This window comes from Bos indicus x Bos taurus, chromosome 14 (genome assembly GCF_003369695.1).
Source record: "Bos indicus x Bos taurus breed Angus x Brahman F1 hybrid chromosome 14, Bos_hybrid_MaternalHap_v2.0, whole genome shotgun sequence".
In the NCBI taxonomy this organism is placed as follows: Eukaryota; Metazoa; Chordata; class Mammalia; order Artiodactyla; family Bovidae; genus Bos; species Bos indicus x Bos taurus.
This window is the reverse complement of record NC_040089.1, coordinates 69,717,523-69,861,701: the sequence shown is the minus strand read 5'-3', so window position 1 is coordinate 69,861,701 and position 144,179 is coordinate 69,717,523. Positions and strand designations below refer to the sequence as shown.

The 144,179-nt window shown below is 40.0% G+C and overlaps 3 protein-coding genes across 4 annotated transcripts in view; 2 read left to right on the top strand and 1 right to left on the bottom strand.

Annotated features, from left to right (window-relative positions):
- Positions 1-46,696, top strand: part of DPY19L4 (dpy-19 like 4) — a 65,037-nt gene extending 18,341 nt beyond the window's left edge. The window contains 14 exon segments of the mRNA XM_027561513.1: positions 9,709-9,832; positions 14,437-14,571; positions 17,058-17,094; positions 17,097-17,188; positions 17,288-17,386; positions 17,935-18,008; positions 25,004-25,162; positions 25,869-25,988; positions 29,055-29,175; positions 31,523-31,579; positions 32,281-32,363; positions 35,817-35,949; positions 41,079-41,237; positions 43,431-46,696. Coding sequence (XP_027417314.1) covers positions 9,709-9,832; positions 14,437-14,571; positions 17,058-17,094; positions 17,097-17,188; positions 17,288-17,386; positions 17,935-18,008; positions 25,004-25,162; positions 25,869-25,988; positions 29,055-29,175; positions 31,523-31,579; positions 32,281-32,363; positions 35,817-35,949; positions 41,079-41,237; positions 43,431-43,595 — 1,558 coding nt within the window. The 3' untranslated portion in view covers positions 43,596-46,696.
- A 17,272-nt stretch (positions 46,697-63,968) lies between these two features.
- On the top strand, positions 63,969-110,624 carry INTS8 (integrator complex subunit 8). Its single transcript, XM_027561503.1, has 27 exons — positions 63,969-64,237; positions 66,519-66,693; positions 68,331-68,471; positions 68,779-68,850; positions 69,572-69,623; positions 71,014-71,196; positions 74,452-74,559; positions 76,100-76,255; positions 79,376-79,476; positions 79,925-80,066; positions 83,541-83,611; positions 83,997-84,172; positions 85,274-85,407; positions 86,948-87,058; positions 88,839-89,040; positions 92,074-92,195; positions 96,405-96,589; positions 96,977-97,010; positions 97,783-97,839; positions 97,929-97,990; positions 101,007-101,125; positions 102,391-102,494; positions 103,240-103,290; positions 105,546-105,619; positions 105,694-105,758; positions 105,929-105,972; positions 108,590-110,624. Exons 1-27 carry the CDS (start codon positions 64,108-64,110, stop codon positions 108,704-108,706), a joined length of 2,988 nt encoding a protein of 995 aa, XP_027417304.1. The 5' UTR covers positions 63,969-64,107; the 3' UTR covers positions 108,707-110,624.
- CCNE2 (cyclin E2) lies at positions 108,711-121,654 on the bottom strand. 2 transcript variants are annotated; one of them, XM_027561505.1, is made up of 12 exons: positions 121,564-121,654; positions 120,278-120,317; positions 120,085-120,181; positions 119,951-120,004; positions 118,881-119,032; positions 117,839-117,974; positions 115,594-115,740; positions 114,386-114,481; positions 112,582-112,716; positions 111,469-111,580; positions 110,618-110,775; positions 108,711-110,221 (listed from the first exon to the last, which is right to left on the bottom strand). In XM_027561505.1, the coding sequence occupies exons 2-12, from the start codon at positions 120,289-120,291 to the stop codon at positions 110,108-110,110; spliced, it is 1,215 nt and encodes a 404-aa protein (XP_027417306.1). In that variant the 5' UTR covers positions 120,292-120,317; positions 121,564-121,654; the 3' UTR covers positions 108,711-110,107. The 2 variants fall into 2 exon arrangements, with proteins under 2 accessions (XP_027417306.1, XP_027417305.1); XM_027561504.1 differs by lacking the exon at positions 121,564-121,654 and adding an exon at positions 121,348-121,418.
- Between the last annotated feature and the right edge of the window lie 22,525 nt (positions 121,655-144,179).

The following is a 144,179-nucleotide window of genomic DNA, read 5'->3' as shown; positions in this document are numbered from 1 at the left end:
AAAACAACAATTATTTAAAATAGAGACCTTCTAAAAGGATTGCTTTCTAGGCTATCTGATGTATAAATAGATCAGCCCCAAACTTAAGAACAACAGACATTCTGTCTCACCATTTCTGAGGGTCAGGAATCCAGAGCGGCTTATCTGGGTGGTTCTGGCTCAGGGTTCCATGTGAGATTGAGTCAGTAATTGGTTGGGGCTGTAGTAATCTGAAGGTTTGACCGGCCTGGACCATTTTTACTTTTCACTCATGTGGCTTTTGCAGGAAGCCTCAGTCCCTCACTGGGTGTTGTCTTGGAAGGCCTTAGTTTCTCATCATGTGGACCTCTGCAGAGGGCTGCTCACAACTTGGTTTAAGGTGAATGATGCAAGAAAGAGTGGGGTGAATGTGTCATAGTGGAAGCCAGGTGTCTTTTATAACCTAACCTCAGAAATGATAGAACATCATTCTGCCATATTCTGTTGGTCATATAGATTGACCATGGCACAATGTGGAAAGTGGCTACATGGGTTATTAATATCGGGTTGCTGTTCAGCCGCTAAGTTGTGTCTGACTATCGTGACACCATGGACTGTAGCCTGCCAGGCTCCTCTGTCCATAAGATTTCCCAGGCAAGAATAGTGAAGGAGGTTGCCATTTCCTTCTCCAGGGGATCTTCCCGACCTAGGAGGCAGGGGCTATTGTGAACCATGTTGGAGACTGGCTTTAATACTCATTTCATTTAATCCCTAGATCTTTCTTCATCACAAGTTCAAAGAGAAAGACTAGGCAACTTTTCCATGTAAAAATAACAGCAATTAAAAAATAAATAAGACTCCCTGTCAAAATATTTTAAAGATCTTAGTGAGAATTGTAACAAAATTACCTTATTATAATTTGGTTGCCTTATTTAATGACACAATAAATATATCCTGGGTAGCTGGAGCAGGACTTAGGTAGAAAAATTAATCTGATATATCTCTGTTAAAATGTATCTTTTAGCAATTTAGAAATTCTTAGCAAGTAGTTTTTCTATATGTTTGTTTTCCATTGTTTATTTTTTGGTATATATTTTTTTTCTGTTTTTTTGGCCACATGTTGCGTGGCTTTGGGATCTTAGTTCCCTGACCAGAGATTGAACCTACCTCCCCTGCAGTGGAAGCAGAGTCTTAACCACTGGACCACCAGGGAAGTCCCATGTTGGTATATATTTTATATGGCAAAATATATTTTAATGCCAAGAAAGAATATGCTATCTTTTTTATTCATCAGCTTTGGTTTATATATGATTGCCTGGAAAAGTATAAAAAGACATGAGTTATTCCATTTTGAGTATTAGTTGTGTTCTTAATGACATTTTGTGTTCCTTAATATTAGAATTAGAAGGCAGGATAGTAAAATAGCTCCTGTTTGTTCAAATTGAAGGATGTAGGCATACTAGAAAATTCAAGAAAATTTCAAGAAGTAGCACTGTGTATACAGTAGTGGGGAGAAGTAAAATGATTCCCTCTGAATAGTCTTATCACCAAAATGGGGTAATCTGAGTCCAATCTTCATGTATAAGGAATACAGAAATTGCTCTTGGTCCTCACTGACCTTCTCATCTCAAATATATACCAAAAAATCACTTTCAGTGGACCCAACTTTGTATTTGAAGAGCAAAAAAATTATATCTGATTAAAAGTCTATACTAAGTTTAATCTTTGGCCAAAAAAAAGATTACTAAACACATTGGTGATTAATAAAAGGTAAAATGCAAGGAATGCACATGTTGCAGAGTTGACAGAAAACAGTGGTAACACGTGGTGCTGGATCTATAATAATCTTACTGGAATACTCCAGGTACTTGTGGAATTATAAGGTTTTCAATTTTAGATTCCGGTTTTTCTGAGGAATTTCATTTTATCCAAAAAAGTAATTTTAAAAATAAGGGAAGATTTCACTGCCTCAGTAGTAGTATTTGTAATAAAATGAAAGATTAGAAAACAACCTAAATATAATGGAACTAATAGGTAAACTATAATATGTTGATGCAAGAGAACATATAGCTATTTGAAATTATACTAATATTGCATAGGTATTTTTCAGCTTTCACACATGATACATAGACATGCCAGGCTGTTTTTCACATCTAATCTAAATCAGTGTTTGTGAGCTTCCCTTTTGGCTCAGTGGTAAAGAATCCACCTGCCAGTGCAGGAGACATGGGTTCCATCCCTGTCCAGGAAAAGCCGGTGGGCCACAGCTGTTGAGCCTGTGCTCCAGAGCCTGGAACCACAGCTGGTGAGCCCACCTGCTGCAACTGCCGGAGCCTGTTCATCCTAGAGTCTTTGCTCTCTAACAAGAAGTCCACACACCACACCTGGACAGTGGCCCCCACAACTAGAGAAAAGCCCATGCAGGCAAAGACCCAGCACAGCGAAAGCAAATAAAAAAGTCAGTGTTTCTCAAGCTTCACATATGTATATTTAAAACTTTATAATCATGGATTTCATGTGTTGACTTAAATAATCTGAATGATGCGTGAATGTGTGCTCAGTCGCTTCAGTTGTTTCCGACTTGGTGACCCCATAGACTGCAGCCCGCCAGGCTCCTCTGTCTGTAGGATTCTCCAGGCAAGAATGCTGGAGTGGGTTGCCATGCCCTCCTCTAGGGGATCTTCTCGACCCAGGGATTGAACCCGTGTCTCCTGCATTGGCAGCTGGGTTCTTTACCACCAGCACCACCGGGAAACCCAATTTGAATGATGATGTTACTTAAATATAAAACATAAAACTATGTTTCCAACTCCTTGTGATGAAAACATTTATGATAGTATTGAAACCAATTTACTAATGAAGTAACAAACTAGTAAAATATTAACTAGAAACATTAATGTGAAAAATGATATTTTGCTAAAGCCAAATTTCTACTCAGCATGTATATAGTACCGGAGCTTCCCTGGTGGCTCAATGGTGAAGAATCCACCTGCTAATGTAGGAGATACGGGTTCAGTCGTGGGTCAGGAAGATCATCTGGAGACAGAAATGACAGTTCACGCCAGTATTCTTGCCTGGGAAATCCCATGGACAGAGTAGCCTAGCAGTCTACGGTCCATGGGGTTACAAAGAATCAGACACGACTGAATAACATATACCAGTTCACTAGGTTCTTTTGAGTATGGCAAACCTACATGACTGAGTACTGTGAGATGACTCAGATCTCATGTTGCTCTGTTATCCATTATGAAATTTTTTTTTTTTTTTTTACCATAGTGATCTGTACATTTTGTTTTTACTTGGCAATACATCACTTACTATTAAGAAAACCATGTCATGTTTTTTTTTTTTTTCTGATTAACCCAAGGCAGTTGAAGTAGTACTCTGTAACCAATTGGATTATTAACACAAACATGAAAGTGAGTCCTGATCTTTTGGCAATAATGAGTTACAAAGTGGTCATCCAGTTGATTCAGGTTATGTTTATGCTATGATGTATTTGAAATGAAAACACAAAAACTCAGAGTTGGCTGTCTCTGGGAATATATCCGTAGGCCTGGTTGATGAAAGTAATTATTATTTGAACTGCTGGTTTGTGCTGCTCTCTGCTCGACACTGCAACTGGGGAGAAAAAGTAAGTCTCACTGGATTTTGTCACATCCCATTGTTATCCTTCTGGTGCTTACAGCCACCAGGGATGGTGGTGTGGGGAAGAACGTTGAGTAACACAGGCATTCAGGACTGGGGCTGTGAGGAGGCTTGTTCATGTAGAGAGTAACTGGCAGAGTTGCTCAGTTTTTGCTGCAGTGACTAAGAAGGTTCCCTCATCCCTTCCCAGATAGTGTTTCTGGTGCACAGTGTTGTAGGTTTCACTGTACTGATCTGTGCGTTGGGTAGGGGTAGTGAATGAGTCTTTGGAATGAGGATTACAGGTTCAGCTTCCCAATTCTGGGCTGGTAGAGTGGTTGGCAAAGTCCTGACTTGAGAATAGACATCCTCTCCTTCCTGTTTGTTGACTAATGACATGGTGAATATCTTGTTTTGTGTTTTAGAAAGTCAACTTTCACAACAAATTTTCAGAAGTAATATTGTATGAGAATAGGTGGTCTTTAGAATACATGATATTCACAAAATGGTATTGAAGCAATCACATCTGAAGAAGAAATACTCCATACATAATAAAATAAATTCCAATTGGGTTAAAGAATTAAAAGTAAACAATGAGACCAATAATCTCTATACAAAACCATTGGTTCCTGTTTTTAAAAACTGTAGTAGGTAAAGTCAAAAACAAGGTAAATATATAACAATAGGGAGGAACTGGTTAGATTATGATAAACATGTATAGTTATGTACCATGACCATTCAATGTTCTTGAAGTTTATGGGCGTATATATTACAGAAGATGCTCATATTGTTAAGTAAAAATTGATCATACAGAGTTATAAAAGAGGAAAGATCTAATACTGTTGACTAGGTTCTAGAAAATGTATTGTTTTTCAACTTGTATTTCATTTGATCTTCATGTTTTTAATATGTGTGTATATATATTTTTTCAATTACATATACATTCATAGAACACAGGTTATTTTCTAATACTTTCTAGCAGTTTTGAGGTATAATTGATATAGAATAAGCTGTACATATTTAAAATGTACCAGTTGATAATTTTAGATGTTTAGACACACTTGTGAAACCATCAACAAAATCAGTATAATGTTATCACCACCCAGAGTTTAGTTGTGCTATCTGGTAATCTCTCCCTTGTTCCTCTTCTTACCCCACCTCTACTGCTGTTCCACTGTCTTCAGGAAACTTATGATTTGCTTTCTGTCACTGTAAATAAGTTTGCAGTTTCTAGAAATTTATATAAATGGAGTCATACGGCGTATATTTTTTGTTTTTTTTCTTCCACTCAGCTGAGTCATTTTGAGATTCACGTATGTTGAGTGTATCAATAGTTCATGCCTTTTTGTTGCTAAGTAGTAAGTAGCCTATTGTATGGCTGTGCCACATTAAAAAAAAATGTTCCCCAGCCAGGGATTGAACCTGCCCACTCGGCAGTGAAACGGCAGAGTCCCACCCACTAGACTGCCAGGGAATTCCCTGTCAGTTCAGTTCAGTCGCTCAGTCGTGTCCGACTCTTTGCGACCCCATGAATCGCAGCATGCCAGGCCTCCCTGTCCATCACCAGCTCCCAGAGTTCACTCAGACTCAACGTCCATCGAGTCAGTGATGCCATCCAGCCATCTCATCCTCTGTCGTCCCCTTCTCCTTCTGCCCCCAATCCCTCCCAGCATCAAAGTCTTTTCTAATGAGTCAACTCTTCGCATGAGGTGGCCAAAGTATTGGAGTTTCAGCTTCAGCATCATTCCCTCCAAAGAAATCCCAGGGCTGATCTCCTTCAGAATGGACTGGTTGGATCTCCTTGCAGTCCAAGGGACTCTCAAGAGTCTTTTCCAACACCACAGTTCAAAAGCATCAATTCTTTGGCGCTCAGCCTTCTTCACAGTCCAACTCTCACATCCATACATGACCACTGGAAAAACCATAGCCTTGATTAGACGGACCTTTGTTGGCAAAGTAATGTCTCTGCTTTTGAATATGCTGTCTAGGTTGGTCATAACTTTCCTTCCAAGGAGTAAGCGTCTTTTAATTTCATGGCTGCAGTCACCATCTGCAGTGATTTTGGAACCCAAAAATCACAGACTAAAGTCTGACACTGTTTCCACTGTTTCCCCATCTATTTCCCATGAAGTGATGGGACCAGATGCCATGATCTTTGTTTTCTGAATGTTGAGGTTTAAGCCAACTTTTTCACTCTCCACTTTCACTTTCATCAAGAGGCTTTTTAGTTCCTCTTCACTTTCTGCCATAAGGGTGGTGTCATCTGCATATCTGAGGTTATTGATATTTCTCCCGGCAATCTTGATTCCAGCTTGTGCTTCCTCCAGCCCAGCATTTCTCATGATGTACTCTGCATATAAGTTAAATAAGCAGGGTGATAATATACAGCCTTGACATACTCCTTTTCCTATTTGGAACCAGTCTGTTGGTCCATGTCCAGTTCTTTTTTTTTTATTTTTAAACTTTACAATATTGTATTGGTTCCATGTCCAGTTCTAACTGTTGCTTCCTGACCTGCATACAGATTTCTCAAGAGGCAGGTCAGGTGATCTGGTATTCCCATCTCTTTCAGAATTTTCTAGTTTATTGTGATCCACACAGTCAAAGGCTTTGGCATAGTCAATAAGCAGAAATAGATGTTTTTCTGGAACTCTCTTGCTTTTTCCATCATCCAGCGGATGTTGGCAATTTGATCTCTGGTTCCTCTGCCTTCTCTAAAACCAGCTTGAACATCAGGAAGTTCACGATTCAGTTACTGCTGAAGCCTGGCTTGGAGAATCTTGAGCATTGCTTTACTAGCATGTGGAGATGAGGGCAATTGTGCGGTAGTTTGAGCATTCTTTGGCATTGCCTTTCTTTGGGATTGGAATGAAAACTGACCTTTTCTAGTCCTGTGGCCACTGCTGAGTTTTCCAAATTTGCTGGCATATTGAGTGCAGCACTTTCACAGCATCATCTTTCAGGATTTGAAATAGCTCCACTGGAATTCCATCACCTCCACTAGCTTTGTTCGTAGTCATGCTTTCTAAGGCCCACTTGACTTCACATTCCAGGATGTCTGGCTCTACGTCAGTGATCACACCATCGTGATTATCTGGGTCGTGAAGATCTTTTTTGTACAGTTCTTCTGTGTATTCTTGCCACCTCTTCTTAATATCTTCTGCTTCTGTTAGGTCCATACCATTTCTGTCCTTTATCGAGCCCATCTTTGCATGAAATGTCCCCTTGGTATCTCTAATTTTCTTGAAGAGATCTCTAGTCTTCCCCATTCTATTGTTTTCCTCTATTTCTTTGCATTGATCGCTGAAGAAGGCTTTCTTATCTCTTCTTGCTATTCTTTGGAACTCTGCATTCAGATGTTTATATCTTTCCTTTTCTCCTTTGCTTTTCACTTCTCTTCTTTTCACAGCGATTCGTAAGGCCCCCCAGACAGCCATTTTGCTTTTTTGCATTTCTTTTCCATGGGGATGGTCTTGATCCCTGTCTCCTGTACAGTGTCATGAACCTCATTCCATAGTTCATCAGGCACTCTATCTATCAGATCTAGGCCCTTAAATCTATTTCTCACTTCCACTGTATAATGATAAGGGATTTGATTTAGGTCATACCTGAATGGTCTAGTGATTTTCCCTACTTTCTTCAATTTCAGTCTGAATTTGGCAATAAGCAGTTCACGATCTGAGCCACAGTCAGCTCCTGGTCTTGTTTTTGTTACTGTATAGAACTTCTCCATCTTCAGCTGCAAAGAATATAATCAATCTGATTTCGGTGTTGACCATCTGGTGATGTCCATGTGTAGAGTCTTCTCTTGTGTTGTTGGAAGAGGGTGTTTGATAGGACCAGTGCATTTTCTTGGCAAAACTCTATTAGTCTTTGCCCTGCTTCATTCCATATTCCAAGGCCAAATTTGCCTGTTATTCCAAGTGTTTCTTGACTTCCTACTTTTGTATTCCAGTCCCCTATAATGAAAAGGACATCTTTTTTTGGCTGTTAGTTCTAAAAGGTCTTGTAGGTCTTCATAGAACCGTTCAACTTCAGCTTCTTCGTGTTACTGGTAGGGGCATAGACTTGGATTACTGTGATATTGAATGGTTTGCCTTGGAAATGAACAGAGATCATTCAGTCGTTTTTGAGATTGCATCCAAGTACTGCATTTCTGACTCTTTTGTTGACTATGATGGCTACTCCATTTCTTCTGAGGAATTCCTGTCTGCAGTAGTAGATATAATGGTCATCTGAGTTATTAAATTCACCCATTCCAGTCCATTTGAGTTCGCTGATTCCTAGAATGTCGACATTCACTCTTGCCATCTCTTGTTTGACCACTTCCAATTTACCTTGATTAATGGACCTGACATTCCAGGTTCCTATGCAATATTCCTCTTTACAGCATTGGACCTTGCTTCTATCACCAGTCACATCCACAGCTGGGTATTCTTTTTGCTTTGGCTCCATCCCTTCATTCTTTCTGGAGTTATTTCTCCACTGATCTCCAGTAGCATATTGGGCACCTACTGACCTGGGGAGTTCCTCTTTCAGTATCCTATCATTTTGCCTTTTCATACTGTTCATGGGGTTCTCAAGGCAAGAATAGTGAAGTGGTTTGCCATTCCCTTCTCCAGTGGACCACATTTTGTCAGATCTCTCCACCATGATCCGCCCGTCTTGGGTTGCCCCACAGGCATGGCTTAGTTACATTGAGTTAGACAAGGCTGTGGTCCTAGTGTGATTAGGTTGACTAGTTTTCTGTGAGTATGGTTTCAGTGTGTCTGCCCTCTGATGCCCTCTTGCAACACCTACCGTCTTACTTGGGTTTCTCTTACCTGGAATTCCCTGTACCACAATTTTAAAAGAAATAATTTTACTTACTTTTTTATGGCTGTGCTGGGTCTTCATTGCTTTGTGCGGCTTTTCTCTATTTGCGTGGAGAGGGGGTTCCTTTTCATTGCGGTGCTTGGGCTTCTCTTTGTGGTGGCTTCTCTAGTTGCAGAGCACAGACTCTAGGCATGTGGGCTTCAGTCCTTGCAGCCCACAGGCTCAGTAGTTGCTCGGGGCCCTGACAGCACTCGGGCTTGGTAGTTGAGGCTCACAGGCTCAGTAGTTGAGGTGCACGGGTTTAGTTGCTCTGCAGCATATGGCATCTTCCCGGACCAGGGATTGAACCCCTGTCCCCTGGATTGGCAGGTGGATTCTTAACCGCTCTGCCACCAGGGAAGTCCCTGTACCACAGTTTGATTGAACCAAAATAAATGCAAACATGTTTGTCTCCATTAGGAGAATTATGCAGCAGTTTTCATGAAGTATTTTAAAGCAGTAGCACCATTGTGTTTGTGTGGGGGGCGGCGGGCGCAGAAATAGCCATTGAATTTATGGAGATCCAAATTTAATTGTTAGGAACGGAGTCCGTTGTGTTAGAGGATATGCATAGGAGACAACACGCAATGAAGATTGATACAGGAGAAACTTAGGAGGCACCTCCGAAAACATTGTGTTTGTGATTCTGGAAGTTTTCAGAGCTCTCTAGATCTATCATATACAGGGCTGTTGTAATGTTAATTCTGGAAGGAGTATTAAGTAGATATTAGAAGATATGCATTGTAATCCTAATTGTGTCATCTTTTAGCTAAATGACTTAAGTCACTACTTCTCTGAGCTTCTTATTCCTTTTACATAAGAGTTAGTATAAGAACTGCTAATTCCATAGTGCACACTGTGCTCTAGAGAGATAACCATGTCTAGAGATACCCCTCTAGAGAGGGATAACCATGTCTTTTCTAAGGGAAGGGAAGGTGGGGGTTGAACTCCAGTGTACTTGCAACAAGTTGTGTGTTGTAGCATGAGGCTGTATTTGCCCCGAGCAGAGATGCCTTTTTCAAAATCTCACAAAGGCCCATCTATTCATCAAGCAGACACAGCAGCACTGAGTCTCCCTGGGTGGGAGGTCAGGTAGTAGTGAAACAATGAATTTGTTGTAAGATGCCGCATAGGTAATGATGGCTTTGTCCATGCCTGCCTCACAGGATATGGAGGACAATGAGATGTGTGTGAAAGTGCCTTGAAAAGTGTAGTGTTACACAAATACAACGTCTTGCTCTTTTGCTGCTCATCTATGGTTTATTTTAGGGTAGATACAACAAGAATTGAACACTCCATTCCTTTAAGAGAAAACTGGGCACTACCGTACTTTGCATGCCAAGTTGCTGCACTGACAGGCTATTTAAAAAGCAACTTAAATTCTTATGGAGAGGTAAGATGCAAATTTATTTGTCACAATTCTGATATATTGCAAATGTGGTATATAATTTTAAAGCTATTCATATGAAAAGTTGTTATATTCAGTGAAATCTAGTTACTTCATGATAATCTTGTTATAACTTTTTCTGTAGTCTGACAGTAAATTATATTTAGGAGAAGGGAGATGTTACTTGTTTTAGTGCAGTTACTTGACAAATATGAAGAATATTTTATTATGAAAATGAATGTTTCATTATTTTTCTATTTCTCTCACTTTTGGGACATTCATGGCCTTTAATCATCACGAGTTGAAGAATATTAATGAAGTTAGAAAGTGACCGCAAGTGAGAGCAGTGGTAGCAATGCACGTTTTGTTTACATTTACATTTTACATTTTGTTTGCCTTTATGTTTTCTGTGACTGAGGTATAAGAAAGCTTCAGGAGACTGTCCTGGGTGGTTTAGATTCTTAACTTTTGTTGTTGTTACTGCTGTAAACCCTTCAGGAATCAGGTGAAGCTTAGATACTCCATCTCAGAATAATGATTTTAAATGCATAAAATAAAATAAATACGATTATAAAAGGCAACCAATTATATTGAACTTGACTTCAATGTAGTAATCTTTTGATTGTCTGCCTGTCTTGGATTAAGAATTCTCAGCCTGAAAAAGGGACTGACTACAGGAACCTGGTTGGCTAGGAAATAGGATTCGCTTAAGGTTCCTTTGTGAAATCTCTGAAAAATACTCTATTCTTTCAGGGATGTCAGATGTCCTGAGCATAGCAAACTTTATTTCATTTTCTGTAGTACTAGAATTTCCTTTTTTATCTAAAATAATAACACATTTGAGATTTGTAATTTTTCTTTTGCTGGGCTTGTGTAAAGACCTTTCTAAGGAGGAATATTTTCTATAATAGGAAGTCTTTAATTGAATGTTTTCCTGTTAGATTGTGCAGCCTTCTAGGGAAGAATAGTTCTTCAGTTTATGTTTAAAAGTGTAACATAGCAAAATGAACTGCCTAAGCTTCTTTATATTTACTATTATTTTGAATTAAAGTGAAAATTTTGTTGCCACAAAAAAAGATGTGTTGGGTTTTTTTTGGCCATGCCTCAAGGCATCTTAGGTTCCCTAGCGGGGATGAAACCCGTGCCTTCTTTAGTGGTAGTGAAGTCCTAACCACTAGACTGCCAGGGAATTCCCTATCAAAGATAAAATGATTTTTAATAAAATCATTCTTCTGGAACTTCGCTGGTGGTACAGTGGTTTAGACTTCACCTTCCAAGTCAGGGTGCATGGTCTGGGAGCTAAGATCCCACGTACTTTGCTGCCAAAAAAATGAAAATACAAAACACAAGCAATATTGTAACAAATTCAATAAAAGACTTTAAAAATAGTCCACATCAGGGTTTCCCTTGTGGTCTAGTGGTTAAGAATCTGCCTGCCAAGCAAGGGACACGGGTTTGATCCTTGGTCCAGAAAGATCCCGCATGCCTTGGAACAACCAGGCCTGTGCACCTGAGAGCCTGAATGCTGCAACAAGAGAAACTACTACAATGAGACGCCCAGACTCTGCAAGGAAGAGCAGCCATCATTCTCTGAAACCAGAGAAAGCCCACACACAGCCACAAAGACCCAGTACAGCCAAAAAAAGTAAACAAAAATGAAAAAAATCATCAGGAAGTATATTACTAATAATAAACATTTTAAGAAATAGCCCATGTCAGAAAAGTTTCTTTAAAAAAAAAATAAAATTATTTATTTTAAAAGGTGTTTCAGAAGAGGTAGAATAAAGTGTAAATGTATTTTTCCCTTCTATACCATATTCTATATTTTTGTGAATATCATTGTTTCATTGCCATGTTGTGTATTCTTCCTAGTACTTTAAAAAATTGTTTTAATTAAAAAAGGACTTCCCTGGTGGTCCAGTGGTTAAGAGTCCACCTGCCAAGGCAGGGGATACAGGTTCAATCCCTGGTCCAGGAAGATTCCACACAGTGCGGGGCAACTAAGCCCGTGCACCACAGCTGCTGAGCCTGTGCTGTAAAGCCCGTGTGCTGTGAGAAGGGAGACCACCATGAAGAGATGCCTGTGCACTGCAGCTCGAGAGCAGCCCTGGCTCACTGCAAACAGAGGAGGCCTGTGCAGAGGCCGCGGGAACCCAGTGCAGCCGAAATGCCCTCATATATATAATAATAATAAAATACATACATTTAAAAAGTAATAAATACATCTACGTTATGCTGCTGCTGCTAAGTCGCTTCAGTCGTGTCCGACTCTATGCGACCACATAGACGGCAGCCCACCAGGCTCCCCCGTCCCTGGGATTCTCCAGGCAAGAACACTGGAGTGGGTTGCCATTTCCTTCTCCAATGCATGAGAGTGAAAAGTGAAAGTGAAGTCGCTCAGTCGTTTTCAACTGGTAGCGACCCCATGGACTGCAGCCTGGACTGCAGCCTACCAGGCTCCTCCATCCATGGGATTTTCCAGGCAAGAGTACTGGAGTGGGGTGCCATTGCCTTCTCCGCATCTATGTTATACAGATGGTAAAAAAAAAAATGTCAGTGTAAGTGGATAGATACACAGTGAAAAGTATATTTCCCTTCAGTTCATTATTGTTTACCAAAGACCTGGTGCTTTTTGTAGGGATATAAGAATAGCTTATACTCCTATTTTTGTTTACATATTTTTCTCCTTTTTTATTTAAGCGCAATTATTTTTCTGTATTTTGAAAGTATTCCATGAGTTTCTCCCTCCTCCTCTCCCATCCTCTTTCATTTTTTTCCTCTCAATATTAACGTAAAGGAAGTAAATTATGTTTAGCAGTTATTTGATTATGTGTAACCACTCGTGTGGTACTGGGCTTCACTGGTGGCTCAGATAATAGACAGTCCACCCTGCAGTGCAGGAGATCCGAGTTTGATCTCTGGGTTGGGAAGATCTGCTGGAGAAGGCAATGGCAAACTACTCCAGTATTCTTGCCTGGAGAATCCCATGGAAAGAGGAACCTGGTGGGCTACAGTCTATAAGGTCACAAAGAGTCGGACACAATTAAGCAACTGACACACACATCTGGTACTCCAGAGTACACAACAAGAGCAAAATATCTATTCAGATATTAAAGCAGCAGCAATATTAAGGATTGTATAAAAACATCGCGGTTAAAAAAGAGCAAGTTTTTACTGTGGTGTCTTCTTAACCCTTCAGCTTAAAACTCAATTTTTTAAGAAAACAAAACTGCACTTTCTGCCGCCATGATGCCTGTGAAAAAGCTTATAGCATGGGGGAGCAAAGAAAGAAGAAGGTCCTGAAGTTTACTCGTGACTAGACACACCCTGTAGGGCTTCCCTCGTAGTTCAGTTGGTAAAGAAGCCGCCTGCAATGCAGGAAACCTGGGTTCAATCCCTGGGTTGGTTGGGAAGATCCCCTGGAGAAGGGAACGGCTACCCACTCCAGTATTCTGGCCTGGAGAATTCCGTGGACTGTATAGTCCGTGGGGTCGCAAAGAGTCAGAAACAACTGAGCGACTTTCACTTCACTATACCCACCCTGCAGAAGATGGAATCTTGGGTGCTGCCGATTTTGAGCAGTTTCTTCAGGAGAGAATTAAAGTGAATAGAAAAGCTGGAAATCTTGGAGGTGTTGTAATAGTTGAAAGAAGCAAAAGCAAGATTACTGTAACGTCTGAGGTACCTTTTTCCAAAATGTATTTGAAATATCTCACCAAAAAATATTTGAAGAATAACCTGTGTAGTTGCTAAGAGCAAAAAAAAAAAAGTTACAAATTGTGTTGCTGCTAAGTAATTAATCAGGACAAGGAAGATAAAGATTAAAATTCAGTTATCTGGAGTATTTTGTATGTTGTTGCTCTTTTGTTGTGTCTGATTCTTTGTGACCCCATTGACTGTAGCCCGGCCCACCGGGCTCCTCTATCTGTGGGATTCTCCAGGCAAGAATACTGGATTGGGTTGCCATCTCCTTCTCCAGGGGAACTTCCTGACCCAGGGGTTGAAACTGTATCTTCTGCATTGGCAGGTGGATTCTTTACCACCGAGCCACCTGGAAAGCCCAATTTTGTATGAGTTCTTCACTAAAATTTAGAAACCAAATAGATACATACATACATATATATATATATATATATATAAAAACTGTCATTCCATTATGTTTGCTTCCCCTTGAATTCACCCTATACATACACATTGTGTGTGTGTGTGTGTGTGTGTGTTTGAAAGAAGATTTGCGCCTGAATCAGTAGTAGTGACCACCCAGCAGTCAAGTCTAGTAAAAGCCACCATTTAAAAATACTTACTACCTTATCTCTTAGAATGAAAGAAAATTTTACTGAATTTTCTTCTTTTCTTTTTTTTATCTTCCTGAGGTTCTCAATATGATGTTGAACATGAAGGGCAAGTGGTTGATTTCTTTGTAAAACGTTTGATTTAAGATCTTATTGTTTATGTAAAGATTTAATCATAATTATGTGATTTTTAAAAAAAGTTTTAAGAGTTGCTTTAAAATAGAACCAGTAAGGGCTGCAGAAGTTCAGGTAACAACCTTATGGGTTTGTATAGTAACAAAGCTGTTAACACTAATTTCTTGCTTTTCTTTTCCCTAGAGGTTTTGCTACTTGTTGATGAGTGCTTCAACTTACACCTTTATGATGGTGTGGGAGTACAGCCACTATCTCTTGTTTCTTCAAGCAATATCTCTCTTCTTGCTAGATAGTTTTTCACTGGAGCAGAGTGACAAGGTATTAATGGCATTTCAAAATTATGACTTTAAATCTGCAGAATTTTAAATCTAGTGTTTATAAGGTTGTATAAAAACCATTTAGCTTTTAAACTTATTTTGAAATGCTTTAATAGGCTCTGATTTATACTTCTACTTAAAAGGTTGTTAAACTCATTCTTCCCTAGTCCTTTTAGAAGCACTTTGAGAGTCCCTTAAGCCTGGGCTGTTTAACCAAAGTCACCCCTGTGCTTCCTCTCTATTTCTAGCCATTTCTCCATCTTCCCTGTTTCTTAAAAAAAAAAAGTGAAATATAGGACATGTTCAAAAGAGTCTATGTATGCTATATATATCCCATGGGCTGAGTATCCAGGCCAAGGGGTCACAAAGAGTTGGACATGACTGAGCAACTGAGCACACATATAGTGTATAGAAAAAATATGAGTAATTGAACACCCAGGCCAAGAATTGGAGCATTTCAAAACCCTGAAAGCCCCTTTTTCCCAGTCATATCCTGCTCCCTCTCCAACAGAGGCTAACTGTCCTGAATTTTGTTAATCCTTTCCTTCTTTTTATTTTTTTTTACCACCTATCTATGTATTCCTAAAAATACGTTGTTAAATTATAATGTATTGTTTACTTTTGCCTGATTTGCTTTTGAGATTCATCCATGGTGATATATAGAGCTATATTTCATTCATTTTTATTTATTAATATATTCTGCCACTAAATAACATTTCAGCTTTTTTCCAGTTTATTGTTCATATGACCAGTGCTGCTATAAGCATTCATATACATATCACCCTGCTCAGAAGATTTTTCTAGAAGATATACCTCATAGTGGAATTAGAAGTCAAAGGATAGTGCATATTCAATCTAACTAGAGATACCAAGCCTTTCCCCAGAAGAGTTATATTGATTATACTCCTGTCAGCAGTAGTTTCCCGTAGACATTCAGTTCCTTTGTTTATCTTTTTATTTTTTTGCTTTGTTATCTTTCTTTTCCTTATTTATAAACATTTATTGAGTTTTTAATATATTGTCTTATCTAGAAATTTGGGAATCTTCATGCTCATCCTTTTTCTTCCACTTGGTCCAGAATCCTGGTGATTAGGTTATTTAAATAATCATTAACCAAGTATAAAGTTGTTAACTTGTTAAGTGAAAGGGTAATAAGTACCTAAAAGTATTACAGAGGTAAAGCTTCAGGAAGCAGCTACCACCCTAGAAGCTGTGGAAGAACTGGAAATTATTAAAACTTAGAAGTTTAGAGGAGGGACCCCCATGGAGCTGAAATAGACCTCTGATAAAGAGCCACTGCTCCACTTTGCTGGTATCTCTGTACTGGAAAGAAGGGCTCTCTGGAAAAGGGACCCAGACTTCTGAGAATGGTACTGTGGCCAGCTGATCCCATGGTCTCTGGGGTAAGAAGACATGATAAAGCTGGTTCTTGAAGCTTAAGAAAACTGCAGCTGCGTGGAACTGCTGTTACAGGAAGGAATTACTCCGTTGGCGTGAAGAAGCCTTGCTAAGGTGATCCACCCAGGAACTGCAGGCCACAGGAAGGAATACATCCCTGCTCTGTCCTCCAACCTTACCTCTCAGGAACACAGATTGGCAGAACTTAATAGGGAGCCAAATGGAAAAGCAGAAATATAGATGATAAGGTTGGCCCCAGCATTATGAATCTGGGATAGAGGCATAGGTTTGGACTAAGAGAACCAGCAGCCAAAATGAAAAAATAGGATATTACTAGCACCCAGAAAATCAGTAGAGCCCTCTCCTTGTGACTGTGTCAGTCTCCCAACAGTGAGGTATTTTTTTAAAAAATGGCTCTGGCCTTTTAGGGATGTTTTTTCTTTCTGTGTTTTTTTTTAAGATCACTCTACCTTTTGATTCCTCCCCCTCACCCCAACTAATGTCTATATTTTGTCTTAGTTCTCCCCTTTCTATTCAATAAAAGGAATCTATTTTATGGTAGATTAAGTTATACTATTGAAATTTAGAAAAGAAACCTAGTAAGACATAACTTTCTAGAAGAACTAGGAGGTCTTCTATTAGGAAATTAAATTTAGCTTTCTTATTGTCACTGTTAAATGGACCAAGTACAAAAATACTTTTCGCTGGTGCCGTATTTCATGGCAATATATTTTCCTTGGGTAGGTTTTGGGGACTACTGCTAAAGATTATGATTTTTTACTTACATAGCTTGATGTTGCTCAGGTGGACAAGACAAACCAAGTGAAATGAAGTCAGAGCCTGGGATTAAAGAAGGTTCTTTTAGTTTGATTTAGACATCCATGATTTCAAAGCTTTTTACTTTGTTTCTGGAGAGTTCTTTCTAAAAAGAAAGAACTATATTCCATGACAATAAAAGTACAAATTGAATGGTTGTACAACACTGTCCAAAATTATAGTAGAGCATTTACTTTATAATTGTAGTCAAATTTTATCTAATGAAAAAAATGTACAGTAAAATTCATTTTATTCTCATTTTTGTCCCAACAGGTTCATGAAGTTTATAAAATCTATATATTTTCTCTCTTCTGGGATATTTACTGCAGTTTGAGAATTCAGCTTTATTGGTGTCTCCTTTATTAAGTTTAGTAGTAGCCTTAATGCTTGCTAAGTGCCTTCAGGTAAGTAGAATTGACTATCATTCTTGGGGTGAATTTTTAAATTGTTAATTTTTTTAAAAAATCTCACTTATTTGTTCATATGGTTCCTCCTCCCCATAGCTGAATGTGAAGAAAGGAACTTTTGTGGCTAAAATAATGAAAGTGATTAATTTTTACTTGGTGTGTACTCTGACAGTGACATTGAATATTATAATGAAGGTAAGTAACTCTGTGTTGGAGATTCATGTAGTAAAGCAATTTGAATAATTTAATTTTAATGAGAATAATGGGATAACAATAGAGTTTATACAGTAATATTTTTAGTTGAACAGTAATCATACCTAGTATATTAGGTGGGAAAATAGGATTCTGAATTTTTTCTATATATACTTTTAAAAATTCTACTTTATTTTTCATTTAATTTAAAATGTCATCATTACCCAAATTAGCATTAAGTAATATGTAGAATAAATTCAGATGAGTAAAAGACATTCACAAGAGTGGGTAAGTTGTTTATGCTAGGTGGAAAAAGGTTAAAATTTTCTTACCACCCCATTATACTTTTATGCTTAACTATAAGGTAATGTGATTGACTTATGCCAATAAATCTCCTTGCTTCATAGTTATACCATGCATTTTTAATTCACATTTTTTGTTTCATAATCTTGCTATGTTTTCTAGTTCTAGTATTGGACAAAAGCATATTGTTATAAGCATAACTAATAGTTCTACAACTAATAGTTCTAACTAGTGTTTTTATCCTCCAGATGTTTGTCCCACACAAAGAAAATGGACATATGCTGAAGTTCCTTGAAGTAAAATTTGGACTAAATATGACTAAGTAAGTTTTAGATTATGTAAGTTTACCTAACGCTATACCACTTAGAAGATAAAGAGCAAAAATAATCAAAGGAGGTAGTAGGCACCTAATTACATACCACTCAGAAAATAATCTGGGATATTATAATATCTAGAAGAAATATGACATTAATACTTTTCTTATTTTAAAAAATATCTCATTTAGGTCTTTTAAAATTAGATATACTTAAACCTCAGTAGCATCACAGTAACTACTTTCTCCCTTAATGAGAAATGATGATACAATCTAAGGTCAGGATAAATTAAAGATTTAAAATGAATAAAGAACCAAGGAAATCTTAACCTCTAACCAGCAAAATGCTCATATTTAAAAGAACATGGGAATTTCCTTGGTGGCACAGTGGATAGGAATTTGCCTGCCAATGTAGGGGACACGGGTTTGATCCTTGGTCCAGGAAGATCCCACATGTTGCAGAACAACTAAGCCCACCTGCCACAGCTACTGAGCCTGCACTCTAGAACCCGAGCTACAACTACTGAGCCTGAGTGCTGCAGCTACGAAGCCCTCACACCTAGAGCCTGTGCTCCGCAGTAAGAGAAGCTGCCGCGATGAGAAGACTGCACACTGCAGCAGAGTAGCCCCTGCTCATGCAACTAGAGAAAGCCCACACAAAGCAACAAAGACCCAGTGCAGCCAAAAAAAGAGTATGAAGTCACTGTAATTCAATTAAAAAAAGGTTCATGGTGTATTACAAATCTGTGCGTTAATAAAAATGGGGTCTGGGCATAAAAATGAGGTAGTCAGTAAGATATTTATTTCTTAGCAAAGAATCTCACCTTTGGTCATAATAGTGGATTGTGCCAGAAGCTGACTTTTTAAATTCAAAAATAGTATACTTTTGTTTGTTGGTTAAGTGCATTTTTAAAATCTAAAATGAAATAAATGATTTTATATACTGATAGAATCCATTTGCATAACAGAAAACATATATTTACCTATGAAAGTGTTAGTCGCTCAGTCGTGCCTAACTCTTTGCAACCCATGGACTGCAGCCCACCAGGCTCTTCTGTCCATGGGATTTTCCAGGCAAGGATACAGGAATGGTTTGCAGCCCACCAGGCTCTTCTGTCCATGGGATTTTCCAGGCAAGGATACAGGAATGGTTTGCCATTTCCTTCTCCAGGGAATCTTCCTGACCCAGGGATCAAACCTGGGTCTCCTGCACTGCAGGCAGGTTCTTTACCAACTGAGCTACCAGGGAAGCCCTTAATGCCAGGTTCATTCTAGAGTCTTCCAAGGTTACAGAGAAAGTCAGTGAAAAGGCCAGTCGATTATGGAGGTCTACAACCAACTTTTACTAGTTGCCTCCTGAGTTTCAGGCCTATGAATATACCTTATAAAGATATGGTCCCTAGCTTTATGAAGCCCACAGCCTCCTAAAGGATTCTTTTATCTTAGTAAATAGATATGATTCAGAAGACTTCTGTAGTGTTTAATCCATGTCAAACACTTGGTTAACTAATACATCACAGCATGAAACTTCATGCACAGTATCTAAAATTCTATGTAATCTAGCAAAATGTATAGGTAAATATTCTCCAGGGGATCTGTTTGATCCCTCAGTCAGGAAGACTTCTCTAGTTCCTAAGTAGACCCTAGAACCTTATCATCATTTGCTGTGATTACATGGGATTTTAGATACCATGCATAAAATTTAATGTTGTGATGTATCAGTTAACCAAGCGTTTTACATGGCTTAACCACTAGAGAAGTCTTCTGGAGCATGAATCATACCTATCTACTAAGATAAAAGAATCCTTTAAGAGGCTGTGTGCTTGATAATTTAAGTCTGAATTTGGCAATAAGGAGTTCATGATCTGAGCCACAGTCAGCTCCTGGTCTTGTTTTTGCTGACTGTATAGAGCTTCTCCATCTTTGGCTGCAAAGAATATAATCGATCTGATTTCGGTGTTGACCATCTGGTGATATCCATGTATAGAGTCTTCTCTTGTGTTGTTGGAAGAGGGTGTTTGATAGGACCAGTGCATTTTCTTGGCAAAACTCTATTAGTCTTTGCCCTGCTTCATTCCGTATTCCAAGGCCAAATTTGCCTGTTATTCCAGGTGTTTCTTGACTTCCTACTTTTGCATTCCAGTCCCCTATAATGAAAAGGACATCTTTTTTGGCTGTTAGTTCTAAAAGGTCTTGTAGGTCTTCATTGAACCATTCAGCTTCTTCAGTGTTACTGGTAGGGGCATAGACTTGGATTACTGTGATATTGAATGGTTTGCCTTGGAAATGAACAGAGATCATTCAGTCGTTTTTGAGATTGCATCCAAGTACTGCATTTCTGACTCTTTTGTTGACCATAATAGCTACTCCATTTCTTCTGAGGGATTCCTGCCCGCAGTAGTAGATATAATGGTCATCTGAGTTATTAAATTCACCCATTCCAGTCCATTTGAGTTCGCTGATTCCTAGAATGTCGACATTCACTCTTGCCATCTATTGTTTGACCACTTCCAATTTACCTTGATTCATGGATCTGACATTCTAGGTTCGTATGCATTATTGCTGTTTACAGCATTGGACCTTGCTTCTATCACCAGTCACATCCACAACTGGGTATTCTTTTTGCTTTGGCTCCATCCCTTCATTCTTTCTGGAGTTATTTCTCCACTGATCTCCAGTAGCATATTGGGCACCTACTGACCTGGGGAGTTCCTCTTTCAGTATCCTATCATTTTGCCTTTTCATACTGTTCATGGGGTTCTCAAGGCAAGAATAGTGAAGTGGTTTGCCATTCCCTTCTTCAGTGGACGACATTCTGTCAGATATCTCCACCATGATCCGCCCGTCTTGGGTTGCCCCACGGGCATGGCTTACTTTCATTGAGTTAGACAAGGCTGTGGTCCTAGTGTGATTAAATTGACTAGTTTTCTGTGAGTATGGTTTCAGTGTGTCTGCCCTCTGATGCCCTCTTGCAACACCTACCATCTTACTTGGGCTGACTGTGGCTCAGATCATGAACTCCTTATTGCCAAATTCAGACTTAAATTGAAGAAAGTAGGGAAAACCACTAGACCATTCAGGTATGACCTAAATCAAATCCCTTATCATTATACAGTGGAAGTGAGAAATAGATTTAAGGGCCTAGATCTGATAGAGTGCCTGATGAACTATGGAATGAGGTTCGTGACACTGTACAGGAGACAGGGATCAAGACCATCCCCATGGAAAAGAAATGCAAAAAAGCAAAATGGCTATCTGGGGAGGCCTTACAAATCGCTGTGAAAAGAAGAGAAGTGAAAAGCAAAGGAGAAATGGAAAGATATAAGCATCTGAATGCAGAGTTCCAAAGAATAGCAAGAAGAGATAAGAAAGCCTTCCTCAGTGATCAATGCAAAGAAATAGAGGAAAACAACAGAATGGGAAAGACTAGAGATCTCTTCAAGAAAATTAGAGATACCAAGGGGACATTTCATGCAAAGATGGGCTCGATAAAGGACAGAAATGGTATGGACCTAACAGAAGCAGAAGATATTAAGAAGAGGTGGCAAGAATACACAGAAGAACTGTACAAAAAAGATCTTCACGACCCAGATAATCACGATGGTGTGATCACTGACGTAGAGCCAGACATCCTGGAATGTGAAGTCAAGTGGGCCTTAGAAAGCATGACTACGAACAAAGCTAGTGGAGGTGATGGAATTCCAGTGGAGCTATTTCAAATCCTGAAAGATGATGCTGTGAAAGTGCTGCACTCAATATGCCAGCAAATTTGGAAAACTCAGCAGTGGCTACAGGACTAGAAAAGGTCAGTTTTCATTCCAATCCCAAAGAAAGGCATTGCCAGGAATGCTCAAACTACCGCACAATTGCCCTCATCTCACACACTAGTAAAATAATGCTCAAGATTCTCCAATCCAGGCTTCAGCAATACATGAACCATGAACTTCCTGATGTTCAAGCTGGTTTTAGAAAAGGCAGAGGAACCAGAGATCAAATTGCCAACATCTGCTGGATCATCGAAAAAGCAAGAGAATTCCAGAAAAACATCTATTTCTGCTTTATTGACTATGCCAAAGCCTTTGACTGTGTGGATCACAATAAACTATGGAAAATTCTGGAAGAGATGGGAATACCAGACCACCTGACCTGCCTCTTGAGAAACCTATATGCAGGTCAGAAAGCAACAGTTAGAACTGGACATGGAACAACAGACTGGTTCCAAATAGGAAAAGGAGTACGTTAAGGCTGTATATTGTCACCCTGCTTATTTAACTTCTATGCAGAATACATCATGAGAAACGCTGGGCTGGAAGAAGCACAAGCTGGAATCAAGATTGCTGGGAGAAATATCAACAATCTCAGATATGCAGATGACACCACCCTTATGGCAGAAAGTGAAGAGGAACTAAAAAGCCTCTTGATGAAAGTGGAGAGTTAAAACGTTGGCTTAAAGCTCAACATTCAGAAAACTAAGATCATGGCATCCGGTCCCATCACTTCATGGGAAATAGATGGGGAAACAGTGGAAACAGTGTCAGACTTTATTTTGGGGGGCTCCAAAATCACTGCAGATGGTGACTGCAGCCATGAAATTACAAGACGCTTAGTCCTTGGAAGGAAAGTTATGACCAACCTAGATAGCATATTCAAAAGCAGAGACATTACTTTGCCAACAAAGGTCCGTCTAGTCAAGGCTCTGGTTTTTCCTGTGGTCATGTATGGATGTGAGAGTTGGACTGTGAAGAAGGCTGAGCGCTGAAGAATTGATGCTTTTGAACTGTGGTGTTGGAGAAGACTCTTGAGAGTCCATTGGACTGCAAGGAGGTCCAACCAGTCCATTCTGAAGGAGATCAGCCCTGGGATTTCTTTGGAAGGAATGATGCTAAAGCTGAAACTCCAGTACTTTGGCCACCTCATGCGAAGAGTTGACTCATTGGAAAAGACTCTGATGCTGGGAGGGATTGGGGGTGGGAGGAAAAGGGGACGACAGAAGATGAGATGGCTGGATGGCATCACTGACTCGATGGACGTGAGTCTGAGTGAACTCTGGGAGTTGATGATGAACAGGGAGGCCTGGCGTGATGCGATTCAAGTGGTCACGAAGAGTCGGACATGACTGAGCAACTGAACTGAACTGAACTGTGCTTGATAAAGCTAGGGACCATGTCTTTTTAAGGTATATTTGTAGGCCTGAAACTCAGCAGGCAACTAGTAAAAATTGGTTGTAGACATCCGTAATCGACTGGCATTTTCATTGACTTCCTCTGTCACTTGGAAGACAATAGAATGAACCTGGCATTAAGGGCTGCTTTGTTCAGTATTTCTTAGTTGATCTTGTATAGTGCTCCTTTGTTGTGCATGTCAAGTACTAGATTTGCTTCACAAGGTAATGCACTTGGTATTTTAATATTAAAACTTAGTCCTTGTCCTTAAGGATATTGCCAGCTCATTAGGTAGTTTTTATACAATTAATGGCATATAGGTGGTACAAATTGTTAAGTGCCTTATATTCAGATATACCAGTTGGATATCAGGGTTTGTAATGTTGATCAGAATTTCAGGAAGCATTTCTGTTGAGAGAAACTTTTAAGAATCACTAAAGAAGTGTTAATAAATATTTATTTAATGTGCAAGATACTGGGCCAGGTACTCTTTGGGATACAAAAATGTCTACAGTCTGACACATGCGTTCTAAGTTGCTTCAGTTGTGTCTGACTCCTTGTGACCCTATGAACTGTAGCGCTCCAGGCCCCTCTGTCCATGGGATTTCCCAGGCAAGAATACTGGAGTGGGTTGCCATTTTCTTCTCTAGGGGATCTTCCTGACCCAGGGATCGAACAGTGTCTCTTATGTCTCCTGCATTGGCAGGCGGGTTCTTTATCTTGTGCCACCTGGGAAGCCAATCTGACACATAGCAGATTGCATTAAGCACTATAATAAAGCAATAATTAAACTGCCATGGGAATATGGGGAAGGAAAGATTGAGATTAGGATTATGGAAAGAAGATCATTAAATAGGGAATTTGAATTAGATCTTAAAGAATTAGTAGGTTTAATAGGCGTATTTAAAAACAAGATGCATTTGTCCTGGGTACAAAAGATTTCGATGACAGCCTCTTTGATACAGTTTTATTGCTATTTGGCGCATTGAGAAACTTGAATCTTTTAGTTTAAACCCAGTGATTTGTGAAGCATTCTTGGTCCATCGATGTGCATTCCTGAACATCACTTTATCATTTACCTCCTTCCCTCGGGCTGGGAATTTAAGGATTAAATGGAAGTTAGAGATGATTTGGGAGTGAGAATGCTGATAAATCTACCTATAACTAGGAGTCTTGGTTATATTTAGTGTGGATTAAAAAAAGCAGTTTATCTGATAGAGCTATCTAATATAAAACAAGAGTGTCCAATAACAATGTAACATTAGTTGCATACATAATTTTCTAGTAGTCACATTAAAAAAAATAAAAAGAAACAAGTGAATTTAATTAATGTGTAAACAGTATAAAATTACTGAGATATATTTTGTATTTTTTAAATTCCTTTTTTCAGCTGTTTTTATCTTTGAAGTGCAGTGTATATTTTGTGCCTGAAGCGTATTTTCACTTGCCACGTTGCATGTGCTGATAGCTACATGTAGCTAGTGACTATCATATTGGACTGTGCTGGTTGAGGCTAGACAGCTGAATTTTTTGTTTTCTTCCAGGTAAAAATAGAAAATAAAACTACCTTAAAGCTATATTGAGTCCTATATATATTGGACTGTATATATATATTGTCACATTGCTGTATCATAAAAAAGTAGCAAGTTTAAATTTTTTAGGGCAGTTTGTTGAGGAGGGTTACTACTGCTGTTATTTTCATTTGTAAAGGGGATGACCTTGTTGTAAGTTAGTAGACTAAAGAAATGTGTTTTGTCTTAGTTTTTACTGAGATAAAAAATAACTTTTATATTCAGTATTTTAAAACATCTGTAATTTTAATATGCTTTTTGTTTTCTGTAGGAATTTTACAATGAATTGGCTCCTATGTCAAGAATCCCTTCAGGCACCATCTCAAGATTTTTTTTTGCGATTGACACAGTCTTCTTTACTACCTTTCTATATTTTAGTGTTAATTATTTGTTTTCTTTCTATGATTCAAGTTATTTTTAGGAGAATTAAGTAAGTACCTAAGAAAACCAATCATATTACTAATTAATAAATTATGAAATACATAAAACATTTAATATCTTTCCAATATTTATGTATTTGTTTTATAGCTTCTAATTGAATTCTTTTTGTCACTATGTAAAATATCGTTATAAGTTGACCAGATAAAATTCAGATTTAAGCATATATATCTAAATATGTAATGTCCATTTTTAATGCAGGAATAATATTAAATAATCAGTTAAACTTTTAAAGACTCATTCACTACTCAAGATTTTTAGTTATTGTAAGAATAATCTCTTCTAAATAAATGAAACTAGTAGTAAAAGTGATTTTAAATTATAAAGTTTGACTATTTAAAAGTATTTTTATACTGTTTGAAAGGAGGTTGTATATAGTATCTTAATTTTGAGAACTTACTCTAATTATGATTTAACTATATTGATTTATCAACCACTAGTTCAGTGATAATGGACAAGGAACCTAAGTATCTAAGTCTCTTTTTTATTACAGTCTTGAACTTTCACGTTTCATCTTCATTGAGTCAGTTGTCTTCCAAATTTGAAAAAGCCTCTTTCAAAGACTTGGAGATATATAAGTTAGGTGTTTGACCAGCAGAAAGTACTTTCAAATTTTAAAAACTACCTATGTGTTTTTTATGAGGATACTAAAGATATTTGATTTTTCAAAGTAGTGAAAAACACATTTCTTTCGGTAGTGATAAGTCCCTGAAAGAGACTGTCACGCTTGAAGATGGACGAATTGGAGAAAGGCCAGAAATAATTTATCATGTGATTCACACTATTTTACTGGGTTCTCTTGCAATGATTATAGAAGGGTAAGTGTGTATTTGATCCATTTGTTTTAACAAAGAATTGTCCTTTATAATGGTAGTTAGTGTATACTTTCCAGAATACATTTATAAAACACTACAAAAACTCAAAAAACCGTAATATAACTGGGGTTTAGAGAGCTATTTATAATGAACCAGTATTTACTTATGCATTAATTTGTTCAAAAACTATTGAATGTCTTCAAAGGATCCAGCATTGTGCTCGCTGCTAGGGGTACACTGGTGAACAAAAGTAGACAGCAAAAGTCTCTAACCTTCTGTGATTTATGGCCTAGTAAAGGTGACAGACACTAACCACACAAAAATAAAATCACAACTTTGCTAAGTGAAGGAGAGGTAAATGGTGTTTTGAGAGTGAGGGTTCAATAAATGATACGCTTTTCTTTGAAGTTTGACTTAGGTGAAAAATAAGACATAAAAGTATAAAAGGGTTCTGAGCACTCGGTTTCAATGTAGGTAGGAGGTTTCTTTATACCAACAGACAATTCTCTGGACACCAGCTGGGTATCCTACAGTTCAGCTCAGTTTTGACACTTCTCTGCCAGGACCATCAGAATCCACAGGTGTAGGGTTCAGTCCTACAAGACTCCCTTGTTACCTCTTCACACACCAATTAGAAGTCCAGGTTATTACCTGTTTCTGATGAACTGACCAGAGTGTTCCAAACTCTGGCTGGAACACCAGTCACTTCAAGAAGTAGTAGGAGAAAAACTGAAAAGGTGTGTCAGGGCCATATCTTGGCCTTGAAAACCATTTAGATGAGTTTCCATTTACCTCTGTAGGTACTGGGAAACTAAAGATTTTTAAACAGAACATGTCTTCTCATGGTTATGTTTGAAAAGGATTCATCTGGCATCTCTTTGAATTGGAAGAGAATTTAAAGGTTGAAATGTTAATTAGCTGGCTAGGTGAAATAAATGGTAAGGAAGGGTTGGATACTAAGAAGTCAGTGGATTGGCATAATGGTACAGTGTCTCCAGTAGAGTTTGTGTTCCAAGGGATGTCATATACATGTTATTCAGCATGAATCAATGTTTCTTCAAGTTACACATTAGACTTTAGTGTTGATTCTGGCTGACTGGAACAACTGGTTTGGTATTCTGAAATGGGGTTGTTAGGAGGAAATATTAGTTAACTGGGGAAACTAATACGATTCCTCTGTCTTAACAAAATGTACTCTGTATGCATCCACTACTTCTCTCAGAGCCTGATTCAGTATTCATTTTTTTAAACCTTAAATACAGTACAGTCTCAAATCGATCATTTTGCTTTCACATAACCTTGCTGCTGCAAGTCACTTCAGTTGTGTCCGACTCTGTGCGACCCCATAGACGGCAGCCCACCAGGCTCCCCCGTCCCTGGGATTCTTTAGGCAAGAACACTGGAGTGGGTTGCCATTTCCTTCTACAATGCATGAAAGTGAAAAGTGAAAGTGAAGTCGCTCAGGTGTGTCCGACCCTCAGCGACCCCATGGACTGCAGCCCTCCAGGCTCCTCCGTCCATGGGATTTTCCAGGCAAGAGTACTGGAGTGGGATGCCATTGTCTTCTCTGCACATAACCCTAGACCATATAAAAAAATTTTTTAATACTTATTTTCTAATGGTTTCCCATGTGTTCAAGTGCCACATTAGCTGCTTCCCAGGTGGCTCAGTGGTAAAGAACCCACCTGCCAATGCAGGAGATGCAAGAGATGTGGGTTCGATCCCTGGGTCAGGAAGGCCTCCTGGAGTAGGAAATGGCAACCTACTCCAGTATTCTTGCCTGTAAAATTCCATGGACAGAGGAGCCTGGCAGGCTACAATCCATGGGGTAACAGAGTCAGACACAACTGAGCATCCATGTAAGAAATGCATATGTTCAGTTTTATTCCATCTTGATAAAGACTTCCTTGAGAGCTGTAGCCATGTCTTGTCTTTTTCCTCTCTAGTACTTTGGTCACCCTGAAGTGCATGATCAATAACTCATCAGATGAATGAATGTTATTTTGTTTTCCCCATTTCATAGCTTTGCTATTTTGTAAAACCAAAATAGTTCACATTTATACTCTGGCCTCATATTCTTCTAGTCTCTTTAGAGTTTGTCATCAAAGAATATTGCTTGGAAAGGTATTTTTGATTTCCTAGTATTAACTACAAAAGTTATCCTTTGAGATGTTGTTTTTCTTTGATAATCTGTTTGAAGCAATGATGTCCACAAATTTTTCTCAACTCTTCCTCTTCTGTCTTCAGCTTTTACCATTACCTCTTACAACTACAAGTTACAACTTACAGTAATGTTCTGTCTTTTATTTACACAAGTTGATTTTTCTGTACACCTGGAATTTTAATACTTTTAAGTTAAAAGCCCCAGGTTTTCAATCCTGTTTTTAAAAAGTTAATCTCAAAAGTAATACACTGCAGACCATGTAACAAACACAAGTATAGAAATGTATAAATTAAAAAATTAAAATCCTTCCATCTCACTCCTCAAAGGCCACAACTGTCAGCAGTATCTTTCCAGATGTTATCTTGTGACTATACTATATATAGGTACATTAGGGGAAAAAAGTCACCAAAAAACTAGGGTAACAGTATACATAAAATTTTGTAGTTCACTTTTTTGTTTTTCATAAAGATTTGTTTAATCAGTACATATTAAAGGATGGTTAGGTTTCTATTATTTTTGTAATTAAAACAACATATTTTTAACATTTATGCTAATGTATCTATAAACTAGATTACTAGAAATGGCTTTATCTTGGGCTATGTAAAATTTTTATAGGTTCTGCCACATTGCCTCCTGAGAAAGTGAAACAGTTTATATTCTCTCCAAGAGTACAGTTTTACTACACCTCATCTATATTAATGTCTAATCTTCATTTTAGTAACCCACGTCTCTTGATTATTTAAGAAGTAACTATCTGTTGCTGAAAATTAGAGGGTAAGCTTTTTCATTCTGCCTTAACATTGTGATGTTTTCATGAGTGTTAGGAAACAACTCAGAATAGAGAAATCATATAATAATGATGTTCATAGAATAGCTAATGTATGACTCTTTTTTGTCTTTTCCAGCTTGAAATACCTGTGGACTCCTTACGTGTGCATGTTAGCAGCGTTTGGTGTATGTTCTCCTGAACTTTGGATGACACTTTTCAAGTGGCTTCGATTACGAACTGTACACCCAGTATTGTTGGTGAGTCATTGTTTTGTGATAAGTTCTTGTTTCTCTTTCAAGTATATGAATGGAAATCATGTTGAATACAATTGAAATAGCGTGAGTAGATCATATTATGTATGATTTATAGGTAGAGAAAAAGATTCTGTGGAAAAATTTTTTTTGTACTTTCTGATTATAAAAGCAGTGTGTTTCAATGCAAAATCCTTAAAAATAGAAGGTAAAAATATTAAGTGAATCAATAATTTGAGAGACTATCAAAAATTAAGTTTTATAACATTTTTCTTGGTTTGACTAGAACTATGGGATGTTTTCAGTGTGAATGGAACATTTACATTGTACCTGCTATGAATAACGTGCTTGAAATAAAAAGATAAATAAAACATGATTCGGGGCCTTCCCTGATGGTTCAGTGGTTAGGACCCCAAGCTTTCACTGCAGGGGGCATGGGTTCGATTGCTGGTTGGGGAACTAAGATTTTGCATATTGTGCAGTATAGTTAAAAAAAGATTAATTTCCTTAAGTGGATTACCATTTTCTGGTCATAAAAAGAGATAATAAGAAGCATTAATAGGGTACTGCTGGAACAGAGAAGGCCTGCTTTAATTCAGTTTTTTAGGGATTCAAAGAGAACTTCGGTTCTGAGATTTGAAAGATGAGGTATTAGTCAAATAAAGGGTAAAAAAGGGAGAGTAGAGGGAAGAAACACAGGTTGCAAAGCACATGACAGTCAAAGGGAGTAAAATCAGAGGCAAAGAAAAAGCATGAAATATTTAATTTTGTTGGCACATAAAATGTGAGGTAGGGGTGGTTAAGAAATGAGACTGGAGAAATCAAGGAGGGTAAGCTCATTGAGGCCTTTGAGTGTTCTGCTGAACTTGGTGGTATCCCACAGGCAGTCGGAACACATTGACATGTTTGTGCAGAGGTGGGAGAAAGTCAGCCTTACCTTTTCTCTCAGCCCACCCTTAAAGTTCTATGAAGGATAGGCTTAAGGGTGATAGACTTGAACCAGGAAGGAGGATTGAACCTCCTCGAACCAGGTACAGGCCACGGAGGAGGAAGCGATGAGAGCTTGCTATGTGTCAGGTACTATTTGAAGCACTTCATATGCTATTCAAAGTTTACAAAGACCTTGTTAGCTAAGTTTCATTATCTGTATTTTATAGACAAGGAAACGAAGGCTTAAAAAATGATTGAATAACTTGCCTAATATTGTATAACTTTATAAGTGCAATAAAATCATGATTCACACCCACTTTGGGGTTCTTTTAGCTCCAAAGCCCATTTAATTAATACTGTTCTGTACTGAAGTGAAAAAAATAGAAAATTTGGTGCCTCATAAAGTATGGGTAAATGAAGAATAGGGAGAAATCATAGATGTTTCCTAGGTTTGGAGTTTGCATGACTAGATTGTGGGGTCACCAATCGCCATGGGATGGTACAAAGAACAGGTTTTGGCAGAAAGCTGATAAATTATTATCTCTACTAGTAGTCTTGTATGTTGCCAACCTTTTTCCAGAGGAATTTATATATTCTTAGCATAGTAGTATACTGGTATTAAAGAACCTGCCTGCCAGTGCAGGCTAGAGACACAGAAGATGCAAGTTCAGTCCCTGGGTCAGGAAGATCCCCTGGAGAAGGAAATGGCAACCCACTCCAGTATTCTTGCCTGGAAAATTCCATGGACAGAGGAGCCTGGCGGGCTACAGTCCATGGAGTCGCAAAGAGTTGAACACAACTGAGCACACACACATACTGGTATGTATTGACTATCTTTCCTGTGTTCATTCATTGTCTTTTTGCTGTTGTTAGCTATTCACATAGCTATTTATTTATTTACAGTTAAGTGTTTTTTATAAGCTCTTCCTAAGTTAGATTCCTGGGGAAATTATCAGATACTAACTTGCTGTTTGAAATGTGATGAGCATTATGTTCTGCCTTAAATTTGTATAGTAGATATGTATGTCTCACTTTGCTGCCAGCTTGTTATGTTTTAAATCTGTTGTTTTTCTGGTAGTCCCTCAATTGTGTCTGACTCTTTGCAACCCATGGACTATAGCCCACCAGGCTCCTCTGTCCATGGAACTCTTCAGGCAAGATTGCTGGAGTAGGTTACCATTCCTTTTTCCGGGGGATCTTCCCTACCCAGGGATCAAATCCAGGTGTCCTGCACTGAAGGCAGAGGCTTTACCATCTATGCCACCATTAGTCATCACCATCTTACTCTGTGAACTAGGTTCCATGCTGACTCCAATTTCTCTGAAATTGTTACAACTGTGAGAATATTTGATTGGTCATTGAGTCATTGTCTAGTATCTCTAAGGTATATTTATCCATAACCCTTTTTGCTTTAACATTTTAGGCTCTTATTTTGAGCATGGCTGTGCCCACTATAATAGGTCTCAGCTTATGGAAAGAGGTAAGAAAGTTAGATTTTTCATAAGGTTAAAATATATGTTGTTTATAAGGTAGTGATAAATTATGTGTGTGTAGGATACTTACATTGGGACAGTATTTTAACAAAATGTGATATACTAAATAATACTTAATTTTCTACCAATAGGACCATGATAAAACATTTTTAGAGTGCCATTTTCTATAGTCTAGTGCAATTTTCTATAGTCTAATATTGTTAGACTATTACAATTGACAAAGGAAATAGCTGAATAAATAGTATTTACTAGTAAAGAGTAAAAAGCATTTTGGCAATCCCAAAATTTAAATATTTACAAAGTAATATAAATTCTTTACCTTATCATAATGTAACATGAAATTAATTGCCAGTAAACCTGTGAATTATTTGACTTAACCTGAAATTTGTTTACTTATTTTTTCAGTGTGTATGTGCATGAAAGATACAACTAATGATTAATTGGTGATGCTAAAATTATGTATTGAGTATAGGTAGTAAATTAACCAAACAGTAGTTTATGTGGACTGAGAAGAATGAACAAGAAACTAAAAGAAAGTAAAGTGATCCGTGCCATTTTTTCTGTGAGAACAGTGTTGTAATATTGTTTGTCACAAGTAGGTCTGTTAGTCTTTGGAAATACTTTGAAAGAGCTTTAAACTTTGTAAATACTTACACACAGGTTTCGGGGATTTTGTTTTATATTTTAGTTTTTTCCAAGATTAATGACAGAACTAATGGAACTACAAGAATTTTATGACCCAGATACGGTGGAACTTATGACCTGGATAAAGTAAGAACTGAATTGCCTGAGACTATTGTTAAGCTATTAATTAATCATTGCATGCTATTTAATGGATTCAGGGGGAATAATAAGGTAATCCTTTTCCCATGAAACTCAGGAATTTTACCCTGTATTTTTAGGGACAGTTTTTTAATTAGACATATAATTCTAATTTTCTAATTGAACTCATTTCCATCAAAAGTACAGTATTGATAAGTTGAAATATGAAACTCTAGTTATTAAGCATCTAGAAATGTGGAATAAAAAGGAACCAGTGTCCTTTTATTTAGATTGTCAAGAGATGCCTCTTTTAACCAGAGTTGGAGGTGAATGAACAGTGGGTTTCTAGTATGGATAACCAAGGTTAACATGATTTTTAATTTTGATACTCACACACATTTTAATATGACAGGAGATGTGCTCTTCGACCTATGCAAGTGGGGACTTGTAATTGAAACACCCTATTTCCTCCTGTAACATATTAATACATACAGAACTAAGGGACCCTCAAAGGGCCATACTGTCAGTGAAAGGATGAACTCAAAATATCCAGCAAGTGGTAGAAAAAGATGATGAGAAAGCATGTCTTCCTTGGCCTCAGTTCTTGGTCAAAAGTAAGGTGTTTCCTCTGAATTTGTAGCAGTCCATCTGAAATCACATGGCTGTAGCTTGAAATTACACTTGTTTAATCCAGGGAACCCTGTATCAAGAAATTAGCATAAAAAGTATTTCTGGGATGGTCTGGAGTGCCTAATATAATCTTCAACCCAGGCTACCCAGGATTTCACAAACAAAGCTTCATGGAGATAAGTTCTAAAGTTACAAAACACATGAAGAAACAGTTTGACACAGCAAGACATATTGCTGTCATTTATGATAAACAATAGAACTAGACCTCTAGCAATTTCTGGTAATAAAATTTGTGTCAGGTTTTGCTGCACAGTGGACTCTCAGAAAACTTAGTGACTTACAAGCAATAAACATTTGTTACTGGGTAGTCTGGCCTAGCCTCTCCCACATGTCTGTGGCTGGGTAGTGTCAGCTGAGGGCATGGAATTGACTTAGCCACTTGCTTCTTGTCATCCAGCCCAGGTGAGACTGGGCTCATTCACAAGGTGGTGGTTGTAGAGCTCCCTAGAGCTGCATGAGAGGACAAGTCTCAGTGTAAGCATGTTTTAAGTCTGTTCACGTTGTGTTTGCTAATGTCCTATTGGCCAAAGCAAGTCACATGATGGAAACTAGAGTTTCCTCCAAGAGAATAACTATGAGAAAAGAATCATTGCAACCATTTTTTTCAGCCAGTCTACCCCATGAATAGAGACTGATAAATAATATGAAAAAATTTAAACACATAGATAAAGAAACTAATACTTGAAAAGGGAATAAAATACTATCAGAAAAGACCAGGAGAAAAGGGAGAAAAAGATTTAAACTATTTCTAGAAATGAAGAATTAATTTCATAGAATAGGTGAATAGAAGTGAGAATTGTTATTATTGTTCAGCTGCTAAGTCGTGTCCAAGTCTTTGTGACCCCATGAACTGCAGCATGCCAGGCTTCTCTGTCCATCACTATCTCCCTGAATTTCCTCAAACTCATGACCATTGAGTCAGTCATGCCATCCAACCATCTCAACCTCTGTCACACTCTTCTCTTGCCCCCAATTTTCCCAGCATCAGGGTCTTTTCAGGCTCTTAGCTTGTGGCCAAAGTGTTGGAGCTTCAGCATCAGTCTTTCTAGTGAATATTCAGGGTTGATTTCCTTTAGGATTAACAGTTTGATCTCCTTGCAGCCCAAGGGACTCTCAAGAGTCTTCTCCAACACCACAATTTGAAAGTGAGAATAGGTCTTATGTAAGGTCGAAGATCATGGCATCAGGTCCCATCACTTCATGGCAAATAGATGGGGAAACAGTGGAAACAGTGTCAGACTTTATTTTTGGGGCCCCAAAATCACTGCAGATGGTGACTGCAGCCATGAAATTAAAAGATGCTTACTCCTTGGAAGGAAAATTATGTCCAAGCTAGATAGCATATTAAAAAGCAGAGACATTACTTTGCCAACAAAGGTCTGTCTAGTCAAGGCTATGGTTTTTCCTGTGGTCATGTATGGATGTGAGAGTTGGACTGTGAAGAAGGCTGAGCACTGAAGAATTGATGCTTTTGAACTGTGGTGTTGGAGAAGACTCTTGAGAGTCCCTTGGACTGCAAGGGGATCCAACCAGTCCATTCTAAAAGAGATCAGCCCTGGGATTTCTTTGGAAGGAATGATGCTAAAGCTGAAACTCCAGTACTTTGGCCACCTCATGCGAAGAGTTGACTCATTGGAAAAGACTGATGCTGGGAGGGATTGGGAGCGGGAGGAAAAGGGGACAACAGAGGATGAGATGGCTGGATGGCATCACCAACTCGATGGATGTGAGTTTTGAGTGAACTCCGGGAGTTGGTGATGGACAGGGAGGCCTGGCGTGCTGCGATTCATGGGGTTGCAAAGAGTCGGACACAACTGAGCGACTTAACTGAACTGAAGGTCTCATTATTATGATGACACCTCTTGTATGTATAAAGATTATTATTTTAGATCATCCTTAACTACTGCCTATTAATATTTTTTTGTGAATTATATTTACCTTTGTGGAACACTGACCAGTATAGCCTTCTGTTGTTAATAAAAGAGGAAGTCACGTTTACATGTATGATTTACCACAATATTTTCAAAAACAGCAAAGGCCTGACCATTGGACCTTTTACATCAAATGATTGGGCATTTATATTACTGTGATGTGATTTTTCTGTTTCATTCTGGGTGCTCCTTGAGGACAGTGGCTGTGTCCTCTTTACTTTCAGAGTTTGACACAGTAGGTGGATGCTGAATATTGAATACAGGGAGGGAATAAAGAAGTCAGGACATTAGAGCAGCCCTTTGGGATCTGTCTTGTGAGGGGAATCTATCTGGGACTTTGGAATTATGATTTAGAGAAGAGAAGTCCTTCATGTGTTAACTGGAGACAGACACACGGGTAAAGGCAGGGAAGGAGCAGGAGGATAGGTGGATCTGGGAGGAGCTGGGTTATGGTGGTTAGTATTTGCCAAAGTTGAATTTGAGAATTCACAGCATCACCATTGAACTGTCACTGTCCCATTACCCTGCATTATCGCCACCTGACCTAGATGGCAGTAGGAGATGTGTTTATCCTCTCCCCTTCTCTGTCTTGAAAGCAGTGACCTTCTCCTCCCACCTCTCTTTTTAAAATATTTATCTTTAGCACTCTAAACAATTTCTGGCACATAGTAATTGCTCATTTTTTTTAATGGATCCAAAAATGAAATGAAATTAGAACTGACATTAAAACTTAAGTGTACAACCCATTTTAAGTTCCTTGGTATTTCAGAATTGATATAAATCGGTGAACTAAATAGTATACTTACCTTTTCAGTGTGTGAATCTTTGTGGTTCTTTGCAGAAGGCAAGCTCCAGTTGCAGCTGTGTTTGCAGGAAGTCCACAATTAATGGGTGTGATTAAATTATGCACCGGATGGATGGTGACAAGCTTGCCTCTTTACAATGATGATGATCTTCTCAAGAGAAATGAAAACGTAAGGCATTTTATGTTCTACATTAGGATCTTTTTTATGACTTTTTAGTATAGTATTATAATGATGTATATGTTCCTTGGGTTAGCTAGGAAAATCCAGACAATTTTAGAAGAGTCAATTAGTTTTAAGTTTTTAAAAAGCTGTATAGTACATTTAACCACAAGGGACCAACATTAGAATATGAAATTCTTTTATGAAAAGTATTGATATATTTCTAGGAGAAACATTTTATTTCCCACAAGGCTCCAAGGGACTAATATGTAATCATTTACAAAGGGAAACATTCTCTTTTAGAATATCATTATACTCAATCAAATTATTGAAGGAAGGCTTTCAGTTACTATCTTTATACACTTTGTATTTCTAAACCAAAATTCTGTTATTGCTTATAAAGCACTGATTTAGTTTTCAGTATGGGCTGCTGTTAATAACTTAGAATATATAACATTTGTATGGTATCTAATTGCTTCTCTTTCAGAGAATTTATAATTTTGAATGTTTTGTTTGGATGTAAATGTAACTTCATATCTGAAGGTAATAACCAATTGAACCTGAATTGTAAATATTCTGTTTTTCAATTGGAGAGAATTTCACATAGTTTTTAAGTATACTCTATGCTAAGTGGGAAGTATAGCAGTATAGAAGTTAGACTTCAATACAGAGGTTAGACTCTAAGAATCCAGTCTCTAGAATTAGAGTATCTGGACTCAAATGATACCTCTGCCATGTACTAGCTTTGTGACCTTGAACAAGTTTTTGAATCTGGAAATAATAGTTCTGACCCTCTACTTAGGAGAATTAAATAAGATAATACACTCTGTCTGAAACAGTAAAATTTAAATGTTAGCTATTATTATAATTATGTACTATTACTATTATAATTCTTTGTGTACACACACATTCACATATAATCATAGAAAGTACAGAGAGGAGTTCAAAAGCAGAAACAAGTCAGTTCTGCCTACAAAAATCCAAGTCTTCATAAAGGGCATTCCTTTGATCACAGATTTGAAGGATGACTTAGAAACTTGTTTGGAAAAAGAATACAATTCCAGATTGAAAAAGTCACAGAAGCCATGAAATTTGTTTGGCCATGAAACTAGAAAATAAGAGGCCAAATTCTGAGGGACCTGGAAGGTCATACTTAAAATTTAGACTTACCCTCAAGGCATTTGGGAGTTATCAAAGACCTTTTATAAACCTAGGAATGGAATGCTTAGGAGTTATTAAGGTCATAGAACAGTTGAAGCAAGGGAGAGGTCAGAGATGGGGAGGTCTACCTGGGAGTGATTTATCTAAGGGACAACAGCCACCTCTGATTAATATTTGTTGCACTTGAAAAGGTAGTGCTGCTTAGAAGATATATCACAGCATATTCCTAAATTTAGTGTATGTTCAGTTGCTCAGTCGTGTCTGACTCTTTGCAGCCCCATGGACTGGGGCCTGCCAGGCTCCTCTGTCCATGGAATTTTTCCAGGCAAGAATACTGGAGTGGATTGCCATTTCGTACTCCAGGGATCAAACCTGTGTCTCTTAGGTCTCCTGTATTGGCAGGCAGATTCTTTACCACTAGTGCCACCTGGGAAGCTCCTTCCTAAACTTTATTTTTTGTGGATGTAAACCAACAGACTCTAACATGTCTTTGTTGTTTTTTTATTGTTTTTTAACAATTTTGATTATTTTTTGAATTCTAATATAGAATTTCAGAATCACATGTAATTAGGTCAGAGTTCGAATTACATTCTAGTTCAAATTAAATTTAAACATTCTAGAGTTTTCATTTTTATATGAGTAGGAACCAGTTTTTTCCCAAAACTTCATCTTTCTCTGTGGTGTCTGCTGCTGCTGCGTCACTTGAGTCGTGTCCGACTCTGTGCGACCCCATAGACGGCAGCCCACCCCTGGGATTCTCCAGGCAAGAACATTGGAATGGGTTGCCATTTCCCTCTCCAATGCATGAAAGTGAAAAGTGAAAGTGAAGTCACTCAGTCGTGTCCGACTCTAGCAACCCCATGGACTGTAGCCTACCAGGCTCCTCTGTCCATGGGATTTTTCTAGGCAAAAGTACTGGAGTGGGGTGCCATTGCCTTCTCCTCTGTGGTGTCTAGTACAGAGCAAAGTACTGAATAAATTTGTTTTTAAATTAAAATTCAAATTGAAGTCCATAAATGAGATCATATCATTTGAATTAGACACCACAATCTATAATTCATAACATGTGACTAATCTTTGTATAATCTCCTACACCACTGATTCTCAAACCTGGAATGACGGTGCCCCCAGAGGACATTTGGCAGTGTCTGGAGACATTTTCTGTTGTTACAGCTGAAGGAGGGGTTCTACAGGCACCTTGAGGGTAGAGACCAGGGAATGCCTAAACATCCTTCAGTGTGCAAAACGGCCTCCCTTTGGTCCCAACAAAGAATTATGTGGCCCAAAATGTTAATAGCGCCAAGGTTGAGAAATCGCACCCTAGTCTAACAGTAATGTTATTGTCATTGCATCAAAGTCAATTTTTTTTTATATGACCCAGTAGTATATTACAGTTTCCCCAGACTTGAAAATAAATAAAAATTATATAAAATACACAAGTAAGTATTAAACTGAATAGGATAGAACCATTCACATGAACTTACTTAGCAGGTGAAGTGAGTGAGAAACTTCTTGTTGTAGTCACATTCTGTATCCCACAGAATGAGTATCTAGCATGTCAGTGGACATTGGACCTGAAATTGCTGGATAGACAACAACCAAAACATGTCGTCAGCAGCTGCAGTCAGACTGGAATCTTGTCCAGTCTAGATTACAAGCCTCCGGATTTTCAGGACAGTCCGTGATACTTTTGGCCTAACTTTTATGGCTTTTCCAAGTTTCGCATTTCAGAAAAACTGAAAAAAATGTAATATCTATTGTAATAAGATCCAGAGCTTATTATCTAATAAGGTCAGCAAAATTATAATGAAAAACACCATGTGATCAAGGCATGGGTTTTAAGCATGCCTATTCTTTCAGTCATCTCACACGCTAGTAAAGTAATGCCCAAAATTCTCCAAGCCAGGCTTCAGCAATATGTGAACCATGAACTTCCAGATGTTCAAGCTGGTTTTAGAAAAGGCAGAGGAACCAGAGATCAAATTGCCAACATCTGCTGGATCATCGAAAAAGCAACAGAGTTCCAGAAAAACATCTATTTTTGCTTTGTTGACTATGCCAAAGCCTTTGACTCTGTGGATCACGATAAACTGTGGAAAATTCTTCAAGAGATGGGAATACCAGACCACCTGACCTGCCTGTTGAGAAACCTATATGCAGGTCAGGAAGCAACAGTTAGAACTGGACATGGAACAACAGACTGGTTCCAAATAGGAAAAGGAGTACATCAAGGCTGTATACTGTCACCCTGCGTATTTAACTTCTATGCAGAGTACATCATGAGAAACGTTGGGCTGGAGGAAGCACAAGCTGGAATCAAGATTGCCGGGAGAATTATCAATAACCTCAGATATGCAGATGATACCACCCTTATGGCAGAAAGTGAAGAGGAACTAAAAAGCCTCTTGATGAAAGTAAAAGAGGAGAGTGAAAAAGTTGGCTTAAAGTTCAACATTTAGAAAACTAAGATCATGGCATTTGGTCCCATCACTTCATGGGAAATAGATGGAAAAACAATGGAAACAGTGGCTGACTTTATTTTTTTGGTTTCCAAAATCACTGCAGATGCTGACTGCAGCCATGAAATTAAAAGACGCTTACTCCTTGGAAGGAAAGTTATGACCAACTTAGATAGCATATTAAAAAGCAGAGACATTACTTTGTCAACAAAGGTCCATCTAGTCAAGGCTATGGTTTTTCCTGCGGTCATGTATGGATGTGAGAGTTGAACTGTGAAGAAAGCTGAGCACCGAAGAATTGATGCTTTTGAACTGTGGTGTTGGAGAAGACTCTTGAGAGTCCCTTAGACTGCAAGGAGATCCAACCGGTCCATCCTAAAGGAGATCAGTCCTGGGTGTTCATTGGAAGGACTGATGCTGAAGCTGAAACTCCAATACTTTGGCACCTCATGCGAAGAGTTGACTCATTGGAATAGACCCTGATGCTGGGAGGGATTGGGGGCCGGAGGAGAAGGGGATGACAGAGGATGAGATGGCTGGGTGGCATCACCAACTGGATGGACATGAGTTTGGGTAAACTCCAGGAGTTGTTGATGGACAGGGAGGCCTGGCGTGCTGCCATTCATGGGGTCGCAAAGAGTCAGACACGACTGAGTGACTGAACTGAACTGATTGTTTCAGTATTGTGACAAGGGTCAAATTATTTTTAACCTCACTGACTTTATCTCATGTATAAAATGAGTATTAAATACTTTGATACATGGTAATAAAAATATTGAAGTATTACAACTCACTAATAAAAAGACCACCCAATTAAAAAGTGGACAAAGGCCATTTGCAACAACATGGATAAACATTGAGGGAATTATGCTAAGTGAAGTAAGTCAGATAGAAAAAGGTAAATACAGTATGATATCACTTATTTATGGAATCTAAAAATGCTGACCTCATAGAAATAGAGGAGAGTTGTGGTTGCCAGGGGTTGAGAGACCTCAAGAAATGAGATATTGGTCAAAGAGTACAAACTTCTAGTTAAAATATGAATAAATTTTAGGGATCTAATGTACAGCATGGTGAATGGAGTTAATAATACTGTATTGTAGATTTGAAAGTTGTTGGGAATAGATCTTAGATGTTTTCCCCCCCCACACACAAAAAATGGTGATTATGTAACATACAAATATTAGCTAAAGCTATGGTGCTAAATTATTTTGCAGCATATGAGCTTATCAAATAAACATGTTGTATACCTTAAACTCATACACAATACTATATGTCAGTTATATCTCAGTAGCATTGGAGGAAAATGGACAAAGGACTTGAATGTATATTTCTGTAAAGAAGATACGCAAGTAGCCAAGAGCTGATGAACATAAGCTTGCTGAGGACAGGAATCACGCCTTAGTGAATAGCTTTATTTTGCACAGATAGTACTAAGAACATAGTAGATGCTCAGTGTTTGATAAATAGAAGTTTTAAATGTCTTTTAAAGTTGTTGTTTTAATTATTTTCTTTCAGATCTATCAAATCTATTCAAAGCGATCTGCTGAGGATATTTATAAAATACTGACATCATACAAGGCTAGTTACCTAATAGTAGAAGATGCTATCTGCAATGAAGTGGGAACCATGAGAGGCTGTCGGGTTAAAGATTTATTAGACATTGCGAATGGCCATGTAAGTAACCATTTGTAAAGTTTTAATTATTGTTTTGAGAACAATGACTTTATTTAAACTTGTAATAGTAACAGTGTGTGCGTGTGCTCAGTCATGCCCAACTTTGCAACCCTGTGGACTGTAGCCCACCAGGCTCCTCTGTCCATGGGATTTCCAGGCAAGAATACTGCCATTTCCTTCTCTAGAGATGTAACAGTGGGGGAACTTATTAAAAGTAGTTTGAAGTGTTTTTGCAATGTACAAAAGAAAAGTTGGACAATTTTACAAAAAAAAAACAACCAATTTTATCAATACCTGGACCATTAGTTGCCTGTGCTTGTACATGTTCTACATTCATGAACAAAAGATAATTTGTTTTGAATTATGATTTTAACATTGTAATATAAAGAGCAGCTGATTGTTATATTCTTATGTTGAGAAATTTCTTATAATTTGATTCATATCTAGAAAAATTGTTTATTGAATTAACATAGTCTTGTACATTGAGCCTCTGTTATCCACAAAATTAGTGTATTCAGAACTACTTTAGTTGTTAGGATTTAACTGTATTTTCAGTTTTCTTTGATTTTCTATTTTACCAAGCTGTGTTAATTCTCAGCCTGCAGTGTATATACTATATACGTGGCAACTAAGACTGACAGGGGAATTTGTTAATATTTAGTAATTAGTGTTTGTATATCTGGTAATGAGGCACTAGAAAGGGTACCTGTACTCCTGGGAAGGTTGGGGGTGGAGGATCTTAAAGTTTAGTAGGTCATTCTTATTTAGATTGCATATTCTATTCAGACTGCAGCCAAGACTTCTTTGTCTCTTCCTAATTAAATAGCTTTGTCATAATCATCCCAGACCAGTTTGGAGGTGAGAAAGTAGTTTGTTGCTCTGGGGGTTTTTTGGCCATGCTGCGAGGCATGTGGGATCTTAGTTCCCCACATACCAAACCTGCGCCCTTGCCAGGAGAGTATAGAGAAATGACCTCTTAATCTTATAAACTTATTCTGTTTTCTGCTACATGTATTTTGAATTTTCTCTCTTGGTACTTGACATCTGTGATCTTTGGCTTAATTGGTGACAAAATGGAATTTTATTAAACATCAGGTATTTGGTAATAAGAGTAGGAGATGGCAACCCACTCCAGTATCCTTGCCTGAAAAATCCCATGGACAGAGGAGCCTGGCAGGCAACAGTCCGTGGGGTTGCAAAGAGTCAGACACGACTGAGCACGCACGCATTTAGTAATTAAATGACACCCCACTCCAGTACTCTTGCCTGGAAAATCCCATGGGTGGAGGAGCCTGGTGGGCTACAGTCCATGGGGTCGCACAGAGTCGGACATGACTGAGCAACTTCACTTTCACTTTTCACTTTCATGCATTGTAGAAGGAAATGGCAACCCACTCTAGTGTTCTTGCCTGGAGAATCCCAGGGACGGGGGAGCCTGGTGGGCTGCCGTCTATGGGGTCGCACAGAGTCGGACACGACTGGAGCGACTTAGCAGCAGCAGCAGCAGCACCAGCTGTATTGCTGTCTGCTCTCTACTGTCTAGAGTTTTATTCTGCTCTTGGACACCCTCTTGGTCCATTTTGAAGGTCAGGTTACTACTTTCATGTAATTCCAGGCACAGGCTTAAAGCTAATCTCTTCTTTGATTCTTAAAGTTGATTCTCTGACATCTCTCCAAAGCATTAGCATAATATTTAGTGTTTTTATTGTAGAAAACTCTTTGAGCTAGCTAAGCTATCTTAGTGAACCTCGTTAAAGTGAAAATATAAAGGATTTACTGATTAGTCACAGAAACTTACTGTTGTGAGTCAGTCCTGCACAAGGAAAAGAATATGAACATACATTAAGAATATATGTCCATTTCTCAGCTTCAGTAGGCTCCATAAGATTCTTCAGATGAATGATAATAGACTATGGAGACATAGCCTTCTAAATTTTAGGATTAAATCTTTAAAAAATTGGAAAATGCTTTATGCTGGTTTCTCAATCTCAGTGGGAAGCTCAAGAATTTAGCGAACATGGTAACTCTTATGAAGAGGCCTTTATTTGCTGAACAATATGAGATGTTTGCTAACCAATGTGAAATACTCCATATTTAACAAAAAAATATATATTTTATATAAATATAGTCACTTGTACCTTGATTGCATTTCTCCTATAACTTTTTTAACATATGTTTCATATCATTTGCTAGGTGGTTTGTGAAGAAGGGGACAAGTTAACCTACTCAAAACATGGACGATTTTGTCATGAGGTCAAAATTAACTATTCTCCCTATGTGAATTATTTCACCAGAGTATACTGGAACAGATCCTACTTTGTATATAAAATCAACACTGTGATATCCTTTCAGTCTTGAAAAATAGCAGAGCCTTCATGTCAAAGACATATACCACCTGAAGTAAAATACAATTTGCTCCTACCTATGTGGTATCTTTTGGAAATCAGAGTGTGGACATTGAAATGTTGCTGCTAATTTTCCCTCCTGCTGTTAACTGGATCTAGAGTTCTGTGGAGGAAAGAAGATCAAACATTACTGTCCTTTGGTAAAATGTCAAATCTGCCACTCTGCAGTATTCCAGCCAGGTGTCTTCCTTATTGCTATAATTTTACCTTCCAAACTGTTGTAAAATTTTCCTCATAAATCTTTCCATCATAACATTAGTCTTGAATTTGAATATGTTCAGGGTCAGAGTATGTCTCAAACATAACATTTAACAAATACTTAATGTGATATAATTACAAAATAGAAGGAAAGAATTACCTCCTCAAGGCAGTTTCTGAAGGTATTTCATGATGTATAATAGAGCTGAAGTAAAAAACTAATTTAAATGTTCACTGAGAATTTGTGGCATTTAAATTAAAATGGAAATTATATAAAGGAAAGTGATTTTTAAGGATATACATTAAGATATATCCAGATTTTCCATGGTATAGCTCTCATCATCTGCTGCTTATATGTGAGCACTTTCTTAATAATATATAGTGCTTGATATTGCATTTCACTACATTATGACTATTAAGTGGTTAGTTTTTTCACTTATGCCCATAAATTTGATACCAACTTAATCATGATAAAACAGTTAACTCTTGTTACCTATGTATTTTTTTAAAACAGACATTTAAAAGAATGTTGCTTTAAGTTAAAAAATAAGGAAAAAAACAAAAGAAGGTTCAAGGTTTTAAAAAATATGGATATGGAGTATATAATCTACTCATGTGTTTTCTATTGAAGTATGAAGTAAAAACTTAAATCTTTATCGGAATGAGAGTATGTCCACTAAAGTGAGCAGCAGTTTCTGGAGATGTGTGTAGATGCTGTTCAGCATGCCTCTGCGTAGAAGCGTTGGTGGTAAAACACAGGTGCTGTTCCTTGTGAAGTGCTGATACGGTTTTCAGCGTTACGAACAAAATGACGATTATCATAAAATGCACAGCACAGTTCCACAGTCTCTGTTCCTTTTCGTATTTTTAATTATATTTAAAAGAAATTCTAAAATGATTAATTTGGCTTTATAAAGAGTTTCAGGATGGGTGTATCACTTTAATAAGATGGGATGCAGGTTTAGTTTTACCTTATACACCTGTTAAGTGAACAAATTTAAAATATTTTCACTGGTTAGAGTGCTGCAAAAATTGCAGTTTCATCACTCTAAATTACTATATTAGAAAGGAACATCTTTCCATTATCTTTATGTTCTGTAATATATCTTTTAAAACCACAAGAGCTCATGCATTCTTAGACTAACTCAGATGTTTTGTTCTTTTGGAGCTTAAGAGTTGTTTGATGGCAGTATCATATGTCTGGTGCATTAGTTTTATTGGTTCTCGTGTCATGCTTTTATGTAATGTTTAGCAACTATATTAAGATAGCTACAGGCAGGCTATTTCAGCTTCTCTGAACATCTTAATAGTCACTAGTATTTAGCTTCAAGCCTTATAAAAATATTACCATAGTTACCTAAGTACACAGTGTACAAAAGTACATGGTAGTACTTATGATTAGATGCAGCATGTAAAACAATGCAATTGAAAAGATGGCTTGCATATTTTGAAAGGGAAATAGAACAACCTACTTTCTATGTAGCATGAAATACTTAATTTAATTTTTACTGATTTATGATCAAATATGCTGAATTTTGATTGTTGTGTGTTTTTTATTTTTGACATTAGTAAGTTGCTTTTGCTTCTATCAACTTATTCTTAAAATAGGTTTGGAGCAGCTTTTAATTGAATTTTTTAAATAATGAATTTTTCATTTAGCATCAGTTGAAAAGAAAAATGTGAGCTTTATTATAGAAATAATAATACTGGGTATGGAAGATAAGCTTATTTGCTTCTATTTTAGCTCTAGTTAGAACATTAGTGCTAGAAAACTTGAGCATTTAATTAATTTCCTTACTTATTTGTAGAGTAACAAATGATTAGAATTCTGCAAGTAATTCTATTTGGTTTGACAGTAGAGATCTACTGTGAAAGGGGCAAAGTTTATGGGCTTGGGGTCGAAAGAATTTCTCAAAGAAATACAAAACATACTTTGCCCTTGATGTTGCAACACCATGGAAATAAGTGCCTGAACCTTATTTCAAAGTTTACTTTTTACTATTAAAAAATTACCCATTTCTTTCATTTTCATAAAAAAATTTTGGTACCTTTTCCCTCATCATTAAGCACAGAGAAAGAATCCTCAGTATGCTATTTTCACTGTTAACTTTAATTCATTAGTAACCAAATCTTTGTTAAAGGTAGTGATGGGATTTCTAGCCTACTAAATTAATTAAATAAATAAATTAAGCTAAATAAGCTTCCCAAATGCCAAACAATCCAACAGATAAAACTTACTTGATAAGATGTATGACATTGACTGTGCTGGTTTATATGTTTTCCGACTTTGGCATCTGTGTTAGACTGGTAGAGTTTTACAACCTAGGGAGTATGCATTGCACTTATAAATTTTTTTCTTCATTACTTTCTGAGGATATAAACAGCATGTTTTTGGGGACATTAACTCAAATTGCTAAAAAGCCTAATATGACACTCTTCCATACAGTCTAGATTGACTAAAGGAAAAGTAGAAATGGAGGTCAAAGTCTGTTACAAGTTGGGGCTGAAAAATATGCTTTAAAAGATAGGCTATTAATTTATTGAACAGCAAATAGCCATCTTATTAAACTTTGTCATTTTGGGGAAATCAATTGCTTTTTGCCTTTTTCTATTTTTGAGCTGTTAAAACATTTTGATGCCTTTTGGGGGTAAAAGTAGTGTCTCTGTAAAATTACTGGGTTTTTAAAAGTTGTAGGTTAATCAGTTTTATTTGTAAATTTACTTATGTGTATGAATGTTTAAAGGGCATTTAAATGAACTATTCTGTGCATTTAAGAACCTATTGTAAAGCAAAATGACTACTGCATCTCAATCTATTTTCTCATTTGTCCCAGTTTTTAAAATATACTTTCTCTATTATTACTGTTTGCTGATAGTTTTAGATCCCAATATATATTAAAATTAGAGCCCTGAAAAGTTGCAATTAAAATTGAACAATTTCTTATTGAAATAATAGCTCATTATTTAGTTTTTGAATGTATAAAATTAATAATTTAAATAAAATTAAATGTGAAAATTGCAAAGAAATATATTTGATTCAACTATTTTCCATCCGTTAAGATTTCTAAACAATATATTTGTTTACCATAATTTTAAAAAAGGACACTTTAGAACCAGATTTGCTGAATTTAGCATAAAGGACTTTCTGAGTAATTTCTGTTTTGTAAGTCTCTTAGAATTTGCACATTCTAATTTTGGCAAATATAATCTTATGTGCAGTTTTATAAGCGATACATTGAACATCTGACCACTATATTTAGTGGAATAATAGTGTCAAAAAGAAACATGCATTCCATACTTCTAATGTACGATATCTCATAAATAACCCTTTCGTATTTTAAATTAATAGCTTTGTACAGCTATTTAACAAAGATGAATACAACTGAATTTTTTTTCTTTTTTTTAAATTTACTTTTAATTGGAGGATAATTGCTTTAGAATGCTGTGCTGGTTTCTGCTGTACAGCATCATGAATCAATCATAGGTACACATATATCCCTCCTTCTTAAACTGCCCTCCCACCTTCCACCCCATCCCACCCCTCTAGGTTGTCACAGAGCATTGGGTTGAGTTCCCTGCATCATACAGCAAATTCCCACTGGCTGTCTGCTTTGGTGGCTCAGATGGTAAAGAATCTACTTGCAATGCAGGAGACCTGGGCTGGGTAAATCCCCTGGAGAAGGGAACGGCTACCCACTCCAGTATTCTGGCCTGGAGAATTCCACGGACTGTATAGTCCGTGGTGTGGCCAAAAGTCAGACATTACTGAGCAACTTTCACTTTTCATCTGTTTTACATGTGGTAATGGGTATGTTTCAATGCTTCTCTTAATTTTCCACCCTCTCCTTCCCGTGCTGTGTGCATACATCTGTCCCCTGTGTCTGCACCTCTATTGCTGTACTACAAACAGGTTCATCAGTGCCGTCTTGCTAGATTCCCTGTATATCATTCATGTGCTGTATTTGTTTTTCTCACTTATACTTCACTCTGTATAACGGGCTCTGGGTTCATCCACCTCTCTAGAACGAACCCAAATGTGTTCCTTTTTATTTATATATTCCATTATATATATATATCTCACAACTTCTTTATCCATTCATCTCTCAGTGAACATCTAGGTTGCTTCCATGTCCCAGCTAATCTGTCTAGTGCTGCCGTGAACCTTAGGGTACATGTGTCTTTTAGAATTGTGGTTTTCTCAGGGTAGATGCCCAGTAGTGGGATTTCTGAGTCATTTCTGGTCATTCCTAGTTTTTAAAGAAATCTCCGTATCGTTCTGTGTAGCCACTGTTCTCCAGAGTGGCTGTATCAATTTACATTCCTGCCAGCAGTGCAAGAGTTCCCTTTTCTCCACATCCTCCTCAGCATTTATTGTTTGTGGATTTTTTGATGATGGCCATTCTGACCAGTCTGAGGTGATACCTCATTGTCGTTTTGATTTGCATTTCTCTAATAATTACCATTGTTGAGCATTTTTTTCATGTGTTTATTAGCCATCTAATACAATTGATTTTGTGTATGTTGACTTTTGAATGGTGTCTACAACAATGTATATTTAGATTGTATTCTTCCTGTAACTAAGGATACATCTTCACAAAAGAATAAAAGTTAATTTCAGTAAACGTAAATCCTTTAAGAAAGTTGGGTTATAAACTAGTTTATAATATTAAATACTTTTATCAAGAATGAAATTATTTCATGCTTAATTATACTCCTTGTTTTGTTTCTATAATAAAATTCTTAGAATTTTAAATTGTCTTTTATTTATATATTAATCTTTTTTAGTTACAGCTTTGAGACATATTATATACCATACAGCTCACCATTTAAAGTGTACCATTGAACAGTTTTTAGTATAATCAGAGTTGTGCAACTGTCATCACAGTCAATTTTAGAATATTTTCATCACCCCAAAATGAAACCTCACACCTTCTGTCTGCCACCCCCAACCACTTTGTCATCAGATAACTTCTACTAATTTACTTTCCATCTCTGGACAGAATGTTCTACTTTTAACATTTCACATAAATGGAATCATATAACGTGGTCTTTTAACATAGTGTTTTCAAAGTTCATTCATGTTGTTGCATGTATCCTTTTTCATTGCCAAACAATATTCCACTGTATGGGTATACATCTATCCATTTTGTGCATCCATCCATTGATGGACATTTGGGTGGTTTCCACTTTTTTTGGCTGTTATGAATTGTGCTCTGTGAATATTCATATACAAGTTTTTAGATGGACATATGTTTTCTTTTCTTTGGATATATGTCTAGAATTTCTTAGTCGTGATAACTGTGGTAACTGAGGAACTGCCAGACTTATTATCAAAGTGGCTGTATCATTTTACAATTCTGACAATGTATAAGGTTTCCAATTTCTCTGCATCCTCGCCATCACTTGCTATTATCTTTCTTCTTGATTATAGGCATTCTAGTAAGGTGTGAAGTGGGGCATATCATTCTATTTTTAATCTGCATTTTCATCATATCTAATGATTTTGAACATCTTTTCTTGTGTTTACTGGTCATCTGAATATCTTCTTTGGAGTAATGTTTATTTAGAAATTGCCCTTTTTAAAATTGGGTTGTCTTTTTATTATTGAATTGTAAAGGTGTTTATAATTCTAGATTATAAATCACTTAACAGATACGAAATTTGGGAATACAGTTGTCCCTTGGTATCCATGAGGGTTTTGTGCCAGGACCTCACCCTCTCCCCTCATTACCCATGTGTATCTGAATCTGTGGACAGATTCAGGAGACCTGTAGGTTTCCTTATCCTCAGGTTCTGCATCTATGGATTCAGCTAACTGCAGAACATAAACATAGTACTATAGTTATTTAAAATAAAATCTGCATATAAATGGACCTGCATAATTCAGACTCATGTTTTCAACGGTCGAGTGTATAGTTGTTCCTTGATATCCACTGGGGAATTGGTTCCAGGAACCGTGCAGATACCCAAATCCACAGATGCTCAAGTAAGTCCCTTATATAAAATAGCATAAAACAGTCAGCCTTGTGTATCTGGGGATCTAGCATCTGCATACTCAGTCAATCACGGCTTGGTTGAATCCAGGGATGAGGAGCCTGTAGATATGGAGGGCCAGTTGTATTTCCTTCCAATCAGTGGGTTCATTTCTCTACACTGATAGTGCACAAGTACTTTGCATTTTGATTGCATTATTTTCACACTTGTTACTGATCATAGCATTTTTACTTTGATGTGTTTGAAGTAGATCTCCTTGCATGTATCTTATTTGGAATTTGTCGAGCTTCTTGGTTATATACATTAAGAGTTTTTTGTTTTTTTTTTTTTAATCAAAGTTGTTAAGATGAAGCTAAAAAAAATTGAAACTCTGAGGTGGTGGTGATGTTAACTAACCTTATTGTGGTAATCATTTTTGCAACATGTACTTATATAAAATCACTACACTATGCACTTTAAACTCACACAGTGTTGTCAATTACATCTTAATAAAGCTGGAAGAAAAAAAAAAGTTGGAACTTCTTATACTCCCATTATACATATGTTGGTGTGTTTAATGGTGACCTATGTTTCTCTGAGGTTCTGTTCAATTTTCTTCAATTTGTTTTTCTCTCTGTTCTTTGGATGCATAATCTCTATTGTTTTTTATTTCTTCTGTCAGTTCAAATCTACTGTGAGCCCCTCTGCTGTGTTTTTCATTTCAGTTATTGTATTTTTCAACTTCAGAATTTTCATTTGGTTCTTTCTAAAGGTAACTTCTTTCTCTTTGATAAGCTTTGTTTATAGCAACTCTGGAAATTGACATCCCCCTGTCTCCTGGTAAGGGCTCAGCTGGTAAAGAATCCGCCTGCAATGCGGGAGGACTGGGTTCAATCCCTGGGTTGGGAAGATCCCCTGGAGAAGGGAAAGGCTACCCACTCCAGTATTCTGGCCTGGAGAATCCCATGGAATATATAGTCCATGGGGTCGCAAAGAGTCGGACACGACTGAGTGACTTTCACTTCACTCACTGTCCCTTGGAGCTTGTTAATTATAAATGGCTTGTTTATTTCTTTATTGTTAGCTGGACTGTTTTAATGATGTCTGTTTCCTCCACATAGTGGAGTCTGTTACTGGTCTCACGTGTCACTGCCTTGAGCATGTACACAGATAGTCTTGTATAACATTGATTTTTGTAGGGCTCCTTACAAAGAGATGTCTTTCCTTGACCGTATCCAGCTGTTAAGTTCCCCTCGTCATCTAAATAGAGCTGATTACTGTATTTAGTTTTCAACAATTCCTGGGGTATAAATCTCCACAACCAATTAAATCCTGGCTCTTTGAAGGATAATGTTAGAGGACCAAAAAAAAAGCAAAGGAGAAAAGGAAAGATACAAGCATCTGAATGCAGAGTTCCAAAGAATAGCAAGAAAAGAAAGCCTTCCTCAGCGATCAATGAAAAGAAATAGAGGAAAACAACAGAATGGGAAAGACTAGAGATCTCTTAAAGAAAATTAGAGATACCAAGGGAACATTTCATGCAAAGATGGGCTCGATAAAGGACAGAAATGGTATGGACCTAACAGAAGCAGACGATATTAAGAAGAGGTGGCAAGAATACACAGAAGAACGGTACAAAAAAGATCTTCATGACCCAGATATTCACGATGGTGTGATCACTGACCTAGAGTCAGACATCCTGGAATGTGAAGTCAAGTAGGCCTTAGAAAGCATCACTATGAACAAAGTTAGTGGAGGTGATGGAATTCCAGTTGAGCTATTTCAATCCTGAAAGATGATGCTGTGAAAGTGCTGCACTCAATATACCAGCAAATTTGGAAAACTCAGCTGCCGAGGTCCAGCCCCGGCTGATCCAGGGTATTCGAAGGGGAGACGGCGTTGGTGACCTATTCAAATGTTAATTAGAGATATGAAGAGTAATAGAATGAGGATAGCTCAGTAGGAAAATTCAGTGGAGAAAAGAGGCTGAGTAGCTTGGTTTACGCAGAAAATCAATATAACCTGTGACACCAGGTTAGCTCTGACCACGGAGGCCGCAGGCGCCCTCTCAAATAGCGGAAGGTGCCCCACCTTAGACACCTCGAGTGAGTCTTAGAAGCCCAGGCAAATAAATGGTCGCAGAGGACCTCCGCGCTCCAGATGGAGACTTCAGCCAGAATGTGAAAAGAAAGAATGACATGGGGAGACCAAGCTCTGGTGAGCAAGGCCCGTAGCTTTATTTTCAACAGGGGCTTTTATACCCTAAGTTACACATAGAGGATAATAGGGGATGCAAAGTCAGCAGTTTTTGATCCTTATGAAAAACCAGAATTTCTTTCCTGCAAATTTATCATATACAAATGGTTTAGGTGATTTACATCATCTTCTGGCCAGAAGGCCTGTTAACATTTTATGACTCTTGACAAAGACTTATCAACAAAGACTTATTTTCTCTAAGAGTAATTATTTTAAGGTTTGGAGCCATCTTCTGAAGATAAAATTGCATTCCTATAGGGCGGATGTGTAATGGGTTTACAACAAAGGAAAGAATTTATTACCTTAAGGGTCTAAAGTTACTAACACCAAGGCCACAACTTATTTTTTCTACATACCAACTATATTAATTAATACACATTCAAGGATACAATTCAGGGGATGTGAAAACTTGGCAACAAACATTGGTTCATCAATGAAATCTTTTACTAGTTTTATTCTGACAGTTTCTAACTCTCTGAGAGGCTCTAAGCTATTTGAATATCTTAAGCTTCCCGTGCCTCTCTAGGCTGGGTGACTAAACAATCATATGCATAGCTGACTAAACAATCATATGCATAGCTGTAGGAGTCTGGGTAAACTTGTCAGGCGAGTTAGAGAGCCATCTGAGGGGTTTGGGTTTAAACACTCCTAATTGTCCAGGATCTTTATTAATTGGAGCTGTAAGTTAACTCTTTGACAGAGCGAGATGGTGGTGGGGGACAGCCCCCAGTAAAGTCAGAGGTGAGCGCACAAAGCAATAAAGTAGGCAGACTGGTTTTTTTGGGGTAGATGCTCGAGAATATCCGGGGGGACTCCTAAGGCTCGATCCTGCCTTTGCGTATGCCGAGCCTCCTTCCTCATGACCTTTGTCACGAGTGGAATGCCTCACCGGCTCCTGGCACTCAGCAGTGGCCACAGGACTGGAAAAGGTCAGTTTTCATTCCAATCCCAAAGAAAGGCAATGCCAAAGAACGCTCAAACAACTGCACAATTGCCCTCATCTCACATGGTAGTAAAAGTAATGCTCAAAATTCTCCAAGCCAGGCTTCAGCAATACGTGAACTGTGAACTTCCTGACGTTCAAGCTGGTTTTAGAAAAGGCAGAGGAACCAGAGATCAAATTGCCAACATCCGCTGGATCATGGAAAAAGCAAGAGAGTTCCAGAAAAACATGTATTTCTGCTTTATTGACTATGCCAAAGCCTTTGACTGTGTGGATCACAATAAACTGTGGAAAATTCTGAAAGAGATGGGACTACCAGACCACCTGACCTGCCTCTTGAGAAATCTGTATGCAGGACAGGAAGCAACAGTTAGAACTGGACATGGAACAACAGACTGGTTCCAAATAGGAAAAGGAGTACATCAAGGCTGTATATTGTCACCCTGCTTATTTAACTTCTATGCAGAGTACATCATGAGAAACGCTGGACTGGAAGAAACACAAGTTGGAATCAAGACTGCTAGGAGAAATATCAATAACCTCCGATATGCAGATGACACCACCCTTATGGCAGAAAGTGAAGAGGAACTAAAAAGCCTCTTGATGAAAGTGAAAGTGGAGAGTGAAAAAGTTGGCTTAAAGCTCAATATTCAGAAAACAAAGATCATGGCATCCGGTCCCATCACTTCATGGGAAATAGATGGGGAAACAGTGGAAACAGTGTCAGACTTTATTTTGGGGGGCTCCAAAATCCCTGCAGATGGTGACTGCAGCCATAAGATTAAAAGACGCTTACTCCTTGGAAGGAAAGTTATGACCAACCTAGATAGCATATTCAAAAGCAGAGACATTACTTTGCCAACAAAGGTCCGTCTAGTCAAGGCTATGGTTTTTCCTGTGGTCATGTATGGATGTGAGAGTTGGACTGTAAAGAAGGCCGAGCACCGAAGAATTGATGCTTTTGAACTGTGGTGTTGGAGAAGACTCTTGAGAGTCCCTTGGACTGCAAGGGGATCCAACCAGTCCATTCTGAAGGAGATCAGCCCTGGGATTTCTTTGGAAGGAATGATGCTAAAGCTGAAACTCCAGTACTTTTTTGGCCACCTCATGCGAAGAGTTGACTCATTGGAAAAGACCCTGATGCTGGGAGGGATTGGGGGCAGGAGGAGAAGGGGACAACAGAGGACGAGATGGCTGGATGGCATCACTGACTTGATGGCCTGAGTCTGAGTGAACTCCGGGAGTTGGTGATGGACAGGGAGGCCTGGTGTGCTGTGGTTCATGGTGTCGCAAAGAGCTGGACAGGACTGAGCAACTGAACTGAACTGAACTGAACTGTTAGAGGACAAGGTGGGTTTATTCTTTTATTTATTTTTATTTTTGGCTGCATGGAGTCTTCGATGCTCTACACAGGCTTTCTCTAGTTGTGGCAAGAAGAAGCTACTGTCTAGTTGCCGTGCATGGGCTTCTCTCTGCGGTGGCTTCTCTTGTTGCAGAGCACAGGCTTTAGGATGTATGAGCTTCAGTGAGTTCAAGTTGCTTACTCATATCTGACTCTTTGCGACCCCATGGACTGTACATGGAATTCTCCAGGCCAGGACACTCGAGTGGCTAGCCTTTCCTTTCTCCAGGGGATCTTCCCAAGCCAGGGATCAAATCCAGGTCTACCGCATTGCTGGCGGATTCTCTCCCAGCTGAGCCACAAGGGTATCAGTAGTTGAGGCTTATCAGCTCTAGAGCATGGGTTCAGTAGTCGAGGCTTCTTGACATGCCTTTCCCAATTTGAAACTCTTGTCTTACAAACTCTTGTTTTGGCTCTCGATGAAAGTGAAAGAGGAGAGTGAAAAAGTTGGCTTAAAACTCAACATTCAGCAAACTAAGATCATGGCATCCGATCCCATCATTTAATGGCAAATAGATGGAGAAGCAATGGAAACAGTGACAGACTTTATTTTTGGGGGCTCCAAAATCATTGCAGATGGTGACTGCAACCATGAAGTTAAAAGATGCTTGCTCCTTGGAAGAAAAGCTGTGACCAACCTAGACAGCATATTAAAAAGCAGAGACATTACTTTGCTGACAAAGGTCCATAGCCAAATGATGGTTTTTCCAGTAGTCATGCATGGATATGAGAGTTGGACTATAAAGAAAGCTGAGCACTGAGGAATTGATGCTTTTGAACTATGATGTTGGAGAAGACTCTTGAGAGCCCCTTGGACTGCAAGGAGATCCAACCAGTCAATCCTAAAGGAAATCAGTCCTAAATATTCATTGGAGGGACTGATGCTGAAGCTGAAACTCCAATACTTTGGCCACCTGATGCGAAGAACTGACCTCATTGGCAAAGACCCTGATGCTGGGAAAGATTGAAGGCAGGGGGAGAAGGGGACGACAGAGGACAAGATGGTTGGGTGGCATCACCGACTCAAAGGACATGAGTTTGAGCAAGCTCTGTGAGATGGTGAAGGACAGGGAAGCCTGGCGTGCTGCAGTCCATGGGGTCGCAAAGAGTCGGACGCGACTGAGCGACTGAACTGAAGTGAACTAACAGAGAGAGAGCGGGGGCCGCCGCCCACCGAGGGGGGCGGACTGGCTGCTGAGGGTCAGGGACGGAGTCCTCTCCTGGCACCCCGGAGCCACGGCTCCCCAGCCTGCCGCCCCCCGGCCCCTGCCCCGGGCGCTGCTGCTTCCTTCCCACCCGGGCTTCAGAGACCCCCGCACCCCACTAGAAGGCTTCGCAGGGCCGCGGCCCCACGCCTCCTCGTCGCCTCCACGGAACCCTTGGAGGGCGTGCTGATGGCCTCGGGAGCTCAGCCTGGCGACCAGCTGCTCGCGGTGCCCCCGGGTCCGCGCTGTTCGGGGCGCGCCGGGTTTGAATTGCTCGGTCGGCAGCGGCTCCGCGGCGGCCCCGGGGGCGCCAAAGTGCGCGAGGAGGTGCCCCCGCCAGGTGGACACTGTAATCGCGCCGGCGGGAGCAGATGGCGCACCGTTCCCCGCGCGGGCCCCGGCGTCCCAGCTCCGCGACTCCGATCCGTCCCCCAGGCTGCAGCCTGCGCCGCCGCCGCCCGGGAGTGGAGGTGGTTGACCGTGTAGCTCGATGTCGGGGCGCCGGGGATGCCGAGAGGGAGAGAGCCTGGGGCCTCGGGATGAGGGTTCTGGGGTCCTGTGGGTGATGCTCGTCCCCTTTCTCGAGTCAGTCCAGAGGCACTAATGTTCGCTCGCCTTGTTTTTTATTGTATGAGGCAGGTGCAAGTAGCCAGCAATTCGGGGCAGAGCTGCAAAGACAAATGGAGTAAAACATGCCGCTGGAGGCGTCAGGGACTCTGGCTCTAGGGTGCACTTACTTATTGCAGTGACAAAGGTAGACTGCGTATTAAAAAGCAGAGATATCAGATGCAAGTACTTTAGCCGGGCACATGGTTACCCACAAACATGTCTACATTTTCCAGCCTCCCTTGCAGCCTGGCACAGCAGCCAAATAACTAAGTGCTGGCCAATGGGATGTGAGCAGAAGTGGTGTGTGCAACTTCTTAGTATGTCCTCAAATGAAGTGGAATGCGTCCTGCTTGTGTCCCACTTACTGCCCCCCTTCCCGCTTCTGGTAGCTGGAATGTGAACAGGATGGTTGGAGATGGAGCAGGCATTCTGTACCAGGAGGTGAATACCGGACGCTGAGGATAAGCAGAGCTACAAAGATAAAAGGAGCCTGGGTTTCTGACATATTACCTCTGGGTCTCTTTCCTGCAAGAGCTATATGGACTTCATCTCTCTTTTATTAAGTCTCTTAATTTTTAATTTTTGACCAGCATATGGTCAGTGTAGTTAATGTGAAAGAAATCCCTATCTGGAAGAGCTATCTGCACCCCTGTGTCCATTGCAGCCTTATTCACAATAGGCAAGACATGGAAACAGTCTAACTGTCCATCATGTGGTGTATATATACAATTGAATATTATTCAGCCATAAAAAAGAAGGAAATCCTGTCATTTTTGACAACATGGATCGACCTTGAGGGCATTATGCTGAGTGAAACAAGTCAGACATGGACAAATACTGCAAGATCTGACTTATATGTGGAATCTTCAAAAGTCATACCCATAAAAACAATAGAAATGTGGTTGCCAGGGATGGGGTGGGTGAGAGATATGAGGAAATGCTGACCAAACTTTCATCAGAAGATAAATAAGCTCTAAGGATCTTACTACAGCATGGTGACTGCAACTAACAATATTTCCTTGAAATTATATATGTTGTTGAAATTTGTTGAGAGGCTAAGTCTTAAAACCCCATAAACAGAAAAGGTAACTATGTGACCTAATGGATGTGTCAACTAACTTCACTGTGGTAATCGTTTTACAAATATATATGGATCAGATCATCATATTATACATTTTAAATTTATACAGTTTTGTCAATTATATCTCAAAGCTGGAGGGAAAAAAGCCAGCGTGATATAACTGAGAAGAACCCACAGAAAATAAACATATATGTATTTTGCATTCCTGAGACTCTTCCATTGCACTCTCTCTAAACATTAAGTGTTAAATGTTTTTGTCTTAAAAAAAAAAAAAAAAAAAAAAAAAAACCTCTGAGAACTGCTGAAAAATAGGCAAGTTATAATTAACAGCTATGATTCCACATCTAAACCCATCCTTTTTAAGTCTGTGGGGGTAGTTTATTCTGGGATCTGACTTTCCTCTTGAGGGGGCAAGGTGGGATTTAAAGTGGCTGGCTGCTCCAGTGCCATTGTCATAACTGACTGGCTGCTATTTCCTGGAACCTGGAGTGTGTGGCTAGCAGCCAGGCCACTGACAAGATCAGCAGCAGAGGCCCGATTGCACCCCTCTCCACCCAGGCTTCCCCGTTTAAGAGTGTGGTTCACAGAGTTCTTCCTCCAGAAAGCACTCCAGCAAAGGAGCCGTAAGCAGGAAATAGATAACAGATGAGCAGCACATTCCGAGAGATGTGGGCGGCCACGAGGGGTCCACGAAGGATGGGGAATCACCCGGGGCTGCTGCTCTTAGTCCTGAAGAGGCCAAAGGGGCAGGGGACTTATTGGAATCAGGGGAGAGCTACACCCTTGAAGAGGGGTCACTGGACAGGAGCCACTGCCCAAAGTGAGGTTCCGTCGGTATGGGCAGGAAGGGGGTTCTTGACCTCTCCCCATTCGCACTCTCCTCTCCTGCCCAGCTTCCCACTGAGTGAATCTAACTGGAAGCCAAGGGCAAGGGCATCCAGGTCGAAACCACCCCTTAGCACTTAGTTTGTTTTCTTGGTGATGGAGCAGTGGGCCTCCCCCGACCTCCGCACAGATAGGTACCACCTCCTCCCAGTTCTGTTAGGCCAATGTGGATGATGAAATGCCATCTTTTCTCAGGCAGTGTGAGTTCCTGACAGTATGCTGTTGCTAGGCAACCTGTTACCCTGCGTAAGAAAAGCCAGCTCCTATAATTTAATGAAATGTAAAGCACCACTTGCCCACAGTAGTAGATATAATGGTCGTCTGAGTTAAATTCACCCATTCCAGCCCATTTTAGTTCGCTGATTCCTAGATTGTCGATGTTCACTCTTGCCATCTCCTGTTTAACCACTTCCAATTTGCCTTGATTCATGGACCTGACATTCCAGGTTCCTATGCGATATTGCTCTTTACAGCATCAGACCTTGCTTCTATCACCAGTCACATCCACAACTGGGTACTGTTTTTGCTTTGGCTCCATCCCTTCTGGAGTTATTTCTCCACTGATCTCCAGTAGCATATTGGGCTCCTACCGACCTGGGGAGTTCCCCTTTCAGTATCCTATCATTTTGCCTTTTCATACTGTTCATGGGGTTCTTCTGGGTGTTCATTGGAAGGACTGATGCTGAAGCTGAAACTCCAATACTTTGGGCACCTCATGCGAAGAGTTAACTCATTGGAAAAGACCCTGATGCTGTGAGGGATTGGGGGCAGGAGGAGAAGGGGACGACAGAGGATGAGATGGTTGGATGGCATCACCGACTCAATGGACGTGAGTTTGAGTGAACTCCGGGAGTTGGTGATGAACAGGGAGGCCTGGCGTGCTGCGATTCATGGGGTCGCAAAGAGTCAGACACGACTGAGCGACTGAACTGAACTGAACTGAAAGCACTACTTGCAAGAGGGATATGGACTTGGGAAATGGCAGCAATGAGCTCAATATTGCTGATTACCTCTCAGACCCCGGTGGTCAATCCCCTTGAACACAAGGGATCCTCAAGGTGGTATCGTGGTGGTGGAGGTGGTGATGGGGGCATAGCTGTAGCACAGGCAGTCCTGGAGCCAGTGAGAGGCAGGTAAATTGTGTTCATCTCTGGTGCCCCATTTCAGTCTTTTTTTCTACAACTTGATTCAAAATTTTTTTGCCCTTGTTGTTTTCTCTCTCCCATTTTTAGACATGTTTGCATTGTGTATATTTCTATCAGTTCAGCTCAGTTCAGTCATTCAGTCGTGTCCGACTCTTTGCAACCCCATGGACTGCAGCACGCCAGGCCTCCCTGTCCATCACCAACTCCTGGAGTTCACCCAAACTCATGTCCATTGAGTCGGTGATGCCATCCAACCATCTCATCCTCTGTCATCCCCTTCTCCTCCTGCCCTCAATCTTTCCCAGTATCAGGGTCTTTTCAAATGAGTCACATCAGGTGGCCAAAGTATTGGAGTTTCAGCTTCAACATCAGTCCTTCTAATGAACACCCAGGACTGATCTCCTTCAGAATGAACTGGTTGGATCTCCTTGCAGTCAGTCCAAGGGACTCTCAAGAGTCTTCTCCAACACCACAGTTCAAAAGCATCAGTTCTTCAGCGCTCAGCTTTCTTCACAGTCCAACTCTCACATCCATACACGACCACTGGAAAAACCATAGCCTTGACTAGACGGACCTTTGTTGGCAAAGTAATGTCTCTGCTTTTCAATATGCTATCTAAGTTGGTCATAACTTGTCTTCCAAGGAGTAAGTGTCTTTTAATTTCATGGCTGCAATCACCATCTACAGTGATTTTGGAGCCCCCAAAAATAAAGTCAGCCACTGTTTCCACTGATTCCCCATCTATTTCCCATGAAGTCATGGGACTGGATGCCATGATCTTCGTTTTCTGAATGTTGAGATTTAAGCCAACTTTTTCACTCTCCTCGTTCATTTTCATCAAGAGACTCTTTAGTTCTTCTTCACTTTCTGCCATAATGGTGGTGTCATCTGCATATCTGAGGTTATTTGCTTATATTAGTTAGCAAATATTTATTGGGTGCCTGTCGTGTGCCAGGGACTGTACTAGGTAAACAGTGCAACCACTGTCCTGCTCCTTCCCACCTACCTTCACGAGGGTAGTCTAGCAGCAAAGTTAGCCTGTTCAGGAACTGCAAGGAGATGAAGTGAGTGCCTAGATGGGGATGCACAGTGCTATGGCAGCAGGGAACAGGGCTCAGGGAAGGCCTCGGAGAAAGTCAATGTAAGCATCAGGAATTTGTTAGGTAGCTATAGGACTCACTTCGTATTCTCCAGAGTTCTGTTTTTGGAAGCCTCTATGAAGATGTGATTCAGTTAATTGTAGCAGGATAGCTTATGTAAAGAACAGATGACCTCCAATCACCAGCCTCGTGTTACATGCCTTCTTCCTCACAGCAAAGCATCAGAAGCCGGGGGATCTACGCCACTGGTAGACATACTACCCACAGACGGCCACAAGATGGCAGTGCATCCATCAGCAAAATACTTAACTGAATACTTAAATATGCATTCATAATTGAACCATATTGTGTTGGAGAAGGCAATGGCACCCCACTCCAGAACTCTTGCTTGGAAAATCCCATGGACGGAGGAGCCTGGTAGGCTGCAGTCCATGGGGTCGCTAAGAGTCGGACACGACTGAGCAACTTCACTTTCACCTTTCACTCTCATGCATTGGAGAAGGCAATGGCAACCCACTCCAGTCTTGCCTGGAGAATCCCAGGGATGGCGGAGCCTGGTGGGCTGCCGTCAGTGGGGTCTCACAGAGTTGGACACGACTGAAGCGACTTAGCAGTGTTGGCTTTTTAAAAATTTTCAGATAAATAGGAACTGAATTTAAATTTATTTAAATTTATATGATTTTTTAGAGACCCTTTATGAAAAAATCTTTAGGGTACACTGCATGTGTGCTCAGTCGTGTCTGACTCTTTGGGACCCCAGGGTCTGTAGCCCACCAGGCTACTCTGTCCATGGTATTCTCCAGGCAAGAATACTGGAGTGGGTTGCCATTTCCTCCTCCAGGGGATCTTCCCAAACCAGGGATCGAATCCACGTCTCTTGCATCTCCTAGATTGGCAGGCCGATTGTTTACCACTAGTGCCGCCTGGGTACAAAGTAGTAATAATATCTCTATGCATTTTTTTCCCCATTATAACTCTATTTTCCTAGTGGGGAGAACTGATTTCAGAAGGGAAAAGTTAATAATTTACTGGAAAACCAAGAATGCTGGGAGGATATAAGAGAAAATATTTTAAGCTCTCGTGAAGCCTTCATGATATAAGTATCATGAAGCTTTCGTGGGGAGACTATGACCAGCTACTGCTGTTTACCATCAGCATAAAACAGAAACTCCTACTTGAGTCACTGTTGAGCACCTACAGAATGCTACCCTTGCAAGACACTCTGTAACAGGTAACCATCATTGTAACAATGTTTGCTAGGATTCCACTTACTCTCCTGATATTGCTACATCTGGTACCATCTCTTTCCTGAATTTTTTTCTTGATATAAAGTTAAGCACTCCAGTGCCTTTCAGGCCCTGTGACAGCCTTTAGGTCCTTTTATTAACAATTACTACAAGCTTCCCGTCCCATCTTCCTTTCCCTTCCCGTATTCCTTCTCGAAGGGGAGATGTAGCATCCAGCATCCGGGCACAGCGAGGGGCTGTTGCATCCACATTGACTTACCTACTGTTACGGTTTGCCGGGAAGGGGGCGGGCCTTGTTAGGTTGCAGGACTTCACTTTAAAACTGGGACAGTCCCAGCCAAACCAGGAGAAGTTGGTCCTTCTACTGGTGTCCAAAGGAAACAGGGTAATCCAAGAAGGTGTTGTGGAGAGAGAATAATGGAGGAAGTGTGGCAAAATATTAACAATCGAGGCATCTGGGCAAAAGGGGTGTGAGAGGTCTATACACTGTTCTTGCAACTACCCTGTAGGTTTATAACTATTTAAAAAACAAAAAAACCATCAGCAAGGTATCTTCTTTTTGGCCATGCTGTGTGGCTTGTGGGATCTTAGTTCTTCGACCAGGGGTCGAACTCTGGGCTCATGACATGCAGCGATGAAAGTGCTGAGCCTAACCACTGAGCTGCCAGGTAATTCCTGCAGTTCAATTCAGTCGCTCAGTCGTGTACAACTCTCTGCCACCCAATGAACCGCAGCACGCCAGGTGTCTTCTTTATGAAGCAGAATGCTAAGTATGGCCTCTGGGATCAGATAAAATGGAAACTCAAGTCCCTATTTTAATACTAACTAGATGTGTGATTGCCAACATCCGTTGGATTATGGAAAAAGCAAGAGAGTTGCAGAAAAACATCTATTTCTGCTGTTTTGACTATGTCAAAGCCTTTCAAAGCCTTCACAATAAACTGTGGAAAATTCTGAAAGAGATAGGAATACCAGATCACCTGACCTGCCTCCTGAGAAATCTGTATGCAGGTCAGGAAGCAACAGTTAGAGCTGGACATGGAACAACAGACTGGTTCCAAATAGGAAAAGGAATACGTCAAGGCTGTATATTGTCACCCTGGTTATTTAACTTATATGCAGAGTACATCATGAGAAACGCTGGGCTGGAAGAAGCACAAGCTGGAATCAAGATTGCCAGGAGAAATATCAATAACCTCGGATATGCAGATGACACCACCCTTACAGCAGAAAGTGAAGAACTAAAGAGCCTCTTGATGAAAGTGAAAGAGGAGAGTGAAAAAGTTGGTTTAAAGCTCAACATTCAGAAAACAAAGATCATGGCATCTGGTTCCATCACTTCATGGGAAATAGATGGGGAAACAGTAGAAACAGTGTCAGACTTTATTTTGGGGGGGGCTCCAAAATCACTGCAGATGGTGATTGCAGCCAAGAAATTAAAGGACGCTTGTTCCTTGGAAGAAAAGTTATGATCAATCTAGATAGCATATTAAAAAGCAGAGACATTACTTTGCTGACAAAGGTCTATCTAGTCAAGACTATGGTTTTTCCAGTAGTCATGTATGGATGTGAGTTGGAGTATAAAGAAAACTGATCGCTGAAGACTTGATGCTTTTGAACTGTGGTATTGGAAAAGACTCTTGAAAGTTCCTTGGACTGCAAGGAGATCCAACCAGTCCATCCTAAAGGAAATCAGTACTGAATATTCATTGGAAGGACTGATGGTGAAGCTGAAACTCCAAAAACTTTGGCCACCTGATGCAAAGAACTGACTCATTTGAAAAGACCCTGATGTTGGGAAAGATAGAAGGCGGGAGGAGAAGGGGATGACAGAGAATAAGATGGTTGGATGGCCTCACTGACTCCATGCACATGAGTTTGAATAAACTCCAGGAGTTGGTGATGGACAGGGAGGCCTGGTGTGCTGCAGTCCATGGGGTCGCAAAGAGTTGGACGCGACTGAACTGAACTGAAATCTCAGAAATGGACGTCGGAAAATTGAAATCAACAAAGACAGATTTGCCTAGATCACAGTCTGAACCTGTAGGGTTCGCTAAATTTTCCGAAGACTCTCAGGCCTGCCGATGAGGCTGTTCTGTCCGCTGGCCAAGGGAACAGGGAAAGCAAACTGAGCGACGTAGTTCACCAGCAAGCCGTCTCCCAAGGACATCGGCCCCGCCCTCCTCCAACTCGAATAACGATTGGTCTGGAGGCGCGGCGGGGGTGGGGTGGGGGCGGAACCAGGACGCCCCGCCCCGGCTGGGGGTCAGGCCGCCATTTTGGGTTGTGTGGGTTTCCGGGACGTTCCGCGTGCCCCCTCGCTTCCGGGCAGTTCCGCACGTCAGAGGCCCCCGGGGCCCGCGTCCGAGCGTCAGGTTGGAGCCGGGAAGCGTCCCTGGGGGTAGCGGCGGCGGGGGCAGGATGAGCGCGGAGGCGGCGGACCGGGAGGCGGCCACCTCCAGCCGCCCCTGCACCCCGCCGCAGACCTCCTGGTTCGAGTTCCTGCTGCAGGAGTCGCTGTTGGAGAAACACCTGCGCAAGCCCTGCCCGGGTAAGCGCGGCGCCCGCGGCCCAAGGATTGCCCTCGGGGCTCCCGCCGCCCCGCGCCTTCTGTCGCTACCCCGCGGCCCGGGGAGGCGGGCCTCGGGGCTGAGCCCTGGCGCCGCCCCGTCTCTGACTGGGCATCAAACCTGCCGGCGCGGGGCGCCGCTCCGGGAGGCCTAAGAAAAGCGGGAAACAGAGCCCCTCCCGCTCCCGCCCCCTATTAGTGTTTGCCGTCTTGTCGCCTCTCAGGTGGCCTTGTGACCGTACTCGGGTTCGGGGGGAGGGGGTCTCAGCCCTCCCCTGGGGCTGAACCCCGGACAGTTTGGGCGGGGGGTGCGGTCTGCGGAGACATCAGCTGTTCAGAGGCTGGTCCTGACGCTGAATATCTTAGGTCCGTATTTTAACTGTTTGATTCCTCAACAAACGGATTCTGCTGACTCAATTATTCCAAAGTTGGGTTGTAAATCAAAGCGAAAACTTCTGAAAGCAGAAAATGCTATCACAGTTGCAAGATGGTTATTGTATAATGATGTTTATGATTGATACTGCAGTTCAGGAGTGCTGTTCAGGGAGGGTGGGAAATAACAGGTATTTCTGGAAAGAGGTGCTGGCATGAAAAGGTAAGTTCCTTGGATGATAAATTGCTGACGAGAGTTCGAATCCAGATGTGCTTGTTCAGTCTAATCCACTGGTAATTAGACTAATCCACCACTAATGAGCTGGTGGAGACTCCTGTGCGAGAAGTTGGTGTACTTCACGTGGGCGGTTTTACCACTATATTGTATTAATGTGCTTTTAATTCAGTTTGTTGAGTGTTTCTGGGTGCCAAGCTCTGTGCTTCATGCTTCACAGCTGCATTCTCGTTTAATTCCGTCTTCATGATAATCCTGTGAGGTAGGTGGTCCTCTATTTTGCATTGACAGAAACAGGTGCAGAGGTAACTTGATGCAAGTCCCACTAATTAAGCCTTAAAGCAATAATTTTAAACATGGCATTTCTTTCCCCTAATTTGACAGTTGTTTGCCGAACTGAAATCTGTAACCATTATGTTCTGTCGTCTAAAGTGCTTTTGTCTGCAAGGATCTGTTATCTTCCCTTCTTACATCCTTCCTGATCTTTCGTTTATAATAGCCAGGCTCACTTCTTGTGAATCATAATCCTTATTCATTGTAACTACACAACTGTTTGGATCCCCTTTTTTATCCCTTAACTTTCAAAAAAAGTTGAATAGTTGATTTATAATGTTTTAGGTATACAGTGAGGTGATTCAGTTATATGTATACACCTGTTCCTTTTCAGATTGTTTTCCATTGTTTATGTGCTTATTTGCTCAGTCCATGAGATTCTCCAGGCAAGAGTACTGGAGTGGGTTGTTATAGGTTATTAAAATAACCTATTGGAGTATAGTTCAATATCGAGTAGAGTTCCCTGTGCTATATAGTCGTGATATATTGACATTGAATGTAGTTCAATATATTGATACTGGATATAGTTCCCTGTGCTATAGAGTAGGTCCTTGTTGTCTACCTTATATATATTCGTGTGTATGTTAGTCCCAAGTTCCTGATTTGTCCCTGCCCCCCAGCCCCTTTGGTAACCATAAATTTGTTTTCTTTCTGACTCTATTTTGTAAGTAAGTTCATTTGTATTTTTTTTGGTTCCACGTGAAAGTGATGTCATACGACATTTGTGTTTCTCTGACTTGACTTAGTCTGATAATCTCTAGATCCATCCACATTGCTGCAGAGGGTATAATCTCATTCTTTTTTATGGCCAGGTAGTGTTTGACTGTGTATATGTACTGCACATTCTTTATCCATTCATCTGTCAGTGGACATTTAGATTTCTTCAACGTATTGGCTATTGTAAGCAGTGCCACTGTGAACACTGGTGTGCATGGATCTTGAGTTAGAGTTTTCATCTTTTCTTGACATATGCCCAGGAGTGAGATTGCTGGATAATATTAATTAAAATTATTTGCCATTATAGGTTATAATTTCCATTCCAATAATAAAATTAATTAATACAAATTAATTAATTTTTAAATTAACCTCTGTATTTTTTTCATATTTGTAGACTTTTAGACGATGGCCATTCTCACCATTGTGAGATGATTGATTACTCTGTGTAGTTTGATTTGCATTTCTCAAATAGTGATACGGAGCATCTTTTCATGTGCCTATTGGCCTATTTGGGTTCCTTTTGTGGCCAGAAACCAATACGGTGAATCTTTTTGCATCTTTGTAATTAGACCTTAAGTTCAGGAATTGCTTTCTTTTAAATCCTAGATCCTGCACCAGTTCAGCTTATAGTCCAGTTTTTGGAACAGGCTTCCAAACCTTCAGTTAATGAGCAAAACCAAGTTCAACCTCCACCTGATAACAAGAGAAATCGTGTTTTAAAGCTCCTTGCTCTTAAAGTTGCTGCACATTTGAAATGGGACTTAGACATATTAGAGAAAAGGTATACAAGATTTAAATGAATTAAAAAAAAAGATTTAAGTGAATTTATTTTGAGAACTGTTAGATATTTTGGTTTATTTCAGTATGTGTTCTTATAATATGGGTCTTTAAAGTGAAAACTATTTTTCTGTGTATTCTTGGTAAAATATGCAAGTATTTTCCAACAAGTGTAAGAAAATATTTTACTGTTGAATGAATTTAAATCACCTTTTAAAGTATAAACTTGGTGTTATCAATAATGAACCAGTTTATTATTATTCTCATTTTTTTGACATGATAAGTAGAGAAAATCCATGACTGAACAGTTTTAAATCTTCATTTTACTTTTACATACCTGAAGAAAATAAAAATTAATGATGAATCGTACATAATATTATGGTACATATTATCTTTGTTGAATAATTCATTTAATTTTACTGGTCATAAATCAGTCACTGTCTCTTAAACTTTTAAACTATCTTATTAGAATCAGTGGTTATTTGTTTATAAATAAGTGTTTCAAATGCATTGTTATATAATGATTTGTTTTCACCCCCTTCTCACAATTTAAAGAGAAATACCTTATAGAATATTTGGAGAAATTCAGAAAATAAGAAATAATAGGGAGGGGAAAGAAGTGTTTTTAACATTTTTGTGTAATTTTTGTTGTTTTCCTCCCTATATTTTTAAACAAAGTTGTGAACATACCTTGTATACTCTTTTGATTTTTGTTTTGTTTCATATAGCAGGATATCATGAGCATTTCCCCAGTTTGGTTTTTGGAGATTATCCATTGTATAGATAATTTATTAATTGTTCCTCTATTGACAGGTTTTTAGTTTTTCTCTAGTTTTTCACTTTTATAAATCATAGAGCTTTAAAATGTCTTTGTCCATAAGCTTTATATGAATTGCGAGTTGTGTCCTTGGTATAGATTGTTAAATTGCCAGGTCAAGTGGTGTAAACGTTGTTAAAGCTCATTATGCATATACTGGATTGCGTTTCCAGAGAGTTACATTCGTTTCTACTCACACTACTAGTACTTGAACACTTTTTTCACCATATATTTTCCAGCATTAAATATTAGGATTAAAAAAAAGGTTTGTTCTTTAAGGAGGAGCTTATCTGTTAATAGACTCAAGGCTTATCACCAGATAGCAATGTGTGCAAAACAGTATGATGTATATAATAGAGTTGGAAAATTGAACACTTGACTGGATATTTGATGATAAACAATAATTTTTAGGTGTGAAATTTATACTCTCCTTATGTTAGGAGGTAATTTTTTGGAGATATGTTCTGAAATACTTGGGAAGAAATGATTTACTATTGGGAATTTGCTTTACAGTAATATGGAAAGGAGGGAAGTGGGTGAGAGTAGAGATGAAACAAGATTGGCTATCAGATGATAACTGTTGAAGCTGGATGATGGGCACATTGGTGTGTATTATATTATTCTGTCTACTTTTGTATAGATTTAAATTGTTTTTGTTAGAAAAGCTTAAAAGATCTTTTGATAAATTTTCATTTACGTTGTTGAGACAGGTTAATAGAATGGCTCTGTGGATTTACTACTAAAATAATTATTTTTAGCAAAGTACTGAATTGTGCATTGTGTACTTGCACAACTTATGTGTCGTTTGATTCTTCCTTTTTAAGTTTGTCTGTTCCAGTATTGAATATGTTGTTGAATGAACTGTTGTGCATCAGTAAAGTTCCTCCCGGGACAAAGCACATAGATATGGATCTGGCCACTTTACCTCCAACCACTGCCATGGCCATACTTCTCTACAATAGATGGTAAATTTTTCATAAACCTAAAATATGTTGGGCAGCCTTTCTTTAATTGCATTATGACTTCAGGGATGTGCTTTTAAGTCATCGGGGATCTCTCAGAGGATCTTGGGAATAGTGAATCTGATGGTGGAGAAAATTATGACTGCATGGACGAAAAGCATTCTGATAGAGAAGTGGATGACTTATACAGTTTTTATTATATGTCAGAATTTTGGATAGTTTATAAGTCTTCTAGGAAGTACTAAAAAAATACTTGAAGTGACATTTATAATGTATTAAATTTTGTTTTTATTTGTCTTTTTTTTTTAAGGGCAATTAGGACAATTGTTCAAAGTAGTTTTCCTGTTAAACAGGCAAAACCTGGACCTCCTCAGTTAAGTGTGTAAGTTGGCCAATAAAGACCCTTACTTGGCACTTTTTTGTCAGTTTGTGTTTTTTTTTTAAATTTTGCAAGTTTTTAAGAACTCTTGGTACAGAAGGAATAAAGCAGAAATCAGAGGGCAGAAGGCCTGCATGCAGGTAGGTTTGGAGGGGGTGGAAGGGTGAGAGACTCAGACAGGCTTTTGGATAACTAGAGTAGAGAGCTCCAAAAAAGGAGGGAGCACTTTGTAAAGTGTGCCTTTCGTCTTAATGTTAACTGCCCTGGTTCCAGGAATTAAGATTGTTTTCATTTAATTAAATTTACTTGAAATAGATGTTTGTTCTGTATGTGGGAAATTTTAATTTAGAGTGCAAAAGTTAAGTACAATAGTTTGATCAGGTCTGGAGTTTTAAACCTTGTTCTTAAATTCCAAGTAGTAGCAACTTACCCAACTTTGGAGCTAGAGTGTAGTTTCTAACTTGATGTAAATAAGTTTTTGCTGCCAGAAAGTTTTATTTTTAAATTGAGGGTTTTTTTTTTTTTAATGCAAAGCAAATGAAAAAATAATGGTAGATAAAGGAGCATCATCATAATTGAGTTTATTTTTTAAGCATGAACAGAAATAGCATTAAAAGCATTTTTATTTATTTAAATTCAGCCTCACTGTCAAGAATGATCTTTAAGTTTTGAATTTTCAGTCTTTCAAGTAATATTTGGTACTCTTCTGTCATTTCTCTTTTAGTATGAATCAGATGCAACAGGAGAAAGAGCTAACGGAAAATATTTTGAAAGTGGTGAGTATTGGTATCGGTTACACTGTAACCTTTCTGGGATGTATTATATTTAGAGCATGTATAGGTGCTTCTTCTAATCTTATATATATTAAGAGTTAGTTGGCTTGGTTTAGATGCGATGACATTTAGACTTTGGAGAAGGCAATGGCACCCCACTCCAGTACTCTTGCCTGAAAAATCCCATGGACGGAGGAGCCTGGTGGGCTGAAGTCCATGGGGTCTCTAAGAGTCGGACACGACTGAGTGACTTCACTTTCACTTTTCACTTTCATGCATTGGAGAAGGAAATGGCAACCCACTACAGTGTTCTTGCCTGGAGGATCCCAGGGACGGGGGAGCCTGGTGGGCTGCCGTCTCTGGGGTTGCACAGAGTCGGACACGACTGAAGCGACTTAGCAGCAGCAGCAGCAGAACATAATTTGATAATATTCTAAATTGACACTTTTTAATGTTAATGAGAGTACTTTGCCACTAGTTTTGTTGTCAGATACTTCATAGTGCTTTAGCAGATGTGAGAAGTCACTCTTATAGGTGTTTTCTTTATATTATTTTATATCCTCCCTAAATTCTATAGTAAACATGTATTTTAAAATTATTTTTATTTTAAAAATGATTTTTACAAATTTTAGTTTATTTTTACTTTTTCTTTGGCCATGCTGTGTGGGGTTTGGGATCTCAGTTTCCCAATCAGATTGAATCCAGGCCGCTGCAGTGAAAGTGCCAAGTGCTAACTACTGGACTGCCAGAAATTCCCTAAAACTACTTTTTATTCAGTTATACATACATACATTTATATACAGTTACTTTTAAAATTTAAATTAGATTTAAATTCTTTAGTCAACATAAAAGTAGAAACCATAATTTAAAATGATCTCTTTAGTTCTTTATTTAATATGCAATGTATCAGAGATACCACCCAAAGTGCAGAGGCTAGGAAAGGAGAAGGAAGGTAACCATCTGTATCTATATACAACAGATAGTGTATTTTGAATGTGGAAGCAAAAAATGTGTCATTTTATTATTATTATCTGAGCGACTGATCTGATCTGAATGCCTAGAAAAGTGACTGGCACATCAAAGCATGCAAAAAGTTTCTTGAGTACTCAGTGGGACGGTGCAGATCTTAAACATTTTTCATCAGTAACTTTTATATAAAAGAAAGGTGTCAGTCTTTTCCAATTTGTGTTTTCAGTTTCACAATAGGAACCTTGTGAATTTTAAAATCTTAAAGTAACTTCGACAAATATAATTTCACTCTTGCTGTGTTAGGCGCATTTCTAAAGTAGACTAGTACGTTAAGCTGCTGAGTACCCTGCAGATATTTTTTGGTTGATACAGTCCAGTATTGCCATTTTTGTATTTTAAAAATTTGCTTATTGAACTTTTGTAGCTAAAAGAACAAGCTTCTGATTCTATCCTGGTACTAGAGGCAGCCCTTAAGTTAAACAAGGATCTTTATGTCCACACAATGAGAACACTGGACTTACTGGCCGTGGAGCCAGGCATGGTCAACGGAGAAACTGAGAGTTCCACTGCTGGATTGAAGATCAAAACCGAGGAGATGCAGTGCCAGGTATTTATTTCAGTGTTTAATCAATGCATGGCACATTTTTGGAAAATCTTACATAAAATCATCCTTGTATTTTTAATTAGAGCTTATTTCTAATGATTTTACTTCCTATGTTTACTCTGATTTTACTTCCTATGTTTATTAAAACTTTGCATTATAGTTAATTGTGAATTTTATAAGACCCCGTTGAAATTTTTCTGAAAGAAATGGAAGGAAAATTTCATATGCTCTTTTGTTTCCAAACTAGTTAACAGACTGACAATGCAGGGAGTAATAATATGAATGAACTGACTAGCAGTTCATTCACATTATAAGAAATCTAATCAGACCAAGAAAACAAAACAAAACTGATATTGTGCTAGATTTTGAAAAATGTAGGCTCCTAGAGAAATTCCTAGTTTTTCAAGGATCTTAAGCTGCCTGCTCTCCGTAACTCTGTACCCTAGTTCCTTTGTTGCTTTCAGTTGTTTTTTGTTGTTAGGCACTTTATGTGTTGATAGCTTCTTTTTCCCTGCTTGATTGTAAACTCTTTGAGGTCTCTCTCTTTTTTAAAATATATTTGTATTTTGCATCTTCTGTACATATTAGCACAGAATCTTGAGTATAATAGAAATTTTAAAAGAATTAATGATTGCCTATGGAGGGCCACTACGATAGAGCCTTTTATGTTCTATATTTTCTCCATTGTGTGAATTGGCATAACATTTTAAAAAATTAATCTTTTTGGCTGCGCTGGTTCATTGTAGCTGCTTGCGGGCCTTCTCTAGTTATGCTGAGTGGAGGCTACTCTCTACTTACGGTGGCTTCTCTTCTTGCGGAGCGTGGGCTCTTGGGCTTTGGTGGTTGTGGCTCATAGCCTCTAGAGCACAGGCTCAGTAGTTGTGGTGCATGGGCTTAGTTGCCCGAAGGCATGTGGAATCTTCCTGAACCAGGGATCGAACCCACATCCCCTGCATTGGCAGATGGGTTCTTAACCACTGGGCCACCAGGGATGTCTGGCATGACTTCTTTCATCACTGTTTCCCAATCTTGAAATAGCAGAAATACCTCTGACTTTAAAAAGGGTTGAGAGGTACCTTTTCAGATTAGCTGGTTCTGGAGTTAAAGATAATCCCTTTTCAAGACTTGCTGAGATGGAGTCTCATAGACTAGGAGTAGGAGTCATGAGGCATTGGCAGTTGGTAACCACTTCAAGGGCTCCCCCAGTGGCTCAGCAGTAAAGAATCTATCTGCCAATGCAGAAGATGCAGATTTGGTCTCTGGGTCAGGAAGATCCGCTGGAGAAGGAAATGGCAACCCACTCCAGTATTCTTGCCTGGAGAATCCCATGGACAAAGGAGCTTGGTGGGCTACAGTCCATGGGGTTGCGAAAGAGTTGGACACAACTTAGCGACTATACAACAACAACAACTCTGTCTTTGCCTGGAAAAGGGAATTATATGTATCTATAATATGTGTGCATATATAGGTGTGCTTGTGTGTATATAAGTCTTTATTATATACATACATGTACTTTAAACTTTAGCACTCCTTTATCCTAGATGGAAGGAAGCACTTTAGAATGAAAATCTGCCCAACATTAAGTATGGATTAAATAGTGTAAAGCAGTATTCTAGAGGCTGAGGAAGAATTAATCTTGATTTGTTGAACAGAACAGAATAGTATCTGTAGTCTGGTATCAGTGAAGAGTAGTTTGGTCAGGAATATCAGAGACTTAGGAATTTGGAAGAGGAATGAGTATCTGTTGGCTCAGGTTGGTTTGGTGCAAATGGAAATAAACAGTGTGGAATGAAATTTATTTCTACATCTGATGTGAATGGGGAGTTGAGAAGATTGGTGGGTTTGAAATAGAGAAGAATAGAGAGGTTTGGAGAGAGAAGGTAGTCCAGATTCTGAGATCCTTGAAAATCAGCCCATGGGGTTTGAACTTTCTCCTCCTTGGGGGAATAAGTTGAAGGCTTTTTTAAAAAGTCAGATCGAGAAGACAGAGCAGTCAGCCTTGTGAGGAGTAAATTTGAGATAGAATATTAGGAACCTAAGGGTCTGGCTTCAAGTCTGGTCTCTGCCAGTGCTTGGTTATATGCTTTCAAGTAGAAATGTTGCTTTCTGGGCCTTAGTATTCTTGTTCATAAAATGGCCAAGTTCAACTCAGTCTTTGAATTCTGCATTAGGTAAATCTAGGTGTCTGTTTAAGAATGCTCCTGGAAAAATATGCAGATTCTGTTAGAAAAAGACAAGTGGAAATGAGCTGTCATTTTATACTCATTCGTTCAGATTTCTCAATATTTTATTCTGGCCAGTTCTTTATTCATTAGCCCCTCATACCCTTTTGGAGACACCCCCGTGGCTGTCCCCTTTTTCGTTGTTAGAAGAATCCCCTACCTTCTAAGACTTGATGGGAGGGAGACCATGTTTCCTATAATAAAACTGACAACTCAAAATATTCGTGTTCTCTAGCCTTATCCTGCTGGAGGACAGGCACGTCACATCGGTGTGACAGAGACATTTAGACTGAATTAGGAGCTGGCTGGGCTTGCCTGGTGGCTCAGCAGCAAAGAATCTGCCTGTAAATGCAGAAGCCACAGGAGATGTGAATTTGATCCCTGGGTTGGGAAGCTCCCCTGGAGAAGGGCATGGCTACCCACTCTAGTACTCTTGCCTGGAGAATCCCAGGGACAGAGGAGCCTGGCGGGCTACAGTCCATGGGGTCGCAAAGAGTCAGACACGACTGAAGCGACGTAGCACACACGCAGGAGCTTTCTAGTGAGTCAGCGAAGTGGGATGATGGAGCATCCATTGTGATGGTGAGTAACTCCAGCAATGACAGGAAAGTCTAGTTCCCCGGCAGCCCTGGCAGGAGCGGAGCTGCTTCTTTCAGCGTCTGGTTCTGCTGGCTGCAGTTGCCAGGATCTGTGGCGTTGGCTGTTGAGATGGCTGTGCGGTGTTTCACTGCATCAGTTGCGGCTCTTGTTCTGGCTGCTTGCCTCCTATCCCCGTTTGTTTTCCAGGCCTGATTCTTTGGCTTTCCCAATAATTCTGTAGGCCTCCTGACGTCTTACCAGTAAGTCCCCTTAAGTCAGTCAGAGTTGATTTCTGTTGCTTGTGACTAAGAACTTTGACTGTTTCACTGCTCATTAAAATGTTTTTCTTTTTGCTACATGTGTAACTATGTTGCTGAGATAAAGGTGATTTTGAGTTTTGTTAGCTCTTAAGTTCATGAAAAATCACTGAGCAAATTGGTATTCATTACCATTTTAGGTGTGTTACGATTTGGGTGCAGCATACTTCCAGCAAGGCTCTACAAATCCAGCTGTCTATGAAAATGCCAGAGAAAAATTTTTTAGAACCAAAGAACTAATTGCAGAGGTAAATACAGTCATAACAGTAACATGATTTTCAGTCCTTTAAAACATCTATATATTTTTTGGCTTTCATTTTCCTGATGATTAAAAAACTATTAATCGTAGTAAATTTGATAGTTCAAAAAACTAATGGAAATATTTTTAAAAATCTGTAATACTACTGCCTAGAAATAATCCCTTTTGCAGTTTTAGCTTTTTTTTTTTTTTTACAGTTTTTGTTCTTTATGTTTTTATACAGTTAAGCTCATGCTATTTTGTATCTTGCTAAAATGTTAGAATAGATATTTTAAATATATCTATCCTATTCTGTTATATATAGATGTGCTATGATTTTATTTTTCTAGTGGTTGAGCATTTAGATAGTTTGCTGTTCTTATTTATTATAAAGTTGCAAAATGTATATCTCCAAGCATAAATTTTTGTTTAGACTTTAGATAGAGTTAAATTCCTGCAAGTAGAATTACAATGTCAGTGGTCATTAATTTTTTTAAAGGCTGTAATATACAAATTGATTTCTAGGTACATTTCTAGGTACAAATTGATTTCTGAGGGCTCTGCTATTAGTGAAGTTTTTTTAGTTGCTAATTTGATATTTATCTAGAATATCTTTTAAAAAGTTGTGTTCCCCCCCCCAAAAAAAAGTTGTGTTCCCTTAATTCCTAGGAGGGTAAACATTTTCATGTGTTTATTGTTTGCATTTTTCTTTTTATGATTCACAAAACTGAATTTTAAAGTATATAACTAGGTTTTTATATGCCTGGTGGCCAGAAAAATTCCCACTTCAATCTTGCCTTTCTTCACCAGAAACACTGAATAAATACACTAGAGATATCTTTTATTGGGAATTCTCATTTTAATTTGCCTGGGGAACTCATCAGATTTCTAATTTTATGGCATTTTGGATATAGTAATTTAAAACTTTAATTTTTTTAAAAAGTATGTCTTAAAAATTTTTTTTTCTGTTTTGGTAGAAGCATTTCTATTTTTTCTGGTTGAGTGAAGATTGAGTTTTCTTTGTTGTCCCCCTTTAAATCTCTGCCAAGTATATGTATCAATATTTTAAAGTATTTTAATCTTTTTTTTTTAACAGTTTTCATTCTTTGTTAGTATCTTAATTGTTGTTATACCCACAGAGAGTGATAATAATGTCTACATTTTTATGTTGGCCTGAGAACTCTAAACCAGCGGTCAGCAAACTTTTTTGTAAAAAGCTATATCATAAATATTTTAGGCTTTGTGGCCATATACAGTTTCTGTGGCATAGTCTAATTTGTTGGTTTTTTGTTTGTTTTTTTTTTCTGCCCTTTACAACACTAAGGATTGATTATTCTTTGGTCATGGAATCTATAAAAACAGGACATGGGCTGGTTTTGGCCTGTGAGCAATAGTTTGCTGACCCCTGCTCTAAACCTTTAACTTTTTCATTTTTTATGGTTCCTATTTTCCATTGGCATTTTCTTATGCTGTTAAAGTGCAATAAACGGGTGCTAGACTCTTGTTTCTATTACACTGATGGATAATGATATATACCTCTTACTTTACAGATAGGTTCATTATCTCTTCATTGTACCATAGATGAGAAGCGCTTAGCTGGCTATTGTCAAGCATGTGATGTTCTCGTACCGTCCTCTGATAGTACATCTCAGCAATTGACTCCATATAGTCAGGTCCATATTTGTCTGAGATCTGGCAACTATCAGGTAAGATGTATGACGGGGATACAGTAGTGTCATTGGAAAGCCCTGGAAGCCAGACAGCAGAGTTCAAATCCTGACATCACCATTTACAGTTGTGCCATTTGGGGCACGTCAGACAGATTGGCCTATAAATAGTTGTAATAATTAAGCTTTTTATGAGAATCAAATGAAAAGTTATAGTTTATAAACTCTTAAGGCAGAGCACTGGATAGATGTGGACTCATATGACTGATAATTATCCTTTCTTGAAGGTATAAAATTTGCCCATTTTAAGTACATTCTATAAGAAACTCTGTAGGCAGAACTTTTAACTTTTAAAATTACAGGTAGAGAACTCTTGGTTTTATGGAGGCTAAAGATCTGAAAGTACGGTCTTCAGCCTGACCTTATTAGCCTCTGCGAAAGTAAGACTGAAGGAGAGGGTGAGCAGAGCAGTTCTGGTCGGTTTGGATGGTTTGTTACATAGCCCACTTTTCCAGGGAGGCTGGGCGTCATCTCAGTTTTACTCATGAAAAGAGCTTAAATTAGTCTGTTGACATTTTTTTGTTGCCCCCTCTGAGTATATATCTGTAGCTTTGTAATGAAAATCACTGGGAGTTAGAATTTGTACTTTTTAAAAAAGCCTTCATTCTAGAAAGTGAACAGTGCCTTCATCTTATTAAATTCAAAACAAATTATGGAATGACAGTGCTATAACATACCTTTAGTTTTGTGTCTCCACAGTGGACTTTTAGCCTAGGTTTTTAGTTCACTTTTCTCAACTAGAGTTTTGGGGTTTTTTTTTCTTCAGAGAAAATAGAAGAGAGGGGACAGTGCTCCCTCCCCTGCCCTCTGGCCCCTTTTTTGTCAATTCTGATTTGCCCGGGAAGAAAAGTAAACTTTCTTGAAGGTGGATTTTGGATATAGATGAAGTTATCAAACACAAGAGACCTTTCAGTTACATATCCCTAGTACAGGCTTATGGGGAGTGGTAATCAATTATGATAAGATGTAGAATCTTTAAGACGGTTCCTGGCATAGTAAGACCCGTGCAGGCGAGAATGTTAGTCACAGATTGGCACATGTTACCATGTGTGCCATGCTTAGTCACTCAGTCGTGTCTGACTCTTTGCGACCCCATGGACTGTAGCCCTCCAGGCTCTTCTGTCCATGGGGATTCTCCAGGCAAGGATACTGGAGTAGGTTGCCATGCCCTTATCCAGGGGATCTTCCTAACCCAGGGATTGAACCCAGGTCTCCTGCCTTGCAGGTGGATTCTTTACCACCTGAGCCACAGGGAAGCCTGCATGTTCCATAGATACAATGAAGGGCCAGATGTATAACTCAGGAAGTAGTGTAATGGACAGCTAGGAGAGGGGAAAGAGCGATTTTGTTGCAACACTCCAATTTTATAATTTTAGCTATATATGCGGGAGTGTCTTAGAAATCCTATTTAGCTTTTTTGGGGGTGGGGGGATAGGATTCTCTCTGTAGCTGATGAGTTATTGAATAGCTGTAACAAATCAGTGTTCTAACATTTGGGAAGTGACTTGCTTGCTCCCATGAGCTCATGTTTTGCTATGAAAGTGAAATAGTGGTTGCTCTGTGGTTTTGAAACCATTTTTGTCAGTGCTCTTGTTGTAGAGCTGGTTCAGCTGTTTCCAGAAATCCCCTCACTGTCACCCCTACTTTCTTCCATTGCTTGATAAAGAGCTGATAAACAACTGAGAAAAAAGACTGTAAAAAGACTATGATAATATCGTGTATTAGAATGATAAATTTTGTACAGTTCACTAATACATTTTAAACCATTTAACTTGATTGGACTAGTTTCTTAGCACGCTTTTTTAGCTGAAATATTTCTCTGTTTTAGCGTTTTAAAAGTTTGTTGTATGAAATCACGTTTAAAGTGGAGGAGAGGAATTTTAAAAGTCTCTAATAACATAGCTGAATTGCTACTTAATGATTCTTTTCTCGCCTCTCACTTTTGGCCCATGATCTCCAATTTTAAAGAAGGGTAGTGGGGTGCTTTTGCCATTTCATACTGTTCATGGGGTTCTCAAGGCAAAAATACTGAAGTGGTTTGCCATTCCCTTCCCCAGTGGACCACGTTTTGTCAGAACTCTCCACCATGACCCATCTATCTTAGGTGGCCCTACACGGCATGGTCCATAGTTTCATTGAGTTAGACCAGGCTGTGGTCCATGGGATCAGTTTGGTTAGTTTTCTGTGATTGTGATTTTCATTCTGTCTGCCCTCTGATGAATAAGGATAAGAGGCTTATGGAAGCTTCCTGATGGGAGAGACTGACTGAGGGGGAACCTGGGTCTTATTCTGATGGGCAGGGCCATGCTCAGTAAATCTTTAATCCGATTTTCTGTTGATGGGCGGGGCTGTGTTCCCTCCCTGTTGTTTGGCCTGAGGCCAGACTGTTGACCCACGCCTCCACCAGAGACTCCTGGACACTCACAGGCAAGTCTAGATCAGTCTCTTGTGGGGACACTGCTCCTCACATAGGCATGTATATGTGTGAGAGTTGGACCATAAAGAAAGCTGAGTGCCGAAGATTTGATGCTTTTGAACTATGGTGTTGGAGAAGACTCTTGAGAGTCCCTTGGACTGCAAGGAGATTAAACCTGTCAATCCTAAAGGAAATCAACCCTGAATATTCATTGGAAGGATTGATGATGAAGCTGAAACTCTTCCTTTGGCCACCTGATGCGAAGAACTGACTCATTGGAAGAGACCCTGATGCTGGGAAAGATTGAGGGCTGGAGGAGAAGGGGTCAGCAGATTGGTTGGATGGAATTACAGGTTGGATGGCATCACCAACTCAATGGACATGAATTTGAGCAAGCTCCGGGAGTTGGCGATGGACAGGGAGGCCTGGCATGCTGCAGTCCATGGGGTTGCAAAGAGTAGGACATGACTTGAGCCACTGAATTGAACTGGGATGGTGCTATTTTTACCCTTAATGTAATTTTAAAATTTTAGGAAGAGATTTTCCTAGCAAGATATTTTAATGATTTTCTTCACTGTGTAATTTCTATTACAGAAAGGCTTAAAATTTTATTTAAAAAACTTTTTTTTTTAAGAGACTTTCAAGATTTTTGAAATAGTTGCAATTTTTTGTCTGTGTTTCAGGAGGTAATAAAGATCTTTGTTGAAGACAACTTAACCTTCAGTTTACCTATCCAGTTCCGGCAGTCGGTCCTGAGGGAACTCTTTCAGAAAGCTCAACAGGGGTAAGTAAGTGAATTACTTTTTGATTTTTATGTAAGAGTAAGTGTGCATTTCCGACTTATCAAAAATGTCCCTCCAGATTACTTGTATGTCTGTCACGATGCTTTCACTTTATTTTTACTGTATGGAGAATTAACATGGTTAGAGGAGCCACTTTAATTTTCATCTAATTCTTTTTTTTAAAAGTGCTTGGGTAAAAAAATGTACACAGCAGAGTTTGATTCTGTTAGTTTGATTCAGATTAATCTGCGTACCTAAATTATCCCTTGGTAAATTTAAAACTTTCCTGTTTATTTTTTTTCCCCATTGACTTAAGTAATTATTAATGTGCCGGAATATTGTAAAAATCTTACCTCTCAAGAATAAATGGCCCATTCTTGTGATTTAGTTTTATAATATATGCTTTTCTGTTAAAAAATAAATGAGTGTATCTACTTTTGTATTTGACAGAAATGAAGCCCTGGATGAAATCTGTTTTAAAGTCTGTGCCTGTAACACAGTCCGTGATGTATTAGAAGGTAGAACTATTAGTGTTCAATTTAACCAGCTATTTCTTAGACCTAATAAAGAGAAAATAGACTTTCTTCTTGAGGTAAGACATTTTCCCCCCTTTGGTTTATAATTTCGCTTTGGGTTTTCCAGTGGCCTCCTAGCTGCCACGTCTGGAGCCCTCTTCACTGTCTTCGTCCCACTGCCTCTCCGGCTCAGGCGGTGCGGCCGACAGAGCATGCTTGCCCGCCGTGTCTGCTGCTGGAGCTCGCTTCTGCTTCTCCGCCATCACCGGGTTTTCCTTAGTCCTCCATTGACTTCTCCTTTGATCCCCCTTTAATATTTTTCTTTACTAAAGTTTTGTCCTTGGCTCACTCAGCTTCTTTTATTCTTCACCACTTTTATTCTCTTCCAAAACTTCAGTCACCTGCTCACTAAAAACGCTCAGATCATACCTCTTGCCTCTCATGTGAGCTCCATAATTTGTGTTTCTACCGGACCTCTCTCTCTCTGTAATAGTCTTAATGTAATAGACCTTGAGAGAAGTACATAGAATAGAGATAATACCATTTTGTTCCAAAACTACGATATTGCCAATGCTCTTAAAGTCCTTAAGGTGTCTTCCCACAGCCTCTCTGCTCCTCCTCGAGGACATCACTACCCTGCTTTTTTTGTGACAGTATTTCCGCATTTCTCATTACAGTTGTATCCCCTCTGTATGTACCCTTAAAGAATATTCTTAAATTTGCCTGTTTTCACCTCCATATAAATGAAATCATACAAAATAAGTTGTCTTTCAGGGAACATATTTGTGAGATGTTTTATCAAGTTGTATACAGATATAGTTGTTTTTTTTTTCCCCATTGCTGTAAGATGTTACAACATTATATAACCATGCCACAATTTATTTATTCTTATGGTTATGGACATTTGTGTTATTTACAGGTTGGGGTTATTCTGCTGCTTGAACATTCTTGTGCTTATATCCTGGTACACCCACATACCATTTATGTAACATTCCTGGAGAAAGTATATCTGCAATTTTACCATAAAGTTTCAAAGTGTTTCTGCCACTGCATGTATGAGAGTTTTTGTTGGTCGGGATCTTGCTGTCAGATTTCCTGTCTGGGTCATTGTATAACGGTATCTCGTTGAGGTGATTTTATTTACTTCCTTGTTGGCTGCATCGGGTCTTTGTTGCTGCGTGGGCTTTCTCTGGTTGTGGCCAGTGGGGTCTACTCTTGATTGCAGTGTGTTCATTGCAGTTCAGCTGCAGTGCAGTTCTAGCCCTGCATTGCGGGGCTTCTCACGGTGGCTTCTCTTTTTGCAGAGCGCAGGCTCTAGATGCACAGGCTCAGTAGTTGTGGGGTGGGAACTTAGTTGCTCTGCAACATGTGGGATCTTCCTGAACCAGGGATTGAACCGCTGGATCACCAGGAAGGCCCCCATTGAGGTTTTAATGTCCTTTTCCTTTCCCTTTATTTTTTGTTTCTTTATTTTATTTTCCTTCCTTTTCCTTTTTTACTGATGAGTTTAACAGCTTTTCATTTATTGTTTTTTGCATATACAGATTTCATCTTTTGAGGTGCCTGTTCCAAGTGATATGCCTCAGTTTTCTGTAGAATTGTCTTTTTTTTTTGGCAGGAGTTTTTAATATATCCTGTCCTTTACTAGTTTTAAGTATTGCAAGTATGTTTTCTGAGGTTCACTTTTAACTTTTATTATTTTAAAATTTCTTAATTTTAATATAATAAAATTTATCAGTCTTTCTCATAAAAGAAGAGATTAGTGAATTTCTGTGTCTTGCTTAGGAAAGCTTTTCATATCCTGTAGTTGTGAAATTGTCCTGTATTTTATCTTCTAAAACCTCTAGAACTTAGCCTTTTCACATTTCGGTATTTAATCCACCTATGATTGAATTTTGTGTATCATGGGAAGTAGGGGATCTGGTGTCATTTTTTTCCCTCACTTGTTTCAGTACCAGTTGTTGAAAGTTTCCTCTTTTTCCTACTGGTGTGTAGTGCTGCCTTGGTTGAATTCTGAGTGTCATATATACATGCGTGTGTGGGCCTGTCTCTGGGCTATTCTGTAACAGCTTTTCTGTTTGTTTACCCATCCATCACACCCATACCCTGGCTTGGTATCATCTGAAGCACAAACCTTGTTTTCCAAAGTTGTATTGGTTCTGGTTATCTTTTTACATTTTCTTGTAGACAGTAGACTCAGATTGTCAAGTTTCAGAAGTAAGCCTGTTGTATTTTTGTTTGAAATTACATTACACTTAAAAGCCAGTTTGTGAAAAATTAGTAGCATTACCATATTGAGTATCCTAATCCATGAGCTTCTATAGCTCTTGATTTATTTTGGCGCCCTTTAATGTCCTTTTAAAGCTTTATAATTTTTCCATAGAAGTCTTTTTTTTAATGAACTATATTTGAATTTGTATAATTGACTTTGTTTCCAGCTAGTAATATACAATTCACTCATTTAAAGTGTACAATTCAGTGATTTTTAGTATGTTCGTAGAGTTGTGCAGCCATCACCTCAGCCAGTTTGCCAACATTTCATTCCTCTGCCCCTGTAAGAAAACTTCTTAACCATTAGCAATCATTTCTCATTTTCCTCTCAATCCCTGCAACCCCAGGCAACTATTGATCTATTTTTTGTCCCTGTAGATTTGCCTATTCTGGACATGTCATATAAATGAACTCATAAAACACACGGTCTTTTGTAACTGACTTCTTTCACTTGGTATTGAAGACATTTCATCCATGTTGGAGTGTCCGTCAGCACTTCATTCCTTTTTATAGGTGAATAGTGTCCTACTGAATGGATACACTTACTCTTCAGTGTCTATTTTGAGTGTCCATTCATCACTTGATGGACATTAGTGTTGTTTCTACTTTTTGGCTCTTGTGAATAGTACTGCTGTACACATTATATAATTTAGCTTTTGTGTCAGCATATTAGAGAATATTGACAATTTGTTGAGGTTAGGATCTTTTATACTAATAATTTTTTGACTTCTTGTAAATAATATGTGGGTCGCCTAACCTAATAAATTCACAATGATATTTAAATAATATTATTTTTAGATGACTAATATTTTCATAGCTAAGTTGCTCTTTGTTTTCATTATTTTTTAAACTTTGGTTACCTCCTTAATCATTGGTTCTGTGTTCTTTAGCTATTATCGATCCTTCTTTTCAGCTATCCAAGATGAGTCTTCTCACTTTTCTGACAGGAACTACTGATTCTTAACTTTATCACTCCATTTAATTTGGGTCCATACTTTGTAAATTTCAGCAGGACTTGTTCATATGCTAAATAGATTATTCTTTACTGCATAATTCATAAGGTTATTCTTTACCTGCAGTTCTTGAAATGGTCACATTCCACTCCCTCTTCCCATAATGCATTCTTATTCTTTGGTCTCATTTCTTAAATTTCTTAACCAAATCTGTGACTGATCCATGTCTGAAAGGACAATTTGATTGTTTTTAAATCTAAACTTTCAAACTGTAGTATAATTATTTTGAAGTACCCATATTCAAATAAAAATTGTTCAAATTCCTAGGTTTGTTCAAGATCAATAAATTTAGAAAAAGCTTCAGATACTTTGAAAGGAAACATGGCTGCTTTTTTGAAGTAAGTACCTTTCTTTTCTTCTTTTTCTTAATTTTGAGCTTAGGTCTGTGAGAAGAATATCTTTTATTCCGTATCATTTTACATTTACCTTGCCTGTCTTCGTATAACCAGGTAGTAATTGGTGGTTGAGAACACTCACAGTTTAAATTTGTGTAGCCACATAAAACTTAGGATTCTTGCTGTTACCCTCTTTGTATGTTGTAGCAGTGAAATTATAACTTAGATAAGGACCAAAGAGAAATTTTAAAAACTGTTCAAATTATTGTTGTGCAGTTACTGAATAGTGGCTTTTAAACAGCTTATTAATAAAAATTGGTTATATGATTTTTTTCCCCAAACTAAAATTATACACTTCTTTGTTTTATAATATTTCTTACTGATCTAGGAATGTGTGTCTGGGTTTGGAAGACCTGCAGTATGTTTTCATGATTTCTTCACACGAGCTTTTCATCACATTACTGAAAGATGAAGAACGAAAGCTACTTGTTGATCAGATGAGGAAGAGGTCCCCTAGAATCAATCTGTGCATTAAACCCGTAACTTCATTTTATGATATCCCAGGTTAGATTTCCGAGCTCAAATTTTGGCATATTTTGTTCCTCAGGATATTTGAGGCTATCTTCTTAATTTTTTTTTCTATTTACACTAGAGCTGGTAACTAATAGCAAACCTGTCTTTTGAGGTCATATATTTCTGTAAGCAGTTAAGTTTTGGGAGTCTGCTGAGTATGGTTAATGGAGATGTAGGCCTGGATACATAAAAGAGTTTAGCTGCGGAAATAGATCTGCTGCTGTGTTCTTGAAGGTATAAACCAAGAGGGAAGAGGAGGGGTTACAAGCAAAAAACGGGGCAGGCTTGCATGCATTTCAGCTTTTATATCACTGTCTGCTGGCTAAACATTCAGCTTTGGCAACATGCCATTTTTGCCTTATTTATTTGATTATTTCTTCCATTGTTTTCTCTTATTTTATAAATGTAATAAAATATAGTGCTGCTTATTAATAAATACAAGCTTCAACACTTCAATATGCAGGGGAGACAGAATTCAGTTGACTGAACTTGTAGCTACTTTGGACCTCACTAGATTTAAGCTGCTTTGACTCAGTCGTAAAGGAAAAGAGTAATATTACCACAGATAAAATGCTGGCAATGCATTATTGAAGACTGTATCTGAAAGTTGAATTGTAATGAGGAATTTTAGTGATCAATTCTTGGCTCTCTGGGAAGGCAATGCCTCCAACCTTCTTATTCTCTCCCTTCGAAAAACATTCTTAATGTTTACTACTCAGAACATTTTAGAAGTGCTTTTAACACAGGATGTTCAAAAATAAATCAAATTTTTACATATATCCCACATAATTCTTTCCATGTAAAGTTACTGATTTTTATTGGTTTATATTTTCATTACCTTTATTTGATAAATGAAAACATAATACAAGTTGTGTTAGGCTTTTTATATGAGAGTAAAGTTAAAATATAGTTTGCATTAAGTTGGATAAATCAGTTTTCAAGATGAGAGAGACTTTTAACTTCTAATATTTATAAACATGCACAATTTCTGTCAGTAAATTACCATTCTCATGTTTTTACGATTATGAATGAGTAACGAATGAATAACGTATCAAATAGTTATTAAATGAAAATCTCTTCTTCCTTTCTTAGCCTCAGCAAGTGTCAACATTGGCCAGTTGGAACATCAGCTGATACTGTCAGTGGATCCATGGAGGATTCGACAGATTTTAATTGAATTACATGGTATGACTTCAGAGCGTGAATTCTGGACAGTGTCTAATAAGGTAAGAAACTTCTGTTGAGAACAGATAAGAAAATTACCCTTGTTTTCTGATGTAATGTAATAGAAGAGCTGTTCCTTGAGCTTTTTGGGAATAAGAAGCCCTTTTATTTGTTAACAATTCATCAGTAACGTGAAAGACCTTCACACGACATTGTATTTTGAACATCTGTTGACAGAGAAAATGTGAAATAGGTTAAAAAAGATATTAAATCAATAACAACTAAAAATGAGTTAAAAAAATAAAAATGAGTTTATATTTCATTTGTTATGGCATCTACATGCATTTTCAGTATAGCTGTAAATATGTGTATTAGGTATGATATTTGTGCAGTCTGTAGCTAATACTTGCCCTACAGAGTATTTTTGGTTTAGTTTTTTCATGTCCTCTCTAAGTCTGAAGCCTGCAGGTTAGAATCACCTCATTAAAACTTCTTTATAGAACATTTTTAGCTTTAGATATTTTTAAAAATTCCCCCCTCGCCCCCCAAAAAATGCCAAGATAATGTTTCTGAAGTTGTCTAAGTTTTCCTGCATGGAAACTGCAAATGAAATAGCTTTTTAAACATTCAGTGGAATATAACTAGAGATACAAGGGAACTAGTTCACAGATGCAGGTAAAGTATAATACGGGGAATCTGCCTTTTGCACGTGCATCTTATTTGTTAGGTGTGGTCGTAGTGCATCCATGCTGTTGTGTCCAGCTCTTTGCAACCCCACGGACTACAGCCCGCCAGGCTCTTATGTCCATGGGATTTTCCGGGCAAGAATATTGGAGTGGGTTGCCATTTCCTTCTCCAGGGGATCTTCCTGACCCAGGGATTGAACCCAGGTCTCCACCATTGCAGGAGGATTCTTTACTTGCTGAGCCACTAGGGAAGCCCCTATAATAATATGAATGTGTTTCTAATATAGCTAGCTGCACACTCCCTCACTACTGAATGTGATAAAAAGCAGCTAGAAATTGATGTATATTCTGTGGGATTTGAACTTACAAGTGACGTGAAATGAAAAATTGGTCTCAATCTTAGCTGGGCTTCTGTAGCATTGAAATCATTATTTGTGTTCATTTGTATGGATAAGGAAGTGTACAGCATAAAAGTTATGAGCCAGAGTTCTGGTACTAAGTACCCAAGTGTGAATCCCAGTGCTATACTTAATTAGCTGTATAGTCTTCAGCAAGTTATTGAACTTCTGTGTGCCTCCATTTTCTCATCTGTGAAATGGAGATATAGTACCTATTTAATAATAACTTGTGAGTTATTGTGAGGATTGTATGGATTAATAGATATTAAACTCCTAGATTTTTTTCTTTATTTCTGTAGGCTATCCTTCAGAAAGTTCCAATCCATTTAACTATTTATTACTAGGTTATTATAGTGAATATGTTCATCTTGATTAGCAGTTCGTTGCGGCTATCATTGTCCTTTCTCTTTAAAAATGACCTTTGAATACTTTTATTAAATGGAGTTGACTGTTACTGAAGGATTGTTATCTAGATTTGGCTTTGTGTGTGTGTGTTTATGTATTTTTATTTCTTCTAGTGGGAATTACCTCTTGTCTATAGTAGTGTCATCCTGGGAATTAAAGACAATTTAACAAGAGATTTGGTTTACATTCTAATGGCCAAAGGTCTACACTGCAGTACTGTTAAGGTGAGTAAATGTATACATTGACCTCTGGTTAAGAATGTGCTTTATTAATTTAGGATGAAACCAGGAATCAGGATCAGTTTTATTTTTCTGATCTTAAAATCGTCATTGTAGGTGTGAAAGGATATCTGAAAAGGCATTTTGGTTTATTCTTTTCCCTTTATCCTCATAACTGTACAAAAATGGTCTTGGACATATGGCTTCTTCTCTATTTCTTTTAAAAAATTAGACAACATGAATAGTTCTTATTTGTATTTAGTATTACGTTAGTGGAGAAGGCAATGGCACCCCAATCCAGTACTCTTGCCTGGAAAATACCATAGACAGAGGAGCCTGGTAGGCTGCAGTCCATGGGGTCGCTAAGAGTCGGACACGACTGAGCGACTTCACTTTCACTTTTCAGTTTCATGCATTGGAGAAGGAAATGGCAACCCACTCCAGTGTTCTTGCCTGGAGAATCCCAGGGACAGGGGAGCCTGGTGGGCTGCCGTCTCTGGGGTTGCACAGAGTCGGACACAACTGAAGTGACTTAGCTGAAGCAGCAGTAGCATTACGTTAGTAAAAGATTGTATTTCAAGCTAAAAACAAAGATCCTTAATATCACTTCTGTAGATTTTACATAAGGAATTTGTAATCTATTGGGAAGTAGTCTGGGCTGGAAATACAGATTTGGGAATCATCATAGATCACGCTAGGAGGATACACTAGGATGTCTAGCATTGCGTCCAAGAAACAGTGGCATGGAAGAGTATAGTATGCGAACCAGACTCGTGGAGTCATGATAGCTAAGGGGATAGAGGATGTCAGGTAGAGGGAATGGACAGTACTAGGCTGTAGCCCCGAAGTCCAGTTAGGTAACTGGAAGGTACTCAGTGGAGTGTGCCATTAGAAGTTCTTTATTTAGTAAGAGCCATTTCTTCCTCATGACATGAGGGATAGAAGCCAGATTATAAGAGCATGTGGAAAGAGAGAGAATAAGCGATGGCTGTGTTTTGGAAAAATTAGAAGGAGATGTGTAGGAAAGGGCTTAGATCATATCCTATTTGTTTATTAGTCAGTTATATAGGCTAATAGGGTTGTGTGCAGAATTTTAGAATGTGGAACCTTGTGGAAGGGGGTAAGGTCTAATTCTGACTGTCTTAGGTGAAGGGTATTTAATCATGGTATTTTATACCTGTATAATATATGTTTATTGTATGTAACATTTATATAAACCTTTTAGTTTTGTTATAGTTTATGTAAAACTTCTCTAGTAATACAGCATGCATATTATACTGATTGTTTATTGAATGTTTTTTAAAAATTACAGGGAATTCCCTGGAGGTCCAGTGGTTTGGACTTATGCTTCCATTGTAGGAGGCATGCGTTTGATGCCGTGTCAGGAAGATCCCCTGGAGAAGGAAATGGCAACCCACTCCAGAATTCTTGACTGGCAAATCCCATGGACAGAGGAGCCTGGTGGGCTACAGTCCACAGGGTCGCAAGAGTTGGATATGACTTAGTAACCAAACCATCATATATATCTGCACCACCACCACGGAGAACTAAGATCCCACATGCCACGTGGTGAAGCCAAAAAATATATGTATATAAAAGTATTAAATATTTATTGGAATAAGTAATGCAGAGATGATAAGTAAAAAGGTGATAATCTAGCCTCACTCCTCGAGATAACCAGGGTTCACTGTTTAAATTAATTCTTTGCTTTGTTCTGTACTTATAAAGACATTTTTCTCACTTCAGAGGAAAGGTGATTCAGACCATTCTGCTATTCTTTTTATAGGACTTTTCCCATGCTAAACAGCTGTTTGCTGCTTGTTTGGAGTTGGTGACAGAATTCTCACCAAAACTTCGTCAGGTCATGCTGAATGAGATGCTGCTTTTGGATATTTATACGCATGAAGCTGGAACAGGGCAGTCAGGAGAGAGACCTCCTTCTGATCTTATTAGTAGGGTGCGAGGATATCTGGAAATGAGGCTTCCTGGTAAGACACTTTCACAAAGCCAAATTTCAGGATTTTAATACTCAAGTAACTGTGGGGAAGATTCTAAAAGAATATTTACAGGACTTTTTAACCATCAGTGAAAAAATTAATTTTCTTTTAGAACAATTCAGATGTGGAGTTCACTCGAGAACATTGGGGGAGGTGTAGAAAACTGTTCTAGGGGTGCTATATATTAGTACCGAAAATATATTTGTTACAGTTCTGCTGATGAGATGTTTGAAATCAGGGGGTCTGCAGGGCCATGCTTCCTTTGAAGGCTGTTGCTCCTCTGTAGTCTCAAGTGGCTCCCAGCAGCCTTTGGCATTCCTGGGCTTGTGGCTGCATCATTCGTCTTTGTCTCTTTCACGTGGCCTTCTCGTGTGTGTGTGTGTGTGTGTGTGTGGCATTTTGTGGCCTTCTCGTGTATATGTCCGTCCGTGTCCTCATCCCTGTCCCCACCTGTCTTCTCGTAATGGCACCAGTCACTGGATTTACGGTCTGCCCCGATACAATGTGACTTGTACATTTTAACTAACACATCTTCAAAGACCTAGTTTCTGAGTACGATCACCATCTGAGGTTTCATATGGACATAAATTCTGAGGGGACACCTTTCAGCGCACTATAGAAATTATATTGCAGTTTTAAGATATTCTGTTAGAAGAATCAAAATGTCCTTGAAGCTGCATGTTGAAGGTTTATTTCCTCATTGCTGCCATAGACAGCCCTCAAAATGATTGCCAGTGGGTCAGAAACTCACTTGTGCTCACTTTGGGAACAGGTTTGGCCTGTCCAAAAATGTCTTAGGAAAGGGGGCTTAAATAAGAATTATCATCTGTGTTACATATAATCTTGCTTAGTTAAGTAAAATTAAGTTTCTTAATTTTGCATATTTTAATAATAATTAGAGCATTTCACAGAGAAGGCAGTGGCACCCTACTCCAGTACTCTTGCCTGGAAAATCCCATGGATGGAGGAGCCTGGAAGGCTGCAGTCCATGGGGTCGCTGAGGGTTGGACACAACTGAGCGACTTCACTTTCACTTTTTACTTTCATGCATTGGAGAAGGAAATGGCAACCCACTCCAGTGTTATTGCCTGGAGAATCCCAGGGACGGGGGAGCCTGGTGGGCTGCCGTCTCTGGGGTTGCACCGAGTCGGACACAACTGAAGTGACTTAGCAGCTTAGCAGAGCATTTCAATCATACTGTACACATTTAATACTATACACAGTAAAATTTATGTTGTAGAAGTATCAAGGAAGGTGCTAATAATGTGTCCAAACCAATGGCTGCTGGTTTTCTGGAGCCTTTTGAATTAATTGTTAGTAACATTGTGTTTTCTTAAAGACATTACGACTTTTAGCACTCTAGAGATAGAATTCCTTTGAGTTTTAATATGTCAGTGCCCTTCAGTATCTTAATAAGAATTGATTTAATTAATATATACTGTCAACAGAGTGTTTTCTTTTTAAAGGTTGAAGATTGGTTTTGTCATATGTAATTTCTCTGAAATGAAAAGCAAAAACAGTTTTTAAAATCCTAACATCTATTGAGTGCTGCTAACTATATGTCTGACATTGTTCTAAGAACTTAGTAGATAACTGATTTAGTCCTCACGGCATCTCTATGACGTAGCTGCTTCTTTAATTATCCCTGTTTTGTAAATCAAGAAACGAAGGTTAAAGAATTTGGCCATGAAGTAAGAGACAAAACTGTGTTTTGAACTCATCAGTCCAACTTCACCCTATGCTTTTACTCTTGGAATCATTGGCAACGCCTTCATATAATTACAGTCTCTTGGTACTACCTTGTTGTCATTTGAATAGTTTGGGGTCACATACTTTTCCTTCCCTTCATCCTTCCTTCCCTCCCTTGATTTATTGAATATTCATCTGTTTTTCCCATACTTTGTGTTGTAAACAGTCTTGGAAATGAGAAGGGAAAGGGTGTACTGTTAGGAAGAATTGATCCCCACTCTAGATGCTAATTCTTCTATAAGAACGATTGTGGACCCTCTAATGAGAAGTGCCCAGTGAAGACAGGAAGCCTTGGAGCCAGATGCTGTCTGGCTTTCCTTTGGCAAAGTGTGTAGTGCGCAATGCACAGTGGGACGTTGTGCACGGGATATTAAATTTACTTGTGTCTTCATTCCTTCTTTAAGAAGATAATGCAAAAAAAAAAGATAATGCAAAGAGTGTATTCTTATTTAATTTTTCTGTGTTCCTATGCCTCTTTTTTGTCGTTTCCAGTTGCTTTTTTGGAATAAAGTGAGGTATTAAACTAATAGCCACAGGTACAGACTTTTTAGAAAGACTGAAAAATCTAGCTCTCCCCATTTTAAGTGTCAACGTTGTTATTTAGTATTCAGTGGGTTTCTTTTCCTCTTTCTTGAAATACATTAAAACCTGACTATTATATACTTTGAGCTATAAAAATTCAGTTGTATTTAATATTATATATTTCAAAGGAAATAATTGTCAAACAATTCTGACTGACTTTTTTCCTCATATATTTATTTAAAATTGTTGCTGGTATAATATTTTTTGAATGAGTAAATGATTTGTGTCATGAATATTTATCATGCTTTACTCAGAAAAACTATTAAAAATGAAAAATATTAGTTTAGACTTACTGCAGGTTTTACACATCGTTTACCTGTTTCTGCACTCTAAATATGCTAGCAGGTTATACTGTACCATCATATATTTGTTTTGTTTGTATGGTTATTCTCCACACATTTAAATTATAAATTTGTAGAGGCTAGATACCAACACCTACACTTCTACAGTAGAGTATTAGGCATCTTAAGGTGTTAGTGGAGAATTTTGTTGATTAGTAGTGGAAACTGTGGCAGTCTATTATTGGAAAATATTAGACTTTCTAGAAGAAAAGTATAAAATGTTAGTGTTTTTCTATTTTTTTCATCTGTAACTGTTGTTTTTCATTTACTCAACTGGAATCTGAGCACCTATTTGCTTTTTTCTTTTAATGTTATGGTAGTAATTTTAACTACTTTCTTCTTTGCTTTTTAGATATTCCTTTTCGCCAAGTTATTTCTGAGGAGTGTGTGGCTTTTATGTTAAACTGGAGGGAAAATGAATACCTTACTCTGCAAGTTCCTGCGTTTCTACTCCAGAGTAATCCGTTTGTGAAGGTAATTCATGTTTAATCTAAATAAAAGAATTATTAGGGTGGGATTATTGGACCAATTTCCTTAGATTTGTACTCCTTAGGGAACTTATCTAGTTTCTAAGTTTGAATATAAGTGTGGACAAATATATTGGTTTGCAGGTAAGAATATAGTTTTTGATAATTAAGGCACTTGAGTTTGCCCTCTCTTAATATTTTTTTCCTAGTAACATATAGTTATGAAAATGTAAGCAAAAATTATTTTGTTAACAGACAACATTTTGGTATAATCCTAAACTAGTGAGGAGTTAATTAGTTTTTCTTGATTGATGTAGTCAGACCCTGCCTTTAGCTCTGGAGTACCTGGGGTAGAACTGAGGGAGCCGCCAGGGATGAACTGTGCCCATTTCCACGTGAGCACCTTCAGTGCAGTTCAGTCGCTCAGTCGTGTCCGGCTCTTTGCGACCCCATGAATCACAGCACGCCAGGCCTCCCTGTCCATCACCAACTCCCGGAGTTCACTCAAACCTCATGTCTGTCGAGTCGGTGATGCCATCCAACCATCTCATCCTCTGTCGTCCCCTTCTCCTCCTGCCCCCAATCCCTCCCAGCATCAGGGTCTTTTCCAACGAGTCAACTCTTCGCATGAGGTGGCCAAAGTACTGGATGCTTTAGCATCACTCCTTCCAATGAACACCCAGGACTGATCTCCTTCAGGATGGACTGGTTGGATCTCCTTGCAGTCCAAGAGACTTCAAGAGTCTTCTCCAACACCACAGTTCAGAAGCATCAATTCTTCGGCTCTCAGCTTTCTTCACAGTTCAACTCTTACATCCATACATGACCACTGGAAAAACCATAGCCTTGACTAGACGGACCTTTGTTGGCAAAGTAACGTCTCTGTCTTTGGATATGCTATCTAGGTTGGTCATAACTTTCCTTCCAAGGAGTAAGCGTCTTTTAATTTCATGGCTGCAATCACCGTCTGCAGTGATTTTGGAGCCCCCAAAAATAAAGTCTGACACTGTTTCCACTGATTCCCCATCTATTTCCCATGATGTGATGGGACCATATGCCATGATCTTCGTTTTCTGAATGTTGAGCTTTAAGCCAACTTTTTCACTCTCCTCTTTCACTTTCATCAAGAGGCTTTTTAGTTCCTCTTCACTTTCTGCCATAAGGTTGGTGTCATCTGGATATCTGAGGTTATTGATATTTCTCCCGGCAGTCTTGATTCCAGCTTGTGCTTCTTCCAGCCCAGCGTTTCTCATGATGTACTCTGCATAGAAGTTAAATAAGCAGGGTGACAATATACAGCCTTAACGTACTCCTTACCCTTCCTCAAAGCCTGTTAAACTCTCTTAAGTTGATGCCTGATTCTTATTAGTGTGCTTGCAAGGTCACTTTAGTTGTATCTGACTCTTTGTGACCCTATGGACTGTAGCCTGCCAGGCTCCTCTGTCCATGGGGATCCTCCAGGCAAGAATACTGGAGTGGGTTGCCTTGCCCTCCTCCAAGGGATCTTCCCAATCCAGGGATAGAACCCGAGTCTCTTATGTCTCCTGCATTGGCAGGTGGATTCTTTACCACTGGAAGCCCCCTTATTAGTGCGCATGTTTGGTATTAGTAATTATTTCCATGTGAAAGAATTCATTCAGTGAATTGATGGTATGTTGTTTATTTATTTTTTTTCTTAATTGCATCTCTCCTGTACCACTGAAAATACTTCTCTGTGCAGAGAACTTGAAAAATACGGAAAAAAAAAAAAAAAAATACGGAGATGTTTTCCCTAAGAAAACAAATCTTTCATTTGTTAATACTGTGTTTGCCCTGAAGAAGCAGTGAGCTTTTCTCCCTTTCTGGTCTTAGAGTTTAAAAAGAAGTTTCACGATTTAAGACTTTATGTATGCATTTCATCCCAAGTTTCTTTATTCTTTTGTAAAAATGCTTATTTATTTATCTTTGTTGCTGCCCTTGGGATTTCTCTGGTTATGACGATTGGGGGCTTCTCATCGTGGTGGCTTCTCTTGCTGCAGAGCACAGGTTCTAGGGCGCACGGCTTCCTAATTGCAGCTTGTGGGCTTAGGTGCCCTGCGGCACGTGGGATCTTCCCTGACCGGGCATCGTACCTGTATCCCCTACATTGCAAGGCAGATTCTTAACTTCTGGACCACCAGGGACGCCCTTATTCTTTTCTTAATGCTTGTATTACCTTTTGTTGTTCTTATCTGCCCTCATCTCATCTTTGGTACATGGTCCCTTAGATTGATGGCTGTCTGGGAACCTTGCAAGATTTTTACATTTGTCTTCGGTTATTTGTTTCTTCCTTCTTATTTCATGTATGTCTTTTGAAAAACAGTTCATTTTATTTCAGCTCTTTGGAGGGTTACTGATTTTTTTGGTTTTCCCTCCTTTTTTGTTTTCTTTCTGATTGTTCATAAAAATATATTGTTGTCCGTGAATTATCCTTCTCTTTGTAATTTCAGACTTTGGATTATACCTGTGTTTTCAGTCAGTTTTGTGAGATGGGAGTTCCTCATATTTAGGGAATTTTTCTGATTATGCCCAGCAGTCCCTTAGGCTTTAGTAAGCCCTCATGTGAGACCATTTTGTTTCATGATGGTCATGTCCACTGAGAATGGTGGCTTGGTATTAAGATGGTGCTGTAGCTTCTCTTTTTATTCATCTTAGCAGTGAATTCGGTGGAGCCGTGCACCAGAGAGGTTGGCTGCATGTTTGAGGGCCCGCGGTGCAGAAGGCTGTGCTGTCGGTTACCTAACCCTGGGCTCGGTTAGCCCCTGCTTCCTGCACTTCCCCCCATCTGTCTGCAGAGGAGGAAGGGTAAGGGGTGACCTTGCTGCAGGGCCACTCAGGCGTCCCATTGTCTCATCTGGGTTAGGGTTTTGCGTGCCTTCTTCCTTAGCTGGCCCCTTGTTCCCTTGTTAGCATAGAGGAGAAAGTAGAGAAAGAAGTCTAGAGTGTGGGATGTGTATTAGAAATTATACAGTGTAGAGCACCTTTCAGACTTTGAATTTCATGTGGAATATTAATACACATGCATAGGGAAGAGTCTGGAAGGCTATTAATAGTCATTATCCCTGGGTAATGAAACAGTAAGTGGTTTAAATCAATTTTATTTTCCATTCTGTTATGTATTTTATTTCTTTAAATACCTGCTTATCACAAAAAGGAAAGAAGCTCTTAAGCATGTGACTAAAGACCTTTCGAAATAGTAAAAACTGTCCAGCCTCCCTCGCAGATCAGGGTGGGAGTAGTGTAGTCTAGGAAAATGGACAGCGTTGATGGGCACTTGGATTATCGGAGGCTGGCTGGTGGGAGGAGGAGGAGAGGTTGGTGCTCACTTAGGTCGCAGTGGTGCAGGACAAAGGCCTGGCTTGGGCCGAGCCCGCCAGCCTCTTCAGGTGCGGGAGCCTCTCCTTGCTGGCCTGCCCTCCAGCCTGTCCGCAGTGCCAGCGCGCTCCCAGCCCGTCCTCACGGCGCTTTCTCACGCTCCTGCACTTCTGCCGGGGTGTGTGCTGTGTGTGTTCGTTCTGGATCCTTCTCCACCTCAGGTCCTGAAGGCTGCCTTTGTTCAGACCGGTCCCTTTCAGTAATCTGTGCTTCCTTAATTCTGCCTCCTCACATCAGCAGTAGTTACATCCCCAGTGGCTCCCATTTTCCTTAGAGAAAAGTTGCTCTAAATCTTGTTCCTCTGTTCTGCCAACTTCAGTGTCTATATTTTTTCCTCATTTTTTTCATTAAAAAAATGTGTGGGTGTGAGTGAAATTTAACCACTATTTTAATCTCATCTCTGGGCTTTTATAGTTAACACTGTCATGTATATATTCCATTACAGGCTTTTTTTTTTTTTTCAAGTGGGATCATAGTAAGTGTATTTAGCAACTTTTCCCCCCCACTTAATAGCATGTCTCTTTGCCTTGTTTCACTTTTATCCTCATTAGACTATGCTGTTTTTGTTCTCCTTAGACTGGTTGTTTAGAAACAAGGTTTGTAATGTGGTGGAACCAGAGGATCCTCTTCCCAGATCTGATTCAGATCTGTCAGTGTACAGCGAGCTCTGAATCCCCCAGTGGTCAGATAGAGGCCAGCATCAAATACTGTGCTTCCTCTGTGCGGCCAGCTTCGATCTTTGTTCAGATGTTCTCAGGAATAGAAATGGCATGTATGACATTACAGATTATCTTCTGTGTGTTTTCTGTTTTTCATGTTATAGCTTGGACAGCTTTTAGCAGCTACATGCAAAGAACTTCCAGGCCCTAAAGAAAGTAGACGGACTGCTAAAGACCTTTGGGAAGTTGTGGTTCAGATCTGTAGTGTGTCCAGTCAACACAAACGAGGAAATGATGGCAGAGTTAGTTTAATAAAGCAGAGGGAATCTACATTAGGTATAATGTATCGGTATGTTTCTATCAGTTTATTTTTTAAGTTATTTATACTATTTTGTACTGTTCTAAGAACGTCTGTCATTATCCTTGTGTATCATAAAAATGGACAATGTAAGAATTCTCTGGTGCTGATCTGGGATGGACTTGTCTAATAGCACCAACTTAGGAAATACCTGTGTATTTCCTATCAACAGTGTCTGGTTGGATAGTACTCAAGATGTCACATGTAATTAAAACAGGAAAGACATTTTATTAGGTTGGTATAACAATAGAATATTATACTCTTTTATACATATAGAACTGAAAAGTTAGGACTAGAACTTCACCTAGAATTTACTTTCTTGTTTTTATTTTGAATTTCTGGTATTAAATGTATATACAAAAATTTGTGTCTTTGTAGGAGTGAACTGCTTTCTTTCCTCAAAAGATTAAGGGTAAGTTTCGTAAAAGTGGGTCTAACTACTATTGCTGATTTCTGAGGATATGATTAAAAAAATTATTGAGTGTTAAAGTGCTGATTATTTAAGTAATCTGTTAATGTGCTTTTTATCTTTGGTGATCATTTTTTTTGAGGATGGGATAGTCTGAATGGAGAAGTTTATTTTGCACTTACCATACTCTGTTTTAGTGAGTACAGTAGGTGTTTTTAAATTATAAAGAAGTCTTCATAATAGGGCTAGGTATCTGAATCCTAACTTTAATTCTTTTGATAGGATTAATATCGTATTTGTTTATTGGACATAGATTCCACTCTTTAAATTCTATTCTGTAAACAGCTATGCCACACAGCTTGTGGGATCTTAGTTCTCCCACCAGGGATCAAACCTGTGTTCCCTGCAGTGGAAGCATGGAGTCTTAACCACTGAACACCAGGAAAGTCCCTGAATATTAGTTTGAGGAATAAAAAGGCAGTTGTTTTTAGAGGTAGCTGGAAGTACTAGTGGGAAGGAGTTCTTTTAATTCAATTTCAAAAGACGTGGGAGGACAGACACCTAAATTTGGTCATTTTTGTGTTAATTGTGTGTTGTGATTTCTTTCATGAGATTAAAAATAATGTTAATCTCTAGTGTACTCCTAACTAAAGCAGGTGATAACTTTCAAAGGGGTAAGAATCTTTTGAAGGAAAGTACTTGATATCCTTGAGGCTGATAGAGAAATATTAAGATATATATAATATTTAAGGATTCTTTGTTTTCTTTCTCATAGGAACCATTGGTTTTGACTATTATTTTGTCACTCTTTGTGAAACTTCACAACGTCCGGGTCAGTATTTTCATAATTTCATCTAAAAAATTTTTTGAAAGAAAGTTCTTTTTAAATCACACTCTTTTTTTTCTTTTTTTTTAAATAAGGAGGACATTGTGAATGATATTACAGCTGAACATATTTCTATCTGGCCATCCTCCATCCCCAAGTAAGAAGTATTATAGCTTACATTTTATTAAATTGTTTTATATATATATATATAAACTATCCTGACTGATATAGATAAACCTGAATAATTTGATTAAAAGACTGCAATTTGTTGCGACTTTGTAGCCAACTTCATATTTCTCTATTACAGTAATGATCTTCCTAGAAATTATGCATCAGGCATAACTAAGAGCTGAAGTGTACTAGCCTTAGATTGAATCAGTGGCACCCACTCCAGTACTCTTGCCTGGAAAATCCCATGGACGGAGGAGCCTGGTAGGCTGCAGTCCATGGGGTCACTTAAGAGTCGGACACAACTGAGCGACTTCACTTTCACTCTTCACTTCCATGCATTGGAGAAGGAAATGGCAACCCACTCCAGTGTTCTTGCCTGGAGAATCCCATGGACGGGGGAGCCTGGTGGGCTGCCGTCTATGTGGTCGCACCGAGTTAGGCGCTGAAGTGACGCAGCAGACAGTCTCAGTAATCCTGATTTCTTGTCAGTGGTGGAATTAGAAAATGGAGGCTAATAAAAGGATGACGTTCTACCTGGCTTTTCTAATACTGATTGTCAGAGGTCCCCAATTCTTTTTCGTTACCTTAAGAAATTCTTTAATTACTTTAAGAACTCTTCTCTCTTCCTTTTATCACCTGGGAACCACAGTAAGAGGCGGACAACTAAGGGGAGAAGACAGTGTTCTTCCTTTTGTGGAAGAAGAAACCGTTTACATTTTTCTCTTCCCACAGATGTCAGCTTCTTACTTAGGAGAGTCCATTTGTTTCCTCACATAAATGACTCTTCTTTTCTCCCCTAGCCTCTAGTCATCTTCTTTGTGCCTGAAGGGCAGGCACAGAAATCTAGGCATATTTTATTGCTCTTAATAAAGGCATCTCTGAAGAAGAAAAGATTGTAGTAAGTGGGTAAACAGTCTCAGAGATGGGAAGCTCTCTCGGACAGGGATTTTGGAGGACCCCAAGTGGTGAGTGACCCTTGCCTACACTTACAAGGCTTGGTTCCCAAAGCAGCACCGTGCTTCCTGAAGCGAATAACTGCAGATATTTTTATGTAAAATTTGTAAAATAGCAGTCCATTAATCAGGTAGAGATCATTCTGCTTGTTTTTTTTGACTATGCTGAGTCTTCATTGCGGTGCACAGGCTTTCTCCAGTGGTGAGGGGGCTCTGGTTGCAGAGTGTGTGCTCCAGAGCCCCGGGCTCACCAGTTGTGGCGTGGAGGCTTAGTTATGCTGTGGTATGTGGGATCTAGAACCCGTGTCCCCTGCTTTGGGGCGCTGGGGAAATCCCCGTTTGCCTTTGGTTATAATAAGTCTTAGGTGTTACTTCTTCAGCCTAAGTTTAGATTATAAAGTACTGATTGATTTTTTTCAGTGTGTGTTTATAAATGAGGCAGTGGTTTGTCATAGAGGTTCCGAGCCAGACTCAGAGAGCTTGAGGCCCAGCCTGTCCACTTACCAGGTCTCCTGCAACCCAGATCTCCTGCATTGCAGGCAGATTCTTTACCATCTGAGCCACCAAGGAAGCCCTTAACTTATTTAAATAATCATAAATAAATTAGTTGTAGGCTTCCCTGGTGGCTCAGCAGTAAGGAATGTACCTGCAATGCAGGAGCTACAGGAGACACAGGTTCGACTCCTGGGTTGGGAAGATCCTCTGGAGGAGGGCATGGCAATCCACTCCAGTAATCTTGCCTGGAGAATCCCATGGACTGAGGAGCTTGGCAGGCTCAGTCCGTATGGTCACAAAGAGTCGGACATGACTGAAGTGACTTAGCACAGGGAGTTCCCTGGTGATCCAGTGGTTAAGAATCTGCCAGCCAGTGCACGGGGACAAGGTTCAGGAAGGTTCCTTGGTCCCGGAAGATCCCCAATGCCAAGGGCAACTAAGCCGGTGTGCCAAAACTACTGAGCCTGCGAGCTGCAACTGCTGAAAGCCTGTGTGCTCTGGGGCCTGCAAGAGCAGCAAGAGAAGCCAGCACAAGGAGAAGCCCACGCACCTTGACTCCAGAGCAGTTCCTGCTCACTGCAGCTAAATAAAGCCACTTGCAAAAACGAAGACCTAGAGCAGCCAGAAACAGATCGGTTTGGGTGTTTGTTAGTAGCACCACGGTACTTTCCCACTGCACTGGGAACAGTGGTGGAGTGTGGTAAAAGTTAGCTCCTCAGGCAACAGAGATTGTCCTTGTCCAAGTTCATCTCGTAAACGATAGAGCCGGGACTTGAACTGTGGTATGCTTCTGAATCAAAAGCCTGTTTTCCCTACCGTTGGGTCTCACTGCTTCCGGGAGGTAGGAGCTGTGGTTGTGTTTCCTGGGTGCTGGCCTGGCTTTTCTCCTCACACTTCTGTCGTCTTATTCTGTGTCTCAGAATTTCCAGGTTTAACCAGGCTCAGAGCAGCTGGCTCCATTCCCCTCTCGTTTTTTGGATTCCTCATTGCTTCCAAATGCATTGCCGAGATGACACTTGCCATATCTTGCCCCTAACCCAGTGAAACATCTAATCCAGAGGCGTAAGAAGCCACAGGATGGATTTAAGGCCACATAGAGCAGTGTTGTTGTTTGAACCCTTGGTTTTTGTAGCTTTCTCTAGATAATAGAACTTAAAAATCATTTGGAAAATTTTTCTCAGTGTATCTCTTTAAAATTTTGTTGCCTGTAAGTTATGCATAAACAGTGGAGATAGGGTCATATCCTACCACCTTTTTGTGCTTTACGTTGTAAAATGTTTAAAGATACTCTTAGAGTGGCCTGGTTTACCTTCTTTGGCATTTTGGGGAAAGGAAACAAAAATCAGATTGTTTTCAACCCCATATAAAAAGTTAGCTGATCACACGTCCTCCGATTTAGTTGTTTTGATAGTTTTAAAATATTTACTGCTAGTAATATTTAGCATTGTATTTATGTTCACTTAAATTTTGACTCTTTTGTTTGTTTGTTTTAATAAATGTGTGTATAGATTTGTGAAGTTGACTCCTAAATTATGTGTATTGTTTTTCCTGTAGCCTCCAGTCAGTGGATTTTGAAGCTGTAGCGATCACAGTGAAAGAGCTAGTTCGGTATGCCCTCAGTATAAACCCAAACAACCACTCCTGGTTAATTATTCAGGCGGACATTTATTTTGGTAAGTGACATGTATCACTGCTGTGTGTTTGTAGCTCTTCTAGAAGTGAAAATAAATATGTTACACTTACTATTACAGTACTTTATTAAACTTGAGTCTTGTTTTTGACATTCTCTAAATCTTCTTCCAAGATGAAATTGAGAGTAATTGTTACTGTTATATGTATGCATTTTTCTGAATCTTTGATTCAGGTGTTTTTAATTTTATGTTGACCACCTTTTTCTGTTTTTTTTTTTTTTTTTTTCCCCCATAGTAAGTGATCATCTGAAAAGTTGGTAAAACATTCTTAGGAGGTTAAAATTTAGTTTGCACAATTGCTATTTTAAAGGTTCTAAAATGTGTCCAGGCACTCGATAATTATTTGTGTTCATGGGAAGAGATTTGTTGCCACCCAGTTTTAGCAGTAATTAACTCAGGGCCAGTCTTATTTCATCTGTACCCTCACCTGCATCATCCTTGCTTTCTTCTGGATTATTTTTGAAACAAACAATGGCCAATTAACAAATATGTCTTTGTTTTTGGCTGTGCTGGGCCTCGTTGCCGTTTGAGGGCTTTTCTGTTTGCAAAGAGCAGAGGCTGCTCTCCAGTTGCAGTGCGCGGGCTTCTTTTGTAACAGCACAGGCTCCAGAGCCTGGGGGCTTCAGTGGTTGCTGCACGTGGGCTCAGTCGCTGTGACCCGCAGGTTCCAGAGCTCAGGCTCAGTGGGTGTGTGGTGCCTGGGCGTAGTCGCTCCCAGGCATGTGGGATCTTCGTGGATCCAGGATGGAGCTGGTGTCCCCTGCATTATTGCAAGGCGCAATCTTAACTACTGGACCACCAGGGAAGCCCAATAATTGCCAACTTTAATGCTTATGGTTACCGTAGCCCTGCAAAGAATTTATTTTCAGGATCTTAATATCTTTATTCAGAGTAAATTTTCTGATTCTAAACTGTCTCAGAAAAATAAGATCTGTTTCTAGTATAGGCATTTGGGAAATATATGCCTCCAAGTACTAAGTTCTGCACTAGTAAGTTTGACAAGAAATCTGAGGTAAAATTTTGGCTAATCGAAAACAATCTATATATAGGGCTTCTTTAAAGTGGTTGAAATAATAAAGCCAATTTTTCTCATTCTTGCCCTGGCTAAGCGTCACCCCTAGGTCTGTGGTTTGAATCTGCTTTGTCGCACATGAAGTAATAATACCTGACCCTTCACAAAAGAGGCCCTGTCTTTTTAGCTGCATATTTAATGACAGATAATCTTTATCTCTGTTTTCTGCTTCAAGCAACAAATCAGTATTCAGCGGCTCTTCACTATTACCTTCAGGCGGGAGCTGTGTGCTCTGATTTCTTTAACAAGGCTGTGCCTCCAGATGTTTATACAGACCAGGTAAAAGTTGTTGTGCGCTTGCTTTCTTCTGAAGTGTCTGAAAACATTATTTTTCCTGGGCCTCACTTTGCCTGAGTTTCTTCTTTTCCATAAATGTGGTGGTAACTCCCAAATGGATTGATTGCTCCAGGTCAGACCGCCTTCATGGTTCCCGTGCCCAAAGCCATTGCTGATTTGATTTCCCAAACACCTCAAACTCAACCTCTCCAGGGCTGGTTCGGCATCTTACTCTACCAGTCTGTCCTGATGACCTTCCCACACCAGAACAAAAACATAAACCCCCACTGAAATTTTAGTCAGCTTTGTTTTGCCCTTTGAGTTGACCAAGCATAAACCCTGAGTGTCATCCTTTTTTCTTTTCTAATCCTTCCACCAATATCCACTCAACCTTTAATGTTGATTCTGTCTCTTCAATCTCAAATTTTACTCATTTTCTCCCAATATGCTCTACTGCTTAGGCTGCCAATATAATATAATAAATGGCATTTTTTTAATACTTACAATAATGACTTAAATAGGATATAAAATCTTTTAATAATTAGGTTTTTAAAATTAGAAGTTCTGTTTTTTAGAGCAGTTTTAGATTCACAACAAAATTGAGTGAAAAATAATAGAGTTCTTCTATTCTTCCTATCCCTGCACATGTACAACCTACCTGGTGATTGACATCCCACGTCAGAGTGGAACATTTGTTACAATTCTTATCAATTAGTTTTTTAAAATAATGAGAATTTTGTTTTTATAGGTAATAAAACGAATGATAAAGTGCTGTTCTTTGCTGAATTGCCACACACAGGTTAGTTTATAAAATTATGATGTTGGTCTATTGTCTTGTAAGTTAGAGTTTATAGTAAATACAAGGCATTGCACTGGGAAGTATTTTCCATGTCATAATTCCTTAAATTTACGGCATTTAAGAATTTGGCATGATCTTTAAATTTTTTTTAAGAGTTTACAGAATTTTAACCGAAATGAAAGTGTGGGTTATAAAACATTGGCCTTTGAACCTTATAAATAGAAAAGCCATTCTCAAGTATATCTAATATTTAAGAGTAGATATGTGCGTTAATCACTGTGTGTGTGTTAGTCTCTCAGTCATGTCTGACTCTTTGTGACCCCATGGACTATAGCTTGCCAGGCTCCTCTCTCCATGGGATTCTCTGGGCAAGAATATTGGAGTGGATAACCATTGCTTTCTCCAGTGGTCTTCCTGACCCAAGGATTGAACCTGGGTCTCTTGCATTGCAGGCAGATTCTTTACCATCTGAGCCACCAGGGAAGTTCCATATTAATCATTAGGGAAACGTAAATCAATACCACAATGAGATATCACTTCACACATATGAGGAGGCAGTAATTGAAAGACAGAAACAAGTATTGGTGAAGCTGTGGAGAAATTAGAACCCTCATGTGGCTGGTAGGAATATACAGTGGGGCAGCCTTTTTGGAAAACAGTTTGCTGCCTGCTCAAGAAAGTAAACATCAAATTCCCTACTGTATGACCCAGCAGTTTCACTCATAAGTATATAACCAACAAAGCTGAAAACATTTATCCACAAAAGGATTTATATGTGAAATGTTTGTAGCACAGCACATTCATTATTCATAATAGACAAAAGTGGAAACAACCCAAATGCTCATCTGCTGATGAATGGATAAACAAAATCTGGTAGATTTATATCATGGAATATTATTCAGCCACAAACAGGGATGAAGTACTGATATTTGCTACAACAGAGATGAATCCTATATGTTTTATGTTGAGTGAAAAAACAGCCAGATTACGAAAAGCTTTGTTTTGTATGATCCCCTTTATATGAAATGTCCAGAATAAGCAAATGGGTAGAGTCAGTGTAGGTTATTGGTTGTCAGAGACCAGGAGAGGAGGTGGGAGGGAACTGGAGAGGGACTGCTAATGGATATGGAGTTTTTCCCCTGGGGTAGGGGAATGAAATGTTTTGGAATTAGATAGTGGTGATGGTTGTACAATTTTGTGAATATAGTAAAAAGCACTGAATTTTATACTCTGAAAGGGTTCATATTTTGGTATGTGAATAATAATTTTAAAATTTCTATAAATATTTAAGAAAGAGATCAGCATTATGACCTACATACCTGGTTGAAATGGATCTGTCTTTAATCTTAAGCAGACTGGCAGCTTACATGTTGCCCAAATGAGCTTCTGTACTTGCCAGCTGTGAAAGGCCTAATTGGAGGAACATCCATTGGATGTATGTCCTTGAACATTTAACACTTTGGTCAGTTTTCTATTCCCTTTGATTTTCTAAACCGGCTTTTTGCCAGCCTCTCATTCAGGTAAAGCTCTAAAAATGTTATGATTTAAGTTACTGGTGAAGAAAATATTGGGCAGACAGACACATGTAAGGATTTTTACCATTAAAATTGGATGGATTCCATACATACGAGCTGATTTATTCAGCCTGATCTGCAAGGCCTCTTAAGTTAGAGAATATATTCTTAACATAGGGCTTCCCTGGTGGCTCAGATGGTAAAGAATTCGCCTGCTGCCAGAGAGTAGGATTCAGTCCCTGCGTTGGGAATATCCTCTGGAGGAGGGCATGGCAACCCACTCCAGTATTCTTGCCTAGAGAATCCCATGGAAGGAGCCTGGCAGGCTACAGACTGTGGGGTCACCAAGAGCTGGACACGACTGAGCGACAAAGCATACATTCTGGACATGAGAATCATTAAAAACTACCCCTGCAAAACCAGGAGTCATTATTTTTCTCCCAAACTTTAACCTTTTTAGTTTGTATTGGGGTATAGCTGATTAACAGTGGTGTGGTGCTTCAGGTGAACAGTGAAGGGACTCAGCTGTACATATATTCTCCCCTAAGGCCCCCACCCGTCCAGACTGGCACGTAACATCGAGCAGAGTTCCACGTGCTGTATACTAGGTCCTTGGTAGTTCGTTATCCATTTTAAATACAGCAGTGTGTACATGACCTTCCCTAAATCCCTAACTATCCCTTCCCCACAGCAACCATACGTTCAGTATGTGAAACCATTTTTAATTCTTTGTTTATGTAGGTGGCAATTTTATGTCAGTTCCTCAGAGAGATTGACTACAAAACAGCCTTTAAATCACTGCAGGAACAAAACAGGTATGAACGGTTTTTAAAATAGAGTTGAAATTTTCTGCTTAAGGAAGATTAAATAACTGAATTCTGTTTTTCAGTCATGATGCAATGGACTCCTACTATGACTACATATGGGATGTTACCATTTTGGAATATTTGACTTGTATCCTTTCATTAACATATGTGTGTGTTACTAGAACAGTTCATTTTCTGTAAATTAAAGACGTATTTAATATTGTGTATTTTCTAAATAAAAAATGAAGAACAGAACAGAGACTCTATATCATGATATGTAATAGTATTAAATTTATTATTCTTAACTGATTCATTTAGATCTTCATCATAAAAGAGGAGAAACAGATAAAAGACAAATTGCAGTAAGTTATTTTGTGCTTTGGTTCTTCAATGATATACTTAATTTCCCTAATACTAAACTATTTCTTGTCTTATACAGTGTTGGTGTCCTTACTGTGGTCTGCAAGGTTGAGAGGGACCTGACCTCTAGCTAGTCACTCGACTCCCCTTTGCTAAGTTCTGCTACCCCAGTACCCCTACCATTCTTTGAGCATGCCAAGAACATTCACCACCGAAGTGTCTGTAAAATTTTCTCTTTCAGGAACATTCTTTTTTAACTTCGCTCAGGTTCTCCTCAGTTGTCACCTTCCTAGAAATCATTATTTTCCTGTTGTTGTTCAGTCGCTGAGTTGTGTCCCACTCTTTGCGACCCCATGGACTGCAGCGTGCCAGGCTCCTCTCTCCTTCACTGTCTCCTGGAATTTGCTCAAGTTCATGTCCATTGAGTCGGTGATGCCATCCAATCATCTTATCCTCTGCCCCCTTCTCCTTTTGTCTTCAGTCTTTCCCAGCATCAGGGTCTTTTCTAATGAGTTAGCTCTTCCCATCAGGTGGCCAAAGTACTAGAGCTTCAGCATCATTCCAATGAATATTCAGGGTTGATTTCCTTTAGGATGGACTGGTTGGATCTCTTTGCAGTCCAAGGGACTCTCAAGAGTCTTCTCCAGCATCACAATTTGAAAGCATCAGTTCTTCAGCGCTCAGCCTTCTTTATGGTCCAACTCTCACATCCATATGTGACTATTGGAAAAACCACAGCTTTGGCTATGAGGACCTTTGTTGGCAAAGTGATGTCTCCGCTTTTTAATACATTGCCCAGGTTTGTCATAGCTTTCTTTCCAAGAAGGAAGGGTCTTTTAATTTCGTGGCTGCAGTCACCATCCACAGTAATTTTGGAGCCCAAGAAAATGAAATTTCACTGCTTCCGTGTTTTCCCCTTCTGTTTGCCCTGAAGTGTTGGGATCAGATATGATGTTAGTTTTTTGAATGTTGAGTTTTAAGCTGGCTTTTTCACTCTCCTCTTTCACCCTCAAGAGGCCATCTAGTTCCTCTTCACTTTCTGCCATTAGAACGGTATCATCTGTGTATCTGAGGTTGTTGATATTTTAAAGCTTTCTATTTGGACTAAACTGTATGGCCATTATTTAGAGGCCACAGAGTGACAACAGCATCTTTAAAAAAAAAAAGAGAAAGGCAAGGAATGTAGTGCCAGTTCCACTTTATTGGAAGCTACTCATTGTTTCATTTACAACTTAACCAGCGTTGGAAGGTAATGCTGAAAATTTCTCAGTACCCTGATGAGATTTCCAGATTACCTCTACTTGTATCATTTTTTAAGCCCCTTCTTGGAAGCTTAAACCTACCTCATTAGCTCACCTAAACGCTAACCTAGTTGTTCCTCTGCATGCATCAAAAGATGTATAATCGACTTATCCAGCTCCCCAACATTCCAAGTTTCATTGTCCCCTTATTCTTCATCAACCTCCAGTATCCATAGCCAGGCCTTTTGACAGAGTTACTCTATTAAGATCTGCCAGTAATCCGTCCCTTTCTTACCTGTTGACTTTCATATTTCTCGTGATCATGAGATGTTCAAGTTTCATGACCAAGTCCCCAGTCTGTCAACCCTTTCCCAACCTGCCTTCTTTCCTACTGGCCTGGAGTACCGCAGACACTGGCTTGTGTACTCCATGGCCTGCAGCCTTAGTTGGCCCCTGATTTCTTTTGTCCACCTGCCAGTAGTCAGCGGTCTGCCTTCTTTTTAGGGAATATTTTAGATTTTTGCCCTATTAAGTATTCAGTAGGTTCTTATTTTTTTTTATATGCGGTAGTGTATATATGTGAGTCCCAGTCTCCAAATTCATCCCCCCCACACTGTTATCCGTAAGTTTGTTCTCTGTCCGATTTCTGTCTTATACTTTGGACTTATTTAGCCAGTTGTCTTCAGGATATTTTGTTCGAAATAACTCTAGTTATTCCCCACTACTAGGTTTTTTCACGTGCATTCTTTCATATTGAAATAGCATTATTAGCAAGTCCTCCTACCCACTAACCTGATGATCATTTCTGAATAGTCTTGGCTTCCTTCAGGCTACCTTTCAAATAGTCTGTTGTTTTTTTTTAAAAAAAAACTTAGAACTTCTTTAAAAGTAATTTTAAGATCTTAAAACATGCTCTCACAAAACATTCCATGGCAGAATGCTACTATAGATTTTTATCAGGCTGAAGTATTTCTTTCTAATCATGAAAGAGATGGGTCACTATATTTAGTGCTGAGCAACTAGCTATTTTTACATATATATAGAAAGTGAAGCCCCCAAACATGAATTTTTATTTTTTTGAATTATTTTTTAGAATCTTTTAAAAATATGTCAGATTACATGCAGACTTTATTTAGTGATATTTTTAGTCAGATAAACTTAAATGAATTTACTTAATATTCTGAATATAATTCCACAAACTATAGTAATTGGTCTTTTCCTTGAGTGCTTCCAGTCTTAATTTCTTCTACACCTCTTAGCATCTACAATTAGAGGTTCAGTTATTGTTGTTAGCAAATAGGTAGTTTTATATTATGTATACTAGCAAAGCTTTGTTTTTGACCAGACCTCTAACAACATCACTTTTCTGTTTTGGAAGATCAAAGCCATCGGCCAGACAGAACTGAATGCGAGCAACCCAGAAGAAGTGTTACAGCTGGCAGCGCAGAGAAGGAAAAAAAAGTTTCTCCAAGCAATGGCGAAACTTTACTTTTAAGCAGTTAGTTACAATTTTTAACTTTTATTTTTTAAATGATGGGCTAAAAATAAACAGTATTAAAAGATTAAGTTTATATAATACATATGTACATATTTAGTGGCGTTTTCTTTTCAGACAGAATACTGAAACATATTAGTTTAAAAAGGAAAACTATACAGAAGACTTCATACCATAACAATAGCTTAAATTTATAATTTCTTCCAAGGAAAAAGAGTCACATGTTCAATAACAATAAACTAGTAAATCTAGGATAATTTTCTAATCTACTTTTGAGGCTGACATTTCATTTTTAAAAAAACTAGAATATTTAAGAGTAGCTATATACAGTAAGTTCTATGTCAAGGTTTTGTTGCTTTTTTAAATAAATAGATTTCTAGGAGTCAGTATACATTTACTGCTTTTCTGCCTTAAGAAAATAGAAGTTTAGGTCAAGTGTTAAGCTTTATCACTTTGACACTGTCCTTAACTCATAATGTAAGAATTTGAAAAGGACCTTAGCAGTTTTGCAAATATAAATAAAGCCTTAGTCACACTAAATTAAGATAACCCTAAAGATTTTTTTTAGAGTAATAAAGTGACTTTTCATATAAATAGTTTGAAAGGGTACTTAAGTTTTTCGCCCCAATTGTGATGTACAAAGAGTTATTATAAAGCAAACTTTATGTCAAAGCCCCAAGTAGGAGCCACAGCATTTATCTTGTTTATAACTTCTTTGGTATTCCCACTGTTCAGAGTACAGTTTAAACACCATGTTCATCTAAGCTTTACTGGTTAAAAATGTTACATATAGCAAGGCAAATAAAAATAGTCAAACAGATTAAAGTTCACCATTTTTTAAAAATTCAAGTTTTATAATAGCTTGCTTGCTAAAGCAGCTATAGATAAATTAGTCACCTTATTACAAAACTAAACCTTTGTAAACAAGTTTAAATTTTATTTTCAAGAACCAAATTGCACTAGTTAAGAGTTTATAAATTTTGAGAATCTAAAAACTAGATTCAAAGTACTGTATCATTTAATACACCCTTTAAGGTAACAGTTATCTAGTTGAAAATTCCAATGATGAAATTCCTAGTTTATCAAGATAAACATAGCAACACTGGGTCAAAAGACTTGTTATGGCATAAATCGTGGCTGGCTTTTATCCAGCCAGTATTGGGAATGAAGTCATCTTTGTAAACAAGTACTGCTGTTTCTTTAAACAGCTAACATGGGAATTAAATACATTTCCTCCTTAGTGCCAATTTTAAGTGGTTTTTAAATCAAAGAATGGCAGTGAAACTTGGGAATTGGCAGGACAGTCACAGCACTATTTTCCTGTAAAACGTAAGTAGTTAAGTTCCATGAGGTGCTGTGCAGCACTTCATCAGTTCCAAGTTGTTTGCTCAGTTAACTTCCTTAGTGTTTTCCTGGTGGTTTTTCAGTGCTCTTCGGTGGTGTCATAATGCCTCCATTGCACACTGGTGACAACTGTCCCTCCTTTCTGAAGGTGTTTACATAATTTACTTCATCCTATACATGTGAAGAAATCATGTAGAGATTAACAGCTAAGATAAAGCATTGATATGATAAAACAAAGTCAAACCAGACTCTTAGGCTTAATGTAATGGTCTCTTTATGTCTTTACAACTGTGACTAGTTATATTCTAGAGGTTCAACAATATTAACTGCCTGCGACCAGGTATTTTTAAAATAGCTGGAGTACGGGTATTATCTTGAGACACTTAACAAATCTTGATTGGACTTCAAAGCTAATTTTTATTAGGTTTTCTACATTTGAAATCAATGTCCTCACTGGAACTGTCTATCCCCTTACTATCTTATATAACTGCCTGAAATATTCCATTAGTATCCTTACTGTCAGTTTCAATGCCTTATCAAATAGACCAAAAAATAAAAGAAACATACCAGCATAGCCAGATAATTTGTATGTGTCTGTATGTTGTGTCTGTCTTCCATAGAAATCTTCTTAAAAATCTTAAGCTTCGCTGGGCTAGTACTTTTTACTACACTGACAAAAGGTACCATCCAGTCTACACATTCAGAAATGTTGTCCCATTCCAAACCTAGATAAAGAAAAGTTAGAAAAATACATGTATCATTAGAAAAATACATACATATGTTTCTGTTATATCAGAAACATGATTACTGTATTTGCTTGTGCTTCAAAATTTCAAGTTAATTAAAAACTCATGTAAAAAGGAAACCAAAACAAGCACATAAAATAAACCAAAATCAACAAGTTTAGCAAGTCAAAACAGATTATTCCTCTTAAACTGTTTATAATGTGACTATTTTGAGGGAGAAAAAGACTTTGAGCTTTTTCCAGTACATGCTACATAGGGAATTGAAACTGTCAAAACCCAAAAACTTAAGGCAGAGCTGTAATCACACTGACTAACTTCAAATGGATTTAAATTCCATTTGACTTCATTTTTAAATAAAATATTTACTTATTTGGCTGCCCCGGGTCTTAGTTGCAGCATGTGGGATCTAGATCCCTGACCAGGGAGGCATCTGGGCCCCTGCATCAGGAACGTGGAATCTTAGCCATTGAACCACGAGGGACGTCCCAACCTTAATTTTTACTTGTGGATATACACTGGATTAGAAACTACTTATAATAGAAGGGAAGATAATTGCTAAACTGCTTTTTTCCATTAAAATTTTAAAGTCTTGTTTAGCAGGATGCTAAGTTCATAAATAGTCCCTTCAAGAGTTGTAAATTGGTAAGAAAAGAACAAAAAGCACGGTCTTACCTGAGGCTTTCTTAACCACTTCAATAGAGGTAAAGTGGCATAAGGCAGCAGCAGCCAGTATTCTGTACTGGAACTCTAATGAATCGATGGCTAAAATACACAGATCTAAAAGCTAACAGAGGAAAAAGTGTAAGAAGGAGTACCACATGTCATCAGACAGCTAGCATGTTAGAGTGCTTATGATGTGGACCATAAGCCAAGAATTGCTAAAACTGCAGGCATCCAAAGAGAAATAAACCGCCATCCAAAGGAAGTTCCAGTCTTGTTAACAGACAAGTAAAGGACTGTTACAATGTAGCATGCATATCCTATAGTGCCCTGATCCAGAGCAGGGAAGACTCTGCTTAAATCAGTCTTAACAGAGGAGGTAGCCAGAGAGAGAATGTTCTAGATATAGGAAACAGGATTTACAAAGATAAGTGAGAAAGTATTTTCTGTGGAACTCCAGTATTTCAGAACACAAAAAATATGAAATGAGGACTGTCTTTCCCTCATGTTTTTAAAAAGGGAGCTGCTAGAGAGTTAAGGCCTAGAAAAGGTCTTTAAGAAGTCAGACCTTTATAGTTCTGATTATTCTACTTATGAGAAGCAGGCAGGAAAGAATAGTACCCTCCTCCTGTACTTCCTTAGAATATTTATTACACACTGGCCTAGGAAAGTTTAAACTTAAATTTTTAAACAATGGTATAACTAAATTAGGTGATTTTAATTCCAATATGTAAAGTAGATTCCATGTATATTCAAATACAAGATGGTACGATAATTATATTGCAATAATTTTATACCATTTAAAACCTGAAACAACTGGCCAAAAAATATTTCTCTGTTAAATCAAAAAGGTATTTAACTGTCTTACCTCATTCATACTCCTGGTGAAAAGTGCTCATGATGTATTTAAACTCAAGTTTAAAAACTTTTCTACAATTTTCAGTTAGCAATGTAAATACTGGGACAGAATTTTATGCATCAGGAGCTTTGTTCTAGTCAGTTAAGGAGTGAATTTAATTCAGTATGCTGTCATTTTGTTGTATAGCCTATTTAACACTAAAGAAATACACTAAACAAAACCTGTAATTAATAACATTAGCATATAAACAATAAAAATATCAATACCTGAGCAATTTGAATGAACTTTTCCTGAGAATACTGAGGTAGAAGAACTTTAGGAGCATCTTTAAGAGCATCAACTTGGAGGAAAAGATTTAGCCAGGAGATGACCGTTACAGGACAAAGTTCCCATTTTAAAGCCTGTTAATGAAATTAAAATGCCTGTTAATAAGTGTAGTTATATATACACCACATTATATGGATAGTTCCTTAAATAGCTGTTTTAAGAAACTTTCTTTAGGCTTATTTCTTCTTATTTTAATGGAAATATTTATAGGTATCTTACCATCTAAAGTGGCTTGTGTTTTAGTCTATTACTGATATAGACTCCTTTATTATACTCCAGTTATCTTTATTTACAAAGTTCATTGGGCCTATTTTTCATTCCTATTTTTCTCATTTCCTGCAGCCCCTTGTCTTCCAAAAGTGTTCTCTATTTTATTGAAACTGCCCTTTTAATTGCATTCAATGACTCCACAGCTAATTCCATTCAAATCTTCAAAGAATTGATTCTACACTTTTTCTTTCTTTCTGTGATCTCCAGTGGCTTCTATTCAAAGTGTAAAAGTTAAAAAAAAAAAGACAAATCCTAATTTATGATATCTTTCCCTCCACGAAGCCCTGGGACTTTACCTATAAGTCTACAATAGTTAGGATAGAACAGAGAGTCTTAATGCCTGTAGGACCACCCAGAGAATTCCATCGTCTCTTTATATATCCTTCTTATAGTGTACTTCGGGCTTCCTAGGTGGTGCTAGTGGTAAAAAACCCACCTGCCAATGCAGGAGATGCAAGAGACCTGGGTTGGGAAGATCCCCTGGAGGAGGGCGTGGCGACCCACTCTAGTATTCTTGCCTGGAGAATCTCATGGACAGAGGAGCCTGGCAGGCTACAGTCCATAGGGTTGCAAAGAGTTGGACATTACTAAAGTGACTTAGCATACATGTATGCATACACTATACTTGAAGTCTGAATCTAGATAACTTTATTATTAGAACATATCAGAACTATACTAATACAATAACCTACAATGGGAGAAAATCTGAAAAATAATATGAACGTGTGTGTCTGTATATATATAAAGCTGAATCACCTTTGCTATACAGCTAAAACTAGCAACATTTGAAAATCAACTACACTTCAATAATATTTTTTTAAAAAGAACAGTATCAGCATGCCAACAAGATCACATTCTAACATAGAGCTATCAATCTGAATGTTTATAAATATTTTACAACAAATTTGTAATTTATATTTTAATGCATATAGTTTATAGATAACTTACAAATGAAAGTTATACTGTGTTCTCCTCTGTGTCCTATTTATAAAGCCATGATGCTCAAATTTCATAACATACTTTCTAGTAGCTAACATTCACCCTTTAATTTCTAATTCAAGGCCCAATTAAACACCTTTATGCTTCTCTCCCCTACCCTTCTAGTAATAGCTCTTGCCATACATATAGAGAAGAAATAAAGGCAGTAAAATATTTCTCATTCTCTATCTGCTGGAAGTGGAAAAACAACTAAGATTTGAGAATCATTGTTGAGATTCATTTAGTACACATAGTGTGCTACCTATAAGTTTTAAAAATGTTGTTAAACACTTTTAAATTAACAAATAATATTCTCAATATAGGGAAATTTAAAAGATGCAGAAAAATAGTTTACAGGTTAAGCAAATTCCTCTCCTATCTTAGAACTGGATCCTAATACTAAAACCTCAGTTTTCAATACTTACATTGTAGTCTTTGAGATTTAGTAAACTACAGTTACTAAATTGCAAGTAGAAATGATAAAGATATTATTACCTTTAATATAGCAAGTTCCATCCTTAAGATATCCTCTTCACTGCAAGCACCATCAGTGACATAAGCAAACTCTTGGAGCTTAGGAGCGTAGATTTCCTTTAAAATGGATTTAATTAATATCAAGCACAGTTGAGACAGACTAAAACAAACCACATATATACACATACACAAACCACATCTAGGCTTCGTTTTTAAAAGAGAGCTTCACAAAGTGATTATAAATCTTTATAAAATAATTCTATGATGGCCAAAGCAACCTTACATTTAATGATATTTTTCATATCTAGGTATCTAAATTAGCCAACTTGTATTGATTGAAAGATTTTTATAGAACTGATTTAAAATCTTAGTTAATAAACAATTAGAGTATTTTAACCAGTGATTTCAGTGACTGGTTAAAACAGAAAGCCAAACTTGTTTTAGGACTGCCTAGCATACTAGACTAAAACAGGATACTCAACAAAGTCTAGAAACTTAAAATGTTAACCTTACTCTAGTACAAAAGTATGGTTAGTCAAACAATAATTTGTGCAGTTTGTTGATGACAGATCTGTCTTAACAGTTCAGAGAACAAGAACCAGAATGATCAGAGGAGTAGAAGAGATGCCTGCCACAGGTGAGAACAGGCTAAAGATCAAGATTAAGTCTAGAAAAATATTTGAAACATAGAGTATTATTCCAGGTAAGGAGATACTGAAAATATAAACTTGTAAAATTTGGGGATAGCCTGTAAACCTCAAAAGACAAAATGTGGAAGAAAAATACACTTAAGGAAATTAATGCATGATTCAGTCCCTCCCGTATTCTCAAAACTGTACAGGCTTTGAAAACATAAGATGAAATTACTAATGATCTGTGTTGAACTTAAGAAAAGTAGATTGAAACTATGTGAAAAAAGATTTCAGGCAGAAAAGTTATTTCCTTCTACCCTGGCACTATTATCAGATACAGAAATATTAGGCTGAATTTAGATCATTATTCTAACTGAACATAGCATTTATTGCATTTGATTGGTTAAGTAGGTTTCAGAGACCATTCTGTTGAATCCAAGCACCATAACTAGGTATATAGAGACAGCATTGGTGGTTTTGTTTGGCACAGTGAGTCATGGAACATTTCACCTAGATTCTAGTTCCAGAATCAAACCAGAGGCTTATAATTTAAGAGTTTGGGGTAAATATATCTAGGGATAAACTCTGAGAGCTTACCTCAAGTTTGGAAGCAATGAATAATGAGGTAATTCCAATCAGTTGAAGCATATTTTTATTTATATCCTTTTGTGTCAACATAAATCTATCAAAAAAGTCTTGTGCAAGATAAAATGTTTCCCTATGAAGTGTGTATACTTCACATACCTAGACAAGAATCCAAACATTTAAATATTATTCCATTAATTTCTCCAAATTACAAAGTTCCTCTTAGCATACTAAAGAGTTTTCTGAAACCCAACTTTTTTAGGATACCAAATCACAAATGCAGGAAAAAATTAACATGTGCTAACAGGATAAATAAATCTATTACCATCCTCACTGACTCTTAATTAGTTTCATAGGCTTTTTTCCCACATGGATTTAATGTGTTTATTCCAGGTACATTTTGCTAACTATTGATAAGAACTTTTTTCCTATTTAATTTTTATTGATGATAAATGAGTGGGTGTTTTCATGATGCTTAGTTTGTCTTCTGATAGTTCCAAGTGATTCCTTTCATCATTCTAGATATACATTTAACTACAAAATGACAGCGGTGTTTCTTCAATGTTCTTACCTCATTTAAGAAGTAAAGAAGAAAACTGAAATGGATAACATTGGTGATAGTCAAAATTTTTATTGTATTCCTTGTTTCTGACTGTAATGGGAGTTCCCCTAGTGTTACACTATTACTATCACTAATAAGTAGTATCTGTCATTTCCACAATATAGGGAAAGCTTTTAATTCTCAAAATAATTTCATGAAGTAGGGAGGAAACAGGGATAGACATCAACGTGTTTCTAATAAACATTTAACGTGGTAAGGAAATGTATTCCTAGTTAATTACACATTTTAAAATCAGGAATGTATATTGAATTTCAAAAAATACCTTTTACATCCATGATATATAACCTTATGATTTTTCTTCCTTAAACTATAAATAGAGTTTCAAATGTTGAACCATTTTTGCATTCCTAGACTGAAAGAATATACTAAGACAGAGTAGAGATTAGTGCTCTGCTGGATTTGACTTACTATCTTCTATTTGGTTTTGTATATGTAATCATATATTTAAGGGAAAATAGGGATAAATTTGATAAGACAACCACTGAATAAAAATCAATTTAATATAAAAAGGAAAAATAAAATCAACAAATTATGCTGAAAAGTTGCATTCATGATCAATAGATATTCAGAAAAAGTCAGAAATCAACTACAGTCTTGTACACATATGATTGAAATATAATCTTCCCTTCTAGTCAGAATAAGGAATAAGATGACCAGATTCAGAAGGACAACATTTTGTACTCGTAAGAACTTTTCTGATAGCTTCTGAGATCTATTCTGCCATGTGGTACTTCTCCCTTAAAGATCACCGTCTCTATACAAAACGGGGAAATTACAGAGCAAATATCCAAGGATTGTGGGAAAATCAGTTTGTTATCAATACAGGTAATCATTTTCTCAATAATAATTTGAGATTCTTTCAGAATTATTATCCAGAAAGGATATGGGGCCTAAAAGAGCATAAACATTCTGGCACAGATTTTTAGGGACTTCTGGATCACTAATTATTTCTTTAATGGTACAGTTTATTTCTGAAATGAACAGAGGAATATAATAAAAGGAAGTTACACGGAGTCTTGAGGGCTTAGGGCTACTGGATATTAAAAGCCTCCTTATCATTTAGGATATAGAAATTAGGATTCCAAATCATAATTTGATTTTGGTGATGAAGGACTTCTGAGGTCTGAAGCCTAGTCCTGGCTTTTCACTTTGCACGAAAGAATTCAAAACCTTGTCAAATTCTGTTCATCTCGAGTATCCTTGGCACCTAGAACAGTGCCTAGTACGCAGCAATACTCAGATACCAGGATTTCTAAATGGTGTTTGGGTTGTATGGGATATAGTGGCTGTGTCAAGATTTTACTCTTATCATTTGGTATCATCGGCTGGTGAACAGCACCCAAAAAATGCTTCCTGGGGTCTTTCCTGGTGGTCCAATGGTTAAGACTCTGTGCTCCCAATGCAGGGATTTGAGGGAACTAGGTCCCACATGCTGCAACTAAGAGTTCATGTACTGCAACTGAAGATCTACATGCCACAACTAAGACCATGTACAGCCAAATAAGCACTAAACAACAACAACAAAAGGGCTCCTGGCAATAGGTAATATACCATTAGGGCACATGGAAAGCATATTATGTTTAAATACTTTCCCATCATACAGAGAAAAAGGAAATTTGTACTGCTAGAACATACCTCTAAAAGCCAGTCTAGAAGTATTGACCTCATCTGTGGTTCCAACTCAGAATGCAGAACTTCAAAATGTTTGTCGTGAACATATCTGGTCTCTTTTTTTAACATGTTTAGCCAAACATCTTGTGAACATCCCCAGCTATGGAAAGGCGAAAAATATGGTGTGATCTACATAATATACAGCTACCTGTTTCACACTGAGTAAACTGAACTTCCAAACACTGAATTAGAATTTGGAAGGAACAGCTCTTAAATTAGGAAAAATTGCTACTTTAAGAAACCATTTATTTAACATGAAATTATACAAAGAACTTGGACTATGGTAATCTAAATTGACAGATTTCAAGAATGACTTAGCAGCAGCAGCAAGAAGGCCTTCTAGTCCCCATTTACTTATATTTTACCAAGGCACCGATTTAAGATAACTGTGTCTTATCGAGAATAATACTAAAAAAGTAAATATTTAGAACCTATGATCCCAGTAGAGATAGTCTCAATCACCTCCAAACAGATTGTCAGTACCCTGCAGTGGGAATTAGGTGGGACAGGACAAAAGGAAGATGGGTGAGTTTAAACATCTGAGTCCATTAATTTGCTTATTAAAGCCAAGTATAAATTACTACATATTTTATATAAGCTGTACCTCTTACTCATTAACTATAAAAAAGTATAGACCTTAATAACTAATCTTGGTAAGAAATAAGAGGAGCTAATCTATCAAAAATGCTGTACATGTTAAAATACTTCAACTTAACAATGTACATAAATTACTTAAACTCTATTAAAAAGGTGATTCAGTTCTGATAAGGCTTACAGTCTTCAGCAAGCAATGAAAATAATGTTACACAATCAATGTTTTAAATACCTATGTCATCTGCAATAGGACTACTGCCAGAAAACATATGCTTAAAGACTAGTTTTAAAATAAGCAGTTTTTACAAGTTTTTATATCTTATAATGAAGGCAAAAAAACCCTCAAAATAGCACCATATATCACATCAGTAAATCTTAATCTTTGACATTAAATTATTGAAATTTTTCTTACCTTAAATCAGGTAAAGGTGAAGGATTAATAAAAAGATTTTTAAATCTGTAATTTGTAAATCTGGAGAAGTCACTTGTTCCTATTTCTTTGTGGGGTGTTTCAATGATAATGCAAGGACTGATCCCCCCTGATAATACAGGCGGCCAACAATTCTGTTATTTAAAAAAAAAAAGAATATATTTGTACAGTAAGAAACCAGCATTTGTCTGAGATCTTTTCTAAATGAAAGCTAATACTTCTAAACAGTCTATAGTTTCCCCCAAACACCATCATTAGCTAACAGTGCTGACAGTCTAGTTAATTTAAGCTGACATTCATATTTAATAGCCCTATAACTCATATCAGTGTTCATAAATAGTAACAGGATGTTTTAGACAACAAATTACAATTCTGGAAATACAAGACATTAAGTATTGAGGGAGAGGAGAACAACAAAACGCATCTGTAGTCAAATACCACTTTCAATATTATAAAATTCTCCCTCTATATTTAGCAATAGTGTCCAGGGCACTTCCCCACTCTCTCCACTCCTTTAAGGCCTGTTCCAGGCCTTAAACTTTAGAATACAGGAAGGCAGAACCTTGAAAGTAGAAACAATTACTTAAATATCTAAAGGGCCCTTTCTCCTGTCACTGCTGGCTTCAAAGAGAACCACTATTTCTACAGTGTTTTCTGTACAACACATAGGCAGAGTAGATAGCAAAGGGCTGGGTGCCAGTCTGCCACCGACTTTACATCCTATTTATGCCCTAGGAGCACTATTAGGACCCTCCACTATAGTCAGAGAGGGAACAAAGAGCACTACATTGGACAGATTAGGCGGGCCCTGGTGCACCAGGCAGCTCCTAGAGGGAGGGATTTACAAAGAGGAACCAGCTGCGTCAAGGCAAACTTACTCTGCAGCTGTAGTAGGATTCAGGGACATAAAAACCACCCAAAGACAAGCGCCTTCCTGCTGACCCCTAGGGGCATTAAAAGTGTCAGAGGAATCTTCCTACGTCAAAGCAATAACACAATTTTACTTTTGTCCCGCATTTGTGTCCCCCAAACCCTGCCCAGTTCTGCATTACCCTTATTTCATACTGATGTTTCTTGGTGACCTCCTCTTTTCTTTTTTTGACATCCTGGAAAATAAAAAAGTCATGGTTACACTAAGGTCCCAGCAAGGAATTTTCTCTCTCCTCTCTTCCCCTCCTTAACTCACCTGGGCCGTTTTCCTCTTCTTGGCCTGAATTATCTGGGCTTCTTGCGGGGAATCCGTCTGACTGGCCTGGGGCTGCTGTTTAGCTTGTAAACGGCTACTATAGAGTTTTTAAGAAGGAAGTTTAATTAGAAAGTGATTCGTCTCAAAGGCAGCAACTAACTTTGAAACATATTTTCAAGATAAGTAATGTTACCTGCGTCTTGACATTCTCTTCTTTCAGGTGAAGGAAACCTCTGGGGGGGGGGGGGGGCGGGGGTGGGGAGGAAAAACCAGAGTCAAATACGTGGTCATACATACTCCAAGTGCCAGTGAGAGGCGTACACCTAGGTTCCTCAGGAGATGACCCGAGCCATTTTACCCCGATGACTTCTGCACTGTATTAGCGCATGATTTATTAGACACATGCCTGTATTCCCTCAACTCAAGGTACAGCCCGGACGGGAGTGTCTTCAAAACACATTTTGCAAAGCTCCCTCAGAGCCACTCAGAACGCGCAGGGAAGCAGATGGGATCTTTTCTGCGTCCTGCACCCCTCTCCCTCGGACCCCCACCCCCCACTCCGAGCGGGGCCTGGGCAGCGTCCCCACTTTCCCCCACCTCCCACCCTGCACAAGCCGCGGGGAGAGGGGGGGTTGTTGGAGGCGAGACTCTGAGGAGAAGCCGGTTCCGCGCCAATTTGGAGAGCGGCGGTGGCGGGGGAGCAGGGGGCGGAGGGAACTTGTGTCACGTCCTTCAGTCTCCTTTCCCTCCTTCCCGGCCCCGCCGGCCCCTGCCCACCGCCTGGAGGGGCACTGCGACCCCGACTCCAGATGGGAGATGAGGACGAAGAAAAGGCAGTTCCATTTAAAAAGTGGGGGTGGGGGTGGGGTAGAACGCGGGGTGGTGTGGGGAAACCGGTCGGCTCTGGGAACTTTTCTCCCCGTGAAGGAGATCCTGACCCTCAACCCTCTCTTCTGAGGGGATAGGTCCCCCAATGGGGGCGGCACAGAGAAGCCCCGAGATGGAGGGGCTGCTCCGCGGGCCTCCCGCTTAGGGGCAGCCCTCCATCCCCTGCCACCTCCCAGGTCCCCTGCCAAGGGTCCTGACAGGGACGCGGAACGCGGGAACCCGGCGTCCCCAGACGCCTGCTTCTCAGCCCTGCCCGCTTTCCCTGCCCCCCAGGCTCCCGCCCGCGAGATGGATCGACCCGGGGGTGAGGAGTTGGGTAGGGGTGGGGGGGTTTCTTTCCTCCCGCATCCCGCCCTGCGCCCGGCACCTCCTCACCGCCAGACCCGCTACCGCTCGGCTCTCAGCTGGCGCCGGCGCCAACCCAATATATAGGCCGGGCCGGGCCCGCCCCGCGCGCATGCGTCGCAGACTGACACCTCCGTACAGCGCGCTCCCCTCCCCCGCGCGCCCGCCACCCGCCGGCGCGCGCCGCGCCGCACCCTGGCCTCCGTCCGCGCCCGCCCGGCTCGAGGGCCCACAGGGCTGGCTCACCGCGGCCCCCTGCCCTTCCCCTGCCCGCGCGGCGCGGCGGCAGGAGAGACCCTCTCAAGAGGGCTCCGCTCCTCCGCCGCCGCCTCAGCCCTGCTCCCCGCCGCTCGATTTCGTCATCTCCCGCCAGTACGTTTCTGTTCCCTCCCTCCTCTCTCAACTCTCGAAGACCGGGGGTGTCAGGCCGCAGCCCCCGGCCCCGGCGTACGGCACTGTGGAGGTGGCTCGGGGGTGGGGGGTGGGGGGCGGGAGGCACAGAGCGGCTAGGAAGTGGCCATCCTGTGGCGCAGGCTGGCTGTCCCGCCTAGGCCTCCAGGAACCCGGGTTTTCTAAGGAGACGCGAGGACACGAAGGGCCCGCCCCCTGCGGGCGGAGCGCGGCACCAGGGGGACTGGCGAGCTGGCCAATGGGAGGCGGGGACGGCGGCACAGCGTGGAACCGCCTGGCGAGCTGGCCAATGGGAGGCGGGGATGGCGGCACAACGTGGAGCTGCTGCGGAATGTAAACACAGCGCGGCGCGCCGCGGACCGCGTGTGTCGCCGCGCGCCCCACCCAGGCCTGCTGGGACCCCTGGAGCCCCACGACGGCCACGCTCAGGGATGCCTGTCTTGCAGTTTGCTCCAGCGCCCCCGCCGAGGTATGCATCAACCCTCATTTTCCCCGCCCTCTGCTCTGCGGACTCGGTCACGGCTCTTCGTGGGGGTGGGTCCCTCCATCCCGTGTCACCCAGCCCCTGCCGGCAGCTTCCCATTCAGTGGTCCCAGCGCAGGAAACAAAACGCTCGCGCCGAGCCGCGCGGTCCCTCTCTCCTCCCAACTTCCAATTCTAGAGTTCTTCAAGAGGAAGCGTAGACATCTCTCGGGAACGGGGCCGGGTGTGGGTGGGCGGGTGGCATTGCCCCTTTCCCCAAGAGAACGGTGGCTTTCCGGGGGCCATGCCCGACGGGGACAGCGGTTCCACCACGTGCAGGCCCAGGGCCTGCCCGCCGCGCCCCGCCCCGCCGCTGCAGCCGCCAGCGCGCCCTGCAGAGCCCGCGCCAGCCGCCAGCGCGGGAGCTCGCCGCCCGCCTCCGAGCGGTCAGGCGAGGAGGCGGTCCGGCGCGTGTTTCCCTCCTTTTCCCCTAGCATCCAAGTTTGGGGTTCCCTTCGCTGCCTCTGCTAACGTCCGCCTCGGCGCGCCCCCAAGATCGGGGTATCTCCAAGTAGGACCAGCCGTGGACCCTCCCGCAGCCCTGATTTGCGGGGCGAGAAAGTGGGGTGGGGGACGCCCGGCGGGAACAAAGACCCCCGGGGCGGGAGGAGCCTTGCGGAAGCTTCCTGGGCCCCGCGGTGGCTCGCGCCGGACGCCGGCAGGCCGTGCTCGCCTCTCTGCCTGGGCCCGGGTGGAGCCGCCGGGGGAGGCCGGGAGACCCGGCGCGGCGGCGCGGCCCGGGGCCTTCCCGAGATGCACCGGGAGGCGGCGGCCCCGGGCTCTCGGCTCCGCGCCTTTTGTGCCGCGCGGCCCGCGGAGCCTCGAAATCACGCGTGCGCTTCAGGCAAAGCCCTCCACTGTTTTCCCACCACAGTCTCCGGACGCCGGCAGATAATTTGTTTCCCTCCCAGGTTTACCCGTGAGGAAATAAGGGCCTTGTCTAAGGTGACACAGGCTTCCCAGGTGGCGCTAACTGGTAAAGAACCCGCCTGTCAGTGCGAGAGACATGAGAGATGCAAGTTCGATCCCTGGGTCGGGAAGATGCCCTGGAGTAGGAAATGGCAACCCGTGCTCCAGGTTTCTTGCCTGGAGAGTCCTCGTGGACAGAGGAGCCTCTTGGGCTACAATCCATGGGGTCGCACACGACTGAAGTGACTTAGCGCACAAAAAGGTGTCATGGAATCAGAAGAGGCCCAGGAAACTTTATACCTCTTAGGATGGTTTATGATGGCTTTCTCGATGAGGGGGGAGTTGGCTCCTTTTTGTAGTCACCTCACAACGCTGTGCTGTTCCAGCGTAAAGCTTAGGGAGCTAATTGCGTGATGATAAGAAATGGGAGGTTCCAACAAGCTTATGACTGGAACGTAAGCAAAACTGGTGGTCTCCGTGAGTGAATTTGGTAGTGACACTGAAAACCACTCTCGGAAGTTTGGAAGCCCAGCGCCGGGCCAACTAGTAAATGAGACACCATAACTAGAAGTGTTCTGTGGACCATGCGGTTGACTATGAAGTGAACAGGGTGGAATCCTGGTAGAGGAGACGTTAAAATCCTAAGACTGCTTTGTGTGGAAAGGGACAGGGTGGATTCTGCCATATTACCAGGACCTGGTCTCTGCTCAGGTGGGACCAAAATGAACAGGCCTTACCTTTCAGGTGGACAGAGCGTGGAATCTTGCTCTGCTGTAAGTCGTCTTAATCCCTGTAAACCTGAGTTTTATGGAGAAAAGATAACAGACCCTTGTTTCAAGGCCTTTTCAGATTAAATTTTATCATGTGTATCGACACCCTCTGTATACACAATGGACATTAATTTGAGTAAACTCCTGGAGTTAGTGGAGAACAGAAGAACCTGGTGTGGTTCGGTCCATGGGACTGCAGAGTCAGACACGACTTAGCCACTGAGTACACTTGCATGTGTACCTATCAGAGAGCAGATGCTAAGTGCTATCTTCACTCTCCTATCCACCCCCCTTACTAGTTTATACTCATAGACATGCAGGTTATAAAACTGCTGTTTCCCAAAGTTTTGTCCCTGTAGTCGTCCTTCTGGGTACCTATTTTAGGTATCATCTTTCAATGTTATCTTTGTTTTGTATTTGTATATGTTCATTTTTAGCTCCCTCTTTTTTCTACTCATCCCAGTTTTAATATTCACTTACTTTGAAATGTATGAAATTCCTTTATACTTGTAACAGTTTTAGAAACTTTGGCATTTTCTAAAGTATATTTTGTCCCTTGTACATGCAACGTTAAAACACCATGGTAAATAAACTGTTGCCTCTACAGTGCTTTCATTTTCAGCAAAAAGGAAAAAAAAAAAAAGGGAAGATTCTTAGAAGGACGGATTTTAAAAAAGAAAAAAATTAGGCCCAGTCCCAATTATTTCTTGCTTCTGCCCCTTTTCTCTGCCATTCCTCTGTGCTCTTCAGTTATGCTCACCTCTCAGGACATTAATTACCAATTAAAATGTCTTTTGTCTTCAACTAGGCGGTGGGCCTTGTTTTGTTCTTTTTTTTTTTTACAGCCGGTACCCACCTGTTCAGAGGCATGCTTGATAGGAGCTTGATAAATACTGAATTGAATTATGGATAGGATATCTCATTATAAAACTTAAATTCTGTAAGGTTAGAGTGATGGATGGTAGAATTATTCCCAATTAATATTAGGATTTTTAAAATTAATAAACTATCTTTTAGAAAAGTTCTACAGAAAAATCAAGCAGGTAGAACAGAGCTTCCATAAACTCCTCTCGTCTCTTTCACCCTCCCCCATCATGGCTGCTGCTGCTGCTAAGTCGCTTCAGTCGTGTCCGACTCTTCTCGACCCCATGGACTGCAGCCCACCAGGCTCCTCCATCCATGGGATTTTCCAGGCAAGAGTACTGGAGTGGGGTGCCATTGCCTTCTCCAGGCCCCACCATGGCAGTTTCCCCTATTATTGACATCTCACTTTACTGTGGTGCGTTTGTTACCATATGAACCAATATCGATGCATTATATTATTATTATAATGCAAAGTTGAGAACAATTAAAGTCTGTATTTCATTCAGATTTCCTTAGTTTACCCTAACATCTTTTCACTGTGGCAGGATACACATATCACATTTAGAAGTCACGTCTTCTTATGGTTCCTCTTGGCTGTGACTGTTTCTCAGGCTCTTGTTCTTGATGACCTCGACAGTTTTTAGGAATGCTGATCAAGTATTTTGGAGGATGTCTCTATGGGGATTTATCTGATGTTTTTCTCATGGTTAGATGTTTATGGGTTTGGAGGAAGAAGATCACAGAGGTAAAGTGTCATTTTCATCACATCATATCAAAGCTCCATCATGGTTTATGAACTGCTGATGTTGACCTTGATCACCTGGTCATGTTTGTCAGGCTTTTCCATTGTAAAGTTGCCCCCCACATCCCACTATATACCTACTCTTGGGAAGGAAGTCGCCGTATGCAGCCCACACCTAAGGAGTGGGTCCTTATGCCCCCCTCCTTCAGGGTAAAGTATCTACATGGTTCATTTGGAATTCTTCCATGTGGGAAATTTGTCTCCTCTTCATTTATTAAGTCATCCAATGATTTCTGTATATCTTGTTGCTCAAGTTCTAACTTTGGTCAGGGTAATATCTTTTTATTGTTATAGGGCTGATTTGAAGTTAAACAACAATGAATGTGGCTAAATGATAATCAGCATTTCTAACATATAGGAGACGAATAAAACTCCCCCCCCCACCATTTCATTAGACTTCCTTATTATCTGTATTAGCCAAAACGAAACTATATAAAAACAATCCTTCCAGATTGCAATACTGGATTACCCATCCTACTGTTCTTTATATTGCTTCATTATGGATATTTTTCAGTATCCCGGCTTTATTTTTGACCTGGGGAGTGGTGGTACAAGGACTGCTAGTATAGTTTGCTGCCTTGATTTGTTCTAGGGCACCAGTGGTTTTAACTGACATTGCATTTGCATCATCAGAGCCAACAGTAACGTGTTGAAAAAGACAAACGTCTTAATTTTTTTGTGAAAATAGTTGTGGTGACCTTTTGGTCCTTCTGAAAGGGCCTTTGGGATCCCCGCCCCCGAAGACATCTCTGGAACACACTTTGAGAACAGCAGACCTAGTTTCCAAATCAGAATGCTGGGAGTCATCTTAGTCCCCTAGTGGAATCTGATTCCAGCCCCCTGTGCTGTATTGTCTTCCAATTACCATCGCATCTCTAAAGGAAATCAGTCCTGGGTGTTACTGGAAGGACTGATGTTGAAGCTGAAACTCCAGTACTTTGGCCACCTGATGGGAAGAACTGACATTTGAAAAGACCCTGATGCTGGGAAAGATTGAAGGCAGGGAGGAGCAGGGGACGACAGAGGATGAGGTGGTTGGATGGCATCACCGACTCAATGGACATGAGTTTGAGCAAGCTCCAGGAGTTGGTGATGGACAGGGAGGTCTGGCATGCTGCAGTCCATGGAGTCGCAAAGAGTCGGACGCGACTGAGCGACTAAACTGACCTGACCATCGCATCATTTCCAAATTCTCTCCCCCTACCCCCTTAGTTCAGGACTCCATTCTTTCCTTAAATACTGCAGTAATCTCCTAACTGGTTTTCCTGACATGTGTTGCCCCTTCTATTTTGTGTTCCAGTGTATCTCCCAAGCTCTCTAAAGCACAGATCTAACCACCCAGCCAAGGGCCTGTTGTGGATCACTTTCGGTTAAAGGCCAAGGCCCCTACTTAACACACACAGCCTCTCGAACCCAGGAAATTCAACGGGGTGCCGTCCTGCTCAACCCTTGCCTTTTTCACTTCCGACCTTTGCGCCTGCACCTCTCCCCCCACTTCTACTGTCTTACCCAGCTACCTCCTGGGAATCCGTCCAGACGCAGAGACGCCTCCTCTAGAAGGTGTCCCAGCGGCCGGAGGCTGGGCGCCCCTTCACCCATCGGCCTCCGGCCTCTCCCACGGCCCTTCCCAGGCTGCAGGAGGCTGGGGGGGACGGAGGCTGCCTGGCCGACGGCGGCCTCCGTGCTCGCCGGGGGCGGCTCTCCTGCCGGGGACTGATGCCCCGGGGGAAGCGCTTCGTCGCGGGCAGCTCGGAGGGCCGGCCGGGCCGCGGCCGAGCGCCGCTCTCTAGAGGCGGAGCTGCTCCCGGGCTCGGGGGCCCTGCAGCCCCGCGGGGTCAGGGCCCAGGGCGCCCGCTCAGCCGCACTGTCCGCGGCTGTCATCTGGGAGGCGGGCCCGTGAGGAGGACGGCCTCTAGGGGGGTGGGAGCGCGAGCTGGCCCTGAAGCCCGTGGGGCCGGCCCCGCTCCCAGTGCAGGGAAAGAACAGGGGTAAACAGCAGCCTTGGAAATCCAGAAGCTCTGCGTGGAGGTTGAAGCAGACAGGAGGGTGAGGGTTGGATCAGCCCCCTCTGGGCCAGGCGCTGTTAACTGCAGGACGTGAACTGTCCACAAGAGCTTACATTTTTGGGGGGTCGGGGACAGAGAGCTTGAACTGTGGTGCTGGAGAAGACTTTTGAGAGTCCCTTGCACTGCACGGAGATCCAACCAGTCCATCCTAAAGGAAATCAGTCCTGAGTATTCATCGGAAGGACTGATGCTAAGCTGAAACTCCAGTACTTTGGCCACTTGATGCGAAGAATGGACTCATTTGAAAAGACCCTGATGCTGGGAAAGTTTGAAGGCAGGAGAAGGGGACGACAGAGAATGAGATGGTTGGATGGCATCCCCGACTCAAGGGATATGAGTTTGAGCAAGCTCTGGGAGTCGGTGATGGACAGGGAGGCCTGGCATGCTGCAGTCCATGGGGTTGGACATGACTGAGCAACTGAACTGACTGACTGACAGAGAATAGATGTGTAACAAATAACTGCTAATAAGCACTATGGGGACTTCCCTGTAGTCCCCATGTACTTTTGTGGGAACTAAATACTGGATGTAGCCAAATAAATAAAAATAATTATTTTTAGGTTGAGGTACATGAACCTAGAGCCTATTATACAGAGTGAAATAAGTAAGAGAAAAATGAATATCGCGTATAAATGCATATATTTGAAATCTAGAAAGATGGTTCAGATGAACCTATTTGCAGGGCAGCAGCGGGGATGCAGACATAGAAAAAGACTTGTGGACACAGTGGGGGAAGGAGAGGGTGGGACAAATTGAGAGAGTAGCATGGAAATACATATATTACCATGTGTAAAACATAGCCAGTGGAAACTTGCTATATGATGCAGGGAGCTCAAACCCCGTGCTCTCTGACAACTTAGAGGGGTGCCATGGGGGAGGGAGACTCAGGAGGGAGAGGACAGATGTATGCCTATGGCTGATTACTGTTGATGTATGACAGAAATCAGCACAATATTGTGATCAATTGTCCTCCAATTAAAAATAAAATTTTTTAAAATAAAAATTTTAAAAAACATTGTGAAAAGAATAAGCACTATGGAAAAGGTAAAATATTCTAATTTGAGAGAGGGGACTACTTTAGCAGTAGAAGATGGGGAGGGACATGGGATAGACTCAGAGAAGGTGCTATTTTATCTATTTAATATATTCAACAAACACTAGGCCACCTGATTCAAAGAACTGACTCATTAGCAAAGACCCTGATGCTGGGAAAGATTGAAGGAGGGAGGAGACGGGGAGGACAGAGAATGAGATGGTTGGATGGCATCACGACTCCATGGACATGAGTTTGAGCCAGCTCTGGGAGTTGGTGATGGACAGGGAGGCCTGGCGTGCTGCAGTTCATGGGGTTGCAATGAGTGAATGAACTGCAGACATTATATATAATAACATAAACAAAAATTCCCGTCCTTTGAACATTAATTCTAGTGGGGGTGCATAGGAAACAAACATGTCAGATAGTAGTCAAATCTCAGAGGAAAAATACAGGCAGCATGGGGGATGTGGTGGGAAATACTATATTAGATAGATGTTCGGGAACCTTTCTGGTGTGACATGACCGGAGAACCATGAAGTGAGAGAACAAGCCCTGTGGATGAGGAGGGAGAAAACTCCAAGCAGAGGAACCTTGGCATAGTTAATAGACATTGAGGAGGAGATCAGGATGGCTGGAATAGAGTGAGTGGGAGAAGAAGAAGCAGGAGGATGCATTTTATAGTGATCAGCGTGACTGCTGTGTGGAGCATAGATTCTAAGGGGGCGAGTGGAAGCAGGGAGACCAGTTGGTAGACTAGTAGGTCCAGGTAAAATATGATGGTGTGGACTGGAACAGGGATGTTGTGGCAGGCTCATGGCCAGGTGGTTGCATTCAGGACACATGCTGAAGGTAGAGCTGAAAGGATGTGCTGATGGATTAGACGTGTGGGACGGGGACAACCCAAAGAGGAGCACCTAGGTGAACGTTTGTCACTTACCAGAATGGGGAAGGTGAAGGGAAAAGTGGCTTCAGGGAAGGATGAACTCAAGAGTTGGTTTTAGATTAGCTAAATGTTAAAATGTGGGAGGAAATTTTAATAGGACAATTTAAAATGTTCAGCAAAGTTGAAAGGATTTTATAATAAACACCCATATACTCACTGTCTAAATTTCATCAACATTGTGCTATGCTTGATCTTTCCAGGCCTCTTCTATCTGTCATTCCATCTTGTTTTTTGATGCATTTCCAAAAAAAAAAAAAAAGGGGGGGGGGATATCAATTTGGGATAGTTTTAGAATTTAGGATATATTTTCCCTGGTGGCTCAGATGGTAAAGAATCTGCCTGCAATGCAGGAGAGCTGGGTTCGATCCCTGAGTAAGGACAGTCCCCTGGAGAAGGAAATGGCAACCCACTCCAGTATTCTTGACTGGATACTTGCCTGGATACAACCCACAGGAGCCTAGCGGGCTATAGTCCATGGGGTGACGAAGAGTCCGACACAACTGAGTGACTCACACTTACTTACTTCCCTCTAAATACTTCAGCATGCATAGCATTAACAGATGTCAGTATTTGTTTTTTGTTTTAATTGAAACATAGTTGATTTCTAGTATTAGTTTCTGGTGTACAACATAGCGACTCAATATTTTTATAACCTGTTGTTTTTGTTCAGTCACTCAGTCATGTCCAACTCTTTATAATTTATACTCCATTTAAATTTATTATGCACCCTTTGTTAAATCCCCTGTGCTGTATAGTACAGCACAGGGAATATAACATTGTATTTTATTTATTTTATAATGGTAGTTTGTATCTACTAATTCCCTACCCCTATCTTGCCCCTCTTTCCTTCCCGCTCCCCACTGGTATCCACTAGTTCTCTGTATCTGAGAGAATATAACAGACTGTTATATTCTCTTTTAGTAGAGAATATACTCATATTCAGTTTTGTTTTTTAAGATTCCTCCACATTAAGTGATAAGATATAGTACCTGTCTTTCTCTGGCTTATTTCACTAAGCATAATACCCTCTAGTCCATCCACATTGTTGCAAATGGCAGCATTTCATTCTTTTTTTATGTCTGGGTAGCATTATATATATGTATCGGAGAAGGCAATGGCACCCCACTCCAGTACTCTTCCCTGGAAAATCCCATGGACGGAGGAGCCCGGTAGGCTGCAGTCCATGGGGTCTCGAAGAGTCGGGCATGACTGAGCGACTTTACTTTCACTTTTCACTTTCATGCATTGGAGAAGGAAATGGCGACCCACTCCAGTGTTCTTGCCTGGAGAATCCCAGGGACAGAGGAGCCTAATGGGCTGCTGTCTGCGGGGTCACACAGAGTCGGACACGACTGAATCGACTTAGCAGCAGCAGCAGCAGCATTATATATAGATATCCATCTTCATCTGTTGATGGGCACTTAGGATGCTTCCATATGTTGGCTATTGTAAATAACGCCGCTATGAACTGGGGGTTCCCTGTACCTTTTTTGAATGAATTTGTTTTCTTTGGATCTGGACCCAGCAGTGGGATTGCTGGATCGTGCGGTAGTTCTGTTTTCAGTTTACGAAGGAAACTGCATGCTGTTCTCTGTAGTGACTGCACCCGTTCGCATCCCCGCCAACCGTGCTCTAGGTTTCCCTTTTCTCTACTTCCTCACCAGCGTTTGTTACTTGCAGACATTTTAATGACAGGCATTCTGACAGGTGTGAATTGCCATCTCACTGTGATTTTTGATTTGCATTTCTCTGACGATTAGCAACTGGAACATCTTTTCACGGGCCTGTGGCCGTCTGTCTGTCTGCTTTGGAAAAGTCTTTTCAGCCTTCTGCTCATTTTTTTTTTTTTTTAATTGAGTTGTATGAGCTGTTTATATATTTTGGTTATTAACCCATTATTGGTCATATCATTTGCAAATATTTTCTCCCATTCAGTAGGTTGTCTTTTCATTTTGTTGATTGTTTTCTTTTTCTGTGCAAAACCTTGTAAACTTAATTAGGTCCCTCTTATTTATTTTTGCTTTTGTTTCTTTTGCCTCAGGTGAGAGATCCAAAAAAATATCACTGCGATTTATGTCAAAGAGCATTCTGCCTGTGTTCTGTTCTAGGAGTTGTAGGTATTTAGATCTTATATTTAGGTTTTAATACATTTTTAAAAATTTATTCTTTTACATACACTTGTCCAGTTTTCCCAGTAATACTTATTGAAGAGATTATCTTTTCTCCATTGTTCAATATTTGTTTAGTTTTTTCTTTGATAAAATTTCAATGAAAAATACAAATATCAAGTATACATTCTTAACAGATACACTTGTGTAACCCAAACTCCTGACAAATTATAGACTATAACTGTCACTTCCGCAGTTTCCTTTTCTTGTTAATTCCCATTTTCGCCTTCGTAGAGGCAGCCACCATTCTTTTTTCCACCATAGATTGGTCATACTATGAATATATATGAATGTATATGTGTTTGTATATATTATATGCAGAAATGGAATCTTGCATACACACTATTTTGTGTCTGGTTTCTTTCTTTTTTGTGGACAAGCATATTCATTTCTTTTGAGTGGTACCTAAGAGGTGAATTGGTGGGTATATGCTTTAGTTTTATAAAATAACCACCAGACCTTTTTTCAGAGGTTCATCGACAAAAGACCGCATGGATACATTGTGATATATTGTGCTATGGTTAAAATGAAGTAAAGCCACATGTGTCAACATAGATAAATTTCAAAAACATAATGTTTGGTGGAGGGGAAGCAAATTTTAGATCAAAACATTCAGTATGATACCTTTATATCAAATTTGAAAGCTTGTGAAAGAAATATTACATATCGTTATGGATACTTACTTATACAGTAATAGCATAAAAGCCAGCAAGCAGCGATCAATTTCAGGCTACTGGTATCTCACGGGGGTTGTGGAGATGAATGGGATCCAAGGGGTTCACAATTGGCTTCAGCTATATCAGTAAACTTGTTTTTCTCCTTAAAAACATCTGAAGCAAATATGGTAAAATGTTAAGATTTTATAAAGTTGGGTGCTGGATACATGTTTATTACATTAATCTCTGTAGTTTTGGTTCTCTAATTGCTAACTTGTATCTAAGGCGCTACCCGCCCCCCCGCACCCCCCACCCCCTGCTCCAAGGGGCTGAGCCAGGACCAGGGAGCAGAGATGCTCGGTCCATTCCCTCTGTGTCCCTCCTGCGATACTGCAGTTCAGGGGAAGTGCCCCAGAGCCCCCAGGGAAGATGCCTCTGACCTGCCCCCAGATACGCAGCCTTGCAGAAGACTGCCAGGCCTGCCCTCCCCGCCTCGCTACTAAATTCAGGTCTGTGACCTGGGCCTAGCTCTCCCTCCAATCCCTACTTAAAATTGGGCTCATTTTAAAGTATCCGTTCTGTTGGCTTGTTTTGGGTTTTTCCCTCAGTTACCCTGACCTGATGTTTGTGCAGTTTCCCTTAGCCTGTCTTCTTCCCCATCACTCTGTCTCTAATGATTTTTATTAATTTCCACTTTATCTTCACTTTTATTTCTCTGTATCTTCCACGGTATCCCTCAGAGTGGTGTCTGGTCTCTCTTGTGTTCCTTGTAATTGGTTTTTGTTCTGAAACGTCTAGCATTTATTTTTCTTACGCTCACTCCCTAAATCTACCCGTTTCTGTCCCCTGCCCTCCCGCTCTCTGTCCCCTTCTGGTCCTTGACCTCACCATCCCCTCCTTGAACCATTTCTGCTTTGTCAGCTCCCTGCTTAGCTGCCGCTGCCTCGTTACATTTGTAAAAATTCATCATGGGACTTTGGAATAAAACTTGCTTCTGCTTTGTGGCCACAGTTTTCTGTTGAGTTTTCTTAGCCTGCAGGGAAGTTTCGTTGCTCCTCTTCAGAGTTTTCTTCTGACGGTACTTTTGTAGAGATGTGTTCCTGACAGTGCCTTTGATTGAATGTTGACCTCTAACTTTTTATCATTTTGGAATGAGTCGGAGTTTTCTTTTTTTTTTTTTCTAATTTTATTTTATTTTTAAACTTTACATAATTGTATTAGTTTTGCCAAATATCAAAATGAATCCGCCACAGGTATACATGTGTTCCCCATCCCGAACCCTCCTCCCTCCTCCCTCCCCATACCATCCCTCTGGGCCGTCCCAGTGCACCAGCCCCAAGCATCCAGCATCGTGCATCGAGCCTGGACTGGCAACTCGTTTCCTACATGATATTTTACATGTTTCATTGAATGTTGACGTCTAACTTTTTATCATTTTGGAATGAGTCGGAGTTTTCTAAAACGACTGTTAGCAAGAGAATCCCATGATGGGAACGAGGGAGCTGTCCGCATTTCTCAGCTCAAGGCTTCCTGCCTCTCTCGTGCATCGTATACCTGACTTCGTGGCACCTTCGTGCATCAGGGTGTCCTCTCCGTTTAGAGCTGTAACCTGGCTCAGCTGAGCTCCTATCATTCATCCTGGTTCCTCCCCCAACCCCTGCTTCCCAGGCATCCTGCCCCTTCCTGCCCGCCTGCTCTCCTCGCTTTCCTGAGCTGAAACTGTGGCTGCCCCAGTCACTCACAGATTTATTTCTTCCTCCCCAGTGTCCCTGCCCTCTTCCTCCTTAGTCCCGCTCACCCAGCTGTTCCCACCCAGGCCGAGTCGTCTCCTGGGCTGAATTTTCACTGGGCATTGCTGAGACCTGCCCCCTCAGGACCCTTGTGCCATTTCTGCCCTTCCCTGGGGCACCTGCTGAATCTCCCATTATAGTTTCCCGTGTTTGTTGGTGGTGGGGGTGACACTGCGCACCATGCGAAGTCTGTGAAACTTCTCCTTTCCTTGTTTTATTTACTAAAGATGTAAGCTTGTTGGTGTTTCACACCTCTATTCTTGTTGCTCTGAATGATTTTCAGGAAAATGGGAAAGATTCTGCACAGAACCGTCACCACGTACCCATCAGGCTGACCTAGTGTCCTTGGCCAGGCATTCAAAGCCCTGCACAGTCTGGCCTCAGTTTCCCTCCCTGCTCTTGGGTGTGACCCCAGCTCTGGCCAGACTAATCTCCCAGCAGCCCAGGAACTCACCGTGCACACGCCTTGCTCTCTGTTCCAGCCCGTGTTCCCTTTAGGGCCTCTTCATGGTAGCCGTTGTTTTCGGTGACCCAGCATGTATTTCTTCCACCACCCCCCACCGCCCCCCCAACACCCCGCCGCCTCCCTCCCCGTCTCTACCCGTCCACCAACAGGGATAGACGCATAAACCCAGTGTGTTAATCATAGTTCCCTTTCCCTGGGCAACAGTTTAAGGGAAAACTGAATGGCCCAAGCAGGGCCAAAGTCCCTCCCTAACTTCCTTCCACTGGAGCTAGCTGGAAGCCTGCCTCTTGCGTCTGGGGTCACTGTGTCAAAGAATGTTCATCTGGAAGAACACACCATCTGCAAAATTGCAGGACGTGGTGACACACAGAGAGAGCTTCCTTAAGTCCTGGATCCACCGAGGTTCCTGGTGACATAAGCCAGTCCGTCACAGTTTAGCTTAAGTGCAACTGAACAAATCCTGACAAATACGCCTTATTGTGTTCTCCCATTACCCCGGTGTTTTTATCTATTGTAGCACACCTTACACCATATGGTAGTTGTAATTGCCTGTTTATTTGTGTGTGTCTCCTGCTGAAAGTCCTTTGCTCCAAGGTCCACACTGCTCACCTGGGTGCCTGACCAGCATTGGGCCGTGGATAAATTCTCAGTTGAAACTTCATTTCTGCGTTTCCTAATTCTTTCCATTACTCAAGGTCTCCACCTCCAAGGTCTTTGTGCAGCATCCACATCCAATCCAAGAATCTACGTAAAATGTCCCGGATGAAGCAGGTTCTCATCAGAGCTGCAGCCTCCGCTTCCCTAGTTAACTCTAGCCAGAAGTGATGTCTCCTTCGTGCGAGCTCCTGTATCTCCTTTAATCAAATGGTATCCACTCATACTGTCTTCAAAGAGAGATGCAAATGACCTGTGGCTGATATAAGTTTTCAAATGTGATTGTAGATGCCAGAAGCAAGGGCCTAGTACCATGTTGCATGTAAAAGAATCCACAGTTGCTGAATGAACAGCTGAGTACGCAGCACAGTGATCCATACTTCAGAGGTCAGAGAGCAGCTGGTGGTCTGTTACTGGCTGTGGAGTCGTTACGTTAAGTGAGTCACTGGGTAAATTCAGAGGAACCTGAAAGAAGGATGAAGCTGAGTCACACTTCAGCAGAATGGGTGAATGCTGTTTGAAAATCTAATTAAGCCGTAACAACTGACCACAGCTGAAAAATACTTGTGGTTACTTTCTCCACCCAGACATCTCATTCCTTGGTAAAGGCGGTTAACTTGTCCAGGCTCAATAGTTGGAAGGAGAAATGAGACACGAGGGGGACAAGTCAGAGTTTATGATGTCTCCCATCCTGAGTGTAGCCCGAGAAGAGGCCTGCAGCCCTGGGTCCAGAGCCATGTTCACACTTCTCATAGCAGCTTCATACTTCTCTTTGGCTGTGCCTTACATATGTAATAAAAAAAACATATATGTATATATATGTTAGTCGCTCAGTTGTGTCCAACTCTGCAACCCCATGGACTGTAGCCCGCCAGGCTCCTCTGTCCATGGAATTCTCCAGGCAAGAATGCTGGAGTGGGTTGCCATTTCCTTCTCCAGGGGATCGTCCCAACCCAGGGATCGAACCTGGGTCTCCTGAATTGCAGGCAGATTCTTTACCATCTGAACCACCAGGGAAGTCATATGTACTCATATAATCAGTGATAGTCTGGTTGAGTCAACTCTTTTGGTGGATTGTAAGCTTCAGAAGGCCAGAGACCTGGTATGTCTTGTGCAGAGCTCAGCCTCCCAACACCTAGAACAGTGCCTGGTCCTTAGGTCTGGGGCTATAGTAGGAGCTCTGCACATATGTATTGAATTCATATCTGCAATACTGGACACAACTTGTTTACCTTTTATGTAGCTTGCTAAAATGTTTACGTGTCCGGATTTCCTTGTCTGATGCAGATGTTAAAAGAACATCTTCAGGTCCAAGTCCTGTGAAGTCAGTGACCTCCAACGTCTTATTCACTAAAGTATCTCCAGTGCCTAGAACAGAAGACATTCTTTCAATATTTTCAGAATGAATGATCTAAGTATCTGATTAGTGAAGTTTAAACTAAGGGAAGAAATGGGAACGAGCATCTCAGACTTAGTAAGAACATTCTGCTGAGTTTGTTTTAACCTTTGCAGTTTATAAGTACCCTCTCAAATGCTTAAATCTTATAGCAACACTATGAGGTTTATTTTGTCCATTTTATAGATGAGGAAAGTCTCAGAGGAATCACAGCACTTGTCTAAGATCACATAGCTGGCAGGTTGGGACCTGAACCCTAGACTGCAAATTGTACGACCTTTCAACTTTTTCATGGATACCACTTAGAGATGAGCTGAAATTATCAGAAAACTATCAACATTTTATCTTTGGAATTATAGAATCTTAGAATCGGAAGTGGCCTTCCACATCAGAAATTCCAAACCCCTCTCTCATTTTTCAAAATGGAAAAAGAAGTTTTGGAGAACTACGACCGGTCCAGAGGCAGGCCTCTGGTTTGAGCCGTGGTTCGGCTGATGGCGGCCCCTCCACGCTGGCCTCCGGCTGGTCCTCAGATTTCATTCGCAGTTGGAGGCAGTGGGCTGAGCTGTGGGAGGCCGCGCTCTGTCTGCTTTCCTGTATCAGAGGCTCCAGACACCCCGCCCTCTTACAGGAGCCTGGGCCTCGCTCAAGGAAACTGGGTTTTTTTTTCCTTTCTTTCTCTTTTTGTCATTTCTTTTTCTTCTTTCTTATTTACTCTGCAGGTGAAGGGCAAAGGCTGTAAAAGAAGCATCTGGTCTTCAGTGTTCCTTACCCCCTCCCCTGTAAGACCTGGTTTTGATACAGCCTTTGAGAGTTAATAAGAATGACCCCACTTACCTCTCCATTTATTTACTGTTATTATTGAACCATTCACACCTCCAAGTCCAGTTGTGTCTTCCTTTCTTTCTCTGATGCCCCGGCTATAGACCCTACTGTCTGACTGAGGGTGGGCTTTGCCCAGAATCCAACAGACCTTGCCCCCGTCTTGTAGGGATAACTACCAGCCTTGGAGGCCGATTGCATTGTTTGGCCTTGCACATCGCTCTTTTTTATGAGTCTAACCCTGATAACAGAAGAGTGCAGATCCAAATTTTACTGGTAATCAAACAAATGCAATGAAATACCAGTTTTGACTATCAAATAGGCAAAATATTATCTCAGAGACCTTGGTAGTGTATCTGGCAAGAGGGTGAGACAATGAGCACTTATCCATTGCTGCTGTAAATATGAATTGCTATTCCTTTTGGGCATACAGCCAGCTACCTATTAAAAAATACAGAGATTAAATTCAGTAATGCCATTTTTGTTCATTTATCCTGTGAAATCAAGGGTCCAGTTTGTAAGGTTCTATGTCCGAGGAAGTTTACTAAAGCTCAGTCTGTGACTGCAAAAAAACTAAAGACAATTTGAATTTCTGTCAGGAAATGTTGAATAAATTATGGTTTATCTGTAATTCAGAATATAGCATGCAGTTACTTTTTAATAAGTGAGGGTTATATGTATACACTTGGAAAACTGTCTATATGATATAAATGTAGACATAGAGTAACAGAGTAACATTAGTAGGGTGATCTTACCTTTGGGAAAACCCAAATCTCTGTGTGTATTGTTGTTGTCGTCAGTCACTGAGTCGTGTCCGGCTCTGTGACCCTGTGCACTGCAGCACATCAGGCTCCTCTGTCCTCCACTGTTTTTCTGACTTTGCTCAAACTTTGCTCAAATTCACGTCCATTGAGTTAGTGATCCTATCTAACCATCTCATCATCTGCAGCCCCCTTCTTTTGCTTTCAATCTTTCCCAGCATCAGAGTCTTTTCTAGTAAGTTGGCTTTTTGAATCAGGTGGCCAAAGTATTGGAGCTTTAGCTTCAACATCAGTCCTTCCAATGAACATTCATGGTTGATTTCCTTTAGGATTAATTGGTTTGATCTTCTTGCAGAGTAAGGGACTCTCAAGAGTCTTCTCCAGCACCACAATGTGAAAACTTCAGTTCTTCAGCACTCAGCCTCTTTATGTTCCAACTCTCACATCTGTAGATGACTACTGGAAAAACCATAGCTTTGTTTATACGGACTTCTGTCAGCCAAGTCATCATGTCTGCTTTTTAATGTGCTATCTAGGTTTGGTTTGTCATAGCTTTCCTTCCAAGGAGCAAGTACCTTTTAACTTGACGGTTGCAGTCATCATCTGCAGTGATTTTGGAGCCGGAGAAAATAAAGTCTGTCACTGTTTCAACTTTTTCTCCTCCTATTTGCCAAGAAGTGATGGGACCAGATGCCGTGATCTTAGCTTTTTTAATGTTGGGTTTCAAGCCAGCTTTTTCACTCTTCTCTTTCACCTTCATCAAGAGGCTCTTTAGTTCCTCTTCATTTTACTCCATTAGTGTTATTATCTGCATATCTGAGGTTGTTGATATTTCTCCCGGCAATCTTGAATCCAGCTTGTGCTTCCTCCAGCCCAGCATTTCACATGATGTACTCTGCAAATAAGTTATATAAGCAGGGTGACAGTATACAGCCTTGATTCATTCCTTTCCCGATTTTAAACCAGCCCATTGTTCCACATCTGGTTCCAACTCCTGCTTATTGACCTGCACACAGGTTTCTCAGGAGACAGGTAAGTTGATTTGATATTCCCATCTCTTTAAGAATTTTCCGTAGTTTTTGTGATCCACACAGACAAAGGCTTTAGTATAGTCAGTGAAGCAGAAGTAGATATTTTTCTGGAACCCCCTTTCTTTCTCCATAATCCAATGAATGTTGGCAATTTGATCTCTAGTTCATCTGCCTCTTAGACACCCAGCTTGTACACTTGGAAGTTCTCGGTCCATGTATTGTTGAATCTCAGCTTGAAGGATTTTGAGCATCACCTAACTAGCATGGGAAATGAACACAGTTGTATGGTAGTTGGTAAAGATTCTGCCAGCACTGCAGGAGACTTGGTTTCTATCTCTGGGTCAGGAAGGCCCCCTGGAAAAGGAAATGGCAACCCAATCCAGTATTCTTGCCTGGAGAATCCCATGCACAGGAGTCTGGCAGGCGACAGTACATGGGGTCACAAAGAGTCGGACACGACTGAACGACTACCACTTTTACCCTTTGGACATTCTTTGGCATTGTCCTTCTTTGGAATTGGAATGAGAGCTGACCTTTTCCAGTTTTGTGGTCACTGCTGAGTTTTCCAAATTTGCTGACATGTTGAGTGTAACACTTTAATAGCACCATCTTTCAAGATTTTAAATAGCTCAGCTGGAATTCTATCACCTCCACTAGCTTTGTTCTTAGTAATGCTTCCTAAAGCCCACTTGACTTCACACTCCAGGATGTCTGGCTCTAGGTGAGTGACTACACCATTGTGATTATTCAAGTTATTAAGACCTTTCTTTTTTAGTTTTTCTGTGTATTCTTGCCACCTCTTTCTAATCTCTTCTGCTTCTGTTAGGTCCTTCTGTCCTTTATCATGCCCATCCTTGCATGAAATGTTCCCTAGATATCTCCAGTTTTCTTGAAGAGACCTCTTGTCTTTCCCATTCTATTGTTTTCCTCTATTTCTTTTCATTGTTTATTTAAGAAGGCCTTCTTTTCTCTCCTTGCTATTCAGTTGGGTATATCTTTCCCTTTCTCTCTTGCCTTCTGTTTCTCTTCCTTTCTCAGTTATTTGTAAAGCCTCTTCAAACAACCACGTTGCCTTCTTGCATTTCTTTTTCTTTGGGATGGTTTTGGTCACTGCCTCCTGTACAGTGTTACAAACTCCCATCCATAGTTCTTCAGGCACTCTGTCTACCAGAATCTAACCCCTTACATCTATTCATCACCTCCACTGTATAATCACAAGGAATTTGATTTACATCATACCTGAGTGACCTAGTGATTTTCCCTACTTTCTTCAATTTAACCCTGACTTTTGCAATAAGGAGCTGATAATCTGAGCCACAGTCAGCTCCAGTTCTTGTCTTTACTCACTATACAGAGCTTCTCCATCTTTAGCTGCAAAAGACATGATCAGTCTGATTTCGGTATTGACTATCTGGTGATGTTCATGTGTGCAGTCTGTTGTGTTGTTGGAAAAGGTTTGCTATGACCATTGTGTTCTCTTGACAAAACTCTGTTAGCCTTTCTCCTGGTTCATTTTGTGTTCTAAGGCCAAACTTACCTGTTATTCCAGGTATCTCTTGACTTCCTAGTTTTGCATTCTAATCACCTATGATGAAATGGACAGATTGATGATGCATCCCAATAAACCCATGGTAAAAAGTTAAAAATACATTTAAGACACCTAATCTTCTGTACTTCATAGCTTCAGGACAGAAATAAAGGACAGAAATGGTATGGATCTAACAGAAGCAGAAGATATTACGAAGAGGTGGCGAGAATACACAGAAGAACTATACAAAAAAGATCTTCATGACCCAGATAACCACAATGGTGTGATCATTCACCTAGACCCAGACGTCCTGGAATGTGAAGTCAAGTGGGCCTTAGGGAGCATCACTATGAACAAAGCTAGCAGAGGTGATGGAATTCCAGTTGAGCTATTTCAAATCCTAAAAGATGATGCTGTGAAAGTGCTGCACTCAGTATGCCAACAAATTTGGAAAAGTCAGCAGTGGCCACAGGGCTGGAAAAGGTCAGTTTTCTTCCAATCCCAAAGAAAGGCAATGCCAAAGAATGCTCAAACTACCACACAATTGCACTCATGTCACACACTAGTAAAGTAATGCTCAAAATTCTCCAAGCCAGGCTTCAACAGTACGTGAACTGTGAACTTTCAGATGTTCAAGCTGGATTTAGAAAAGACAGAGAGGAACAAGAGGTCAAATTGCCAACATCTGTTGGATCATTGAAAAAAGCAAGAGAGTTCCAGAAAGACATCTACTTATGCTTTATTGACTACGCCAAAGCCTTTGACTGTGTGGATCACAACAAACTGGAAAATTCTTCAAGAGATGGGAATACCAGACCACCTGACCTGCCTCCTGAGAAATCTGTAAGCAGGTCAAGAAGCAACAGTTAGAATCGGACATGGAACAACAGACTGTTTGAAAATTGGGAAAGGAGTACATCAAGGCTGTATATTGTCACCCTGCTTATTTAACTTACATGCAGAGTCAGTTCAGTTCAGTCGCTCAGTTGTGTCCAACTCTTTGCGACCCCATGAACCGTAGCATGCCAGTCCTCCCTGTCCATCACTAACTCCCAGAGAGTACATCATGCGAAATGCCAGGCTGGATGAAGCACAAGCTGGAATCAAGATTGCTGGGAGAAATATCAATCACCTTAGATATGCAGATGACACCACCCTTATGGCAAAGCGAAGAAGAACTAAAGAGCCTCTTGATGAAGGTGAAAAAGTTGGCTTAAAGCGTAACATTCAGAAAACTAAGATCATGGCATCTGGTCCCATCACTTCATGGCAAATACATGGGGAAACAAGGACATAGTTACTTTATTTTGGGGGGTTCCAAAATCACTGCAGATGGTGACTGCAGCCATGAAATTAAAAGACGCTTGCTCCTTGAAAGAAAAGCAATGACATACTTAGATAGCATATTAAAAAGCAGAAACATTACTTTGCCAACAAAGTTCTGTCTAGTCAAAGCTATGGCTTTTTCCAGTAGTCATGTATGGATGTGAGAGATGGACTATATAGAAAGCTGAGCACCAAAGAATGGATGCTTTTGAAATGTGTTGGAAAAGACTCTTGATAGTCCCTTGCACTGCAAGGAGATCAAACCAGTCAGTCCTAAAGGAAATTAGTCCTGAATATTCATTGGAAGGACTGATGATGATGCTGAAACTCCAATAGTTTGGCCACCTGATGCAAAGAACTGACTCATTGGAAAAGACCCTGATGCTGGGAAAGATTGAAGGCAGGAGGAGAAGGGGCCGAAAGAGGATGAGATGGTTGGATGGCAACACCGACTCAATGGACATGACTTTGAGCAAGCTCCGGGAGTTGATGATGGACAAGGAAGCCTGGCGTGCTGCAGTCCATGGGGTCACAGAGTCAGACACGACTGAGCCACTGAACTAAGTCTTAACTTCATAGCTTTGAGTCATCTACCTTAAACATGCTCAGAACACTGCCATTAGCCTACAGTTGGGCAAAGTTGATACAAACCCTATTTTATAATAAAGTGTTGAATGTCTCATGTAATTTACTAAATACTGAAAGTGACCATTGGGATAGTTTTCTGGGTACAGGATGATTGTAAGGGCATTGGCTGTTTACCCTCCTGATGGTGTGACTAACAGGTAGCTGTGGTCTGTGGTTTGAGAGTATCGGATGGCATGTTGCGAACCTGAGAAAAGATCAACATTCAGAATGTGAGTACAGACTCTACTGAATGCCTATCACTTTTGAGCTGTACTGTAAAGTCTAAAGTTGTCAGTGGAACCATAGTAAGTCAGGCATCATCAGTATGTGAGTATTCAGAGGGGTTGGCAGGATACCAACTCAGCTGATGAAATTTATGCTTCGAGGGCAGACAGAATGTGGAAGGAGACAGCAGCATATCTGTGTTGTTTGCCTTGCTATAACAAGCACGCAATGAGTTTATGATTTTTTTTAAATAAAGTGAAAAAAATTTTGAGAGAATAGGTTAGACAGATGGGTTATAATCTAGTTTCTGTCACTTAATAGTTGTGAGAGATTTGGTAAAGTATTTAACCTCAGTCCTCATCTGTAAAGGACTTCCCTGGTGGCTCAGACAATAAAGAATCCACCTGCAATGTGAGAGACCTGGGTTCAATCCCTGGTTTGGGAAGATCCCCTGGAGAAGGGAAAGGATACCCACTCCTGTGTTCTGGCCTGGAGAATTCCATGGACAGAGAAGCTTGGCGGGCTACACAGTCCATGGCATTCTCAAAGAGTTGGACACGACTGAGTGACTTTTCCTTTCACTCATCTGAAAAGGGGAGTAATAGCTACATCCCCATGTGTGATGCAAGGCAGTAGCATATGCAAAGCACATTGTAGTCCCTCTGTAAACATTAGTTTCTTTTCCCCTCTATACAAGCAATTTGTAGTAGAATATTAAAACACAAGCAAAATATGTTGGCTGTGGTACCAGAGTGTGTTATCCTGATGTGCTCAGTGTGGCACTGGCCTACAAAAGGGGTGATACGTGTCTCTGCTCCCCTTAATCCTTATGGAGATGAAGAATAATGTGCAATGGCACCAGGGCTCTCTGGCGTTATTTACCTGGTGCCTCAGTTACAAGTAACCCAGCTGCAAAGTAGAGAGGAAGGAAGAGGGCCGCTGAATAGCCAAAACAGATGTCTGATGTTCTGGCTTCTGTGGGATCATTTATTCTTACTTTAGATAACCTGAACAAGCTTTTCCAGTAACGATGCTATGGCAGTTACGCTGAGAGCAGACAGGAGGGTCTGAGCCCAGGCGTGCATGGAG

Coding starts and splice junctions, on each gene's coding strand:
- INTS8 (XM_027561503.1), top strand. CDS start 64,108: ATGAGCGCGGAGGCGGCGGACCGGGAGGCGGCCACCTCCAGCCGCCCC. Junction 74,560..76,099: donor CCAAAGAACTAATTGCAGAG/GTAAATACAGTC, acceptor CTTACTTTACAG/ATAGGTTCATTATCTCTTCA. Junction 97,991..101,006: donor TGGCCATCCTCCATCCCCAA/GTAAGAAGTATT, acceptor TTTTTCCTGTAG/CCTCCAGTCAGTGGATTTTG.
- CCNE2 (XM_027561505.1), bottom strand. Junction 119,033..119,950: donor AACATCAGTATGAAATAAGG/GTAATGCAGAAC, acceptor TTTAAATAACAG/AATTGTTGGCCGCCTGTATT. Junction 112,717..114,385: donor TGGAACTTGCTATATTAAAG/GTAATAATATCT, acceptor TTTCATTAACAG/GCTTTAAAATGGGAACTTTG.